General features: G+C 41.2%; 1 long non-coding RNA gene across 3 annotated transcripts; it reads right to left on the bottom strand.

Annotated features, from left to right (window-relative positions):
- Window positions 1–1,047: 1,047 nt before the first annotated feature.
- On the bottom strand, window positions 1,048–120,776 carry LOC103279855 (uncharacterized). Of its 3 annotated transcripts, none has more exons than XR_010002151.1 (5): window positions 120,655–120,776; window positions 119,454–119,516; window positions 104,701–104,845; window positions 44,756–44,828; window positions 1,048–1,386 (listed from the first exon to the last, which is right to left on the bottom strand). It is a non-coding gene; the product is annotated as an uncharacterized LOC103279855 (long non-coding RNA). The 3 variants fall into 3 exon arrangements; XR_010002152.1 differs by lacking the exon at window positions 1,048–1,386 and adding an exon at window positions 37,682–41,984; XR_507025.3 differs by lacking the exons at window positions 1,048–1,386; window positions 44,756–44,828 and adding an exon at window positions 51,906–52,376.
- Window positions 120,777–144,179: the final 23,403 nt, after the last annotated feature.

A 144,179-nucleotide genomic window follows, 5' to 3' on the forward strand; every position in this document is an offset into this window, starting at 1 on the left:
ATGGAGGTCAGCAAAGAGATTCCCCCACCACCCCTGCTTTGGGGAAAAGATGGAATATAAATAAAGTAGTAGAATAAGATATGATAGGGTGAATATCAAGGCTTTTTGACTAACAAACAAGTTGACTTTCCTACCATGAAACAATAACAGATTATGGATGATAGGAGGGCGGCAGCAGCACAAGCCAAGTTGTTTCCTTCTGTTGGAGAATAAAGTAGAATATTTATGGAAGTCTTACTTGAAAGGCTACTCTGAATCTCTCAGCTGAGCTAGAGCTCTTGAACAATCAGTTCAATTAGGCCCCAAAACTTGAAAATGAAATGGGCCAGCTCTATTGACTGGAGAGATCTATAACCCAATGAGAACTTCTGCCTTCATAAACCTCAACGTCTTCTCCTCACTTATGAAAGCACACTAATCATTTCTACATAGCACTCATTTTGTTGTAGATTTCTCCCAATATATCAGCTTTTGAACATATACAGCAGAGGTAAGCACACAGAAACGATCAGGAAAGAATCAGGAGATATTTCCAGCTTGTCCCAATTCTGTATTGGGACTGAAGTTACAATGACTTGTGATCAATTCTAATGGTGATCTTTGCCTTTTTCAGGATTGAAGTGCCTTGAAACAACTATTAGGAGTGAAACTGGGGTTGTCAGGTCAGGACTACTTCTCAGAGCTGCAAAGAGTATGCAATTCAAGTTAAAAACTGCCAAGTCAAACAAGAAATATGTATACATGCAACCCATCCCCCATATATTTTTTTCAAGCCCTGAAATTCTTCCCTTCACTTTGAGAATGGGAGGAGCTGGTCCTGAGGTCTGGGAACCCTAGCTAAGGCCATATATACTCATGTATAAGTTGACTTCAGGTATATGTCAATGGCAGATTAAAAATAGAGGGAACATGAGTGGTTAAATAATTTTTGACCAAAAATGGGCAACAGCAACTGCATTGTCTGTAGTGTTAAACAATTCTTCCTCTGCATGAGACCGGGCATTGTGGACAAGTATACATATGCAGAGTTGTTTGTTCTGCTCCACAGTCACACAAGGTGGAGGATTCTTCTAGGTAGTGCCATTTCGCCAGGTTTATTACAATTTATTTATTACAATATTTATATCCCGCCCTTCTCACCCAACAGGGGACTCAGGGTGGCTTACAATAAAACACATATATAAAAATTGTACAATGTACTATAAAACAGTTAAAAATTATTAACTTACATTTACTTGACTTTTGATCTGCCCACTCCACTTCTGAGTCTGTTCAGCGATTTCCAAGTTGCCCATTCTTGGTTTGCCCCTGGAGGCAGACCCTCATGGGGAGCCATCCAGATGGGATTTCCTGGTTTAGCTGCCCAGAGGGATAGTCTTGCTGTTGCTGGGGGAACATTAAGAGGAGTGGTGATTCTCATGAAGCTTTTCCTTGATTTGAGTCTACTGTTAGGAGGCTGATAGTTATGCAGAGAATGGCTTTCACAGTGTTCAACCTTATTGCTCTCAGAGTTAGCAGCAACTTCCCATCGCACTGGGAGCAATGCCAGCTAACTTGCAGAGTTTATCAACAGATGTAGGTTTAAGACATCCTGTGATTATTCTGCATGATTCATTCAGTGCTATGTTCATCTGCTTTGTGTGGACAGACTTGTGCCAAAAAGGCATACATACTCAGTAGTTGAGTAAGACAAGGCCAGGGCTGATGTTTTTATTGATTTTGTGTCTGCACCACATGTACTGCCAGTACGTTTCTGCGGGATGTTATTGCGTGCAGCTACTTTGTGTTTGGTATTCATACAGTGTTTCCTAAACGTTAGTATTTGATCTAAGGTGACACTGAGATATTTAGGATGGAAACAGTGTTTGAGCTCTTGGCCTTCCCAGATAACTTTAAGTTTCCTGTTGGCTTCACAGTTACATAGGTGGAATGCACAAACTTGTATCTTGGTAGGGTTAGGCTTCAAGTGGTTATCTTTGTAGTAGCTGGAGAGATCTTTCAAGGCATTACTAAGTTGGTTTTTGACTGTTTCAAAGACTTTTGTTTGTGTTGTTAGACCAAAGTATTCAGCATATATAAAGCTTTTTGTGAGTGGTAGCTGTGGCTGATCGTTAGTAAAGATGTTTAACAACGTCGGTGCAAGAACACAGCCTTGTGGTAAACTGTTATTTTGCCTTCTCCATCTACTTTTCCTGCCTTGAAACTCCATATAGAAGCTATGGTTTTCTAGGGGATACTAGACAGTTTTTGTTAAATCATAGTCCTGGGTATTATGGTAGACTTTATGCAGCATTTTTCTATGTTGCACTATGTCATAGACTGCCGTAAGGTCCACAAAAACTGTTACTGTAATGCAATCTTTCTCATAGCCTTCCTTGATATGCTCAGTCAGATTAAGAATTTGGGCTGTACAGTTTTTCCCTGGCCTGAAACCTGCTTCTTGTGCAATAAGCTTGGGTTCAATAACAGGTCCTAATCAATTTAATAGCATCTTCTCATATATTTATACAGATGACATAAGAGAGAGATTGGTCGGTAGTTCCTTGTGATGGAGGCACATTTACCAGGTTTCAAAATGGCAATGATCTTAGTTTTCCTCCATAGCCTGGGAATCTGTTTGTGTACCAAGCATTGATTGTACAATTTCAAAACTGTTTGATTTGCTCCATCATTAAGCCATCTAGGCTAGGTGCTTCACAAGTTTTGCATCACTTAATATCTTCTCTGAGTTCTTTCAGGTTTAGAGGAGATTTAATGGCAGATTTGAGGGCCAAAATTATGGATTTTAATATAACCTGTGGATAAGTCGAGGGTCATTCCATGGTAGGAGAAAGCACCAGTGCCACCTCAGGGGACTATTTTCCCCACCCAGGCATTCAATAAAGCCAGAAGCAGAAAGAATAAAGGGAGTCTATGCTTCTTTTAACTTCTCCCAGGACAGACTCAACCCTCAGCTTTTGAGAGACTATTCAGAGAAAAAGATGGTTCCTTTTTGTCATAACACATAAGGTATGCACTCAGATTGACCCATGGATAAGTCAACTCAGGTTTTTTTTCAGTTGTTTTTTACTAAAATTTCTAGACTTAAACATCAGTATATTATTAGAGAGTGAGACATCTTTATCTGAAAACAGCATTTTCAACTAAAATCTACCAGTCAGGACCCTCCAAAAGATTTTGTTCAACCTATAACTCCTAACATGATCTGCAGACTAGAATAAGAAACTAGAGAAGATAGCTTAAAGTATCAATATCTGTTTTCCAAACTGGCTTTTAGGATCAAATAATTGAAAAACCTGACCCTTCTAGCATGGAGTTAACAGCACCTCAAGTTCCTGTTGCTTAAGCCGAGCTCCTTTAAGTACCCCAGGGAATCACTGTCTCCAGCCTCATTTGTTTCATATCACCAGCTGCCAGATGTCATTCAAAGATCTTGCAGTCAGCTCCAGCTATAAAATGATGTTTTGTGGAGATGCTCTTTCAAACGAGCCATAAAGTATTACATTCTCCAACTGCAAAGAAACTCTGCTATGTTCTGTGACAATACAAGCAGAACTCATAGAGGGAAATGGCAAAGGAGTCATTAATGGATTTGGGACTATGTTTAAAATTTTGGAAACTTCTGTCAATTTGTTTGTTTTTTTTGGTGTCATCTAAGATATGAAAGCTGAATGTGATGGCCACTGAGGAATATGACATTGTTATAAGCCTTGGAAAGACTAGATTTTGACAATGAGAAAAAACAAATTATTATCCATTCATTCAAGCCCTAAAGGCCAGAACAGAGAAAACAAGGGGAACTACCATTGTAATTCCAAGTACACACAAAAATACTGTAAGATAATTTGCATTTCAGTTACAATGTTTAAAAAGTAACTCTTTAGTTCCAGGCTTTCAAGGACAATAATAATAATATCTTTCAATTACTTTACTTAAAAACTGAAGCATGGGAGATAAACAAGACGAACTCCAACTTTTAGAACAACACCATACTTACAATGAATGCATCACTGAAACCTGGTGAGATTACTCTTGTCACTCAAATGTAGCCATCAAGGGCTATAACCTCTTTCACAGAAACAGAACAAAGGGGAGAGGAGATGGAGTAGCCTTATATGTCAAAAACAATTATGCCGCAGAAGGGATGCAAGACTGCAACCCAGGAAACCAGCTTGAAAACATCTGGATAAAAATCAAGGGAACCAGGACACAAAAAAGATCTCGTTGTGGGTGTCTACTCTGAGCCAGGATGAAGAATTCAACAAAGTCTTCTGTCAACAGTTGACCAAACAGGTACAAAGAAGAGCTATAATAGTCATGGGCAACTTCTACTATCCTGATATCCTGATAAAACAAACTTGGCCATTCCCTAGTCCTCTGTGTTGTGGTTGTTACTCCGCACCAGTCAGAACTCTGCCAAGATCATAATGCCTTTGCAACTAGCTAGGAATAATCCATGGCCCCCTCCTTCTTGCACTGATGATCCATTCCTACCTCAATGGATGCAACCACAATGGCTAGGCTTTCACGAGGAACTCTATGGCCAGCACGGAGCTGTGGTGACAACACTGATGGAACAAATTCCCTTCCCTGTGCTGATCAGTGCAGAGAAAGGTAGAGTCTGTGGGAACAGTGGATTGGGCCAAAACAGACTGATCCAGCTGTCCACACAGCTGAAAAGTCTAGAAAACTTTGAAGTTCCCTGCAAACTACAGAGTATCCCTTGACTTTGTTTAGCAAAGTAGGGTTAAGGGCCAAAAGGTCAGGATACTTACCAGAACCCCCATCCCTATCATGATGACTACCAGTACTGAATTCAAAGCAATGACAAGAGGTTTTTTATTTGTGCAGAAAAGATTCTTATCCCTCATTCAGTTATGGTCACAATGAAATGCAATTACTCCTTAGTGTTTAGGAAAGTAATGAATAAAAATTAATTGCACCTTAGTAACCTTAGTTACTTTTTGTTATTGTTTAATCAGTCGCTTCTGATTCTTCGTGACCTCATGGACCACCCCATGCCTAGTAAATGCAAGCTTGGCCCATGTGACAATACAAGAGGCTACAAAAATCTTTGTATTTTAAGACAGTGGCTTTTCATGACTGATCTTTATTCTTGGCACTTAATATCACAGAAAACTACAATTGCCAGGGATCTAGCTGTCAGTCCCCCTGCCAAGAAATGCAAATTGAACGTTTGAACTGAGGCTCCTTCCAATATTATAATTCAGAGTCTGTACATGGCAGAAAAATAAATTCTGACAGCGAGTTATCACGAGGAGTACAGAAAGAAGCAGATAAAACACTTAATAGAACTTTCAAGACATCCATTTTCTACAAGTGCTCAAACATAATTTACTTCATAGACTTGTTTCCATTTCTTTGATAGCGACATTTTATTCCTGGCCATGTTATTCCCTCCCGATTTCCTCCATTTTCACTTTGCCCCTATGTTCTGAGGGCTCTCTTCAGAGACTTCTTTTTTAAGGTTATTTGCATTTTTGTCAAATCACTTTAAATGGGAGTGGGCCATTTTTCCAGGGTTAAAAGCACATTGCTAACATTGTTTCTTTATTTTAGTTTTATTGCTTTATTGGCAATATGTCACAGTGACATAATCTAATTATTTTTTAACAGAACAAACAAAAACCTCACCAGACATTGCATATTATTTCACTCCCCAAAAAGGATTTCCAAAGTTTATATCAAATCTTTGGTTCATGGGCTTAATGAAAGCATCTCTCCATAGGTTCAAATGTCATCCAGGAAGAAATGGAAGTTTGCCACTAATGTTGATGAAATTTTAAAAAGGAAGCCTTGCTTTAAAAAATAGCTTAGCTCTGACTGGTCATTTTTAACATCTTGCACTGTAGATGTCGGCTTTTCTCTAAGTGCTACCCCCCACCCCCCCAAAAAAAAAATTATACCAGACTTCAGTGGAGAGATGTTCCGTTTTCTCAGTTCTGTGTTAAAATCAGTCTTTATGGCTTAATGCATCTCAGTTGTCACTAAATATGGAAAGAAGACCTATTTTGGAATCCACATGAACTGCTTAGTTTGTACAAGAACAGGTTGTTCTCCTAAAATAGGGTGTGGTTTTAGATATCATACGGTATTCTGGCTTAGAAGAGGAATCTTACCCCCAAACGTGGTGGTTCTTCTGGGAATTTTTTAAAAACTATTTTCAAAACCCTTTCCATGTGATAGATAATCTCACACACTCCTAAAGTGTGATTCTCTCATTAAAAAACAAACAAAAGCATCATCCAAAAATGTAAGTGATTCTTTTTCTTCTGCAGGCTGCAAAAATGGTGCTTGCAGACACATTGTGATTCCTGCCCTCCCGTAATGAGTATATGATCAGAAGGCTAGCTCGGAAATTTACTGAATGAATGAATAGTGGAATGAAGCACACTTTCATGATCAGTGTTAAATGGTAAAGAGATGTGTGTGGATGATAATAAAGAAACAAAGTCATGAAAAGAGAGAATCAACATGATATTTATTTGCAGATATTCTAAAACTCTCACTCAATCAAGGTCAGCTCTGTTTTCATCAAGCCACACTCCCTTCAGTTTCCAATGTATGGTATGTGATTTCCTGAAAAAATGGGGGGTTAGAGGTTGTATGTTAGAAGCTTTCACACATTCAGATGTCTCAGAAGGCCTGTAAAAGGGTTTTTTTATCCTTTTGTGGCTGTCAGAGCTGAAGAATAATTCATTTATGAGCCATTGTCATTTCCATGCTTCACAAGGTTTTGCACATGTCTAAAACACAGCATGAAATAATATTTCTGAATGAAAGTTTTGACATACAACATGGTTTTAAAAAGGAAGAAAGGGAGGATATTAAATCTAGTATGAGAACAAGAGAAATTCAGACTTTAAACTGGAGTTCATTCAAAAGGCTTCAGTTTATCTTAGTTAACCTTTTCTAAAAACTTTAATGAGAGTTTTTGATCGAAAAGAACCTGTGAAATGTGCTGTATAAAAGGAATTGAGATTTTATTATTCCTCAGCTGTCAGATGCATCCATCAAAATAATGTGTGAAGGCTATGCACAATTTCATATCGAGCAAATCAGACTCCCTACTGCAGGTATGCCTGAGAATATGGAAAGCTTTCCGTTAAACACTTGCATTGCAACAGCTGAACAAGCTTGCCTTCTTTCTGATGGATGCCCAGGATTTGATTTTGGATGCAGACGGCTACCATCCTCACAGTTCTAGAAAATGCACAATTACAAATACATTTCAAATACAGTGTTTGGCTGGAAAAGCAAACAACCACATTATTTGAATAAATCTAAATGGAATAATAAAACCAACATAGCTGGCATACCGACTATTGAGTAAAATCTATACACAAAATATCCAGAAATCTACATTTTGTGAATGACCATGCTTTGAGAAGTACAGTAGAGTTTCGGTTATCCGACTTAAACGGGCGGACCGAGTGTGGGATAACCGGATCTGCTGGATAATAGGGAGGCCTGGCTTAAGGACACCCAGGGCGCATTGCTGTTTAGCAATGCGCTCCGTGTTTCCCCAAAGTCCTGGTCTTTACCGAAGGGAAGAATTTCCTCGCTCCAGCAAAGGCCCGGCTTAGGGAAACCCGGGGCATGTTGCTGTTTAGCAACGCGCTCCAGGTTTCTCCAAAGGCCCGGGCCCTTACCTTCCATGGCTGCCTCTGCCGCTGCGTCTGCCTCCCCTCCACCTCCTCCTCCTCCGTCGCATCCTCCTGGGGCAGCCCAAAGAAGAGGGAGAGAAAGGTCCTCCTCCCTCTCTCGAGCTGCCTCCGGCTCAGCAGTGCTCCTTTCCTCGGGCTGCCCCAGGAGGAGGCGAAGGAGGAGGCACGGAGGAGGGGGAGGCAGACACAGTGGCAGAGGCAGCCATGAGCGCGGCGGTAGCAGTGAGAATACGACGTGCCGCCAAACCCTTGTACTGTACTGCTCTACTGTCCTGCAATTTGGGAGGAATGTATCTCAAGAGACATAGTATCAAACTTTTGAAGTTCTTGGCCAGAAGATGGTACTGATCTATGACTTTTCAGAAGAAAGTCTTATAAGTGGCTCCAAGTCTCCATCACATATGCCGCTTCTCCCCCGAAAGGGTTGGGTTTGGTTTCCCCAAAAAGCTTGCTCTTGCCCCAAAGAGAGTGGGGGGGGGGCTTGAGATGGGCAGGTGGGAGGGAGGGATGTCTGGCTGGATGGACAGGCAAGGAAAAATCCCCTCTGGCACATGACTGGCCAAGAGAGAGACATTTCAAAGGCTGGATGAATGTGTGAAATGTTCTGAAACATGGGGAGGAGTAACAGTGGTAAATGTGTTCTACAGAAACAAATGGAGTAATGGAGTACCAGGGAGTGAGATAGAGCTGGAAGATATTCTTAATGTATCAGAGCTTTGTGGAGGATGCATTGAATCCAGACACAATGGCTAATCTAACACTGTGACAAAAACTGTTCTAGAAATTTTGTTATCATAAAGAAACGATTGAGCACCAACCAAGACTTTGGCTGCATGCAGAGCTGCAGATGAAATTAACTACTGTCATTGGTTAAAAGATGGTAGAGAAAGAACCCATCAGACAAATTTCATCAACTGTTAAATCTGTTTTGGTGGATGAATCTTCATCTCCATTGCCATCAACTGATCTACCATAGCCTTTGACCCAGCTCTTGTCTTTACCATCACAGGAAGATATTAATTTTCCTCTATTACAGAAACAGTAATTGATCCAATTGTGTTGCCTCCCCCCACCCACCCACTCCCTGCTTTGGTGACCCCTTTCCTCCTTTTCTGTATCCAGTTCTTCTAACCCAGCTTCTACCTTATATTTTGGGAATTGTTCCTTTTCTAGATACTTTCCTAGGCTGCTTTGGGCATGCTATCCGGCATGCTCAAAGAATTCTTCTCTATAAAAGAAACCTCCTCTAGATACTTCACTTTGTACTAATTATCACTTCTACTCCAATTTTTTCCTAAGATTTTGGAGAGAGCTATCCTTTCCTATTTTAGTCAGAGTTTCATACAGGCCAACTCTATTATGCTATTTTATGGTTCTGTGACCCAATTACTCCCAAGCGTAGCAGAGCACAGACCCCTTGGTTTTCTGAAAAAGTCAGGATGATGAAGTGATTGAGCAATGGTGTAAAAAGGCAAATGAATCCATTTGAGCAAGGGTTAAGGCCTATTTTAGAACCTACTTTGCAGCAGTAACATTGGACTCCCCACATGTTACTGGGTTTTGCTTCTCCAAGTGAATTCTGTAATAAAGCATCTTTTCCTGGAGCCCTGTGGCCTTTTACAGGATTGCTGTGTAGAAATGCAGTCAAAGTTCATTCACAGTCTTGCTTCCTGAGATACACTTGTCCATCCTATTAATATTGGTAATGGGGGTAAAGATGTTGAAACCTCTGCTTCAGAAGGTGACCCGCTTTTCTGAAAGTGAAATCTTTATTCATTTAACTGGTTCATGACAGACTTTTGACCTTTTCTTCCCACTCCTACCAGGGCTTGTTCATTTATCTATAAAGATTTGCTTTCATCTTCTATTTCTACAAATCCTCATATTTCAGAAAAAAATGAAACTGACCGATTAAAATTAACTCCATGTAAATCAGTATAAAACATATGTTAGGCCTTGTATATCAATATAAAATAACATAAAGGGCTTGTTCCTTGACAAAAAAAAATCTCCAAAGACCCACAAAGAATACTATGGTCAAAATCGTTTTATACATAAAGAAATAAATAATTCTACAGAAGCAGCTGGGCATTTTTGCCCAATGCAGAACACCCCTATTCAGTTCAATATTGCTGAACGGAAATTCCATATGTAATGCCATTGAGCATTGATGTGCATTGGACATACCTGCAAGCATATTGTGTGTCCTTGTATATTAATGTTATACTCTCCAACTGTCCTGATTTAGCAGCAACAATTCGGAATAATCCTGTTTTATACCACTTCTCAGACACTTTTAAAATTCTCTGGTTTTTCTCTCCTTTTTCTAAATTTTCTGCTTTGTCCTCATCTTAATTTAGTTGCTACAAGCTGACTTCAAAATCCGAAGATAGTTTTCATTCAACTCAGTAGCAGGGAGAAGATAGAAGGAGCTGAAATCCTGTCTTCTTCATACATTTAGGCAAAAGCAAACAGTTGCAGTCATTCTTAGCTTGCATATTCCTCCTTATTAAAATCTCTTCTCACCTTGAACTGCACTCTAATGTTATCTAAGAATACGTGTCCCAGATTTCATTGGTGAAATGTTGGAGAGCACGGGATGGGCATGCACATTTGGCTTTCTGTGCATACTTGACAGTGCAACACTACAACTGACTAAAAAGCACCACATAACTCCATTAGAATAAAGTTATGCTCTGTTACCTGAGCTCAGGATCCTAGTCACTGTATCCTTGTCAAAAAATCTAGGGGAGGGGGGTGATGTTTTTAATTGCGAGGCAAAGAGATGCATAGGAAATTAAGATAACATTTTCTCACCCATTCAAAAGGAGGTCATGATAAGAGGAGCAGGAAAAAGAGAAGAATCTAATTTTGTTGGTGGTTTTGTTTTTACCCCATCAGAGAGTTATCTGAATTCATACGGCATTTCTTTCCCAGGCACTAATGTGCCAGTTGAGAGAATGTTCATGCTAATGAATGACACCGAAGTGATGACAAAGCAAAATGTGAATATGGCAAAAGAGGAAAAATAAAACGGAGAGTGGAGCTGTTAAGATGAAACACCCACTGTGAGCTTGAAGGCAGGCTGCCGGGGAGCAGGCGGTTTCAGAGCAAATCACTTTGAGAGAGACAGAAGGATGGGGAGAGAAACTCTTTTCAAGGACGGATGCTTACTTTTTAATGGTCCCTTTTCTTCATTGCACACAAGGCGCTAACTCAACATAGTGTTAGCACTTTCTTCTGAATTCCCATCGCCCATGCAAATGTTTCAAAAAAAGGAAGATTGCATCCACATTCTATGAGATTCAAATCAATACTTGAAAATTATTTTCTTCCACATTCACTTGAAAATTAGGACAAACGATTTCTCACTGCCGTGCTTAGAAGATATATAGCTCTACTATTAACTCTCAAGCTAAGGGTCCCTTTCTAGTAATGTAACTGGCTGGCTTCCACATCAACAGAGCAGTGAATCTTCTCTGAGTTTTAATCTGAGTTTTTCGAAGCTATGCAATATGCTAAGCTGTGAGAGCTGTTCAGCAGTGGAACTCTCTCCGCCTGAGTGTGGTGGGGGCTCCTTCTTTGGGGGCTTTTAAACAGAGGCTGGATGGCCACCTGCCAGGGGTGCTTTGAATGCGATTTTCCTGCTTCTTGGCAGGTGATTGAACTGGACTGAGGTCTCTTCCAGTTCTATTATTCTATGATTCTATGAAATGAAACAATAAAGTTTGTATAAAATTCAAGGATGTGACCAGAATGTGACCAATGGAGTAAACCAATGCAGATAAAGCTGTGAAAGTCTAAAAAGACAATATCAGAGCAAGGAAAAATAGAGGACCTTGTAGGATAGAGTATTTCTTATTTTTCAATTGGAGGAAAGGATGGAAAATTTAGAATACATTAGGTTAAAGTGTCTCTCAAAATGATAAACACATTTTACAATAATATTTAGACTCAATTAAATGGCTGCAAAACTGTGAGACTCAAGATTCAAGCATAGCACAGTGTCACTGGCAGCTCCATATCAGTAGATAGTGAATTCTTTCCTGGTCTCAGTCTGAACTTTTAAAGAAGATATTTAATGTGTTGAACTTGTTTTACACATAAGTTTCAGCACATTGGACAGCTGCTTTTAAATAGATCACAGAGAAGTTTCATCACCCAAATCCCAGTGTAGTAAAACCACCAGCCCCTGCTGCTATTGTAGGTAGGTGCTGAAATCTCAGGCCTACTGTACACTCTTCCCAGGTGAGCACACAGCCTGCAGATGGATTAGTGGAAAACAGCATTAAATCAAACCATCTTTAATCAATTCCCCCCACTTCAAGAACAGAACAGCAGAATCATTGTGTCAAGAGTCAAGAGAAACAGTTTATTGATTGAGGACAGAAAATTTATAAGCTCGCATTTCTATGATCTAATGGGTTTTACAGCGCTTGTGCAAAATCTCATTTGCCCATGATTTACTGATCCCTGAAAAGTTACAAATAAAAGTTTTCTTGTTAACAATCAACAATAATGTGATCATGTGAGTTACAGCTGTGGCACAGCAGAGAGTTCATTATGCCCCCAAACAGTTATACAAAATCAGATAAGAGTACTTCAGTTAACCTTGCCCCATCGTCAGCAAATAAGGCAATGGGTATTCTATTGCTAAATTATGGCTGAGCTTCTTTAAATATACGTAAACTTTGGTTCAATTTAAAAGAGTACTAAAGGGCTTTGTTTCCCATGGAGATCCACCTCACTTTACCAGCAGGGTTTTTAATTCCAGAGAAGTAGCTAAGAACTGTCCAAGGTTTTGAATTTTATATCAGCTTATACTACCAGACTGTAGTCAATCGACAATAGACTCTGGGTTTAAGCTTATTGCCCTTGACAGGCTGAGAATGAATCCTCACATTCAAGTCTGTATATCTCAATGTATAGTCATTTGTAAAGGCTTTCAAGATAGCCATCTTAAAATATCTGAAGGAATGATATGTAGAAGACAGATACAGCCTGTTTTTTGGTACTTCAGAGATTAAAATGAGAACCAAACAACATTAGTCAGACCTTCCTTTAAAACCATTTGATAGGAGGATAGACTGCCTTGGAAGGTGGTTGATACTCTGTTTTTGGAGACATTGGATGGGTGTCTTTCAGTATTGCTGTAATTGTGTATTTCTGCATACCAATAGTCCATGTGTCCTCTTCCAACAGCTCCTGCATTAAAATACTGTATGTATCAGTCATTCTTCTTATTAAAATAATATGGTAATAAGGGAGACATTTAATTTTTTCTAGTAAACATGAAGCCAGAGCAATAGGATATCACTTTTAGTGATACAAATCTAGTTTTGCTAAAACACAGCACTGGATCCCATCATTTAAAATATAACTCAGAAAATGTGGAGCTCTTGGCTTTTTCCAGGGGGAGGAGCACAATGTATTGTTGTGTCATCAGAAGTATCACAGAGACAACAACTCTACAAACACCTTCCTAATATGTTTTTGATGGAATGAAGAAGAGATGAATCTACAGAATATGAGGAGATGTGCCCTCTTATTGTATCAGGCTTTTCCCACTGACATTCTTTATATTTCTGCAAAGTCCAGTTCGGTAGGCTGAAACTGAGATGTCAATATAAAATCCACAAATAAACTGATATAGGCTCTGGGACACTATCCTAGTAAGAGGGTGTTGGATTTGGACCCCTGTGGATGCAGAATATGGGGTGCATTGGAGCAGTATTCAGGTCTGTTGAACTTTCCTATTGTTTGTTGTAGGTGAACTTCATATTACCCTCTGGTAGAGCTGGTGAAGGCAAAGTATGTTTGGTGGCTAGAGGAGGACATTCACTGGTCAGTCCTAGGAAAGGTCACAGATTCAACCATCCATGGCTTGAAGTTACTTTTTTAAAACTTCCAAAAGACCAATCTTGATTTTGACATTTTATATCAGGGAGACAATTTTATTATGTCATCATACAAACATAGTGTGATTTGAACACACATGAACCTTAGTATCCACCAAGTGTATGTGTGTATGCTGGAATCAAACCCCATTGGACCTCCACTATATATGTTCATTAATGTTGTTTCCAAATTTCAAAACATAAGGAACATCATATCAAACTTGATATTCCAGAGGATGAGCATTCCCTGTGATTTTCTTTCTCACAGTGGTACTTTCTCAGATATATGTCTCTTAGCAACCAGATGTGCAAATTAATCCCATATTCCAATGGTAGGTTTAACTTATTTTTAAAAGTACACCAAATACAAGAATCCCATGATATGGAAAATCAATGCCTGACATTTGGGTGCAGGTGTTTTTACTTTTTACAAGGGGATTTGTGAAGATATTATCTTCACTTTTCCAAAGGAATATGTCTGTGTACACCATTTCCTACACATTTTCCACACTGAATAAAAAGGTTTATGTATATATTTCAATTATGTGCAATTTGTTAGCTGTTTGGCTTCTTATAAAGGTAGTGTAATTTTCTGCACATTTGATTTCCTCAAAACATACAACTATTCTCATCATGTGTACATTTCTGAGCAACAAGCTTTGTTTGGTCTCACCATGAAACAATGTTATGTTTCAATAGGTTTGTTTTGTCTCACAATAAGAAGCAAGGTTTGTTTTGTCCTACAGTGAGTTTCTATGGAGTTACAAAATGTATACTTCCATTTAAAAATGAATGAAGCAAATGGTATTTCTATCCTGAATGCAATACATGCCACTTTACATGCTTCTAAGAGAGGGGTCAGAAGGGGAGAAGCTGGCTCTAGTTTGCACTATAGTTTTACACCACTTTAGCTGTCATGGCCCAACATTATGAAATCGTAAGATTTCTAGTTTGGTGAGACACCAGCACTCTTTGGCAGAGAAGGCTAAGACTAAAGTTAACAGGATTTCTGTAATGTTATGGACCAGACATCCTGGAGCAACTTCTGGTCCAAACTAGTATATTGAGCCCAGTGTAAACAGGCCCAGATAAAAGACACACTGGTTCAGAATTATGAAGCCTGGAATGCTAGGTACACAGTTATCCACCTTTTTGAATACACAAAAACCTAAAAGGAAAATTCATTTCAACACAGCTACTTGGTTTTCTTGTGTCAGATTACCCCAGCAAATTGGCTGTGACCAGCACTTTACTTTATGTACAATGAAGCTTTAAAAACAGCTTGTGATGCCGGGGAAGGCGAGAGGGCAAAGGCTGTTCTTTAGGAAAGTGACAACAAAACATTATTTCTGAGCGCTCCTCTCTCCTCTCTTCCTAGCATCACAGTGACTGAATTAAATTCATGTTCAAAGCAACTGCAATACCATTACACTTGGGATAAATTTATAATCAAAATGATTCTAGGATTCTATGAAAACTGCAATAATAATGGTTCATTGGGTGCTTCTGCCACAATTGCTATTAATACTAGCAGTAATATTAGCATTAGTATTAATATTTTACAAGTCAGAAATATTCAGCATCATTCTTTCTTCTTGTTTATGCGAAAATAGCAAGAAAGGATACATGCCCTCCATGAATAAAAAAAACTGTTGAGTAGTGTTTATTCTCTTTTAAAAATGGATTTCAAGTTGGCTGTGCTGCTTTAACCCCCTACCTGGGGTCATTTTAATTATGTCCAACAAATGAGTTATGGTACACAAATGAATTAGATTTTTTTCATAAGTAATTACAATGCAAATTGCAAGTGTTATGCCCACTATTGTGGAAATGAATTGGACAGTGTGCTCATGTGTGTGCTTTTTTTACTGGAAAGATTAAAACGATTATGTGAAATATAAAAGTCAATTAAAATCTAAATTTAGCATTTAAAAATGTTTACAAGGCAATGGTGTGTTTGCCACTCAGAAGTGAAATTGGTATTATATTTGTTCCTTGTGGAGCCAGACGGAATAAAATATGGGAAATATCTTCTATTGTCACACGTAGGTATCCAATTTAATTTTAATGTGCATCTTTAAGTTAAGCTAGGTTATCTTTAATATCTCTTGTAACAATCTTCTACACATCTATTTAAAAACAAATCCCATTACCTAGATAAGTGAGTTTCACCTTAAAACATTTCTGATGCGTGAGCTGACTTTTTCAATTTCACAATATATTCCATATTGATTGTGTATCCATTCCATTTAAATGAGATTTTATGCCCTAGTAAGGATGTATAATTCCTCCAAAATAAATCAGAAAATCGCAGAATCTTGAGGTCAAAAGGGATCACAAGAGCCATCTAGTCAAATCCCCTGCCATGCAGCAATATACAACAAAAGCAGTCCTGAATGTTGCCCATTCAACCTCTGCTCCAAGACCAACAAAGATGGAGAGTGCACCATCCTCCAAAGCAGTCCATTCCACTGTCACATGGATTGTACAGTAAAGATGTTCTTCCTAATGTTTAAGTGCAATCTCTTTTGTTGCAATTTGAATCCACTGTTCCATGTTCTAGTCTCTGGAGCAGCAGAAATCAAACTGGCTCCATTTTCTACATGTGTTTAGCTTTGAGAAGAGAGGGGTGAGAGGGGGAAAGATAACCATGTTTAAATATTTGAAAGGTTGCCACATTGAGGAGAGGGAAAGCTTGTTTTCTACTGCTCTAGAGACTAGGACGTGGAGCAATGGATTCAAATTGCAGGAAAAGAGACTTTAACTATTAGGACAAACTTTCTGATTGTAAGAGCTGTCCAGCAGTGGACTATGCTGCCTGTAATGTGGTGAAATCTCTTTGCCGCGCCACCCCCGCAAATGAAGAGACCACATACATGATTGGATTAACTAAGGGCAACTTTTATTATTGTTACCTAATTAATTCACTGGATCTATTTGATCCCAATCCCTGAGTAGAGTATGAGCATATCAAATACATCAGGCCATGAACTTGGCATTGAACTTAACAGTGAACTTGGCAAGGAACATGGTGAGTATAATCTTCCCAAATCATAATTTCTGTTCCCCAATTCTGGGGCCCCTGTTAATGCCCAGCTCCCCCCTTTATTTACATCATGTGGCCAATTTATATTTTCTGGCCTGTCCTAACGGGCAGCTAGTTTGTGCTCCGAATTCTTTCATGTTCATGCCCATCTATCCTGTTTACGGGAATGCCTATTTATTGCTCCCTCTCCTCCCAATCTGCCCAGTACAGGGTAAGCAAAAAAAAACCCTATAATGGAGGGGAAAAATTCCTACCCGGCCCCCTAGGGCGACCACCTCAGCTGTATTGTTCATGGGCGGGAGGGTCGGGATGCCGCTTGAAACAGCTCTGAGGAGGGCAGAGCACCTCAACTGGCTCTGCCCTCCTCCTGAAAGAAGTCCCTAGGGACTACTTTCAAGGATGCCTCTTCCGCGGTGGAGGCAGCAAATTCCTCCCTCACCCCAGCTGTGCTGAGACGAGAAGGGCCCTTCTCTGGAGACGTTAAAGCAGAAGTTGGTTGGCTATCTGTTAAACTACATTATGAAACTGCATTATATGGCAGTATAGATGGGGCCCAAGAGTGACTAGCTTCAGTTACCCAATGAAACTCATGGCTCAGTGAGATCTTGAACCTGAATTTATTAAAGCTCAGCACACACTTCTTAGACCATACTAGTTCTTGAACTTTGAGTGACGTTCCACCTCATCACATTGAGAGGGGAAAGCATGGGTGACCATCCCTTAAAGAGCAGAGAACCATCCCTCTTATATTGTCAGCAGTCTCATTTCACCTTCTGCCTCCCCAACACACTCACATGTAAATATAAGAGCTGGCAAATCATTTATCTTACATTCATCACAAGATCAATATTACTTTTTGTTTTTAATTGGGAGAAACAGCAATATCCAAAACCTAAGAGATCCCTTACTCTGCCCAAAGCCCCTTACATTAAAGGAGACTGACACCAGTTTAAAATAACTTCTTTCCATGGGATCCTATGGTTCTTCATCAAAGCCCATAGGCCCCAAAAGACAGTGATCCAGGTTAAAACCATTTCTTTCCATGGGATCCTATGGTTCTGCCTCAAACCCCATAGGATAAAAGAGGCAGTGATCCAGGTTAAAACCATTTCTTTCCATGGGATCCTATTATTCTGCATTAAACCCCATGGATACAAGAGACTGCTGATGGTTGAGCAATGAAACAAGGGGGGAAACTTTTGATGGTTCCCATCACACCTGTTTTTCAATTATAAAGAATCATAGAATCATAGAATCATAGAATAGTAGAGTTGGAAGAGACCTCATGGGCCATCCAGTCCAACCCCCTGCCAAGAAGCAGGAAATTGCATTCAAAGCACCCCCGACAGATGGCCATCCAGCCTCTGCTTAAAAGCCTCCAAGGAAGGAGCCTCCACCACAGCCCGGGGGAGAGAGTTCCACTGTCTAACAGCCCTCACAGTGAGGAAGATGTGAATGAAGTGTTGTAAGAGGCAGAAGCTGTGAACAAAATCGCTGACCCATGTTCAGAGTTCCTTCCTTTCAGAACATTTTTGCCTCTTTTCAACCCTGGAACATGTGATGAGCTCAGTGTCTCTCCATGCTTGAAAAGAGGCTGAAATGTCTTACAAGGGAGAAATTTCTCAATGTGATAAGGTGGTTTGTCCTGTCACACTCATAGGATAAGCTCTTACCCAATGCAGGGATGGTGGACTCAAACTGCATTAAGTGCACCTTAAGTCCATTTAAAGTTCCCATGAGGACTAACTCTATGCATGCCTAATCAAAAGTAATTTCCCTGTGTTCAATTCGAATTGCTCTTAGAGAAAATCTAATACTTTGGTGAGATAGAGGCAGGATATAAAAATAAAGTTGTTGTTGTTGTTATTATTATTATTATTATTATTATTATTATTATTATTATCATCATCATCATCATAATCATCTATAAGACTACAGTAGGCCTTCCACTTTTATGTGGGTTAGGGGTACAGGACCTCCATGTAAATGGAAAAATAATGAATTAAAAAAACTCTTTTTAAAAATCTGAGAGAATACTTCTCTAGGAGCCTCTAGGTCAGCCATGGGCAAACTTTCTAACTTGGGGGCCACATGGTAGGCCAGAGCAGGGTGGGTGGGCTTGGAGGGAGGGGGTTCTCCCCAAGTCCTCTCCCTACCCTTTCCTCCCCTTACTCTTATCTTTCCGAGGCAGAAAGTGAAGGAAAGACAGGAAACATCTGGATCCCAAAAGGGTTGGTCTTGATCAAGATGAGATGGTGGACGGTAAAGAAAAGGTCTATCCATTAGATCCCATATTGCCTACCCTTGATATAGAATCCTAGAATCCTAGAGTTTGAAGAGACCCTCAAGGGGCATGCAGTCCAACTCCCTGAAATGCAGAGAAGGCACAATCAAAGCACTCCCGATAGACAGCCTCTGTGGAAAAACCTCCTGAGAAGGAAACTCCACTACGCTCCACGGCAGCCGATGCAATTCTCCAGGAAGTTCTTCCAAATCTTTTCAGTCAAATCTCTTTCCCTGCCATTTAAAACCATTGCTTCCTTGTGCCCTGGTCTTGAGAGCAGCAGAAAGCCAGTTTCCCCCCTCCCTCCTCCTCAATCGGATGTCCTTTTAAATCTTGAAACATGTTTCTCATGTTCCCTCTCTACTTTCTCTTCTCCTAGCTAAACATCACCCAGGAGGAAAGGAGGAAGGAAGAAAAGGAGGAAGAGAAGGATGGAAAGAAGGGAGGGTGAAAGGCAAGGGAGGAAGGAGGTAGGAAAGAAAAAAAAGAAGGAAGGAAGGAAGGAAGGAAGGAAGGAAGGAAGGAAGGAAGGAAGGAAGGAGAGAGGGAGGAAAGAGGGAAGGATGAAAGGGTGGAAGGGAAGGAAGGAGGGAAGGAGAAAGAGGGAGGTAAGGAAGGAAGAGGAGGGATTGTGGAAGGGGAGAAGGAAGGAAGGATAGGATGGTGAGAGAGAGGAGGGGCAGAGAAAAGAGCCCAAGGGACCGCATTCGGCCCACAGACCTGGGTTTGCCCATACCTGCTCTAGGTCCTCCAGTGCAACTCTGTAGTCAACTTCCACCCAAAGGACCATAGAGTTTCCTATAAAGAACATATGAATCAAAACCATGAATAGTTTAATCTGCAAAAGTCAAACCTGCAAATGTGGAGAGACTTGGGGCTTCTGAATATCCATGTAGTTTTAATTAAGAACGAATAACTAAACAGAATAGGATCTTTCCTATAGAGCAAGGATGAGGACCTTACAGCCTACATGAATCCAGTTTCCATTAGCCACAACCAGCATGGCTACTGGTTATGATTATGGAATTTCTAGTCCTACAGCATTAAACAACCAAAGACTCAACATTCTTGCTATGCATTCCTATCCATGAGGCATGAATTTTAATACTACAGTGAAAGGATGTAGCAATCTTTTAGGGATTTTTTCACAGCTGTTTTGTTTTGTTTTGTTTTTCTGTAAGATGCATTCTAAGTAATTTATATCAAGTGGTTTGGTATTCTTTCCTAATTTTGTAAATGTATTTCCTTTCACATCTGCAGGTCCTCAGGCAAAATAATCTTTGATAAGGGAAGCAGGCATCCTATGAATTATGTTTAATATTATTAATATCTAAAATGAGCCACATCAGAATATGCCCAAAGCTGGGTTGTTCTTTTTAAAAATAATGAATTGTTCCACTTTTTATTTTAAAGTCACCCTTAGTCAATTGTTTCCACCATGCAATATTTGTTGGGGGGAACATGAGACCCTGAGGGAAAGGCAGCAGTCTCAAAATCCCACTGTGAAGTGAGGAAAAAAGCAATTGACATTTGTCCCCATCTGGCAATAAAATCTAAAGCAAGGAAACAGGTTACAATCTTCTTTGCAAACGAGCTCTTGTGAAAAAGAGTTATCAGTTCTGGAAAACCGAAGTCTCATATGACCAAGTGTCAATCAAACAGAGAAAACAGCAGATCCGCTGAGTGTGAAACACTGAAAGATCAATGACAAGTACAGTCTCCATTGATCACTCCTGGGAGCCAATGTCATTCATGTGGAAGAGACTAGTAAAACTTCCACTCTTGCAGGCTGGGAACAGATTTCTTGGCATTTTAGTATCCACCTGGGAAAGTGGTTATTTTGATAGAGGTTTAGTTTTGTTGATGGAATTTTCTGTTTTCTTTCTGTTCAGAGTCAAACGGCCTTTGATGGGAGACCCTTAAAGCATAAGCTTCCTTTAAATTTCTGCAGGGCTGCCACTCCTGACAAGATGGAAAAGTTATCTCCCTTTCTGCCTTTGAGAGAGAAAGATAACATATTTAAAGGTAACTTATGGATCAGGGTTAGAGCTGCTGTTTTGGAGGGAATGAAGTTGTTACCCCCCCCCCCCCCAAATAATAATTCTGCCTCACTATGAATTGTTTCTTCAATCCCCAAATTTTTAGCATGGCAGAGAATGAAATGTTGAAAATGGTTCACATCTAGAACTCTGAATTGTTTGCATTTCTTTGGTACCTTTGAAGTTCTTATAGTGGTAGAAATTTGAGGAATGAAGGAAAATGTTCATGGAGGTAGAGAATTAATATTTGGGGGAAATGCTATCATTCCTGTCACCTCCATAACTATACCTTGAAACATGCCAACCACAAACAATATTTACAATGATCACTTCCTGTATACAGTATTGTTAGGTTTGCTATCCTTTTAACAGATCTCATGATTTCTTCATTATGTTATCACAGAACCAGAAAAAGTTTCATCCACTTTCAAATTTCTTTACTTATTAATACTGATTGACTGATTTTAAGCATTTTTCTCATTCCAGAGCAGCTTAGACAAGGTCAATAAAAACAAGATGACTTGTGTCAATATGGTGCACCTTCATTGTAGAAGTAATGCAGTTTGATACTAGTTTATTAGTCATGACTGACATAGAACCATGGGAGTTGTAATTTTACACAGTCTTTAGTCTTTTCTGCCAAATGTTCGTGCCTCTCCAAACTGCAAATCCAATTATTACATAGCATTGTGGCATGACAGTCAAAGTGGAATCAAAGTGGAGTTATGTTAAATGAGATTTTCAAAAACTACAGCTTTCATAGCTTCCCACAGGTTATTTGCACATTGTCGGTGACTATGGCAAAAGATGACAAAAGATGACATGCATTTAAAAAACCAACCTGTAGGCATTCTACAACAGAGCAAGAGTGGTTAAGCCACCTAGCCAGCTTGTCTATTGATTGTGAATTTTCAAGAGAAATTGATTTTGGGTGGAAGAGGAAAGCTTTAATTCATGATTTTGTAATGAATAGGCCAGACAAACAAAGGACTAAAGTTAATTGGTCTAATATTTGCAGCCATGTTGGTTCATTAGAGGTTTTTTTTTTAAAAAAAAAATCAAGACATTGGCAGGATAGTCCTTTTATTAATGGCCAAAAAATAGCAAAATAATTAGCAAACTTGTAGTGCTCTCAGGCTGCAGTTTATCATTAAACAAAGTAGATGTTTTTAGGCAAAATAGAAGATAACATTTCAGAAGTACATATGACTTGTGTACGTGCAGGACAAATATCCTCACTTTCACTTATTGGAATCTGACAAAATATCTCCTATCTAGGAATTTCCTAGAACCTCCAGCAGATTTTATGGTTGCTTCCCCAGAAGGAAATGTGTTTCTTTTAACACATTCCCAGAAGGAATGTGTTTCTTCTACCAGAATCACCCTAGAGCTGCTACCAGATTCCTTGAGAGGAATCTGGTAGCAGCTCTAGGGTGATTCTGGTAGAAGCCATTCATTTCAATAGAGTAAAGTTTTATCCATGGTTTACAGTTTCCACAATAAGTTCAAGAACGTATCCTGCTGTACATTTTTCCATGGTTTATGAGATTGCGTATATCAAAAGAGGCACTTTATGTTGTTGTAGGAAGGCAGTCATTGTAATACATTTACCAAGTCGCTTATAATAATGCTGGGACCTTGTGCTAATGATAATGGTAAACAGAGGCTGGATGGCCATCTGTCAGGGGTATTTTGATTTTGATTTTCCTGCATAGCAAGGGGTTGGACTAGATGGCCCATGTGGTCTCTTCCAGCTCTATGATTCTATAATTTCCCTCCCACCTTCTAATTCATTTTCACTTTTGCATTATACATTTCACGATGCATCTACACTGTAGAATTAATGCAGCTGTTAACTAACTTCTGTGATGACTCATGGGCCTTGTAGTCCTGTTCCTAGTACTATTGTGGCAGACGAAGAGGAAAACATGGGATTTTCGCCGGTTCAGCCAGAGCTGGAGCCTCTCCACCTGGAGGATGTTTGCCCTCAAGAATTCAGCCAAACAGGCCTTGGGCAGAACTCCCCCCCCCCCCGTTTTCCCGGAGGGACAATTATACTAGAGATAGAGGAGTCAGAGAGGCTAATCGCCGGAGCCTGAGAATCGCTGCCAAACAACTAGCTGATTAGGTCTGCTTCCCTTGGGAAATTCTAAGGAGTCATGCATCTGGACAGAGTTGGGTTTCGCTTCTCGTTCTCTAGGGAAAGTATTCTGTTGGCGGGAAAACGAGACCCAATATAGGTGTTTGTCGCAAGGGGAACTTCGCAGAGTCAATTGATCAGCTTGAGGAGAGAGATCGTGTGTGGACTTCGTAATCCCAGTTCCTTGCTTCCCGGATCAAGTTTCAAGCCTTGCCTTGTTTCACGTTTTGCCACGGACTTTGTTTCATGCTTCATGTTTGCCTCGTTTCAAGTCTTGGATCAAGTCAAGAATCAAGTTTAATTCCAGCCTTGTTGTCAAGCTTCATTGGACTATAAAGACTCTGTTATTTCCCCACACTATTGCTTGGCAAAGTGTGTGTTTCGGTCAAGTGGATTAAAACTTTGAACTCTAATATCTTATATTGGACAATACATTTTTGGACTATATTTGACCTCATCTGAAAGGTCTGCTTCTGAACTATATTCTTCACTTGTTTTTATTGTTTTTATATATTTCTTTAATAAAGATATTAGATAGAGTCTGGTCTCTGCGCATGGTTATTGGTGTTCTGCAGCCTGGGTCCTGACAGTTTGACTCCGCCACCTTAAGCACCAATTAACCTAAGGCCAGAATGTCTACAGGAACCGGGGCGGAAGCCCAACCACCCAGTTACACCATTTCCCAGGAAGAATTCAACAGGATCCGAGACACACTCCGTACGCAGGAGGGAGAAAAACGGGGCTTGAAGGAACGCGGTGTCCGTCTCCCTGCCCTAGCGCTACCAACCATGTTTTCTGGAGAAGCCTCCAAGGTTCATGTTTTCCGTCGCCAGTGCCAGGCGTACTTAGAAGCCCGCCAAGCCGAGTTCCCCCAAGAAGATGTCAAAGTGGCATGGATCTACAGTCTCCTAGATGGACCAGCGGCCACTTGGGCGACGGCGCTATTTGATGCGGGTTCCACGCACCTAAGCTCCGCGCACAATTTCTTGAACCACCTTAGAAAGACCTGGGGGATCGAGGACAACGAGGAGGCGGCCGGCCATAAACTCCGGCGTCTCTTCCAAGGGGACAGGCCGTTGTCCCGGTACATAGCCGAGTTCCGGGTGCTGGCTCAGAACACCGGTTGGAACGATATAGCCCTCAGAGGACAGTTTCGCGAGGGCCTTAACTTCGAGATGCAGGAAGAAATCTCTAAGGTGGATCCCCCAGAGACTCTTGAGAGACTCATCAACCATTGTTTACGAGCCGAAGCCCTGCTTGCCAACAAAAAACAGTGGCTCCGAGGCCAGAGTGGAAGAGCCGGAGTGAAACCCCCCGCTTCTGCCAGTATTCAGCCAGTATGGAGATCCCCACCGCCAGCCCCAAACCCCATGGGGTGCGAGGAGGAGCCGATGCAGTTGGGCAATGTGCGCCCCAGACTAGATGTTGCCGAAAAGGCCCGCCGCCAACGTTTGAATCTGTGTTGGTACTGCGGGAATGGGGGGCACGTCGCCAGAGAATGTCCAGCCAAAAGAAAGCCCGTCGCCCGCCTGTCGGCGGCGTCCTCCGCGGAGCCGGAGGCGGCCGTGGCGGCTGGAGCCAAGCCGGCGGGGGAAGCCAGCGACCGGGCGTAGAGAGGCTCGACAACCCGGTCAAAAACCCCACTCAAGAGCCACAAACCGGGGTCCTATTTCTTCTGGTGGTCACGCTGTGGTCAGTGAAAAAAGGACCCGTCATGATCCATGCCATGATAGACTCAGGGGCAACAAACAATTTCATCGATAGAGAGTATGCTGACTCTCTGGGATTACAATATCATGATTTCAAGAATGCCCGGGTGGTGCAGGCCATAGATGGCCGTCCCCTAAAGACAGGTCCAGTAAGCCAATGGACTGAACCCACCAGAATGTGGATAAGGGAACACATGGAAGAAATTTCCTTCTTCGTTACCGAGGTTCCCCACTTCCCTGTGATTTTGGGAATTCCATGGCTGACACTCTACGACCCAAACATCTCCTGGTCCAACAGAGAACTGCAGTTTGCCTCAAGATATTGCCAAAACCATTGTCTAGTAGCCAAGGTCTGTCATGCCACAGACGCTGAGCCCATCATCACCTTGCCCAAGAAATATTCGGACTTTTGGGATGTTTTCAATGAAAAGGAAGCCAAGAAACTACCCCCACCTAGACCCTACGACTGTGCCATTGACTTGGTGGAGGGGGCCCCAATTCCGCGAGGACACCTCTACTCCCTGACTGAACCAGAGCAAGAAGCTCTCAGGGAGTTCATAGAGTCAAACCTCCGCAAGGGGTTCATCAGACACTCTCAATCCCCAGCAGCTTCCCCAGTGATGTTTGTGAAAAAGAAGTCAGGGGACCTACGCTTGGTTGTGGACTATAGAGCATTGAACAATATCACGAAGAAGAATCGCTACCCCCTGCCTTTGATCTCGGACCTATTAGACCGGCTCCGAGGGGCCAAGGTTTACACCAAGCTGGATCTCCGGGGGGCTTACAATCTAGTACGTATCAGAGAAGGGGACGAATGGAAAACCTCCTTTCAGACCAAATTCGGATTATTTGAGTCCCTAGTCATGAATTACGGATTATCCGGAGCTCCCGCAACGTTCCAGCATTTTGTCAACGATATCTTCCAGGATTATCTAGATCGGTTCTTGATCATATATTTGGACGATTTTTTGGTGTTTTCTAGATCACAATCGGAACACGAGCAACACGTCAGAATGGTGCTACAACGACTGCGGGATCATGGACTATATGCCAAGTTAGAGAAATGCGCCTTTGATCTGCAAGAGGTAGACTTCCTGGGATACCGCGTCTCACCACTAGGGCTCTCCATGGACCCGGCAAAGGTTTCAGCAGTATTGGAATGGCGGGCACCAACCAACAAGAAGGAAGTACAGCGCTTCTTGGGGTTCGCAAACTACTACCGCAAATTCATCCCAGACTTCGCTCGCTGGTCTGACCCAATCACCAGCTGCATCCGAGGGAAACAGCCTTTCCGCTGGATGGAGCAAGCAGAGAAAGGGTTCCACCAGCTAAAGCAGTTATTCACGACCCAGCCAATTCTACAGCACCCTGATCCTAAAACCCCTTTTGTTGTGCAGGCTGACGCCTCTGATGTGGCAATTGGGGCTGTACTCATGCAACCAGTGGGAGAACATCTTCATCCTTGTGCCTATTACTCCCGTCAACTAACAGCCCCAGAGAGAAATTACACTATTTGGGAGAAAGAACTTTTGGCCATAAAGGCAGCTTTTGAAAATTGGAGACATTGGTTGGATGGGGCCAAATTTCCTATTGAAGTTCATACTGATCATCGAAATTTAGAGCACCTAAGGACCGCACGAAAGTTAAATCAAAGGCAGCAGCGCTGGGCTTTGTTCTTTGAATGTTTTGACTTCCAGATCCATTATGTGACCCCGGCTCAGACCAAGCAAGCAGATGCTCTATCACGGAAACCAGAGTATGCTGCAGGACGCAGAGAGACCTCAGAATCTCGATTGCTGCAACCCGAAAACCTTGCCACGCTCACAGTGGGAAACACCAAATCCACTTCAATTGAACCAACTCCCTCTAACCCAGAATTCCTTTACACTCAAGAAATTAGAGCCAGTCAACAGGCAGATGCCTGGGCTCAAGAACAGATTCGCCAAGGACTACGTTTCCCATTCTCACTTAAGGATGGGCTACTATGCTACAGGAATCATGTTTACATCCCTCCAGGTCCCGGCAGAGAAAAAGCACTTCATCTGTGTCATGACAGCAAGCCAGCAGGACACTTTGGGCTATTTAAAACTATGCACTTGATCCTACGAGATTTCTGGTGGCCCAAGATCCGGAAGGATGTGGAGAAATATGTCAATACCTGTCCTGTATGTCAGCGTTCCAAGACACGAAGGGAGAAGCCGTCAGGGCTACTAAATCCCCTTCCCACTCCTTCTCGCCCATGGGAGATAATTTCCGCGGATTTTATCACTGACTTAACACCCTCCCTTGGATTCACTACGATTCTAGTAGTGGTGGACATTTTTACCAAGTTGGCCCATTTCATCCCCTGCGATGGTCTTCCCACGGCCAAAGAGACTGCAGATTTATTCCTTCAACATATCTTCCAACTACATGGATTGCCCAAGAGTTTAGTCACTGACCGTGGATCTCAATTCACCTCTCGTTTCTGGAAAGCACTACAAAAACTATTGGGCATAGACTCTCGTTTATCTTCGGCTCACCATCCCCAAACGGATGGGCAAACTGAGCGCACCAATGCCACTTTGGAACAATACCTTCGCTGTTATGTAAACTACCAACAGGACAATTGGGCGTCCCTATTACCTCTATTGGAATTTGCTTACAACAATGGTGTCCAGGCTTCAACTAAAGAAACCCCGTTCTTTGCAAACTACGGTTTCCATCCACGTTTCTTTCCTTCTATCATTGAAACCTCAGAAGTCCCTGCAGCGGAGGACTGGCTGCAGGAACTCACAGCGGTGCAACAACTCTTGCACCAGCAACTGGATCAAGCCAAGGAGGACTATAAACGCCACGCTGACGGTCATCGCCAGCCGGGCCCCGAGATCAAGGTAGGAGGTCGGGTTCTATTGTCCACTCGCTTTTTGCCCTCCCACCATCCCTGCCGGAAGTTAGATGCCCGTTTCATTGGTCCCTATCCAGTGGTGGCGCAACTTAACCCCGTGACTTTCAAACTCCAACTTCCGCGCTCCATGCGCATTCATCCGGTGTTTCATCGTTCCCTGCTCCTTCCGGCGGAAGGTGTACGCCCCGATGCGAGCCGGCCGGCCCCCGCCCCTGTTTTGATGGACGGGGAGGAGGAATTCGAGGTTCAGGACATTTTGGATTCTCGCTTTCATCGCCGCCACCTTCAATATCTCATTGACTGGGTGGGTTTTGGCCCCGAAGAACGCTCTTGGGAAGACGCTTCCACAGTCCATGCCCCCGACTTAGTCCGCCGCTTCCATCAGGCCTACCCTGCCAAGCCGCAGCCCCGCGACTCGAGGAGGGGGGCCATGCTTGAGGGGGGCCTTGAGGGCGGGGATAGTGTGATGACTCATGGGCCTTGTAGTCCTGTTCCTAGTACTATTGTGGCAGACGAAGAGGAAAACATGGGATTTTCGCCGGTTCAGCCAGAGCCGGAGCCTCTCCACCTGGAGGATGTTTGCCCTCAAGAATTCAGCCAAACAGGCCTTGGGCAGAACTCCCCCCCCCCCCGTTTTCCCGGAGGGACAATTATACTAGAGATAGAGGAGTCAGAGAGGCTAATCGCCGGAGCCTGAGAATCGCTGCCAAACAACTAGCTGATTAGGTCTGCTTCCCTTGGGAAATTCTAAGGAGTCATGCATCTGGACAGAGTTGGGTTTCGCTTCTCGTTCTCTAGGGAAAGAGTTCTGTTGGCGGGAAAACGAGACCCAATATAGGTGTTTGGCGCGAGGGCTTCTTTGCGGAGTCAATTGATCAGCTTGAGGAGAGAGATCGTGTGTGGACTTCGTAATCCCAGTTCCTTGCTTTCCGGATCTAGCTTCAAGCCTTGCCTTGTCTCACGGTTTTACCACGGACTCTGTTCATGCTTCATGTTCGTCTTGCCTCCAGTCACGGATCTAGTCAAGAATCAAGTTTATTTCCAGCCTTGTTGTCAAGCTTCATTGGACTATAAAGACTCTGTTATTTCCCCACACTATTGCTTGGCAAAGTGTGTGTTTCGGTCAAGTGGATTAAAACTTTGAACTCTAATATCTTATATTGGGCAATACATTTTTGGACTATATTTGACCTCATCTGAAAGGTCTGCTTCTGAACTATATTCTTCACTTGTTTTTATTGTTTTTATAGATTTCTTTAATAAAGATATTAGATAGAGTCTGGCCTCTGCGCATGGTTATTGGTGTTCTGCAGCCTGGGTCCTGACACTTCAGATTGATTTGACTCATGGTGACCCTTTATATCACCAACAGCCCTGTAGACTCAGGGAAAAGTAAATTGCTGCAGCTTCTCTTAGCTTGTATCTTCTTACTTGTTAATAACTTTTGCCTACTTTTGACCACAGTCTGATATTGCTTGGCTGACAGTATTCAAGATCTAATCTGGGAAAAGTTGGAGGTTATGGAAACTGCATCCCAGGCATTCAAAAAACAGTCATAAGTGGTGTGATGGTGAAGGGAATAGAGTGGGTTGGTGCTTCCTTTAGGTTGTCCCAGGACAAACTAAGCTCTTACCTTTACTACGCTACTCAGGCCCATTCCACACAGCTTTATAAAATCCACATAGAACCAGATTATATGGCAGTGTGGACTCAGATAATCCAGTTCAAAGCAGGTATTATGGATTATCTGCCTTGATATTATGGGTTATCTGGCTGTGTGGATGGGCCTCAGAGAAGGGGATAGTTTCTTTCTTAAATTAGAGTTAAGGTGCAGTATTTACACTGACCCAGGGATAAGTAGACCCAGTTTTTAAAAGTTGATTTTTTGCCTAAATTTTCTAAGTGTATACATGTGTATATGAGGTAGTTACACTGGCCAGCTACAGTATGTAAATATTCGTCTTGCACTCTTCTCATTCTTGCACTGAAATGTGCATGTATTCCTATTTCACACTGATATGAGAATTATCGGCAGGGTTAGAGAATCTCAAAAGTTGTCTCAATATGCTGAGACAGCCTGTCTCATTAAACATAAGCAATTTTTGCTTCTTTGCAAACGAGCTCTTTTTTTAGCAAGATTTCTTCCTGTCGATACTTATTCTTGCATAGATATTCATAGAACAGAACTTAGCATTGCATATGTGAGAGCTCTTTCACTGTGGTTTGTGTATGTTCATTCACTCAGTCGTCTCCGACTCTTAGTGACCTCATGGACCAGTCCACACCAGAGCTCCCTGTCAGCCGGCTGCTTTCCCCCTTTTGACCTCTACTACTTCAGTGCTGTAAACTGAATTCAGAGTGCAAAATAGTTTGCATTAGTCATGGGCCCGAAATTTGTCTCATTTGTTTAATTAGTATTTTTGTTTCATCCCGTTCATTCGGAATCCACCAAATGGTACACCCCATTCCAGAATGGAAATACCAGTGAAACCAAAAAAAGTGAAAACAGTAGCCATTTGGTCAGTTGATTTTTAGTGCACCAAGTAGGTCCTGGCTAGCAGGACCTAATACAGGCCAAGGCCTACAGTTGAGCACCAGGCACTCGATGTTCGTAGGCCCAGCTGGCAAGGCCTGGCTTGCAGGGCCTTCAGCTGGGCACCGGGCACGCGGCTGGCTCGGATGTAGACCCTGGTGACAGGTCCTGGCAGGCCTTAGTGCTTTGCTGCCAATGGGCCAAAAATCTTCATTTTTTCAGACCTTGGATGGAAAAGCTCATTTGTATAGGGTCCCATTTTTGGAAGCGGTGGACAGGAACGGGGCCATACAAATGGGACAAACAGAAACGGATAGTGATTCCATACAAATGCATGAGACTAGTTTGCACTCATTTAACATGGGGGCTGGGGAGGGAAGGGAAGGAAAATAGTATAACTTTGCTGTTTCACTAGGTTCAAATAAAAGCAAACTTCTGCAGCTGCTCCTAGATTGTGAATCTTTCCTTATTAATATCAGTTGGATCTTGACCACACTCATGTTACTTGGCCACACGTATTGCCATTTTCATTTGTGAAATGTTGAAGCATGTCAACATGCAACAACAAAAACACATCTTTTATATGCTTGGCACATAAAAGTTGAAACTGGTTGCTTGCCATTTATATGGCAACTTTGGAAGGAGTGTGACATAACTGAAAATTAGTAACACATGTGTGTGTGTGTGTGCACTCACATGCTGGTTAACACTTCCAAGACCTGCCACATAAATTTCATTATGTAAAGAATTGTGAAATATGCTATACTGGCTGGCTACCAGTATTTGGGGAGTTAACATATGGCAGCCGAATGGATGATCCTTGGAATAGTCACTTCCTCCTAGATTAACCACCAGCATTGTTGGAAAGAAAAAATTAGAAGGACACATGCTTGAATGTCCTTGAAGAATAAACATCATATAGATGTAATAAATAAATAGCTAATATTTAGAAAAGCTTTGAGGCACATACCTTGTTTCAGAAGCACCAGGTCAGGATTTATTATACCTGTTAAACTCTACTGCCAAATATGCCAGAAGAGGCTGTAAATAAACATTCTAAGCGGGAGAGGATTTTGACATTCTTTTTAGTGCACAGAGACTCTCTATAACAGATAAATATAAGTTGAATTCCTTTTAATGGGATTACCCTGCTGGTGCCGCTACTGAGAGTCTGAGTCATCCGTTCCAGAAGCAGAGGTCTGATGGAGTTCCACTTTTCTATTAGAAAAAGGGTTTATGCAGATATTTTCACACATTATTTCAGCAATCCTTATCTCTCCATGGCTGCTTCACGCAAGACAACTTACAGAAACACAACTCAGCTTTCATTTTCCACTTCATCCCTTAATCCTGCTGAATTCTATTGTGCTTATCACTTCATCAGAAAACCTAAGAGGCTGATTGGGCTGGCAAAATTGTATTTACGATCTCCTCAAGGAAGCATCTCTCCATATATGAATAATAAATCGGCAGGCAACTCTTGTCAGTTTTTGCGAAAATGAGAAATTTGTGAGCCATTTAATGTGATCTTAATAGACCAGGCTTTGCTTTTTGTGAAGTGCACTCACTGTGACTCTCCCCAAATGGCTAGACTTGCATCTCCCCCCCCCTCTTTTTCTCCCCTTTAAAAAAAACAACCTCATAGAAATATATTGTGGTTTCAAAGGAGAGAAATACTGGAACACCCTAGTTCTCACTGCACCTTAATTTATGATTGCAGTTTTTGTCCCCTCACACAACCTAAACAGCTATTTTGTTTAAGTACAGAAAAACATAATGACTGGTGTTCTGCAATGCTCATATGTAAATGTAATTTTCCTTTTTGTGTATGTATTTTCTTTGGGGAGGAGGGAGGCACTTCAAGGAGTTGGTATTTCTTCCCTCCTTCCATAGTGCTCAAAGCCCTATCTTGATTTACTGTATATACTCATGTATAAGTCAGCCATAAGTCAAGGGTAGGCTTTGAACCCAAAATTATGGATTTTGATATGATCCCTGGATAAATTAGGCATCATTCCTCAGAGAGAGAGAAAAGTGCCAGCAGTACCTCTGGAGCTAGCTTTCCCTTGCTGCTGCCACAGCCATTTTTCCATCCAAGTTTCAAAAGACCAGAAATGGTGCCCAGGTGGAGAGAGTAGGATGGGTCAGTGCTTTTCAGGTTCTTCCAGGATGGACTAAGCTTTCAACATTTTCCACTCCGAGATTGTAGTTTTTTTATAAGAAATTAGTACTTGTATTGACCCATGGTTAAGTTAACCCAGGTTTTTAAAGTCAATTTTAACTACAATTTCTAGACTTATACATGAGTGTATATACAGTATTATCAACCTCTAAAGCTGCCTATACAGTCATTTCTTGCTTTGGAACAAGCAGGCAGGATCACAGAAACATCTCTCCATTGCTAGAGATGAAATGATGATATCAGCGCTGAATTCTACTAGGGTCTTCCAAATCATTTTGCATTTGTCTACTGGAACATAGCCAGATGCTTCTGAAATCCTGGGATTTGCAGACTATTCAGTAAGTTAGGGAGGTGGTATACAGCTCAGTCTAGCCTAAGTCCATAAACAGACCTGAGCCACATAGGATTGCAGCCCATGACAATCACCATTCAAGAACCTAAGGAATGTCCAAAAATGCAAGCGGTCACATCAAAAAAAATCTAATCCCATCATCAACACATCACTTTTAATGCATATGCAGCTGAAGATCCCCAAGGTGCCTCCAAACACAAGAAGATGAAGACACATTAATACAACATCACAATAATTCATTTTTGAAAAAAATCTAAACAATTTGTTACATTAATAACCAGCATTACGATCACAACACAAACAATAACAATCATTACTCAACTGAGATTATTTGTCAATAAGACATTAACTAGTGTCAAATACATGCAAACCTTTCCAATTGAATCACGTATTAGCAAACAAAACCAGCAACCAATTTCCCAAAAGTGTCATGTGCAAGAAATATTAGCCAGAGTTCTCACTCTACAGCAGATGATCTCTCTCATATGCCACACTCTAATTTTGGGTTGGTACTTAAGGTTCCAAGAGAGGCAAAGGAAGCGATGTTCTGGATCTTATTGCAAGCAGTTTTCATTTCAACAAGAAGCGTTCTTGTATACAAGTAAGACAAAGCTGTCCTTAAAACTTCACATTACAAGAGAGATAGCTTACAATAATATACTGTTGCTAATTATGGCTGGTGACTCCCATCTAAGTGGAGGAATGAATCCAATCCAGGTTTTAGATAGCTTTAAAGAAGCTATTTAAGAACAGGGCTTAGCACATTGTAGAATTTTTCTAAAGCCTGGGTTCTCTGCCCAAATGACATCAGCCTCCATTAATTGTTGCTGGGAGAATCTAGGCAGTGTTAATGGAAATATAGTGTCTACATTGCAGGAAATAATAAAACACCACTCTACTCTGCTATGATCAGACCTCAACTGGAATAATGTCTCTATTTCTAGACACCACAATTCGAGAACTATATTAACAAACTGGAACATGTCTAGAAAATGATGCCCAAAATGATAAAAGATCTGAAAATTATAAGAAGCCACTTAGGGTGCTGGGTATGTTCAGCCTGGAGAAGAGATTAAGAGGTGGCATAATAGCCATGTATAAATATTTGAAAATATGTCATGTTCCATATAAAGACAGAACAAGCTTGTTTCTACAGTTCCAAAGACTAGAACACAGAACCATGGGCTCAAACTACAGCAAAGGTGATTCTACCCAAATAGTAGGAAAATGTTCCTGTTGGTAAGAAGTGTTCAATCATGGGAGTGTGGTGGAGTCTCCTTCTTTGGAGACCTTTAAACAGAAGCTGGATAGTATCTCTCAGGAGTGCATGTCTGGGGGCTAAAATGATTGACCCTTGTGGTTTCTTCCAACTCTGTTTCTATGATTTACCTATTAAGCAGTAGACCCTCTGGATTGTTTTTAGGATTCATTCAGCACTTTAAGTATTACACCTGCTGTATAATTATCCCTCCCTGATAACTTGATATTGCTTTGCACCTTGGCCTGGATCTTTTGACCCAAATCGGGATTTTAATATTATTGTGTATATTGACTTTTATTACTGTTTTTAATCATGTTGAAGTTTTACTGCTCGGTTTAATGTTTTATCTGATTTGTGCTGTCGTGTCTGGGCATGGCCCCATGTAAGCCACCCCGAGTCCCTCCGGGGAGATGGGGCGGGATATAAGAATAAAATTATTATTATTATTATTATTATAGTGTGATGGTTGTCATGACTTCCCCTCCCAATACCTGCTACCTAAGGTGCCTGCCTTACTTTGCCTAATGGTAGGTCCAGCCGTGAATATCATAAGTTGTTTTTGTCCTCCACTTTCTTTCTTCTTGTTAATAAAAACACAAGCAGGCAATTACTCAGTCCTCATCAAAGCATGACTATCAGACTTCCTAAAAATTACGGTATCTCTCAGGAACATAGCTGTCTCCACTGAAGTAGCTATTGAGATCACTGTTAAACAAAATAAAGAATTTGCAGAAAATATCTTCCTCCCACCATTAGAGTTATGAGCAAAACCTGAGATGTTTGAGGATCTGGGATAAGGAAGCTAAACTTGTAAACATAAGGCTGGGAGCCTTCCAGTCTCTGATTTTACATCTTAATCCATTAAAAAAATAACACAGAGAAATGCCTCTTTCCTGAGGCATGAGAATCAATACATACTGATTTTCTCCTCCATTAACTCTTTGCAACTGAAACCGTTGTGTGACCAGGGATTCTTTTGGATTACAACACAAAACACAATGTCAACCTGATTCTCAAACCAGTAAATCTGGTGATGAGCAGAAACAACTGAACCAGTAAATGGGAGTGGTCCTCATCGAAGTTTTTCTCTACCTCTCCTGCCCCTTTATATTCTTCTTTCTTCAAGCATAAAACAGAATGGTCAACTCTTTGTGCTGTGAACAATGTCATGCTCAGAAGAAAAAAGTGGACAGGGAATGGTTTTTCTTCCTTTCTCAATTGGGAGTGACCCAATGAAGCTTCATGGGAAGGAGTACTAACAGTGGGATATTTGGGGCAAGAGTATTAAGTATTTCTGCATATAATGTAGAATGAAACTATGGAGTTTGCTGCCTGACTGCCAAAAATGTTTTTTGATAGCAGATTCAGAGAGGAGATGTAAAGGTAAAGTTTTCCCCTGTCATTAAGTCTAGTTGTGTCCGACTCTGGGGGTTGTTGCTCAACTCCATTTTTAAGCCAATGAGCCAGCGTTGTCCATGGACACCTCCAAGGTCATGTGGCCAGCATGACTGGATGAAGCGCTGTTACCATCCCACCTGAGTGGTACCAATTGATCTACTCACATCTGCAGGTTTTTGAACTGCTAGGTTGGCAGAAGCTGGGACTAACATTGGGAGCTCAACCTATTCCCCAGATTTGAACTGCTGACCTTTCAATCAGCAAGTTCAGCAACTCAGCAGTTTAACCTGCTGCACCATCAGGGGCTCCTCCAAAGAGGATATCAGTGGTTTAATCAATGGCAATATATTCAGCATGGTCAATATCAAAGGTAGTAAGCTGTGAGAGTTTTTATGCAGATAAAATGGGCCATCATACTTAGCTGGAAGGGTAGCACTGGTTAATTGGAAACCTTCCTTATACTGTTTTTATAGCTGCTGAGTGCTGACAAAGACTTTTATTTCATTTCATAGTGTCATTATATCTTGCAACTCCTTCTAAAAGAAGAGTGTTATACAAACATTTCAAAAGACAACCAAATAAAGTAGACCATCAGTAATTTGATTTCCTGTGTAAGACTGGAAAATTGGGAGCTGCCAAGCTGAAAGACTGAAATATGTGGCCAATGGATGAAGAATTCCTGACAGTGTAAGTTATCTGACAGTAGAACCATCTACCTTTAGCAGAATTGTTAAACTAGAAGCTGGATGACCACTCTCACAAAGTGCAATAGTAGCACAATTCCCACTCTGGCAATGTCTGCATTAGATTGCCCTTCAGGTCAAAAATGGTTCAACTCCATGCTTCAGTGTGTTGGGCCACAGGTTGTGATGAGTAACCTTGAAGCAATCAAGCAAACCAAAATAGTTCAAGAAGGTGTGTTGATGAGAACATAACCCTAATTCTCTCTGCTATAATGGAATAATGCTTAGTTGAGACAGGAGGCTGGGGAGATACCATTGGGAGGCAGGCCAGCAGAGTGCCACATGCCTTCATTGGAGCAAAGAATATGAGGGATATGCCTCATTACTCTCAATTAGGGTGGCCAATCTGTTAATCACTTCCAGGTCGATAGTTAGTGAAAAAGTTAGTTCCTTGTGTAGGTGCTACTGAATTTAGACTGCTTACATCAGCTACTTTGTTGTTTTGCAAAAGATAGTGTTCTGTCACTAAATCATTAGTTTGGCACTTTTTTAATAAGCAAAGTGCTCTACAGTACAGGTTGGCAATGTAAGGACCCTATCAAACTTGCTGATTCCTCTAGAATACATCTTAATCCAATTGTTTGTATGAGGAATGGAGAAAGTAAGAGAGAGGAAAAATTACTTTCATCCCACTAGCTCTACTACTTTCCTAGTACAGTAGAGTCTCACTTATCCAACGTTGCCTGGAGCAACATCAATACCAGACAACTTCACCTTATGTCTGGAGGCTCTGTCAAACTGGCTACGTGCTAGTAGACTGAAGGTGAACCCGGCGAAGACTCAGATTCTTTGGCATGGCCGCTCGACTGGTCTGACCCAATTTGCTACCCACCTTCGATGGTGCTGCCCTATCTCCTTCGCCTACCGTTAAGAGCCTGGGTGTCGTTTTAGATTCACAGCTGACAATGGAAGCTCAGGTCGCTGCTGCCAGCAAACAGGCCTTTTTCCATCTACAACAAGCAAGGCAACTGGCACCCTATCTATCTGATGAGGCTCTGGCAACAGTCATCCATGCCTCGGTCACGTCTAGGCTGGACTATTGCAACGCCCTGTATGTTGGCCTTCCGATGTCCACGACCTGAAAGCTCCGTATTGTTCAGAATGCGGCAGCCAGGCTACTCACAAGAACACCCATGAAATGCCACATAACACCAGTGCTACAGCATCTGCATTGGCTTCCAACTGATTACCGTGGTCTATATAAGATGCTAGTTCTGACCTTTAAAACTCTTTATGGCTAGGGCCCATCGTACCTTAGGGACTGTCTCTCCTTCTCCCATCATCAGAGGCCGCAACGACCATCCCAACGAGACTTACTTTATGTACCGGGTCCTAGAGAAGTGCACTTGGAAAGGACCAGACGCAGAGCTTTTTCTATTTCTGCCCCTGCCTTATGGAATGCCTTGCCGCCCTATATGAGAGCCATGCATGAGTTAGGGTCTTTTACCCTAGCACTCAAGACCTGGCTCTTTACTAGAGCTTTTAATCTATGTTAATTTTATTAATATTTTTTATGTATGTATTTTTATCCTTTACAATTTTATCTTGTAAATCGCCTAGAGCATCGTGGATGGAGGGCGATTAATAAGTAATTAAATAATGATGATGATGATATATGGGCCGGCAGAATGTTGGATAAGCGAATGTGTTGGATAATAAGGAGAGATTAAGGAGAAGCCTATTAAACATCAAATTAGGTTATGATTTTACAAATTAAGCACCAAAACATCATGTTATACAACAAATTTGAGAGAAAAAGTAGTTCAATATGCAGGAATGCTATGTAGTAATTACTGTATTTACGAATTTAGCACCAAAATATCACAATGTATTGAAAACATTGACTACAAAAATGTGTTGGATAACACAGAACATTGGATAAGTGAGACTCTACTGTAACTCATTTTCATTTTGATGTGAGCTAGCCGTTCCCCAATATAGTTTGCTCCCTAAAAACCAAGACAGTTGGCTGGTCTCCCAGCCTTGTTATCTACTGTTTTTTATTTTCCACAACATTTTAATTCAAGCTTTTGTCTCACATTATTGGTTTTTCATGCTGCTTGGTTATCTCCTGTTTTTGGAATTTCCTATGTTTTTAGTCCATACATTTTTATATAAACATATTATATTGCATTTTTATCTGCATTGTTTAATCTGCTATAGGCAAAAAGAAAAAAAAGATGAAAGAATCTTGAAAGGAAACACAATAATATAAAATAATTAAGTCTCTTTTATAGGAGAACTGAGGTGTTTTGAAAAGGAGGAGGACCAGAGTTCAATAAACGTTCCTACTTGATAACCAGAGTTTTCTTGATAGAACATCTGCAGCAAATGCAAACAGCTCACTTCATTGGAAGAGAGGATCCAGTAACTTGAGGCCCGGATTGCAAGACTTAAGGACATTAAGAAACTCATTTTTTTTTCTTGGACACAGCCCAACAGACCATTCTAGATACACAACTCACATCAGATGAACATGCACAGGAAGGCTATGGGAAGCTCACTTCACATCTGGAAAATGCTGATGCTTATTTATTTATTTATTTGCTGCCTTTTCCCCCACTCTATCTCAACACTGAAGGGGAGTTGGAGCAGCTTCCAGACTGGCAATATTCAATGCCACATTAAACATAAAACATACCAATGCAAATTACAATATACATTAAAATCATAAAAAGTCATAAAAACAATGGCATATAAATACATTACATATACTGTTAAACATTGCACATAGACCCAAAATCTTAGTCCAGAAGCCATTGCAAATTACACTCCATTCACTTCACAGCTGCCTATTGACCCTGTGCTACTCCCCCAAACAAATAACTAACATAGGTAGAGAAAAGGTTTGTAAGGCTGAAGTGTAAAATGAGCTCAGGCTAGAAATTTAAAATAATATTTTTATGGTTTTGTCAGTAGAAAAAGGAAGAACAAGGAAACAGTAGGATTAGTTGCATGGATTAGTTGGTAGAATGCTGACAGGATAGAACTATTCAACACTTTCTTTGCCTAAGTCTTCTCCTAAAAAGAAATAAGTTTTTAACCTGGGCAAGATTGAGTGGATGAAGTAATAGGGGAAATGCAACCCAAAATAGGTAAATAAGTAGCTCAGGAACACCTGGCTACTCTAAATGAATTCAGTTCTTTAGGGCCAGATGAACTACAGTATTGAAGGGACTAGCAGAAGTAATTTCAGAACCACTGGCAATAATCTTTGAGAATTCTTGGAGAACAGAAGTCCCAGCAAACTGGAGGGGGGGTAAATGTAGTTCCTATCTTCAAGAAGGGAAAAAAGGAGGACCCAAACGATTACTGTCCAATCAGCCTGACATCAATTTATTTATTTCCATCATTTCTATCCCGCCTGTCTCACCCGAGGCGACTCAGGGCGGCTTACAGATCTGGCAGAATTTGATGCCAATACACCACAGTACCAGGGAAGATTCAATACCAGGGATGATTCTGCAACAGATAATTATGGAGGCAGTCTGCAATCGTTTAGAAGGGAATGCTGTGATAACTAAAAATCAACATGCATTTCTCAAAAAAAGTCATGCCAGACTAATCTGATCTCTTTCTTTCATAGAGTTACAAGATTGATAGATACAGGGAATGCTGTGGATGTAGCATCTCTTGATTTCAGTAATGCCTTTGACAAGGTCCCACATGACCTTCTTGCAAACAAACTAAAATGTGGGCTAGGCAATGCTACTATTAGGTGGATCCCTAATTGCTTAAACAACCAAACCCAAAGCGTGCTCACCTTCCTCTTCATCCTGGAAAGGAGTGACTAGTGGAGTGCTGCAGAGTTCGGTCCTAGGCCCAGTACCATTCAACATCTTTATTAATGACTTAGATGAAAGTTTAGAGAGCATGCTTATCAAGTTTGCAGGTGACACCTAATTAGGAGAAACAGCTAATACACCAGAGGAAAGCATCAGAATTCTTTATTAATGACTTGGATGAAGGTTTAGGAGGCGTGTTTATCAAGTTTACAGATGACATCAAATTAGGAGGGATAGCTAATACTCCAGGGGACAGGATCAGAATTCAAAATGATCTTATCAAATTAGAGAGCCAGGCCAAAACTAACAAAATGATTTGCATAGAATCATAGAATCATATAGTTGGAAGGGACCTCATGGGCCATCCAGTCCAACCCCCTGCCAAGAAGCAGGAAAATCACATTCAAAGCACCCCCGACAGATGGCCGTCCAGCCTCTGCTTAAAAGCCTCCAAAGAAGGAGCCTCCACTACCTTTTCAACAAGGACAAATGTAAGATACTACACTTAGGGGGGCGGGGAAAGAAATGCAAAGATATAGAATTGATAACACCTGGCTTGACAACAGTACATATGAAAAAAATATTGGCGTCTTCTGGACAATGCATCAAAAGGAATATAGTGTCTAGATTGAAGGAAGTCATGGTACCCCTCTATTCTGCTTTAGTTAGACTTCATCAGTATACTGTGTCCAATTCTGGGCACTACAATTTAAAAGAGATACTGACAAGCTGAAATGTGTCCAAAGGAGGGCAACTGAAATAGTGAGGAGTGTCTCAAAGAACTGGGTATGTTTAGCCTGCAGAAGAGAAGATTGAGAGGAGACATGATAGCCATGGATAAATATGTGAAAGGATGTCATAAGAAGGAAGGAGAAAGCTTGTTTTCTGCTGACTTGGAGACTAGGACTGAGAGCAATGAGTTCAGCTTACAGGAAATGAGATTCCACTTGAAAGTTAGGAAGAACCTACTAACTGTAAGAGCTGTTCAACAGTGGAACTCTTTGCCTCGGAGTGTTGTGGGGGCTCCTTCCTTAGATGCTTTTAAACAGAGGCTGGATGGCCATCTATCAAGGGTACATTGATTGTGCTTTTCCTGCAGAAACTTCTCAGGGACAAATTGTCACTTGGGAGCCAAATTTTCAAATGTTTCTGAGTTGAGAATCCTAGAAGTTCCAGGAGGCTACATGCAGTCTGCAAACTGTCCTTTTCCCAACCAGGTTGTTTTGGAAAGGAAACATCAAAATAGAAAAAGAAAGAGGAAACAACTACATATATTTGTCAGTTTGCTTTATATAATATTCTATTTTAAAAAAAATTTGGATAGGTTGTTTTACAATTGTATAGTACAGTTTTATTATTCCTTCCCTCTGTATGTGTGCACACATATATTTTAGTATGCTTTTGGCAGGACACACTGTTTGTGGTTGTTTTACTTGTAAAGCACATCTATATTGTAGTATAATATCAATAAACAATAAAAAATAGGAACAAGAACAACAAGGACATTCCAGCTATCTACAGTATTTACCCCTAGTCATTTTCCTGCATGGCAGGGGGTTGGACTAGATGGCCCATGTGGTCTCTTCCAACTCTTATGATTTGAAGTTGCCCGTTTCTTCACTTCCAGCAAATGGGGGAATAGTGAAGGAACTTTGTTTCTTTGCAGAAATTGCACTGAGCCTCAAACAGTATATGAAGCCTGCCTAATCCAAGGAAAGAAATCAAGCCATTTAAACAAATGATATCAACTGGCAAAGTTAACCAAAGCTGTCCAGTTTTCTTGGCAGGTGAAACCCAAAGCCTCGCATCTGTTGTGCGGTCTTTGTTCTCTATGTGTAATGGAAACAATCAGGCAAATGGACAAGAGGCAACAAGTATTAGCCCACTCAGACTTCCGTAAGCCTTACTCAGAACTTTAGACTTTAGTGTCACAACATCACTATAAATGCAAAGCAGACCTGGATTTTCTCCTGGCAGTAGAACTCTAATCTTAGTTCTGAAAATTCATCATTTTACTGAAATGTCACATATTCCAGAAACCTGTAAAAAAACAAAAGAAAAGAAAATTGCAACTGAGCAGAATTATTCTCCTCCAGTTGCCACATTCCCATTTTGTTTAAACAAATCATTGTGAGCCAATTAGAACATTAATTGGATTAATATTCTATGGTGCTTCACAGAGCAGAGTCCCCCAGAGAGGGACTTAAATTCCTGCTGCAACTATTCTGCAAATCTTCAGTTTTTTATGATGGCATTTTTACACATCAGTAATTTTTTACCCATGAATAAAAGTCATGATCCCCCTGTGCCACTGGGATTACAGTGTTGCCCATAGTAACCATCTAAAACAATAGCTAAACACCCATTTCATTTCATCTGTGTTAATTATAATCCATTTGCTTTTGGTGAGGCAGTTCACTTTTAAAAGAATTGTTTGTATTGAGTATATACACACAAATGCACAGAGGCAATACAGGTGTGTCTATATTTTTCTCTATATGCCATGGAATAGGGATGCTTAGGGACTTCAGGAGATATTTACCCTGAAGTGGGGACCTACCACAGGCCACCCCACATCCCAAAACCAATACCAGAGGTGACTGGAAAGGCAAATTCAGTTCTATATTCAAATGAAAAAAAAGTATTGGAAATAAACCAAGGTATGCTAAGCGGGACCTGGTTTTAAAGGAAAATCGTAGTTTCAGAAGGTTTCCAGGGTAGCAGTTATCATTTGGGGCTTGATTTTTGTTTGATTAATATCCCATTCCATCTAGAAGGACACAGGCTAAAAAAATGTCCTGAGATATGCAAGCGGTTGTGCAGTCCTTGTGATTCGTCCTTTAGGAATACCAGCACAGTCTTTCTTCATGTGCTTGAAAGAATCAAGCTAATAAAAATATAGAGACTTGAACAAAAAAAAAACCCTGAACCTAGTTTGAATTCAGAGCTGGCTGTCTTCACAATGCATAGTGACTTCTGGTGAGTATCCCAGGCTTTCTGCCTTTAACCTGACTTTGCTCTGCTTTGAGCAAAGTTGAGGGATATTCTGGAGTATGCAGGAAACTCTAGAGCAGAGCTTTCCAAACATTTCATGTTGATGGCACATTTTTCAGAGCTGCATCATTCCACGACACAGTAATTCAGTTTTATTAGCAAATTGAAGGTTAAACTAACCCCTTCTAAGAGATACAGACACATTCATAAATTGGAATAATCAAATGTATGGGGACATAACATATCTTATGAAAGCATTTCATTGATATTTTAAAATATATATTTATACTTATTTCACACAGACTCAAAAAGTTCTTGTTACGTTTATGTGATATACCTACACACTGCTGCCAACACAATAACGTGTTGCAACAAACAGCTTTGAGATCTTTGCTCTAGAGTATCCTGAGGCTTCACAGCTATTTAGACAGCTGGATTGGGTATGTTTCAACCCAATCCACTGTCCAGATGGACACTGTCACTATTACCCTTCCCTTGCCTTGCATCAGCCTGGCCTGTCCCTACATTACCCTCACTGCTCCCCACTGGCCATAGAGATTACTGCATGTGCTGGCTGTCAGGGTCATGTTTGCTGATGTCGGAATGGGCTGCCTGTATCACCAGCAAAGAAGAGAGGTTGCTCTACTCCTTCCTTGTTAGCTGCACGGACACCCCATCCTGACATCAGCAGGTGTGACAGACATTCACAGCAGCTTTACGGATGGTAAGGAGTACCATAGACATCACAAAAATAAAGTGACTGGATACTGGCCCTGGATTCAGGAGATACTACTTGCATCCAGGGCAGCAATATCCCAGAGAAATCAGACCTGTGTAAATGCTGCTTTGGAAGCTTATTTGGGATGACACAAAATTCGATAACTGGCCATCTTAACTTCATGCCTGACATTCATTAGTTTTCACCATGGAGGGTATTTATCCAGATGCCAATGTGCAATCCTATTGAATTTTTGCACCCAAATAGCAGTTTTACATAAAAAAGTAATTCAGTAAACTAAGACTATGCACAAGCAGGTCAGAGCCTCTGAGAGTTCATATATCAATTGCTGCTAGTTCAAATAGAATTGAATCCCAAAGAATATTTTCAGTAGATGACTACAAGCTAACCCTTCACTATTTAGGCAATCATGTATAGTATTCTAAGGCTCAATAAAGCAAATGGCAGTAGGAAAACAGGATGATAATATTATACGTAGATAGATTCAATCAAGGGAGCCATAATTCAGGGTTCTCAAGACCTTAACAGGACCTTTAGTAAGAGGAAGTCTTGGAGGTCTCCCATTCATACAGTAGCCAGAAGTCAAGAGTAACGTGACAGCATTTGACAACAATGTTAACTACACATATTCTGTTCTCACATGTAAGAATAAATATGAAAAAAATCAAAACTTTTCTGCCTGCTGAATGAGATTGTCAGAATTTGCAAATGTTTTAATTTATTTTCCAAATTTTGTAAATTATTTGCAAGAAAATCTTTTTTTCCCTAAGTAATAAAATGCACCAAATAAGTGCAGCTCATTTAAATCTCACCCCAATTGACAATAATTCCAATGAGCTGTTTGGACATGTCAGTCAATCCTTTATCATCAAGGTTCTTGATAGTCCTGCACATTATATACACTTCCCAATTCAGGCATGGTCCTGTGATCATTTTATAATAATAGACCTGTGATCATTTTATAGAACAGAACTACTCAAAATCACTTGGTAACCCACAGCAAGCTTTCCAAAAATGAAGCTAATATAATTAATAATAATAATAATAATAATACACAAATATGTTATGAGTCACTGACCCACTGCTGGAAAAAATGCTGTTCTGCTGTATCCAATGGCACGAGAAGTATTGTTTCATGGGGAAGCTGTTTCCTAAAATGGAAGAGATAAAATGTTAAAGCGTCAAAGTTACTGGAAAATTTGCTTTTTCAAAACTTCAGCAAATAAGCCTGCTTTTATTTATTCCTACACTGTTACCACCTTATAATGCAACCCTGCATAGAAATTACAGGACGTAAGCCACAAAGCTACTTTAGATAAGCTTGAAAGTTTGTGGGGATAACTTTTCCTTTTCACTGCAAAGCACATACCTCATGCCCTGATTCAAATTCTCAGCTGTTTCACAGTGGATCACCATGATAGGCTACTTCATGTAAGTAGCAAAGCCCAAAACGTTCTTAATCCCTTACAATTCTTTGGACCCTAGCTGTAATATCTGTGAATCAAAACTTCTCAGTGATGCATTAAACATAAATATAGCTATATTAAGGTCTCAAGCTGTTGAAGCAATGTCATAGTGACCCTTGTTTATACAGAATTCATATTTGATTTGATCTCTTTTTTACACTTTGAAATTCCCTGTACAGGTGATCTGATTATTTTAAACCCATAATGAAACCACTGTCCTCTCTTTACCCATGCAGCTGACATTATTTGATGATATAACTGGGTGACCATGCTGCAAAAAAAAATGTTGACATTTAATTGGAATTGGTCAGTTTCAAGAGGTTTTTACATGTGTTGAAAGTTTAAAAAGTTGTTTGTTAAGTACTTCAATTATAATTCATTTAAAAATCCTATTATGTTTGGTTACACAAGACTGCATTTAATATACTTAAAGATGCAGTACTCTTTAGCTGTGACATTTTTACGGGCCTAATGTTAAAAGGTTTATAAAACAAGGCAGTATATCCGCTGTGACAAGGGACTCTCGATGAACATAATGATTCAGTCTTGTCTGTTTGTAATTAGGTTTGAAATAATTTATCATGATGAAGATAAGCGAGGAAGAACATTTGCAGACCAGCTCCACATTGCATTTTTATTATCAAAAGGGAAGGGGTTTTACATATAATCTCTGCATCTCTTACCTCTAGATTTTATCCATGCTGCCCGTGGAATTCATAAAAAAAGCAAACCATATGGCTCCAATTTGAATTGAAAGTGTCAAAAAGTACAAATGTGATATCAGCAGCAACCCAGTGATCCTTCACATTTGTTGAATATAAAATGAGGCTTGACACTGATTGATTTGAGACTGGGAATTGATGCCATGGATGCCACTTGAAAACCTTTAGAAAAGTGATGATGAGTTAAACTCAAAAGGACCAGATAAGAATTCAAAGGCTGGATGGATGCTAATCTATAGTGCATCCATTCTTATCGGTTAGCTTGCCAATTGAACCTGAAGCCTTGCAGGATCAAATCTCCTCCTGAGATTTCCAGAGACGATTTATACAGTACAGACGAAGAGTCCAAGGGTGGGAGGGATGGGAAGGAAGAGGAGAGTACATCAGGCCTCTGGTGCCGCTTCAAATAAACATACTAAGAAGTTTTTGATTGATAGGCAAACAGTAACGCCCTCAGACTGGTATTAAAGCTGAGGTTGACTTATGGATAGGAACTTTGCTTTATTGCATGGTTGCAATCATAGCCCAGATTGATGGTTTTGGCCTCCAGCACAACATCCAATACATTCATCAGGCTACTGACAGTCAAACTTTTCACTTTTTTAAAAAGCACAAATTTTATTGAAGTTCCCACATCAAAGCTTTGGTATATGCAGCAAGGTGTTGTTATAGCGGTACATCAAAATTGGAACCACTAATGTGAAGAGTTGAGAGGGGTAGCAGGATGTCACAGATCTGGCTGTACCATCACACATGGGGAGAAATGCTGAGGGCAGGGGCAGGGCAGCAAAGATAGATCCATGAAATGCAATGGAAGAGCAACAATGCCTCCCCTCAACCCAGGCCATTCCAAGTTGCATGCTAGTCTGTTTTATGTAACTTATTCCCCATAAGCTAAACTACCTCATTCTCATTGAATGCATTTATGTTGAATATGTGAGACTGATGTAGAAATGGATCAGTCCAACAGTGGCTACACACCCCAGAGTCCAGGATTCTACCTCTACCCCCAACTTAGGAGTAGAAAGGACTGTTGGGCCAGTTCACAACCAGAACCAGCTGCAACTGCCCTGACTACCATCAACATTTCCAAAGCTCAGGAGACCTGAAGACACAGCATGGCAGTCCTCTGTCCCCCTATCCCTATGTATTGGCATTCTTCTGATGCAACATGGCACCTACCTTTTTTCCATCTCTTACTCAAACATCAACAATGAGATTCCAAGGATGTGGAAGAGAGAGAGAGGAAGAAATCCTTCCTTCTCCACCCTTCCCTCACTTCCTAGACCTCCAGAGCAAACAGGGAAAAGATATGTGCTGTGTTGCAGCTGGAGACCTCCACCATTTGCGTGCAGAAGGGACAGGGCATGACAATGGAGACTAGGAAGGGAGGGACTGCTTATTGCCACAGCTGATATCAGAACAAGAAGTGGGGAAAAGCTAGGTGCCATATCTCGCCCAAAGATCATCACCACACAGAAGCAGGGGGACATTTAGGGTGGCTGCCTAATGGCACCAAACTGTGTATGGTGCTTCTGAACAATGGGGACTCTCCCACCTCCAATGAATAGTTCCTGTGTGGACTCCTGTTGGGCCCAATCCAGTGTCTGGCACACCAGATCAGGTTCATAGAATGGGTGTGTGTAGATGAGGCCTAGGAATCTTAGTAGACCAGAAGTTGAACATGAATCTGCAGTGTGATGTGCAAAGCCAAATTTGCATCAAAATGAGCAAAGTTTATGGATCAAGGGAAATAATAGTACCACTCTATTCTACTTTGTTCAGGACTTACCTGGAATACTGTGTCCCATTCCAGACACCACAGAGTAAAACCTAGACATACAAAGAAATGGATTGTTGTGTGTTTTCTAGGCTGTATGGTCAAAGAGATGGATTTCTAAAACAAGATTTGGATTGAAACATGATATGAAAGAACCTGAACTGGCATGGTTTTGGAATGAGTTAATTTTAATAGGTGAGTGTAGAGATGGGAAGAAAGTTCACTTAAATTACTTATTTTTGGTGAGATGGACTAACTCCACATGTCATACAGCCTCTCAAAAATTAATTAACCCATGCACAATTACTTGTCTCCACTGTCAAAATAAGATGAGAGGAGAGCCTTTTTATCCCCATTGAATTCTACAATTTGTGCAAAATACCCGCACAGATGGATGGGGGATACCTATTTGAAGCAAAGCACAGGAAAGAAAGCAAGGTCAAGCTCCTACTAGTTGGTTGTGTGCATCCTAGAAAGTGCAATTTCTTACACAATGTTATTATACCACTATAAGACACCAAGAGAATTCCAGCCAGAGAGTCCCCATAGAAAACCAATTTATCAAAAAGATGCTAACAACCCATCTGCATCTTCCTTTTTTAAAGATCATGCAAAAAGGCAACATCTATCACAACTGAGTGATGCTCTTTGCCCATGTTATACAATTTTAGCAAATATCACTTACAAATGTGAAAACTCTCTCAAGAAAAGAAAAATTCATTGCTGCACTACTGAGGAGGGGAACTATCATTTCTTGTTTAAGCATACAAAAGCAAAATGAGCACAAATTTACATATGTACTTGAAAATTATGCTATTTTAGTCATTGGTCTCCTAACAGAATCCTAGGAGAACTGCTGCAACATAGCAGAGAAAACTGCACACACTAAATGATCAAGCCAAGAAATACTCTGGGCTGACTCTCTTCTACACACTGAGGCCCCTACCACACAGCTGAATAAAATCCCACATTATATGCTTTGAATCATAATATATGGCAGTGTGGACTCAAATAACCCAGTTCAAAGCAGATATTGTAGGATTTTCTTGATATTCTAAATTATATGACTGTGTGGAAGGGCCCTGAGGCCCCTTCCACACAGATGAATAAAATCCCAAAAGATCTGCTTTGAACTGGGATATATGACAGTGTGGACTCAGATATTCCAGTTCAAAGCAGACATTGTGGGTTATTCTCCTTGATATTCTGGGTTATATGGCTGTGTGGAAGTAAACATCTCCACTGTCAATGACATTTAAATTTGTACATTTTCCCTAAAGCGGTATCCCAGTAAGTGTAAGTTTTCTCTGTTGCATTTTTTCTTAAATGGCAGTTTTCAAATCTATGTATGTAAGAATATTTTTATGAGGAAATCCCATATTATATACATCCCATAATATATCCTATAAAATAGCTCCCTTCTTATAATTCTCTTGACATTTCAGCATGTTCAGTGTTACAGGTCACGGGTCACCCTCAGCCTGCTAGACAAAGATCACTTATCGTCTAGCTGACGCCATTGTTCATAGAGACCATTAAACAAATCGATTCTATTGATTGTTTGCAAAGACTTAAGTTACTTTTTGACATGTACAAAATTGGAAAAGGCTTGTAAGGCAAATAATATAATCAAGAGAAGATTTTAGCCCTCCTTGTGCCAGACGACCTAAGAAAATTCTGTTCTTTTGAGAACAGAAACTGGGAGCTACAATTTCATGTAGCAATACACTCCTGTGAATGTTTTTAAAGCAAAAAAAAAAGCCTATAGGAAGAATATTCAGACAAAAAAGATAGAGGTTATACAAGTAACTGCAAGTGGTGCATATATAGAAAATCAATTTTGCATTAGCTTTTTAAAATACCAAAAAAAATGGAAAATAAAACACTAAATTTTTAGTTATATAAAATGATGCTACAAAATGATGCAGACTTATTTTTGTATGCTGATACAAAGTCCCAAGATTGTCACCAAGGGAAAGTAGCGAGACTATTTTAGTCACAAAAACAAATATGAACAGCAATTTAACAGTACATAGTTTTTGTGGGAATCCTGATGCCACACTAGATGCCCTGAAAGATCACTCTGTATAGCATAATTCCAAAGGGTGCCAGTGGGCAAAGGGATTAAATCCAGCAGAAATTGACTGTTCTCTCCTTCAAAGGCCACAACAATGGCAGCTGGAATGGAGAGGAAGGCTCTTTCCATACAGCTGTATAAAATCCCACATTATCTATTGTGGATTATCTGCAATGTGGTAAGTAAATGAAAACTGCTTTACTTCAGCAAAACATAAAGACCAACACACTCAGTGGTATAATGCAAAAGAAGGCAAGGAAGTCTTAGGGCAAGCACAGTTCTTAAGTCTCTGATAAATTCCCACATCAAGTAGTGTGATGACTCATGGGCCTTGTAGTCCTGTTCCTAGTACTATTGTGGCAGACGAAGAGGAAAACATGGGGTTTTCGCCGGTTCAGCAAGAGCCGGAGTATCTTCACCTGCAGGATGTTGATGTTTGCCCTCAAGAATTCAGCCAAACAGGCCTTGGGCAGAACTCCCTCCCGTTTTCCAGGAGGGAAAATTATTCTAAAGATAGGGGAGTCAGGGAGGCTAATCGGAGAAGCCTGAGAATCGCTGCCAAACAAATGGCTGATTAGGTCTGCTTCCCTTGGGAAATTCTAAGGAGTCATGCATCTGGACAGAGTTGGGTTTCGCTTCTCGTTCTCTAGGGAAAGAGTTCTGTTGGCGGGAAAACGAGACCCAATATAGGTGTTTGGCGCGAGGGATTCTTTGCGGAATCAATTGATCAGCTTGAGGAGAGAGATCGTGTGTGGACTTCGTAATCCCAGTTCCTTGCTTTCCGGATCTAGCTTCAAGCTTTGCCTTGTCTCACGGTTTTACCACGGACTCTGTTCATGCTTCATGTTCGTCTTGCCTCCAGTCACGGATCTAGTCAAGAATCAAGTTTATTTCCAGCCTTGTTGTCAAGCTTCTTTGGATTTTAAAGACTCTGTTATTTCCCCACACTATTGCTTGGCAAAGTGTGTGTTTCGGTCAAGTGGATTAAAACTTTGAACTCTAATATCTTATATTGGACAATACATTTCTGGACTATATTTGACCTCATCTGAAAGGTCTGCTTCTGAACTATATCCTTCACTTGTTTTTATTGATTTTATATATTTCTTTAATAAAGATATTAGATAGAGACTGGCCTCTGTGTAAGGTTATTGGTGCTCTGCAGCCAGGGTCCTGACAAGTAGCAGTCTTACTTTAGACAAAGAAACAGCAATAAATCCTTAGGAGCAGTTTCCCAGATGCAGACTCGAAGCAGGCATAATGGGAGCGAAGGCTTAGGTATTAGAATCAGTTTGTTACCAGCAAAAGCTGACTGCACCTACTTCTGATTTATAGCCCTGAATTTCCCCACAGCTGCTAGGGCGGTTCCCAATTACTCAGCTGCATTTCTGGCAGATATTCTAGCTGAACGACGTCTCTGCTCTCTTTCCTTTTGCCTTTCCTGAAATGTGGGTACTTGCAAAATCTTCTCCTCAGATTCCAACCGCTCCTCTGACTCATGAACACTTTCCTGCTCCCCTTCCTCTTCTGAAGAGGAATCCCTAACAATATTATTCAGTTGTGTTTGGCTGCTCTTCTCCCTCTCAGCAATGGCAGTTGGAATTGAGAGAGGCGCTCTTGCCAGCCAATGGGGCCAATAATGTTTTAGTTGTGCCTGGTTCCTTTTTTATCCCTCACAGGCCACAGCAATGCCAGCCAAGATTCAGAAGGGCCTCTTGGTAGCTACTGGGGACAAGGCATGATTCAGGAGTGCCTGGTTGCTCTTCTCTCTATCAGCAATGGCAGTTGGAATGGAAGGAGGAGGTCTTGTCAGGACTGAAGCCTAGGCATGGTTCAATTGTGACTGGCTGCTCTTATCTCTTTCAGAGACCACAGCAGGAAGGGGGGAACTAGTTGTTCTTCTTTCCCTCAATAATAAAAGTTGGAATCGGAGGAAGAGCTCTTGCCAGCCACTAAAGACAAGGCATGATTCAGTTGTACCTGGCTGCTCTTCTCTCTTTCAGAAAGCAACATAATTGCAAGTTGGATCAATCTCCCATAGCTGATGAGTCCAAGGCAGTGGTTCTCAACCTGTGGATCCCCAGGTGTTTTGGCCTACAACTCCCAGAAATCCCAGCCAGTTTACCAGCTTTTAGGATTTCTGGGAATTAAAGGCCAAAACATCTGGGGACCCACAGGTTGAGAACCACTGGTACAAGGGATGATGGAACTGTTCCTGGCTGCTGTTCTCTGAAATATACTTCTTTGCAGTGAAATTCAATAACTGATTATGACTTTAACAAGACAGGAAAAAAAACAATTTTGTGGAAAAATAGCAGCAAGGCATTCATATACCCTTCAGTGCAGTCATTGTCGTTTTCTCCCTTTGTCTGAAACATGAAGGAGCTCCCTTGTATTAGTGTAAACAAACAAAATGACCCCACATTGTGCAGCTAGCCATATTTTATTTACACATCTTGATGTGTTTTATCCAGTGTGAAAACTTTCTGAAGCCAACACTTCATGTCCTCCAGTTAGGCATTGGCTTAATTATAGGACTCTGCAGATGAATCTCAGCAAGTGACTAATGGAACAGGAAGAAAGCAGCTTGTGGGTCATCAATTTGTTTGCCATTCATCTTGAGCTTGTCCTTTCCCCCTCCTGCCCTCACTGTCCTGGAAGAAAGATAAGACAGCTCACTTGGATTGAATAGTCAATAAATTTTACTGGACAAGTTAGCTATCTAGACAAGACCAGCACCTGCTGTCTTGATTATCAGCTCACAAATTCACAAAAGCACATAACATAAATGGCCACTTTGCCCCCCCCCCAAAAAAAACAGGAACAAAATATCAAATAAATGTATTTTTAAAAATAATCTTTTATTTACTCATTCATTCAATTGATTTTTTATTAAAAGAAAAAGAAATAGCCAATCTATGATAAAGATACAAAAGCAGCAAAATATAGTAAACAATGATCAATACATCCTATTTTTCCAAAAAGCCACTTCAGCAATTGCATATACTAAAATACAGTAATTTCTATGAAACCAACTTTCTTAACTGTTATTTGGATCAATCTGTTGATGCTGAAATGGGATTTTTACATAATCTGTTCTGTTTTTGTCAGAAACTGTCACAACTATTTCCTGATATTATGTTTATTTGCCATTTTGTGTGGCATATGGCCATAGCTACTAAAATTTGACTGAGTGACATCCCTATTTCACTTGTCTACTATTTTTGCATTTTCAGCAGAGGGAGGGAAAGACAGAACAACACTTCTGGCAGTCATTTAGAATTAAACGTTTTTCGTCAAAATGAAAGGAGCTAGACTGACCCACCCTGTCCAAAACAGCAGCTCTTGAGTCCTATTTTAAAAGGCAGTCCCTTGTTGAAAGGGATAAAATATGACTGAACATTCATACACAAAAGGGCAACTAAAAACAAACAAAATCCTTTATGTTGTGCCTGTTGTGAGGAATTTTGATGCAGAATTTCAGTATATTGCAGAATATTTTAGGATGTGTTCACAAGACCCCACATTTCACTGTTTAAGGTAGCTGCCTTCCTCTATCAAATGGTAAGGCTGGCTATGACTTCTATGCGCAATTCCTTTGTCCCATACGAACCCAGATTATCTTCTGTTCCATGAGGATGTCTTCTATATAAAACGTTGGCATGCCACAGTGGGGAACAGAAAGCCTGGGGAGATTTTTTTTTTTTTTTTTTAAAAGAGCCTTTCAAAAGTCTCACCATATTGATACTCGGTGACATAGTAAAGAAATTTCTTTTCAAGATTAAACTTTCCCCGTTGAAATGATAACAATACTGTGGAAACCTTGGCTCGAGGTGTCTGGCAGGAATAAAAGGTTTATCTCAAAGCTGCTTATTTATTTTATGTTATTAGAGATTGTCGCTCTTAAGCACTGCCGCTCAGTGTTTATCCCCTGAGAAGCAGACACTTAAATGAAAACAACCAAGTGCTGTCCAGACTCTATAAACATGGGTGATATCATTAGGAGGGGCATATTAACTTTTATGTAGGTAGTATGGGCTTACTCCAGCCAAGAAGCTATTTATTCCAGATAGATTAGCAGCAATACAAAGAAAATGGCTGCTGTCTGAAATTATCTACAGGCTGCAGAGTATCTGAAAACAAAGACACATCTTTCTGTTTTGAGGTTAATTCACTATTCTTTATAGGGAAATGACATAGGGAAACTGGACGATAGCCTTTACCACACAAACCAACTATTCCACTATAGTCACATTATTGTTGATAATGGGACACATATTATGCTGAGCACTTCTGGTGTCACACCTCCCTCCAGTAGTACCATTACAGCCAGCTTGGGAATGGCGAGAGGAGGAGGAGGAGAGGGGAAGAGGAGGAAAATCCCACCCCTGAGGTCATTGTACTATCAACATACCTGCACAGAAGTGGAAGGTACCAATTGAATCAGAGTAGTTGTTGGGAACCTTGCAGGACTGGGGGCTATTGACAGGTTTTACCCATCAATAGCTAGGAATGAGAGAATCACGGGGTAGAGGACAACTGATACCAGGATGTACATGGCGTTGTGTGATAGTTGCTCATGTATCCATCTGCAATGCCAGTTTGCTTGCCTCATGTGATCAAATCCAAAATTCACAAATTCACAAAGAGTGATACCTGGTTTGACCTCAGTGCATGTGAAAAGAATCCTGCCAGTCAGAGCTTGATACAATTTGCATTTTGTTTACAAATCCCATAATCCTTTGCCAGCATGGCCATTGAAAACTGTGGAAATTGCATACATGTCCTCTCCTTTTCACAATGAGTGCCTTTCCAAGTTTCTTGAGTTTTGATTTGCATTCTATTGCCACTATATATCAATTCTGTAGCTGTGTTTGGTATACGGTTTTTGTGTGTATATATGTTTATCAATTTTAGTAATTTATTGTATTTTTATGTTCATTTGTTTTTGAATTTGTTGTATCCCACCTCGAGCCATCAAAAAAGGCAAGTAATAAATAAACTGTATTATTGTTGTTGTTGTTGTTCAACTAAATGGACCTGTTCTTCTGGGGCCAATCTGGAGCAGAAATGACAGCAGCAACACATACTGTCCCCAACCAATAATGGTGAAAGGTCAAAATTCAGCCAGGCTGAAACTGCATTGATCCTGTTGGTCCAGCATTTTATTGCCCATGTCACTGTTGCTGCTCCCAGACACCCAGAGAGTTCCATGAGAACTCTAGGCCATTGTGGATGCCCTCTGCTTACATGAGAAAAGGCATCTATGCAGCCAGTTTGCACATATGCCTCTGCTCACAACTAGACATGCACAATGGCCAAGAGCTCTCATAAAGCTCTGCAGTCATCTGGTTGTGGTGACAGTGATGACCCAGGCCGAATTTGCTCCTTTTCCTCATGATGATGAGCACAGGGAAAAAGAGATGGTGGCAGTGACCCATTTGGACCAGTTATGAATCTGACCCAATCCTGCTGTCCACACTGTGCCAAAGCTGTGGGATTGCTCCGGGGTTTCAGGCAAAATCCAGAGCATCCTTTGACCTTTCTTAATGTAGGGCTAAACCAAGTTAATCCAATTTACTCCACAATAATTGCCAGAAGTTCCAGAACATTGTGGTGACAACCAGGAGCAATTTCACATTGAGTAGGAGTTATTAAGCCCATATAGATAACCTCTGAAGAAAAATGTTTAGATTTTCTGCCATGTTCCAAAAATATTGTTCTCTCTTTTCCTTTTGCTACCATTGATAAGAGATCCCCAGCATCTAGAACCCTGCTGCTCAGTTCATGCAAATTCAGGGCAATAGCTTATTTGATTGAATCCATCAACTTGTGGTTTATTAAATTTTCCAATTTCCCCAACATTATCATAGTTTTTAGTGAGCCATGTTATCTCATGAATCTTCAACGTTCAACAAGCTCAACTTAGTCATCTTGGCTTCTAGTGAGGGTTCAGGTTTGATTTACATATTACATTTCCCACACATTTGCCCGAAGTGGCAACTTGTTTCTTTCAATATACAGAGAGAATTTTATTTAATATGCATAATGACAGAAGTCCCAAAGAGTGCCTCAAGACACAGTTACCTGGATGTATGTCAAAAAGCTTTTTATGTATTTTGCTTTCTCATCTTTCCCCCAATATGAGGCCTGAGGCAACTCAAAATGTTTAGTTAAAACAAAATACAGTTAAAGCCATTCAACATAATACAAATGTTATTGCATTAAATGTTAAAAGCAATTAAACACACAATCACATGAAAACATTAATTTTAAACAGCTTTTAGGTCATTTAAATATAGTAATAATGATTTTTAAAATACAGTGCAATTCTGCAATAGACAGTTAACACCCAAATGCCTGGATAAATAGAATAATGCATTTGAATTCCCACTCCGAAATAAAGAGACCAGACACAAACATGGAATTAAAGGGCATTTCTTGACCTATTTATTTATTTACTAGAACTTCTACAATAACCTGAAAACTGAGTTAACCTGTTGGGGAAAAGAACTTCTAATTGATAAACATTTTGATACCAGCCATCTGGTGGGATATGTCCTTCAGCCAGGTGTCACATCCATTGACCACTCACAAGGACCATCCTTGTACTAGCACCAAGATCCTGAGGTCTACCCTAAATTCTTTGGCTGTGCCCTCAGACAATCTTAAGTGGAAGGCCATGTTGAGGGCGCTCCCTCCCAAACCTCCGAGTTTTTTTTAAGTGAGACACCCACATTCCAGCCCCAAGGGGAATTCATCATTTGCCATCCAACCCCCGAAATATTGAGACCACACAACAATATGGGATTGACTATGGGCAACTTTTATTAGAGCCCCAGTGGTGCGGCAGGTTAAACCACTGAGCTGTTGAACTTGCTGACCAAAAGGTCAGTGGTTCAAATCCGGGGAGCGGGGTGGGCTCCCACTGTTAGCCCCAGTTTCTACCAACCTAGAAGTTTGAAAACATGCAAGTGTGAGTAGATCAATAGGTGCCGCTCTGGCGGGAAGGTAACGGCACTCCATGCAGTCATGTTGGCCACATGACCTTGGAGGCGTCTATGGACAGCACCAGCTCTTTGGTTTAGAAATGGAGATGAGCACCACTCCCCAGAGTGGGACACGACTAGACTTAATATCAAGGGGAAACATTTACTTTAACTTGTTTAATGTTACCTATTTAATCTTTTGTGACCTGCAAAACATTTCTAAAAGGGGGTATGAACTTGGTGTGAATTAAGCTGAGACAGAGGCCATCTAAGATCTACTCCTCGGCAAACTTGGGTGAAACACCTGGATCCCCGGGTGGAAAAAAAACTATACTATTTCCAGAGCAACTGATCAGGGGAACATAACAGAGAATTCTGACCCAACTTAGTAAGATTTATTGAGACCAGAATTCTTCCCACTCCAAGGCAATTTCCATTCGCCCTCATCCTCGGTTATTTAAACCACAGATGAGGGTTTCTTGTTCTGGCCTACACCACAAAGGGGTGCCTTAGATGTACACCAAAATGTAAACCCATCACTGTTTTCCGCATGATGGCCTATTTAAAATCCACAATTCCAATCTTCCAATTTGAAAATAGTAGAGTTGGCCAAAAAAAAAAAAAACCCTAAAACATAGAGGGGGAAAAATTCCTACCTGCTCCCAGAGGCAACCAAATAATTATACTGTTAAGTGGGCAGGAGGGTGGGTTAGCATGAGCTTGGAAAGAGCTCCAGGGGCGGGCTGTGCACCTAGGCCAGTCACGTCCATTGGAAATAGTTGCAGTTGGAACTATTTCCCGAAGTCTCTCCCAGAGGAGGAGACAAATCACTCCCCCCCCCAGTGCATGGGGGGTGGGAAGCTAATTACAGCCCCCCTGAGCCACAGAACCTAGATAGACTGCTATGGGAGCCCACCCCTCACCCATCAATGTGGGTGACATGGTGCCTACCAGGATATCTGAAACCTTTTATTTGCCAGGATAAACTATTTAAATGGCCCACCCTAAGCCAATTACCACACCCCTCCCCTCTAAAACAGTGTGGGGTAGGCAACACCCCCACCCCCAGAAAACTTGAGGAGGAAAAATTCCTACCCAGCCCTAACAAAACCAGTCTGTACTCACACTGTCCATATGGTGGGAGAGGGGCCACAAGTGGAGGAAGGAAGGGGGGTGAGCCTTAAGTAAGCTTGACTCCACTCCTCCCACACGATCGAGGCCAGTGAGGCCAATCAGCCGCCACTACTACAGGTATCCTTCAAGGGGGAACTAAATATCCCCCTCAGGTCTAATGGGCTTGCCCCTTTGGGTGTGGGTGCGGTTTATTACTATATATAATGTATACATTTACAAATGTTAATCAAAAATTGACACAAATGCCCATGTCAGTTTATCCACAGGCCAGTGTAAACATTGCATCTTAAGTCTGATAAAAAGTAGCATCTCTGTGTAGAGTAGTGAAAGGCAACATCATAGTCCATTCTGGAAAAACCTAAAATAAGCACCCACCCCCTCCTTTCTCCATCACAGTGCTGCTTCTATCCTTTTTGAATGTCTGAGCAAGAAAAAAGTGGTGTGTCAGCCAGGAATTGCTAACCCCTGAAATGGCAGTAATGTTTTCCCCTCTCTGTGGAGTGACTCAATTTAGCCATGGGTCATACCAAAATCCATATTTTGGCCCCCAAACCTGCCCTTAACTTATTCATATGATTAACCTATACACAAGTTTATATGATAGTATTCTTTTTTCTAAAAGGAAAGAAATGTTGGGGTTGCTGATCTTCTATTTACACCCTGCTATTGAATACTTCTTGTAGGATATTGGAATATTGAGTTTCAAGAAAGGCAATGGAGAGATTCACTGTGTTCTGGTGATTCCCATTCATCAACTTCTGCTTTTGTAAATAGCCCTAAGTGAGAAAATCAAACTATTATGCTTTGTAGATGAATGATCAGCAAATGCTCAGAAACTCATCTGTCATGGTCTAGTTTTGCTGCATGACATAAATAATGAAGCCAGCATTTTCAGCATTGATAAAAAAACAGGTGCATAGGCTTGTGGTTTACATATAAATCCACTTTTAATTAGAGTGGAACCAATACAGAAATTGAATGATTCTCAAGCCGAGCAGTAGGTTAAAGGGCTTATCATGTGTCCTTCACAGTCAGAAAAGGTCAGTGCAATGTGCAGTAAGGCTTCCAAACTATTAAATATGAATGCTGGTTGTATTCCCTCTTTAATGCTATGGGGTTCAGGAAGTGCAGTGCGAATGAACAGCTTTATGAGAGATGGGTTATTTCTCTGAGGGCTTTGCACTCTGACTAGTGATATACAACCCAACCTTGCACACATTTATTCAGAAGTAAATCCCACTCTTTTAAATTGAGATTTATTTTTAAAAAATTGTAAACAGCTATTGAATACTTAAATTGCAGTCTTGGACACATTTTATTTGGGAGGAAGCCCTGGTGAATTGAGATTTAATCCAAAGTAAAATATGCCTTATCATTAGAAAAAATGATTTATTACAAAAGAAGATTAATAATAATAATAATAATAATAATAATAATAATAATAATAATAATAATAATTTTAAAAACTTTATTTATACCCCGCCACCATCTCCCCATGGGGACTTGGGGAAGCTTACATGGGGCAAAGGCCCGAACAACATTGACGAAATAAACAACAATATAAATACAATTCACAGTATAAAAGATAAAAACAGTAATACAATGTAAAACAAGAATAAAACAGTTGATAGTATCAGTCAACCACCAGGCACAGTTCTATCATCTACTTAGGTGGAGAAACTGGAGCAGCAATGCAAGAATAGAATGATAAGTTAATTGCATAGACAGTAAGGACCTAAAAAAATACAGGATAGAATAATACCATCTTGGGCTAATTATCCTATGACTGTCTAACCAAAAGCCAACCAAAACATCCAGGTCTTTAACTGTTTCCTGAAGGAAGGTAGCGAGGGTGCTAACCTAATCTCCCTGGGGAGGGAGTTCCAGAGTCGGGGGGCCACAGCCAAGAAGGCCCTCTCTCTCCTCCCCACCAGTCATAACTGTGAGGAAGATGGCAGCAAGAGGAGGGCCTCCCTGGAAGATCTTAGAGATCGAGTAGGTTCATAGGGGATGACGCAGTCGCGAAGATAGGCAGGTCCCGAACCGTTTAATGTTTACTAAATGTTTACTAAAGTGAAGAGCAGTAGGAAAAAAGGAAGACTGCTCTCCAGACAGATAGATTCAATCAAGGGGTACATCTACACTGTAAAATTAATGGAATTTGTCACTGTTTTAACTGCCATGGCTCAATATTATGGTATCATAGCACTGAGCTGCAGTTTTACAAGGTCTTTAGTCTTCTCTGCCAAAGAGTGCTGGTACTTTACCAAACAAAAAATCCCAGGATGCCATACCATTGAGCCATGGAAGTTAAAGTGGAGTCAACAATGCAGATGCACCAAAGGAAGCCATGACCCTGAGTCTGCAAGAACAGAGCTGTTAATGATAGAGTGACTTTGAGGTCACCCATTCATAGGATCTCCTTGAGTCAAATCAATTTATGTCAGTTAACAATAAAAAATATACACACTATTCTAGAGAATTTCTTCAAAACAGGTAGTTTTTACACAGTGAGAATGAGATGCTCCAAAGGCAGTGTTATCGGGATTTGGCTTCGTTTTGGCAAGGAAATGAAAGCTGGATCCTCTTGGCGTCTTATGTACCTTCAAGGCGGAGGTACAAAGAGGAGTGGTGTATGCACTACCACTGTACATGGATGTATATGTGTATTGTGCAAAGATATGGATGACCATTTGGTTGCCAATTTGGTGTCTTGTTTCAGTTGCAGAAGGCTGTCATGCATGGAATGCCACTTCATGAGGAGATTCACACTATTCAACCCCAATAAATGACCTTGGCCATGGTATTTATGTAATATTTGGTTTATTTACAAATATATGAGAAGAATCTAATTGGACCCATACAACATAAGCTCTCTTGGGGCTCATCTACATGGACAATATAACCTATACTCACCAGATTGATTGATTCTGGCTGTCTCAACAAGGTTCCTACATAGCCAATAAGTATCATGAGTAAACCAGGTTAATCTGGTTTAATCTCTTATTAGGAAAATTCAAAGTGTGCTCTGGAATTTGCTTGAAACTCTGCAGCAAACATGTAGCTTCACTGCAGTGTGGACAGAAGGATTAGAACCATTAACTGTCCATAAAGGACACATCGTTAGCACAGGGAAAAGGAGATGGATCATGACCATATTGCCACCATCATTGCTCCCAGGTGGCCATAGAGATTTATGTTAGCTCCTGGTTATAATAGGCACTCTGTGCTGACATCAGAGAAATCACCAACTTGACCATGAAGAAACTGGAGAAATCAGCTCCCTCCTTCTTCCTGGTTGTGTGGCTACATCTGTTGATGTTAGTATGGGGCACCTGCGACAGTCAGGAGCTCACAGAGAGCTCTATGGGCAATGGGAGCAACAACTTGATGGTTCACAGACATAGATAGAGTGTCACGCAGCTGGACTACTTGGATTCAGACTGAGAGATAGCTTTTATCTTGGAACTGTTACTATAGTTAACTCTATGGTTTTTCATTGACATGGCACTGGGGGCTGTGCGGTGGTGGTTGGAATGTGGAGGGATGGGTGTGTTGTTTTGTGATGTGTGCTGGGGAAAGCATTTAATTTCAATGGCAACTTCAAAGTTATTCTGTTCCAATCATCCAGGGGTCATGTGTATGGCCACTTCTGATGCCAGTGCAGACTATTTTTGCTCTAAACTGGCCCTACATTGATTAACCAGTGTAAGCATGACCCTAGAAAGTGGAAATATGAAGCTTTACAACAAATTTCTTCAGAGAATTCCCCGTAATGCAATAGTAGACGTCTAGCCCTCCAGATGTTGTTACTCTCCCAGTTCAAACAAGCTCAATGTCAGAGATGTTGGCAGTTATAGACCAAACCCATCTGCATAGTTGCAGGTTCCCGCTACCTTAGGCCCCAAAAAACTTTTTGTCCGCTTCCCCAATGGCAATCAGTATACAGAATTGCCTTTACACATGTCATGCATTATTTAAATCCCAAAATGGCAGAGGTGAACAAGAAGAATGGGAATACAATAACCTATAATGTAAGATGCAGTCTGAAAGGTTAAACAAAAGGTGCTAAGGAAAAGGTGGATAATTGAATGATTTGAAAGCAGGGAGAGATGGTTGAACCTTTAGAAAGAGTTCCAGGTACACACATCATCCTGGGAGAAAGTGTTCCATGAAACTATCTTTGGGTACTTGAATGAGGCAGAGCTGAAGGAATGGTGTTCACAAGAAGAAATGGGATGGTAGACCTTATTTCTTATTCTCTGATCATCCAGACATTTTGTGCTCTGAGTCCCAGCATCCTTGACATTAGCTATGTTGGCTGAGAGTTCTAGGATTTGAAATCCAGAAATTCTGCAAGATCTAAAGTACTTTAGACCTGGTCTGAAAACAATTGGCTGATGGTACATACTTAACATATTTTCAGAAAAGAAAGAAACAGTAATAGTTGATACCAATTATGGTGCCAGACCCTGGCACATTGAGACAGACAGAACTTGGAGGTTCCCCACATCAGATCGTTTAAGAAGCACTACTTTAAAATGAAAATACTCCATGCCTGCAAACTATCATGAAGCTGCTTTTGCTAGTGGACAACATTAGTATCTACACAACAGTTCTAAATAATGTGTTTGTACATGTGTCCATTTTAAAGTTCTACGTCACAGTGGATTCTGTGGTCAAACTTTGGTGTATGTTATTTCTTCTTCTTGGAATAAGGTCAAAGGTTTCTCACAAAGAAAATGCTGGCTTTTTGGAAGAAGCAGATCTATTATATTTTCCATCATCCTCAAACTGAGTCAAAGTTTTTTGGCCTTGCAAAGTTCTTTGAACTCACATGTTAGCGGCATATCATTAAAGACCTGCAAAACCTTGCAGGTCATAACGTTGCAAAAGGAAGCCCATGATAGAGAGCTCTGCAAAGACATGCTGTTTAGCACACTTTATGGGCTCTGATTTGTATTTCCATTCTGGCATTCAGAATGAACCTTCCCAGCTGACAAGCAGTGCTGTAGATTGAAGGCAAATTGGCTAGCCAAACCAACATATCTTTTGCCATTATGATACAGGAATGAGTCACTCAGAAGTAGAAAAGAGGTGTGTGTGGTGGGGGGAAGCTTCCATTCAAACATTACAAAATCTTTCCAGCTTCCTGACAAGTTGAAACAAATGGTATCATCTTTTAGCAATGCCCTATTAGTTCCTCAACCCTTGAAACCCCCTTTTCCCATGGCCATTTTCATCTTTTTAAGATTTGTATTAAATATACACAGTACAGGAAAGCTCAGATCAATCAAATTAAGTGGCTTCAATGGATACTGTGGTCTTCCTTCTTTGTAGGCTTTGCATAAGAAATCTTGTCAGACAATCTTCCAAACAAAAGATCTGGATGTCATTTTCCTACTGCCAATTTAACAGTGGCAGGAAGCTGAGAGTTTTTTACTGAGCCATATGAGAAGTCATATGAGAAGTTTTCAACAAAGTTTGAACCAAACATTATTTCTAAAACTTTATTTTTGCTCAAAACTGAGGCCCTGCAGTGGCAGAATTTGGGGGCATCTTTTTATTGAACACAAATATGAGCTAATAGAACATGGCTCTAAATGAAGCATGAGCTATAGTTTCCTAATTAGAAAAATTCAGAAAAACTAAATGAAAAAATTAAATTTCCCTCTAACAAATAGCTGCCACAGAGAGTACATGTCTACTATAATTTACTTGTGTAATTATGAAGTAGAGATACAACTTGTTAAAAAGAAGATAGCTTTTTTAGCTTCTGTTGGAGCTTTCATTCACCCTTCTTCCATTAAGCTCATTTTATCCTTCCTATCTGTTGGGTATGGGTGCTCAACCTTTCGTGTGTTTTCTGTTTTTATTTCTACAAACCTCAGCCAACATGGCCAATGGTAAGGGACAGTTAAAACTATAGTTCAAAACATAAAGTGTGCCAAATGTGGGGGTTTTTTCTCCCTGTGCCATAATGGAAATAAGACAACTGTGTCAATTTCAAAGTTCTATAAATATTCAAAAAGGTATTTTCTAAAAGATCTTCAGTTTTGAATTAGGAAGGTCCTAAATTCCATACTGGACATTCAGCCTGAAAGACATAGAAAAGGACTTGTAGTTTATAATCCTATCAGGTAAAGTGAATCTTTTCATGCCAAATAACAATGCTACTCAAAATGTTTCTCCATGGACAGGTGCCGGTTCACAAGCCAATAGTTGCTACTAGAGGTGTGCAACTTGGCAAAAAAGGGCCTTTTCAGGCCCATTTTCAGCTGCCCCCCTTCAATCCCATTTACCAGGAAATTCCCAAAATCATGCTCCAGGTGGGATGAAAGAAATTCCTTCAATGCCTACATGGTGCAAAGGGCTGCTGGAAAAGTGAGTTGTCCACTCTGGAGGAGAGGCCTAGGGAAGCCTTTCCTGCCTTATTTGCCTCAAGCAGGTGCTCCACCAGGGACGGGGAAGCTTTGGAAAGGGATGGAGGAGGCTGCTGAGGAAGAAGGAAGAGGAGCTGCCTCCACTGCTGCCAGGCACACGTTCTTGCCTGATTTTCCATGCCGCCACATGCTGCAGTCTCCGCCCCAGTTAGACTGCCACTAAGCCCCATCGCCCCCATTAGCCAAAAGATTCAGCTGTTGAGATCAGTTTCAGGCTGAGCTTTTGGCCTCTCCCACCAGGTCCGTTTTCAGCAGTCTGGAAATTCTGGATTTCCCTGAATCAAGAATCGTCAAACAGAATTGTGTGCATCCCTAGTGGCTATCCCCTGGTAAATTCCCAAGAAAGAAATAAACAAATGTAATAAATGAGCAAAAATGTGGTAGTCTTCCCTTGGACACTGGAAAAAAATAATATCCAGTCCCCCACATCACTTACTATATATATATAGTAGTGCTTCCCAAGCTATCACTTATTTGAAGAGCTAGCACAAGTATTACACATCTGAAACAACATTTCCACTGTTTATTTTTTTTTGTCCAAATTACATAGTAAGTGTGCTTTAAACAGAATTAACTTTTGATCTCTTTTACATTCCAGAGAGATTTTGAGCAGTCTCATCCCACCCACTTAAACCAGGGTGGACAACTTTCTGGTGGTAGTTGTGTCATGACAGGCCTCCCTCAACCCAAGGAGAGGGGAACGGGAACTCTGCCCCCTATTATTTGAAGTAGCTAGCTGTCACTGAGGTTACTACAAGAGCTCTTTACGATACTAGAGGATGCCAAAGTACTCTTTTTTGCATCATAGAGCCCTAAAGAGTCCTTTCATATAGAAGGAAAATTGGAAAGGGAGTTTCCTTTACAGTGCTACCAACATCAGGTAGTGTACCTCTGGCAGGAAACATAGTAGTGACAATTTCAGTAGTAGCTGGTGAAATGTCCAGAGCTGCACATGTAGAGCAGGACATGTTCTACCAATCCTTGTCTTAATCTTTGTTATCTAAATGCTACCTTTTATGAGTTGGTGAGGTGGGAGGCTTCTGGAGATGTGACATAAATCTCTCCCCACTCATATTTAACTGAGTTTTTATTAATTTATAACAGTGGTTCTCAACCTGTATGTCCCCAGGTGTTTTGGCTATCAACTCCCAGGAATTTTAACAGCTGGCAAACTAGCTGGGATTTCTGGGAGTTGTAGGCCAAAACCCCTGGGAACCCACAGGTGGAGAACCACTGTCTTATAATAGTTGTGGCTATTCATTCCTTGGGCATTTCAGGATCCTGAGATGTACCGAGAACAACCAGGAAACCAATGGAAATACAATTGTTTCTGCTAACTTTATGGATGTACAATGACATTTTAGCTCACAGTGATGAGGTCCATATCAGTGTGGTAACAAATTCACCCTGTATTTCTAGAGAAGCTATCCAAATTGCCACATTCTAATCCAAAATAAAAGCAACACCTTGCATAGCTTCTTTAAGATATAAACTGAACTCTGAAATAGATTCACCATCTCCCTTACATGAAAGCCACCAGGATTCACTGATGGCTTAGAACTGTGGTTCTCAACTTGTGGGTCCCCAGGTGTTTTGGTCTACAACTCCCAGAAATCCCAGCCAGTTTACCAGCTGTTAGGATTTCTGGGATTTGAAGGCCAAAATATCTGGGGACCCACAGGTTGAGAACCACTGGAATAAGGGTAGCATGCAAGACTCTGTTGCAGACTTTCCACATTGCATGACCTGCAAGATCCTACTTGGGCAACAATTCCATGCAGATAATAAAATACATGGACATTTTGGCTCAGTTCAATAATGTTTAAAGGGAAGCTTATAGCTACATGGTATGTACAAACACAGCTGTGTGTGTAAACTATGGGAGTAATATATGGGGAACTCCCAAGAATATCTCTATTAGCATGCATGTTGTTGTCCTTGAAACATTTAGAACTCTCTTTCAATGAGCCTTAACATCGAGGTCATGGTCACTTGTACTCATTAAAGTTCCTATGGAGTTCTCCACAAAGATGGGGTAGCAGCTTCCATAGTGAGCACCAATTACTCTGCTAATTAGCTGACTTTCCTCATACAGAGAATGTCTATTGAATGAATTCTTAATTGGCTCAGAAGGTTGCTAACCAGCACACTTTACATTAAATCTTGCCAGTGTGTGTAGCTAATTTAGCTCCTACTGTTGTGTAGTAAACCCAGTAATTGCGAGGTTTTCTCCCACCCCCACCCCCACCCCCACCCCCCCGAATCATTTTCTTATGAGGGTGGGGTGGGAGATGGAAGAAATATGGCTGGAGAAGAAAATATTAGGTTTCTGGAATTTTACATTTCCCTTGTTTTAGACTTCTATGGAACAAGCTGTAGCAAGAGTTTAAATTCTTTGCCTTTTCAAGAAGAGTGGTGCCAGTTTAAACTTCTGTTAAGAGATGATGTATACATATATGTTATTTTTACTATCAAACTGCTAACCAAAACAGCTAACCAAAAGGGAAAGCAAATAATCAAAGCACCAATAAGAGCAACAGTAGAAAATTAAAGCCAATTTAGCAAGATTTCAGTCAGCAGTCAGCAAACTTCAAATGATTTCTTTAAAGTTAAATTCTTTAAGTACACAAGTTCAATAATGATTTTAGGGATTTAAGTGCATGAACTGGGGCTGTGAATTGACCATGGCAACACAATCAGAGGCTCCAGGAGTTTGTATGTGATCCCCATCAGTACATCTTTGGGCAGAAGATGCTATTCAGACAGTAAATCCCACACTGAAGAAATGAGGAACCAATGGCAGCCATATTGGTCAGTAAGAAAAAAAATCCAGAATCTGAAGTTGGAAAATATCTGTACATGGAGCTAACAAACAAAAGTAGAGTCCAGTTGTGGAGAAACAGAGAAGATACATTTCCTCTATATGAACATTATGAAATAATGAAATCCAGTTAGTTAAAATATGTCAGGACTTAAGAAATCAAGTTTGTGTGGGTTTCCAAGGCGGATGGAATGGGAACAGGTACTGCACCTCCTATCATCTTCTTTGGTTCATCGGTGAACAGAGAGATGATCAATACCTTGATCTAAGACCCATGTATGGCTGCTAACCTTGTTTGCGGTTTTAATCAACAAACAAGTTGTGGCATTTGGTTATCCCAACAACATGTGTGAGACTGTTTCTTTGGAGGATGCAGGGGGATGGTTGCCCTTACTCAGGCAAATACATTTCAGTGTTTTCTATGCATATCACAGCAGGATATGCATAGAAAACACTTTTCTAAAATATCAGTCTGAATATATAATCTTTCTCCCCTATTCCGGCCGCAATAGGCCACAGTGTTTTCTCCAATGGCTCGTTTATCTTTTTAAAGTATTACAAGATGGTATCTTGCTTCTATTCACAAGGAAATCTTGTTGTTTATTCATATGGTAAGGAGCACATGGATGAATTCAAACAAATGGTGACATGCTCCTTAAGAGAAACAATTGTTTTCTTTTCCTATTTTAAATCAATCACAGCAGTGTTCACATGAGCAGAGTGATTGACATAAAATGCTTTTATCTCATCTGCTTATCCCACTTGTGTATCCTCAGCAAACAGTCTGCAGAACTATTTGCTGGAAGTTGCAAAAGCAAAAGAACAAACAATGAAATAATTAGGTCAGAATGTACGGTCATCCCCATGAACAACACATCAGCACTTCTTTAGATTTGGAACTGCACAATGGTAATGTGACTACAATTCACATGTGTAGTAAAGGAAAGTCTTGCTTATCCAACATAAATGGGCCGGCAAAATGTTGGATAAGTGAAAATGTTGGATAATAAGGAGGGATTAAGGAAAAGCCTATTAAATGTCAAATTATGTTTTGATTTTACAAATTAAGCACAAAAACATCGTGTTTTACCATAAATTGACAGAAAAGGGGGTTCAATACACTGTAACATTATGTAGTAATTATTGTATTTACGAATTTAGCACCAAAGCATCACAATGTATTGAAAACATTGACAGCAAAAATATTGAGTACTAAAAGGCAGACGATGTTGAATAATACAGAACATTGGATGAGCGAAAGTTGGAGAAGCGAGACTCTACTGTACATACATACTGCTATCATGCATCTGATCACAGTGCTTATGATCCACATGATCTTAGTCACATTCTATGATATTTAAATACCTACATTTAGATATCTATATGTAGTGAAAGGGGGCCTCCAGTGGCACAGTGTGTTAAAGCACTGAGCTGCTGAACTTGCAGACCAAAAGGTCGCAGGTTCGAATCTGGGGAACAGAATGAGCCCCCCCTGATAGCCCCAGCTTCTGTCAACCTAGCAGTTCGAAAATAATAATAATAATAATAATAATAATAATAATAACTTTATTTTTATACCCCGCCTCCATCTCCCCGAAGGGGACTCAGGGCGGCTTACATGGGGCCAAGCCCGAATAAAAACAGTAGCAGTATAAAACACAGCAATAGACAACAACTTGCACAATAAAAAAAAATAAAAAATAAAAATAAAACATTAGCCAATAAAAAACAAGAACTAATAAAAACATGGATTAAAACTGAGAGATTGTAAAAGTAGACTGGGTAAAGTGCACCATGTAAATATTGTAGACACAAGGTGACTGATAAAGTGCTGCAAATTCTGGAAGCGCAAATTGGGATGGGAATAGACCCTGTGTCTATATCGAGTTGACAAAGGTAAAAGGTGCAAACCGGTACAAGAATGGTCACAGATACAGATTGCTTCTGGATGAGCAATCTTTATCTAAAGGCTTGAGTAAAGAGCCAGGTTTTCAAGCTCTTTCTGAATGCTACCAGGGTGGGGGCTTGCCTGATTTCCCTGGGGAGCGAGTTCCAGAGCCGGGGGGCCACCACGGAGAAGGCCCTCTCTCTCGTCCCCACCAACCGTGCTTGTGACGGAGGTGGGAGCGAGAGGAGGGCCTCCCCCGACGAACGAAGAGATCGTGCAGGTTCGTAGGGGGAGAGGCGATCACTAAGGTAGGAGGGTCCCAAACCATTCAGGGCTTTGTAGGTGATCACGTGCACCTTGAATTGGGTCCGGAAGGTGAACGGCAGCCAGTGGAGCTCCTTAAGCAGGAGGGTTGACCGCTCCCTATAATTTGCTCCAGTTAGAAGCAAGGCTGCCGAACGTTGAACTAGTTGGAGTTTCCGGGCCGTCTTCAAGGGCAGCCCCACGTAGAGTGCATTGCAATAGTCCAGTCTAGAGGTAACTAAGGCATGGACCACCGTGGCCAGATCAGACTTCACGAGGTAAGGTCGCAGTTGGCGCACAAGTTTTAATTGTGCAAAGGCCCTCCCGGCCACGGCCGACACCTGAGCATCAAGCGTCAGTGCTGAGTCCAGGAGGACCCCCAAACTGCGGACCTGCGCCTTCAGGGGGAGTGCGACCCCGTCAAGCACAGGTAGCCACCCAATACCCCGATCGGACATACGACTGACCTGGAGGACCTCTGTCTTGTCGGGATTAAGCTTCAGCTTATTCGCCCTCATCCAGCCCATCACAGCTGCCAAGCACTGGTTCAGTATCTGGGGGGCTTCCTTGGAGTTCGGTGGAAAGGAGTAGTAGAGTTGAGTGTCATCTGCGTAGAGATGGCACCGAACTCCAAAACTCCGGATGACCTCTCCCAGCGGTTTCATGTAGATGTTAAAAAGCATGGGGGACAGAATGGAACCTTGCGGGACCCCACAGGTCAAAGGCCAGGGGTCCGAGCAGGTGTCCCCCAGCTTCACCAACTGGGAACGGCCCTCCAGGAAGGACTGAAGCCACGACAGAGCCATGCCCCCAAGGCCCATCCCGGAGAGCCGTCCCAGAAGGATACCATGGTCGATGGTATCGAAAGCCGCTGAGATGTCCAAGAGAACCAGCAGGGTCACACTCCCCCTGTCCAGCTCCCTGCGGAGGTCATCCACCAAGGCGACCAAAGCCGTCTCAGTACTGTGACCAGGTCTAAAGCCAGACTGCGATGGGTCCAGAAAATCGGTGTCATCCAGGAAACCCTGGAGCTGCGAGGCAACCACCCGCTCCAGGACCTTGCCCAAGAAAGGGAGGTTCGAGATTGGTCTGTAGTTGTTTAGAATGGCCGAATCAAGGGAGGCCTTCTTCAATATAGGCCTCACTATGGCCTGTTTGAGGACAGATGGAAATTTGCCTTGATCCAAAGAGGCATTAATTATCATCACAAACCACTCTACCAACCCTCCTCTGGCCGATTTAATTAGCCACGAGGGGCAAGGGTCTGCAGAGCAAGTGGTCGCTCCCACCGCCCCAAGGATCCTGTCCACGTCATCCGGGCGAACAAGCTGAAACGAATCCCACAAGTTCGAACAGACAGGTGCCTCAGTTACCTCTTTTGGCATTGCAACAAAACTAGCATCCAAGTCGAAGCGAGTCTGAGCGACTTTGTCTGCAAAGTGGTGCGCGAACTCGCTGCACCGAGTTGCCGAGTCTTCGGGTGCCCCTCCCCCCTCAGGAGGGTGAAGGAGCTCCCCGACGACCCGAAACAACTCCGATGGTCTGTTAGTTGCAGACGCTATGCGGGCAGTCGTGAAGGTCTTCCTGGCTGCCCGCAAAGCCGCGGAGTAGGCCCTAATAGCGGCTCTAGCCCGTGCTCGGTCAGAAACGCTACGAGTTTTCCGCCAGTGGCACTCTAGTCCCCTCCTCGAGCGCTTCATCACTGCCAGCTCCTCCGTGAACCAGGGAGCCGAAGTGACTCTTCGCAATGAGAGGGGACGTTCGGGGGCGATCATGTCAATTGCCCTGGACATCTCGCTATTGTAGCGATCTACCAAGGCATCGACAGGATCGTCAGCCTCCATGACAGGAAGATCCCCAAGAGACCTCAAGAATCCATCTGGATCCATCAGTCTCCTGGGGCGGACCATCTTAATGGGTCCACCACCCCTGCGGAGGTTTGAGGTCACAGTGAGTCTTAAACTGATCAGGTGGTGATCGGACCATGACAACGGAAGAATATTTTGCTCTTCCACTCCGACCTCACCATCTGCCGCAACAAAAACCAGGTCAAGTGTGTGTCCAGCTTGATGAGTGGGACCAGATATCACTTGGGACAGTCCCATGGTCGTCATGGCGGCCATGAAGTCTTCAGCTGCACCAGTTAATGTGGCCTCTGCATGAATGTTAAAGTCCCCCAGCACTACCAGCCGCTGAGAGACCAAAGCCGCACCAGAGATCACCTCTGCCAGCTTGGGCAGGGAGACTGCCGTGTCGCGGGGTGGACGGTACACCAGCAGAATCCCCAAACTGTCCCGGGTACCCACCTTAAGATGGACACACTCAAAACCTGCAGATTGCGGGATGGCGCACCTGACCAGGGAGATTGTCTGCCGAAAGACCACCGCAACCCCACCTCCCCGCCCCCCGGCTCTGGCCTGCTGTTGCACCCCGAAACCTGGAGGACACAGCTGGGCGAGATTTACCCCGCCGGGCTCATCCAACCAGGGCTCGGTGATGCAAGCCAGATCCGCCGCTTCATCCAGGATCAAATCCTGGATGATAGCTGATTTACCATTGACGGATCTGGCATTAAATAGCAGGACCTTCAAACGGAGGGGACTGTCATGGAGGCTACCACTCCTATCCTTCTCCAGGGTCGCAAGAACTCTGTTGCGCTTATCCCTGGGATAAAGGTGACCACTCCTCCTCCTCCCCCACACGACCTCAATGGTCTCCCCCATGCATGCAAATGTGAGTAGATAATAGGTACTGCTCCAGCGGGAAGGCAACAGTGCTCCATGCAGTCATGCCAGCCACATGACCTTGGAGATGTCTACGAACAACACCGGCTCTTCGGCTTAGAAATGGAGATGAGCACCAACCCCCAGAGTCGGACACAACTGGACTTAACATCAGGGGAAACCTTTACCTTTACCTATGTAGTGAAAATTCTCTAGATTCTGAATTTAACAAAGGATTCCCCCAGCAGAAAGCAGCCAGGCTTTGAAGCTGCAAGGCCATTTAATGCTAATCAAGGTGGCCAATTGCAACATTCACACTTGACTCAAACACAGATATATAAACCCCACTTGCCTAGTTTCCTCACAGACCTCACAACCAAAGAGGATGCCTGCCATAGATGTGGACAAAACATCAGGAGAGAATGCTTCTGCGACATGGCCATACAGCATGGAAAACTCACAGCAATCCAGTGATCCCAGCCATGAAAGCCTTCAACAATGAATTTGGAGTTATTATGTAGCCATAATTCTGAGTTATGAATCCATAACCGATGCAATGTAATTTGCCCACCAATATTTGACACTTACATCACTGTCATGGAGTGTGTATACTGTATACATTTTCCATTTGATGTAGCAGGGTTCTTATTATGTTCTCATTCTCTCACTCACTCCTCCCTTCATTGCTGGTTCCCTGGTATGTGTTTCATCCTAAAAATGCAACAGAGCAAATTATGCTCTTAAGTACCCCCCCCCCTTACATCTCCACACACACACACACTCCCCCTCCTTATGCCTGGAATGCATCTTAAGGGAAAACCCAGACTTGACAATAACAGCTCTATAGTAGTTTGGGACAGAAAGCAATGAATTGAATACCTTATCCAGCTATAACAACATAGGGGATGACTTGGTGAGCCAAAAATAATTATAGACTGTCACTGGGATTTGGCTGGAATTCTCCACTAACACCTCTACTCTTACAAACCATGCTTTGGGGGTCTTTTATAGCAGACCTCCAAATTTACAGAAAGGTGATGTGAGGTAGCTCACATTACCACTGTCCGTGCTGCATCTGCTCTCTGTCTGGCCTCCCACGCTAGCAATTTAATGCTGTTCAGGAGGACTGTGATACAGTTTAAAGAGATTAAAACATTAAGAAGCTGGAGTGAAAGTCATAAAAAGGAAACCAGTCACCATCTTATATTTCTGCCTCTGCATTTGGCAGGCATGTCAAGTTTTTTTGGTTTTTCTTTTTTCTTTTTTTCTTTTTCTTTTTTGCCATCTTTTGAATGGCGTAGACATTCACAAAGGCCAAGTGTTTAGCAGACATGGGCTTTTAAAAAAGATACAACAGGGTCACTAAAAACTAAAATCCAGGAATTCTGAGATAGAAAAGTAGCATCTATGGAGATAAAAAAAAAATCTTTGTTGCATTTGTGATTCTACAATGTGCCAGCCAGGAGTAAATCAAAACAGAAGCAAAAATTCAGCCTTCTGTAGGTAGGCTAGAGATACCCCAAATCCAAATGTACAGTGCCTTGGGAAAATCTATAGGATCAAATTGGCCCCAAAGAGGAATGATGCTTGGTCTGAGTTCTGTGCAAAATATAGGGAAACAAGCTGAAATAGAGGCTTACAAGCAATTAGGTTATAATGCCAGATGGTGGATGGTATAACCTGGCAAACTAGTTACTTGCTAATGGAATATGAATTTTGGCATAAAGGAGAAGTGGGGATCATTTAGACCTGTAGATGTTGTTAGACTGCAATTTTCAACAGCTTTAGCATGCCTCTATACCAATCATGGGCAAACTATGGCCCTCCAGGTGTTTTGGACTTCAACTCCCACAATTCCTAACAGCCAGTAGGCCGTTAAGAATTGTGGAAGTTGAAGTCCAAAACACCTGGAGGGCCAAATTTTGTCCATGCCTGCTTTCACTGGAGAATTAATGTAGTTTGACAGCACTTTAACTGCCAAGGCTCAGTGCTATGGAATCATGGCTCTGGGTTCTTCTCTATGGGGAGTTTTCAATTGTCTGTGATCAAGCTTATAAACCCAATTTTGTATAGTATAATCCCAAGGGGATTTTCCTGATCTTCCACATCATTGGTCCTCAGCAGAATGTCTTGGAACACAGAGTAAAACCATGTCATGGGATATCTTTTTGCCATATGAGTAGGTAGAACCTTGCCACAAAGAAATCCATGGAAAATCTGCATGCCAGCTGGTGCTAAGTCACATTTTAGTTGTAGTTCACCATTATCCAGTGAGCTCCTGAAAAGCTTTCAGTGGAAGACACTTGTAATTCATCACTGAAAAAATGAGCAAAATATATCAGAACTGCATTGGGGAGGAAATCAAATGAAACCCTGGGGTATATATGTCACTACTGTGTTACTAACGTTACTGACCAAAAAGGGACAGAGATAGAGTGGGAGAAAGAGAGGAAATTTTCTTCCAGCAACAACTACTACATTTTTATCAGAGCTGACACAGATCATTAAAAACTAAAGGAAGTTGTGCTGTGTATTGAAGGAACTCTTAAGATTTGACCTTATGAATGGAAGGCATTTTCAGCTGCAGAATATCACTTCCTTTCCCCAATACCTGAAATTCTAAAAACCAATCACATGTAAGTTTATTTGCTAGAAGTGATTAATTAGCCTTCTAAAACTCTTGATAAGGCTCCCATCAATAGCTTGTGCCCAAATGTGCTCAGAGTGCCAGCTCTTTAATGAACCAGGCACACGCAGATTTTAATTCAAATATCTTAATCAATATAAGCCCTGTAATTGCAGAATATACAGCAATCATTTTTTGAAATGTGAAAACATGAACGTATTTTCAGCTGCCTATTAAATAACCTTTCTCCCTTGAAGAATTTAATGGCCACCTGCAAATATAAAATACAGAGTTAGTTAGAACTAGAATATTTACAATGACACTTGAACGACGTTACAGAACTTTTTATGCCTTTGTATGGTTTCCATGTGGAATGTACTGGACATTCCTTAGTCTATTGTCCCCTGGTTTTCAGTATGAGCCATATTTTTCTTTGCCAAAGGCCAATAACATCCCTGGAGACCCTGAAAATTCTCTTTGTACAGCGTTTCTCTAACTGAGGTTGGCAACATCTTTCCCATTGCTCTTCTGTTGACTGGTTTCTATCCCCAGGTAAGCTGTTCATGTACATATGAAAGAGATCTAGGAGTCCTAGTAGACAACAACCTGAACATTAGTCAGCAATGTAATGCGGCAAGTAAAAAAGCCAATGAGATTCTAGGCTGATCAATAGGAGTATAGTGTCTATATTGTGGGAATTAACTGAACTACTCTATTCTGCTTTGGTCAGACCTCACCTGGAATACTCTGTCTAGTTCTGACCATCACCATTCAAGAAGGATATTGACAAGCTGGAACATCTCCAGAGAAAATTGTCCAAAATGGTCAAAGTTCTGGAAGTCAACCCCTATGATGAGCAGCTTAGGGACCTGTATATATTTAAATCAGAGAAGAGAAAATTGAGAGGGGATATTATAGCCATGTTTAAATGTTTGAAATGATGTTATATTGAGGATGAAGCAAGTTGGTATTCTGCTGCTCTAGAGACTAAGGCATTGAGCAATGCATTCAAATTGCAGGAAAATTATATTTCCTCTAAATGTCAGGAAGAACTTCCTGATGCAAAGAGCTATTTGTCAGTGGAAAACAATTCCCCAGAGTGTAATGGAGTCCCCTTCTCTGAGTGTTATTAAACAGAGGCTTGGTGGCTGTCTGTTGGGAGTGATTTGACTGAGTCTTCTTGCATGGCAAATGGTTGAACTGGATGCCCTTCAGGTCTCTTCCAACTATATGGCTCTATGATTATGACTCTCTGTGAGTCATATAATCATAGAGTCTAAATTACCCAGGTTACCTAAGACTAGTGGTTCCCAATCTGTGGGTCTCCAGGTGTTTTGGCCTACAACTCCCAGAAATCCTAGCCAGTTTACCAGCTGTTAGGATTTCTGGGAGCTGAAGGTCAAAACATCTGGGAGCCCACAGGTTGAAAACCCCTGCCTAAGAGCATCATCTTGCAAAACTTTCATCTTCTGTTGGCATTGGGAAATGTAGGTCATCATCTGTCCCCTTTTTCCTGTTGCCACTAATGGTCTCTACCATGCTAACAAAGCAGGAAAGAACATGTGTCATCCATGCATCCTCTAATTCTCTTCTGCATGGATGATTTCACAATGGGAGGAAGAGGACAACAGTGATGGTGGGGAAAGAAGAAGAGGAAGTAGTGGAAGAAGAAGAGGAAAGCAGAACTGAAAAATATATATATACTGCTATAATTATAACCATATAATAACATAATCATCAACAAGAGCAACTTTTGCATGCATGAACCTAACTTTTAAAATTCAGTCAAATAGTATTGGAAAGAGTGTGTTCATTTGCCTTTCAAATGTGTCCCCTCTTCCTTCTGTTCTGAATCAGCATGGAGCAGACATTATCATAATTAGCAAGAGCAGGGGCTCAGCAGATATTTTAGACCACATATATGAAAACACTCTTTAAAAGTCCATTTGAGAAATTAGTAATTAGGGCTTCAATTACGACAGATGACCAAACTAAGAAGCAGTTTTTTCTCAGTCTTCTAGTGTGAACCCTTTTCCTTCTAAAAACAACAACAGGTTCAACCCCCATTAAGCCATGAGAGTCATTGAGTGTCCTTGGATAAATAAGTGCAAATGACCAAATTTACCTTACATGGGTGTTTTGGGCATAAAGAGGTACTTGCAACTTGTTGGAGAAAAAGCAGCACACAAAGTGAAAAGAATGTGCATCTATTTGGTATTTTATCTTGTTGTCAATGACCAAATTTCCTAGCGTGCCTTACTATAAGTTTGATTATTTCCTGCCTGCAATAAGAATTAGGTCTAGAATTCCTGATTGTTTTCCTTCTGCCTAAGAGGCCGCAGCAATGGCAGTTGAAAGGAAGGGAGGGACTCTCATCATCTGCTGGGGCCCAGGCATTATGGAGATCTGTCTGGTTTCTCTTCTCTGTGGGCAATGGAATGGAGTGGGGCTCCCACAAGCTGATGGTGTCACCTAGTGTGGTTCACATCTCCTGCATCCACTTAGTGATGCTACTTCTCTGAATGTAATAATGAACCCAAGTTCTTTTCATTTGATTTAGCAAAGCTCTTCGTATGTTTGCATATCTGTAACTGGAGCTCATTACAGGTCATGGTAAGAGCTCAAACACTGTCCATTCTCCTGTTGTGCTCAATAGATTTCTGTTTCCTTTCAGTGTTTGTTATAACCCAGCTCTAAAAAAAACCAACCCTTATTCTGAAGCCTTTTTAAGACAAAGGCTCCCAGAAGCATACAAGGGTGAAGGCAGTTTTTACTAGAAATAACATTCTCGCTCATAGGCAACAGAAACATTGGCATATTTTATAGACCAGAGGCTGCAGCGCTACGCAACTGCTGTTTGCTGGTTCATGCAGTACCTGTGAACATCTTGACCTCCACCTGCATGATTACATACTTGCTCGGCTATAAGTTACTCCCTGTGGTAAAATACTAGTAGAAGGCAATATCAGCCAAAAGAAACAATATTTGGCTATGAAACTTTTTGACACCAATGTTCAGTGCCTCCTTTAACCTCACACTATTCATATCACAAAGTGTGCTCAGAAGCATCAGAAATATTTCTAGGAGATGGAACACTGGGAGGGAAAAAATGCAGTCATTGAAATTTCAGTGGAACAAATAAAGCTAAGAGTGGGTTTTATTATTGCTGGGGGGTTTTTTCTCCCTTGTTTCTGGGCCATTCTGAAAATGAACAGAGCTCCTGACAGTTCATGAAAATGATTTCACACCTATAAGTAGCCTAGGATCACATTCTGAGGGAAGAAACAAAAACACTGGTTGTGAATGTTAGGTTAAATCTACAACATCTTTTTACCTTGAGGAATGGTGTCATTTCACTGCTAGAACACAATCCAAATAGGCAGGAAGGAAGGAAAGATCCATTTACCTGTAATGGTGATTGTGGTGGCTGTATGCCTTCCAGTTTCTGACTTTTAGCAATTCTAACACAGACCTATCCTGAACTTTTCTTGGCAATATCTGTTCAGAGAGGGTTTGCCACTTCCTTTTCCCTGATACTCAGAGGGTATGAATAGTCCAAGGTCATCCAGTAGGTTTCATGACTCAGTAGGGATTTAAACCCTGGCTTTTCAGAGTCCTGAGAATCAATGTAGTAGTTTGAGTATTGGACTAGGACTCTGGGAGAACAGGTCAAATCCCTGCTCAGCCATGGAATACCCATGAGGTGACCTTAGGAAAGTCACAGTTCCTCAGCCTCAGAGGAAGGCAACGTTATACCTTCTCTGAACATATGTTGTCAAGAAATCCCCATACTAGGTGGTATGTTTTAGAGAGAGAGAGAGCCAGTGCAGTATAGTGGCTTGAGCATTGGACTACAATTCTGGAGCCTAGGGGTGAATCACTGTTCAGGCATAGAAATCCATGGGTTGACCTTGGGAAACTCACAATCCCTCAGCCTCAGAGGAAGACAGTGGCAACTGCCATCTGACAAATTACAGAACATCAACACCTCCCAGCCCAAAACTCAAAGCACTGTACCATGCTGGCTTTCTAACTGCAGTGATTACATAATGGTAGGTTGAGAGGCATACTGCGAAAAATCATGAAGGTCTGATGCAGGAGGGAGAAAAGATCAGGTTAAATTCTGCTCTTATAGGAGGAGAAGGAGTCAGTCTAATTGCCAATGGGCCAGGAGAGAGGAAGTGCTGCCCAAAAGGTGTTGCTGGATTCCAAATATCTTCTGCTCCATATCTAGTAGACATGAACAGTCACAGCTGGGATATCATGTCAGTTGGTTGGTGAATCTACTCCAGGCTATATTTTAGAGAGACAATCCAAGAAGTTGAGCCCTATCTCCAAAGTTTGAACTAAAATCCAGAATGGATTCATCATCCCACAGACATTGGAGGTATCTGCTGCCTCTGGTTATGGAGGTTGCACTCTATCTATTGGGGTTCCTCTCTCTGATATGGCACATATACACTAGGCTGTTACATATAAGTATGTAGAGAGAAGACTGCCAAGAGGAATTAAGGACGTTTTCCCACCAGCATTATAGAACAAAGGCTATTGTCTGCCAATCGTCCAAGCTGCTCCTGCAGAATTCTGGGAAATGTAGTTCAGGGAGGGGCCTTTAGAATTCTCAGCTAGTGAGGTCCTCGGCTTCTCTAAACTACTTCCCAGAATTCTGAAGGAGAAGATCAGACGATTGGCCTCCTGTTCTATGATGCTGGTGGGGAAACATCCAAAGGCTAACAAATATGGATTCATGGCTTTTGCTGACACCTCACTCCACCTACTACACATTTTCCCATCTCTGTCCAGGTTTTCATCAGCATGGGGAAAAGGGATGGATCGGGCTTATGTTGCCACAATGATCACCACACAGCAGGTTCCTCTGCTGATATCAGCACAAGGAGCGCATCCAAGCTAGAAGCTCTCACAGGAGTCTGTGACCATCTGAAAGTAGCAACAGCAACAAGGGCCATAAGATGATTTTCATCATCATAGGAATGGTCCAGCAGGACTAATGTAGTATTAGCCCAGATAAGCTGGCTGGACTCTGACCTGCCAGCATTGCAAGTTCAGGATGGTGTTGTCACTTCTGGGGCCAGTCCAGAGCAGAAATGAGATTAAGTGGTTAGTATAGGTAAGGCCTAAAAAAAAGGTAAAGGTTTCCCCTGATGTTAAGTCCAGTTGTGTCCGACTCTGGGGGTTGGTGCTCATCTCCATTTCTAAGCCGAAGAGCCAATGTTGTCCGTAGACACCTCCAAGGTCATGTGGCTGGCATGACTGCATGGAATGCCGTTACTTTCCTGCAGGAGTGGTACCTATTGATCTACCCACATTTGCATGTTTTCGAACTGCTAGGTTGGCAGAAGCTGGAGCTAACAGCGGGCGCTCACTCCGCTCCCCGGATTTGAACCTGGGACCTTTTGGTCTGCAAGTTCAGCAGCTCAGCGCTTTAACACACTGAGTCACCGGAGGCTCCAGGTAAGGCCTAAGAGGTAGGAAAAAAGCACTTGAAGTGTGAATCTCTGGAGGATTCTGTTTCTCCTCCCTGTGTTATGCCAAGTGATGCTTATGTCTGCTCCTACAATATTCTCTTATTTCACTTCATGTATAGGAGAAATTCCACAGAAACCCGTATTATAATAAAAACATTGTGATAATGTTTATTAAGAATTTTTAAATACAAGAAAATAAGAATAGAAAAGGAAAAAATACAGACAAATACAAGGGTGGAAGGAGAAATTTTAAATGGGTTACCTGTCTTACCTTTCTATTGCTTGTTGTAAAAACATAAAAGAGTGAATGCTGAGCATGTGATATGAATTAGAACTATTTTTTTCTCTTTCAGAATTTTTGCCTCACTTCCACAGAAGATGAAGGAAGAGCAGTTAAATAACGTGATCTTGTAATAGCAGTAGTAATAATGATGAATCATCTCTTCTACTTTTTGAATTTATTATTTAGGGGGTGAAAGAAATATGTCCTTTCAAAAGATTCTGATCTGCATTCCTTTACATGAAATAAATATTTCCTATTAGAGAAAAATGCCTTTTTTAAGCAAATCTGTACATTTCTTCCATTTTCAAATTAAATTCAATGACATTGTTTCATTTTTTTAAAGGGGGAGGCATGGCTTTCTTCCTAAACTAAGGATAAGAAAACCTGTTGAGCCCTATAAAATTATACCTTACAGGAATGTAGTATGAGTTCCTAAAATACAGAAACAGTCCAAGATACACTGAGCTTGCTGTCGTGTGGCTTCAAATTGTTTTTTGGCTTATGATGACCCTAACATAAAGTTATCTTGGGGCTTTCAGAGGCTGAGAGTGTGTGACTTACCCAAGGTCATCCAATGGGTTTCCATGGCAGAGCAGGTAACTCATCCCGAGTCTCCAGAGTAGTCACCAAACCACTACATTTGGCTTGCCAAGCAAAGGGGTATTTTACCCAGGTGATCAAATTCTGCCAAAGTGATTTCCCTCTTATATTTTTCCCTCCATCACAAACAATTCCTTTTGTGACTTTCTGCTCACAAGCCTGTTTCAGTTTGTTTGCTTATTTGTTTGCTTTTAATTAATTTTATTTAATTTCGACTTAACTAGCAAGAGACTTGTGAAGGTGTTTTTCCCAAGGTGAGGCTCATCTTTTGCAGTTGGATGTGTTGATCTTTGTGATTTCCCCAGATTCAGTCCTAGGGAGGGGCCCCATTTGTGCCTTCTATCTAAGCAATACATTTTAATTGATTTGAGCCAGTTTTCTAGGAAGAAAAGCAAAACAGAATATATAAAATCATATAAAAATATAATATGCCCACTATCATTATCATCTGCCAGATACACAGAGTATTAGACCACTCCATACAGAAAATACCTTTGATACTTTGGCCTAGATGATTGAAATCTCATCCTATCATAATTCTGAGCATTGAACTTCAAGGTTTGAATCTCCATTCTGGCCACTCCTGAAGAAGCTCTTATCTCTGTCCCACTACCTTCTCTGACCTGTTTGGTGGAAACAACAGAGAGGACATACAAGTGGCTGCTCCCAAACTTTTGAACTCCCTCCCTGTGTTTATCTCCTTATGTCGGGAGATAAACACATTTGCTTCATCAGGTCTTTACAAATAGACGAGGGTTGGGTTATCAATGCTATGTGGTAGTGTTCTGGAAACTTTTGAAAGGGTTTTAATGCATTTTAATATTTTTAATGTTTAATGATTTAATGTACAAATCATTTAATTAACTTTTAATCATATATTTACATTTTTATTCTGATTTTTGTGTTGTGTTTAACTTGAATTATTTTTAATATGTTGTTAGAGACCTCAAGTCCCATTGTTGAGAGGAATGTAGGATATAAATTATCATCATCCCAACCCATTATGACTACTACAACCTACTGCTTTATGAAGAGGTACAATTTTGGAGAGAAGTTATCACTTGGTTGTGGAAGACACAAGAACCTACCCTCTAATTACCTGGGTATCCTTTACTCTTAAAAGCATGTAAGCAAGAGCCCTCTATTTATTTTCTCTTCAACATATGGAATCTTTGATATTCATAACACATCCTCACATCAATAAGCTGACTAACTTCTGACCTGAAGCAGGGTGTTGTGCCCTGCCAATCAGTTATTAAAGGCATGTGAGCTCCTTTGGGTCAACAGCTCCAACCCAACCCATCAATCATCTGCCTCCAAAGACTCAGTCTGATTTCTCTGACATTTGCAGTCTTACACCAAAAGACAGGCAACAAGAAAGAGAGGGGAGTTCATTTCTTTTCTTTTCTTTTCTTTTTTGCCTGCAGTGGCTTTAGTCTAATGTTTCTCATTCCACATGAGAGATTATATATGCACTTTAGTTTTTTCTGTAAGAAGGTGTAGTAGAAAAAGGAGGGTTTTGGAGTTAAATGTTGAAGCTGTAAAAGGTTGATCCATTTGACTCAGTATCATCTAAGGTTTGGTCCTATCATTTGGTAGAATAATGTGGATGCTTCAGGACTGTGGACTATGATCAGTCCAAGTCACCCAGTGAGTCTCTATTATTGATTAGAGATCAAACTTTGGTGGCTCTATATGGATCCCAGGGACATTCTGGAGTGCCAAATTCCATCTCAGCCTGGGCTAGTTTTGACTCCACACACCCTGTTCACTGCAGAGGCAGACATAATTGTCCAGTGATGCTGAACCTAGTCTGGCACGGCTTAATGGCCACCTTACCAATATGCCTCCCATTCATGGCAGATGTAACATGGCTAGTTCACCGCCCTGAGTCCCTTTGGGGAGATAGGATGAGATATAAATAAGTAGTAGTAGTAGTAGTAGTAGTAGTAGTAGTAGTGTAGTGCTGGACACTTGTCATTTGGAGTGACATTGACCAGGGTGGTGGAAATAATGCAGGAAGAGAGGATGATGAATTGTCCCCTCCTTTTCTGCCCTCCCTTCCCCAATTGCCTCAATGTTCTGGTTAGCATCACATCAGGTGATGAGTGATCAATAGTAACCATGGTCTTGTAAACAATTGCAGTTGGCTCCATTGCAGAACCAGCCAACTGTTTACTACAAGACTAAAGTTGTCATTTTTTTTAATTCTTGGGGAGAATTCAAAGCAATCTGTGATTTTTGTTAACATGGTCCAAGGCCACATTAAGCAGCTTTAGCCTGCATTAATCCAAATAATCTCCATATGTTTTATAGCTGCCATGAAACTGATTTGCCCTCCCCCACCTTACAGGATAACAGGTCAGTGTAATTGTGCCCCTAGTCCAACCATAAAATTATTGTACCATGCCATAGCCTTCTTATTATATTATTTTTTTAAAATAAGACAGGCTCCTGCTGAGCCTATGTGCAAACTCAGTGTGTCTTCCCATTGTGAAACAAAATAGAGAGGGAGAATGAGTACAAACAAAGGAGGCTTGGCTGAAAAATCAAAAAGATGCAGACAACCCATCTGATGGCTTACAATTTATGAAAATGCATATAATCAGGGATCAGCTATTGTGGTTTAGCTCTGCAATGTGTACAATTCATGCAATTTGCACAAGAACAATGCCTACAAACTCTCCTGAAGTTAATGGAAAATACCTCCTTAAAAAAAGTAATTTTATTAGGAAAACCAATTTTTCTAATAAAATTTATTGTATTAGCAGACTGCGAATCTTTGTCTTTTTCTGGATGAATAATATGTTAACTGTAGGTTTAACTACTAATAGTTTTGCTTTAGAAGAAGTAGATTAATAGTGATCAGCTTGGAGAAGTAATGGTATAATACGTATTAATATATAGCGTAATTGGTAGGATAGTAGGGCTGCGATGGTGCAGTGGGTTAAATCACTAGCTGCAGGAAAAGCTGCTCACTGGAGGGTTAGCAGTTCTTAGCCACGAGTCAGGGTGAGGTCCCATCTGTCAGCCCTAGCTTCTGCCAACCTTTTACATGTTCAAAAGCATGCAATGCAAGTAGATCAATAGGTACAGCCTCGGTGGGAAGGTAAAAGGACGCCCCATGCAGACATGCCAGCAAAAACACGATCAGAGATGTCTATGGACAACAAACTCCTCAGCATGGAAAAATGGAACAAGAGCACATCTCCATGGCTGGAATTGAGCATCACCTCCAGACACCGAACATGAAAAGGGAAAGGCATTCACCTTGTTTGTGTATTGTATTATATGGCTTATTATGTCAAATAAAGGCTTATTATGACATTGTGTAAAAAAGCATTGAATGTTTGCCTTATATGTACTGTAATCTTCTCTGAGTCTCTCCAGGGAGATAAAGCGGAATATAAATAAAATGTATTATTATTATTATTATTATTATTATTATTATTATTATTATTATTATTATTATTGTCAGATCAATACATATTGTTTTTCTCTTTCTTCACTCTCTTGTGCTTTTTTTTCCTTTGTTGTATTCTCTTTGCCCTTGATTTAATGTGTTCTCTATTTTTAATATATCTTTACAGAAAATATCTCTATGACTTGCAAGTTTGCAATAAGTATTACAATTTCTGTGAGGATTTGTATCCCAATGGACAGAGACACCATCATTCTCTTGGCCTCAAGAAGCAAACGGGGTGGTTCTGGTCTCAAAGTGTCTTTTATGACCTTTGGGATAATGTATAAAAGGGCCTCTAAGTAAACCTAGTTAATACTTGTTGGAAGACTGTCAATGAAGTGAAACTTTAATCGCCAATCAATCTAGGATTTTGGAATTGTAGTTCAACAATATGTGGGCTCCTCAAAGGGTAGGAACAGCTGGATTTCATAAAAAAATAGCTTTAGATGCACAAGTAGGTTACCAAGAAAAATGGCAAGATTTTTCTCTGTTCTGTGAAGTTCTCTGTCTGACAGTTGCCCCACTCTGAGCCCTTCATCACAGGTCCTTTAGCTTTCAGGTGAATACTGTTGGAGTTTGGGATTTAAATCATTTTAATGATCTTCTTTGCTGTTAGCTACTGAATGGATTTAGCATGGTGTGCTTTTAATTGTTATTTATTTGCTAAGTTGCCTTGGGCAAATATTTTCAGAAAAGCTTCTGATTGTTTAAAGTGCATGAATAAATGAACAGTGCAAAATTGGTTGAGTTTTTATTTTGGTAGCATTTTTCTGTGTAATGCTGCCCAAGGAGACTTTGCTGTTTGACTCCACAGTGCATCTAATCCTAGTATTTTGTCTCCCCAGTGGCTTCATGCTATTTAAAGTAGGGTCGTCCCTAATTAAACATGAGCTTGTTCTTTCCTTTGTTATAAAATCTATTCACTGTAGCTCTTTTATGCTAGCTGGGTTTAACAATTCTCTGTTCAGCAACCTCTAACATGTACATGATAAATCTTCTGGAGCAGGCCCATAGAAAGAAATGCACAAGGCTTCTTGTAAGATTCTGTGGTGTTAGTCATCAAGTCTGAAGCACTCCAGTGAGATTTGGGTGAGAAAGTGCAGAAGTACTTTGAAAGAGAAATAGGACTTTTTAAGATTGATGGCCTCTCATCCTCCCAAGACCTGCTTTCCTCATATCTTGTGGTCTTGTTTGAAATATATTCTTGTTTTTGTTGCTGTGTACTTTCAAGTTGTTTCTAACTTATGGTGACTCTAAGGCAAACTTATCATGAGATTTCCTTGGCTAGACTTGTTCAGAGGAAGTGTATCATCCTCTGAGGCTGGGAGAATGTCATCTACCCAAGATGAACCAGGACCTCACCACATAGACCAATCAAGCACCCAAGGACGCTTCCAGCCTGTTTCGGAGACAGAGCCCCCACCTGGTAGGCACTGTGGCACCGGTGGACTCCCACAAAAGTCTCCTTAAGTTTTCATAAAATGGGAGTTACCCTTGGGGCTGGATTGAAGGTTCCCACTCTTTAAAACTCTGTAGTTTGGGAGAGAGCATTCTCAGGATGGCCTTCCAGCTATGATTGGCTGAGAGATGCATTTTTGGTTGTCCTTTGAGATCCTTGGTGCATGCATGTCCTTGGTGGTGGTCAGAGGGAGTAATACCTGGCCCAGGGACAAGGCTCACAGAGTTCTGTATTCTGTTTCCTTCGGTACCTCTGGGGACCCATAATGGTAAGGGCTCTGTGGGTATGAAAACCCACCTGCAATGAAAGCAAATAGAAGCTGGTCTCGGCTCCTCCTCCCCTATTCGGCATCACAATTGAATCTTTTTGGTTTCCCTTTATTTTGCTGATTCTTTTTATTTAGTAGGACTGACTGGGATTTGAGGACCTGAGGGACAGTGGGTGGGATGTGCATGCGTTTGGGGGACTTTCATCCTTTTAGCTTCTTTTTCTTCTTCCCTTCCCCTCCTTCAGAAAATACTTCTAAAAGATAATAAATATTATTAATCCTGATCACAGCAAACAGAAAGAGAAGCCTGCCTCTCCTCTAGAGTAGAAAGTAGAAACAGCTTTAAAAAAACAAAACCCCAAGCAGAAAGGAGATTGCAGCCTTGCAGGCAAGAGAGGGGATTTTTAAGGTAGTCCACAGAGGATAGCACCACTGAGCTCCAGGTCATCATCTCTTCCTTCCCTGGCCCTCCTTAAAATGTCTTGGAAAGCTGTTTGGTGTGCTGCTGGTGGTGCTGGGAGAAAAGAAAGTGTGCATGTCTGCCTCTCAAGTAGAGTAGAACAACTTTAAAAAGCATTAAACCTGGTCTCCTCATCTACAAACAGAAGAGGAAGGATCCAGAAACTTAAGAGTAGTCACTCTGATGCATTTTTAATCCAGGTCTTAATGAAGGATATGAAAAGGAAGCCTGTGGGAAGTCCCCCCCCCCAATGGGCTGGATAGGGTGCTTTCTTAATCCTGTTGCTGACACCCAGGGAAGAAAGGAAAGACTTCCAGGGGAAAGGGGAGTCTTGTAAGTTCCCCATTGCCGCCAATGGGCCAAAAAGAGACACTTTTTCAGATGCAGAATGAAAATGCCAATTTGGCAGCGAGCCCATTTGTGGAAGGTGCTGGAAAACGAATATGGGGGGCTTCCAGTATCCAGCACGCAGAAACGGATAGCACTTCACCCGATATGCACAAGTCTACTCACTAGGTGGCCATTAACCCATGAGTTACATTTTGCATTTTACATATTTTCTCTCTTTTATTTATTACAAGTTTTTTCAATAAATAGGTCAGAAAATGGTCCTTTAGATCCATTTTCTTATGACTGGTATCTTTATTTCATGGTGAGAGTTCAAATAGCAAATCATAGGAGCAGGATGGAGACATATACAGGATGCATTTCCCCCACCCACCCACCCACCCAATACGAATATGAATACTATCAACATTCTATAATTCTAGAATTTTTTATGCACCTTTAACAGGCTTAAGATTCTAATGGTAGGAAAGTGCTGCAAAATTACAAGAGAAACATTTGCAACACTGTGTTTCAACAAGGCGAGCCGAGTGCATTGCTGCACAGGGATGACAATTTGACCACCTTACACAAAATTGCAATTTAAGCTGGAATTTGTAACTCTTATGATTTCTTTATTATAACATTGATTCTTCTATATATTATTTACTTAGCCTTCTTAACCAATAGCTACTGTTTGTTGTTGCAGACTGTAAAATTTGGTGTAAGGATATGCCTCGATTTGCCTCTATTTGGTGGAAGGAAATGCCTCTATTAGCCAGAAATGAATAGCCAGAAATTATTTTAAAAATACAAATTACTATGTAAGCATCATATCAAAATAATTTTAGACATCTTTTATTGGTAAAAGATACCAGTTCGTTCATGAAAGAATCAAAACAAATATTCAAAAAGATATTGTAGCCACCACTCTAAGCTGTTCAGAGTGGTGGCTTTGTAATACACGGTTTGCTTTTTTTCTGTCCCAATCCCAGCATACTGCAATAGAAGAATTTCACACACGCACCCAACTTCCTGCTCCACAGACTTGGTGATATAGTTGTGTTCCCATAGGAGGAACACACCCTTTTACACCATACAATTATTTTGCTATGATTGGGCAGATATATTGAGAATTTTCATTTAAAGAGTTCTAGCACCTTATCAACCTACAAGCCCCAAGATTCTGTACAATGCAGCCATGGAAGTTCAAGTGGTATCATAGTGTCATAACTGTATAATGTGAAGAGGTCCCAGAACAGAGCTTGAACTTGTGAACCTACTCCCTATGGGATTCTTTGAACTGCTGTGCAAAAATGATATATTTTCCAAACATCCCACCATATTAAACCAAGACCTTTCCCGAATAACTGAATCATAACCCACAGGACCTGTGTGCATATGCATCAGATCCTATTAATCATGTGATAGAAAACCTCAGGACCCTAGAAACCACCATGACCTCCTGAAGTTGGATGTATTTGGCATAGACACTATATTTCTCAACTCTAAAGAATTCTAAAAGGAAAGTCAGGAAGCTAGGAAACCTTTGGATGTAGAATGTAGTTTTTGAGTATGGTTTTCTAGAGAAAGAGAGTCCCAAATGGTTTCACTCAGTGGTGAAACAGAAATGAGAGGAAAGTTCTCACAGTGTTAACCCAAGACACTTTGCTGCCTGAGATGAATATCAAAATGGCACCCATTCCAATTTTACTTAGACTCCATCTACACTGCCATATAATCCAGTTTCTGATGCCAGATTATCTGCTTTGAACTGGAATACATGACAGTATAGACTCATATAATCCAGTTCAAAGCAGATAATCTGGGATCAGATCCTGGGATATAGGGCAGTATAGGTCCAGCCTGTGATAGGATAGTGCTGTTCACTGCAGCTGAAGACACCTGGCCAGAGGAGAAGATACAACTTTGCATGTCAAGAAGCACCGTGAGAAAATTCAGAAGAAAAATGCTAGTGGGCTGCTGCCGCCTCAATCCTCACTCCATTCCACAGCATCTTCTACCTGAGGGCCCTTCTACACAAGCATTATAACCCAAGTTAAATGGATTTAAGGGGGTGGTTAAAAATGTTTAGCCATAATGTGGGAGGAATCAGGAGGAATCGGATTAAGGGCTGGAAAACACGTGTTAAAGGGATGCCCTATAATCCTGTGTATCTCCCTCCCCCTATAGATTCCCTCTGTGTCCCCCCTTTTGGAGGAAGCCTCTGATGAAAGCCTAGAGCCTTGTCCCCCTCTCCCTTTTCCCTGGAAGAATCAACAAAGGACCTTGGAGGGAAATCCCTCCTCCCATACCCAAAAGCCCTCCTTCGGCTATTTCAAAGGAGGGGGAGAGAAAGGCTTCAAGCCTTGTCGGATACGTAAGTACAGGGGGAAATGGAGGGGAAGGGAAGGGGGGACTGGCAGTGCCCTTGCCCACCCGTACTTATCTAAGATCAGCACGGGAGAGCATCTAGACACCCCCTTGCAATATCCTGGGCCAGCTGTGAGGATTCCATCCCAAGAGGAAGTGGGATTTAAAATCCAAATTCCTCTTGAATTTTTGGCCTGCGTAGAGGGCCCTGAGGCACTTGTCTTACTCTGCCGAACTATAGAGCTGACCCAGATCAGAACTTGGAAATATTTTACTATTTTTAACAAAATCATGCTGGTTGAGGTTCGTTGGGATTGTAATCCAAACAGTGACATTTTAAAGCTCCATTTGGAGGTTAAATGGACACTAAAGTGGGTAGAGATGTTCACAACCTCACTTGCCCTCTATACACAAAGATTAAACTGAGCAGTCATCACTGATTCTACGTCTTCCTCCATTACTTCCAAGATGGCAAGTTCAGGCAGCCTCCAGGTGATGAAAAACTGGCAGTTTTATGGTGGGTCTGCTTCTCCCACATCTGGGTGAATGCCTGACTGATGACACAAGGAGCAGACAACTGCCAGCAATGTAACAGCTTTATAAAGGGACAGGTACTTTAATGGCCCAGCATTACCTTGAGATCCTTCCGATGCTCCCGTGCAAAGCAGTCGTTAATAACTGTTTTATACAGTATGGGAATGTAATGAAACCCATTCAGTCTAGAAGTCTATTAACAGGCCCCAAGGTAGCATTAACCATGTGCAAAGCACTTCTCTTTCTTGGGAGCATAGTCTTATATTTCATTGGAAACTGGGATCAAGAAGTGCGATTGGACCATTTGAAGTTTTTTAATAGGGAAGGGCAATAGCTGTTGATTAAATAGGAATTCAAATCCCTTCTTCTAAGAGTGGGGAAAGTTAGTTCCCATTACAAGTCCCTGAGCCAGTCTTCCAGATGTAATGATTGTTACAACCAGCTGCCCTTTCATGATTGAATTCGGGAATATGTCCATGTTAAAATCCATTTTTCCTAGCCCCCAGTCACTGCATAACACATTGATGGATGGTACCTTGGGCATTCATTGCACTGAAGCTGAGCACGAGGCAAGTGATTTCTATACTGCCAGTAATCTCCCCCCTCCCCCCCCCCACAACACACACACACATACACATACCTTTCTTTCTGTTTAATTCCATTTTCCTCTGGCAAAACCAGCTTGATAGTTTGAGTAACTGTGGTTTGGATTTACACACTGGCTCACAATGGCAAATTAGCAGAATGTTTGAATATTCGTTGGTGGCATTTTAATAGTCCAGATTTACAGCAATGCAATAATTACATTTCTGTGATTATATACTAATAAACCCTACTGTTTATATACAACTACAGGATACAAATAAGAAGCTAATTCTTTAGTGTTAAACTGTAACTATCAGCACTTACAATGAAGACCTTTGTTTTACAAGCTACCTTGGTCATCACAATGTCAAGAGGCTTCCATCAATAAATGTGTGTGATGACCCATGGGCCTTGTAGTCCTGCTCAGGACATTGTAATTCCTGATGAGGAGGAAAACTTGGGTTTTTTACCTTTCCAGTCTGAACTGGATTCCTCTCAGCCAGATCTTTCCCAGGCAGATCTGGGAACCTTGCACCTGCAAGAAAGTTGTCTCCCAGAAGTATGTCAAACAAGCCCAGAGCCTACTTCTCCCGTGTTCTTGCGCCGGGAGTTTTGTAAACAACAGAGAAGTTTGGAATCAGCTTCGCGCAGGAGTGCGAGGATAGCAGCTAAGAATGTGGCCAATTAAGACTGTTTCTCGTGAGAATCTTTAAGGAGTTTAACATCTGGCCTCAGAGGTTAGCTTTCGCTTCTGTTTCCCAGAGAACTGCTTCGGTGAGAAAGTTAGACTCTATATAGGTGTTTTGCCCGCGTAGTAACTTCGCGGAGTCAATTCGTCAGCCTACGGAGCGAGTTGTGTCTGGACAGCGCGCTCCGATTCAAGCCTCGCTCCTGCCCAAGCCTTGCCTTGCTATCCAGCCTTCGCCTTGCTTCCCAGCCTTTGTTTATCTGCGGACCTTGCCTTGTTTCCCAGGATCAATCCTTGCCTTGTTTCACGGATTTTACCAAGTTATTCCACGGACCTTGTTCTTGTTCTTAGTTACCTTGTTCCACGTTCAAGCCTTGTTTCAAGTATCAAGTTATTTCCTAGCCACGCTCAAGTTTTATGGACTAAAGGACCTTGTCATCTCCCCTCACTTTGCTTGGCAAAGTGAGTGTTTCGGTTATTGGATTACAACTTTGGACCTTAATATTTCTTATTTGACATTGCTTTTTTGGACTAATTCTGACCTTTCCTGAAAGGTCTAATTCTGGACTATTTTCTACACTTGTTTTTATTAACTTTATATATTCCTTCAATAAAGATATTAGATAGATTCTGGCCTCTGTGTATGGTTATTGGTGCTCTGCAGCCTGGGTCGTGACAGTTTGACTCCGCCACCCTAAGCACCAATTAACCTCGGCCAGAATGTCCACCGGAGCCGTACCTGGACCGAGCGGCCAGCCGATTACCTACACCATCGACAAGGAAGAGGTGGATCGCATCCGCGACAGACTCAACGCCCAGGATGGAGAAATAAAGGGCTTGCGGGAGCGCGGAGTCCGCCTCCCGGCCATGGCGTTGCCCACCAAGTTTACTGGAGAAGCTTCTAAGGTTCATGTTTTCCGTCGCCAATGTCAAGCTTATCTAGAGGCCCGAGATGCCGAGTTTCCCCAAGAAGACATCAAAGTGGCGTGGGTTTACAGTCTTCTAGACGGGCCAGCGGCCAATTGGGCGACGGCACTGTACGATCAAGCCTCTCCACACCTAAGATCAGCGCAACACTTCTTGGACCACCTCAAGGAGACTTGGGGGATCGAGGACAATTTGGAGGCAGCCGGTCACAAACTCCGTCGCCTTTTCCAAGGAGACAGACCTATGTCTCAGTATATAGCCGAGTTCCGAGTGCTGGCCCACAACACCGGCTGGAACGATGTAGCCCTCAGAGGACAATTCCGGGAGGGTCTCAACATTGAAATGCTGGAAGAAATCTCCAAGGTGGACCCTCCCCAGACCCTCGAGGCACTCATTGATCAATGTTTACGGGCTGAAGTCATGATTGCCAACAGGAAACAGTGGGTTCGAGGCCAGGGCAGTAGAGCCGGGGCAAAACCCCCCGCTCCCGCCAGCGTTCAGCCACGACCAGTGTGGAGACCCCCACCGCCAACCCCATACCCCAGAGGAGGCGAGGAGGTGCCGATGCAGTTGGGCAATGTGCGTCCCAGACTAGATGCCGCCGAGAAGGCCCGTCGTCAACGCTTAAACCTCTGCTGGTACTGCGGGAACGGGGGCCACTTCGCCAGAGAGTGCCCAGCCAAAGGGAAGCCGGCCGCCCGTCTTGCGGCGGCGTCCTCCACGGAGACGAAGGCGTCTGAGCCGACTGGCACACAGCCGGCGGGGGAAGCCAACGACCGGGTGTAGAGAGGCTCGCCAACCCGGTCAAAAAATCCATCCAAGAGCCGCCAACCGGGGTCCTGTTCCTTCTCGTGGTCACTTTATGGTCAGCAAAAAGGGGACCCGTCATGATCCACGCTATGATAGACTCTGGAGCTACCAACAATTTCATCGATAGAGAGTATGCCGACTCTCTAGGATTACAATATCATGATTTCAAGAATGCCCGTGTGGTGCAAGCCATAGACGGCCGCCCCCTCAAGACGGGCCCCGTAAGTCAGTGGTCGGAACCCACCAGGATGTGGATAAGGGAACATATGGAAGAGATTTCCTTCTTTGTTACCGAGGTTCCCCATTTTCCTGTGATTTTGGGAATTCCATGGCTGACTCTCCACGACCCTAACATCTCCTGGTCCAACAGAGAACTGCAGTTTGCTTCACCGTACTGCCAAAACCATTGCCTCGTAGCCAAGGTATGCCATGCCACAGACACCGAGCCCATCATCACCTTGCCAAAGAAGTACTCCGAGTATTGGGATGTATTCAATGAGAAAGAAGCCGAAAAATTACCCCCACATAGACCTTATGACTGTGCCATTGACTTGGTGGAGGGGGCCCCGATTCCGCGAGGGCATCTCTACTCCCTGACTGAACCAGAGCAAGAAGCTCTCAGGGAATTCCTAGAGACAAACCTTCGCAAGGGATTCATCAGACCCTCTCAATCTCCAGCCGCCTCCCCAGTGATGTTTGTGAAGAAGAAGTCAGGGGAACTACGCTTGGTGGTGGACTACAGAGCATTGAACAATATCACCAAGCGGAACAGCTATCCCCTGCCCTTAATCTCGGATCTACTGGATCGGCTTCGAGGAGCCAAGGTTTACACCAAGCTGGATCTTCGGGGGGCTTACAACTTAGTTCGCATCAGGGAAGGGGACGAGTGGAAGACCGCCTTCCAGACCAAATTCGGATTATTCGAGTCCCGAGTTATGAATTTCGGTTTATGCGGAGCTCCCGCAACGTTCCAGCATTTTGTCAATGACATTTTTCAGGACTATCTAGACAGGTTCTTGATAATTTACCTGGACGATTTTTTGGTGTTTTCTAGATCACAATCAGAACATGAGAACCACGTCAAAATGGTGTTACAACGATTGCGGGATCATGGACTTTATGCCAAGCTGGAAAAATGCGCCTTTGATCTACAAGAGGTAGATTTCCTTGGTTACCGCATCTCGCCTCTAGGGCTTTCCATGGATCCAGCCAAGGTTTCAGCAGTATTGGAATGGCGGGCGCCAACTAACAAGAAAGAGGTGCAGCGTTTCTTGGGGTTCGCGAACTATTACCGCAAGTTCATTCCAGATTTTGCCCGCTGGTCCGACCCCATCACTAGCTGCATCCGTGGAAAGCAGCCTTTCCGCTGGACTGATCAAGCAGAGAAAGGGTTCCAGCAACTAAAGAAACTATTCACCTCCCAGCCAATTCTACAGCACCCAAATCCTGGAACCCCTTTTGTTGTGCAAGCGGACGCCTCTGATGTGGCAATTGGGGCTGTACTCTTACAACCAGTGGGAGATCACCTCCATCCCTGTGCCTTTTACTCTCGTCAACTAACCACACCAGAGAGAAATTACACCATTTGGGAAAAAGAACTACTGGCCATAAAGGCAGCCTTTGAAACTTGGAGACATTGGCTAGAGGGGGCCAAATTTCCCATTGAAGTCCACACTGATCATCGTAATCTAGAACATCTAAGAACTGCCCGCAAACTAAATCAGAGGCAGCAACGTTGGGCTTTATTCTTTGAACGTTTCAACTTCCAGATCCATTATGTGACCCCAGCCCAAACCAAGCAAGCAGACGCCCTGTCACGTAAACCGGAATACGTTGCAGGACGCAAGGAGACCTTTGAATCCCAACTGCTACAACCCGAGAACTTTGCCACGCTCACGGTGGGGAACACCAAATCCATTCCCATTGGTTCAACTTCCCCTACTCCAGGACCCATCTGTGCTCAAGAAATCCGGGCTAGTCAGCAAGCAGATGCCTGGGCGCAGGACCAACTTCGCCAAGGTCTGCATTTTCCCTTTTCGCTTAAAGATGGACTGCTATGCTATAGAAATCATGTTTATATCCCACCCGGACCGGGCAGGGAGAAAGCGCTTCGTCTGTGTCATGACTGCAAACCAGCAGGGCATTTCGGACTATTTAAAACCATGCATCTGATCCTAAGGGATTTTTGGTGGCCCAAGATCCGCAAAGATGTGGAAAAATATGTCAACACCTGCCCAGTATGCCAGCGCTCCAAGATAAGAAGGGAGAAGCCCTCAGGGCTTCTGCATCCCCTTCCTACCCCATCTCGGCCATGGGAAATAATTTCTGCGGATTTCATCACTGACCTACCACCTTCCTGTGGATTCACCACGATCCTAGTGGTGGTGGACCTTTTCACCAAGTTAGCCCATTTCATTCCCTGTGAAGGTCTTCCCACGGCCAAAGAGACTGCAGATCTATTCCTTCAACATGTTTTCAGACTACATGGATTGCCCAAGAGTTTAGTCACAGACCGTGGATCTCAATTCACCTCTCGTTTTTGGAAGGCACTACAAAAACTATTGGGCATAGACTCTCGCTTATCTTCAGCTCATCATCCCCAAACAGATGGGCAAACGGAGCGCACCAATGCCACTTTGGAGCAGTATCTTCGCTGTTATGTAAACTATCAACAGGACAATTGGGCTTCTCTGTTACCACTGTCTGAGTTCGCCTACAACAATGGAGTTCAAGCTTCTACAAAAGAAACGCCGTTCTTTGCAAACTACGGCTTCCATCCACGTTTCTTCCCCCCTGTCATTGAAACTTCAGAAGTTCCCGCAGCAGAGGATTGGCTGCAGGAACTCACAGCGGTGCAACAACTTTTGCTCCAGCAACTGGACCAAGCCAAGGAGGACTATAAACGCCACGCTGACAAACATCGCCAGCCGGGCCCCGAAATCAAGGTAGGAGATCGGGTTTTCCTGTCCACTCGCTTTCTGCCCTCCCACCGCCCTTGCCGGAAGTTAGATGCCCGTTTCATTGGCCCCTATCCAGTGGTGGCGCAATTAAACCCCGTGACTTTCAAACTTCAACTTCCGCGTTCAATGCGCATCCACCCAGTGTTTCACCGTTCCCTGCTCCTTCCGGCGGATGGTGTGCGTCCTGATTCAGACCAACCGGCCCCCCCTCCTGTTTTGATGAATGGGGAGGAGGAGTTCGAGGTTGAGGACATTTTGGATTCTCGCTTTCATCGCCGCCGCCTACAATATCTCATTGACTGGGTGGGTTTTGGCCCTGAGGAACGCTCTTGGGAAGACGCCTCCACAGTCCATGCTCCTGATCTAACCCGCCGCTTTCATCAGACCTATCCCGCCAAGCCGCGACCTCGCGCCTCGGGGAGAGGGCCCCAGTTTGGGAGGGGCCTTGAGGAGGGGGATAGTGTGATGACCCATGGGCCTTGTAGTCCTGCTCAGGACATTGTAATTCCTGATGAGGAGGAAAACTTGGGTTTTTTACCTTTCCAGTCTGAACTGGATTCCTCTCAGCCAGATCTTTCCCAGGCAGATCTGGGAACCTTGCACCTGCAAGAAAGTTGTCTCCCAGAAGTATGTCAAACAAGCCCAGAGCCTACTTCTCCCGTGTTCTTGCGCCGGGAGTTTTGTAAACAACAGAGAAGTTTGGAATCAGCTTCGCGCAGGAGTGCGAGGATAGCAGCTAAGAATGTGGCCAATTAAGACTGTTTCTCGTGAGAATCTTTAAGGAGTTTAACATCTGGCCTCAGAGGTTAGCTTTCGCTTCTGTTTCCCAGAGAACTGCTTCGGTGAGAAAGTTAGACTCTATATAGGTGTTTTGCCCGCGTAGTAACTTCGCGGAGTCAATTCGTCAGCCTACGGAGCGAGTTGTGTCTGGACAGCGCGCTCCGATTCAAGCCTCGCTCCTGCCCAAGCCTTGCCTTGCTATCCAGCCTTCGCCTTGCTTCCCAGCCTTTGTTTATCTGCGGACCTTGCCTTGTTTCCCAGGATCAATCCTTGCCTTGTTTCACGGATTTTACCAAGTTATTCCACGGACCTTGTTCTTGTTCTTAGTTACCTTGTTCCACGTTCAAGCCTTGTTTCAAGTATCAAGTTATTTCCTAGCCACGCTCAAGTTTTATGGACTAAAGGACCTTGTCATCTCCCCTCACTTTGCTTGGCAAAGTGAGTGTTTCGGTTATTGGATTACAACTTTGGACCTTAATATTTCTTATTTGACATTGCTTTTTTGGACTAATTCTGACCTTTCCTGAAAGGTCTAATTCTGGACTATTTTCTACACTTGTTTTTATTAACTTTATATATTCCTTCAATAAAGATATTAGATAGATTCTGGCCTCTGTGTATGGTTATTGGTGCTCTGCAGCCTGGGTCGTGACAGTGTGCACTAATTTTTGACCATTCTCTCCAAAACTTTCATATTAAAAAGAAGTCTGTGGCAGAACCATTATCTTCATACCTTATTCATTTATGCTATATATACATCTAGAAATGTTAGTCAAATAATCAACTCCCAAAAACTGAATTAGCTTATCCATTGGTCAATGTGAACACCGTGTCTTAACTTCTATTTTTTTTTTTTAAAAAAAAAAGGACCATATCCTTTTTTGAGTAGAGTAGCAAAAGTTGAGACCTTAGTCAATTCCTGGGAAAATATAAATGAAGCACTGACCTAAATGAAGCACCAGCCCCTTTTGGTCTCTCCACTGTGGCATCACTTCTATTTTTTATTATTGTTTGAGTATTATTATTGTCTGAGTGGAGAGATGCAGCATTTGTGCTTTCCCCTCTCTGTGGAAAAACCCTTGATTTATCCATGGGTCATATCAAAATCCATACATAATAGCCCCAAAATCTGTCCTTGACTTATACATGAGGTCAACTTATAAATGAGTACAGTTGACCCTTCGTTCTTCCAAGATCATCTAGGAGCTGGTGCCTTCGAGGTATTCAGGCCCTATTTCTTTGAAATACACCAATAAATCCCACCCAATCAGAGCTCTAATGTAGTCTGACGGTTTTAAAAGAGGAAGAACAGAAATCTGGATTGACTATTTCACAGATCAAGAAATGCATGTTGCATAAATGCACAATGGGCATGAGCCTATCATCACCTGCTCTGCAGTCACATTCTCCTTTTCCCAGCTGCTCATGTGTTACATACACCTGTGGTGGGTAGTAACAATAATCGTTGCACTTAGCGCCAACAGAGAGCTTTTCATCTTCAAACAAATTTCTAAATGTTAATTAAATGTAGGCTGAATGGTTCGTGTGCCCAGGAGAGAGAAACTACAGAAGCCAGCAGCTAAGCTGTGTTTCCATATGCCAGCATGCCAGTACTGTGGCTATCATGATTATTTTTATTTTATTTTTGTACCAATATGATTTTTTTTCCTCTCTGGAAGGTAGAACATGGCAGAGATAAACAGTTCAGACAAAAAATGTTAGAATAGAAATAAAACATTTTGTCTGCTTTTAACTGCTATCAAACCAGACCGCATGGGGAAGTAGTTTGGCCCCTTTTTCTTCTTCCAAACCCAGCAGCTGGGCAAAAGCTGACAAAACAAACGAAGGCACCTTGGTGAAAACTCAATATTAGTGCAATTCAGTTTTACAAATAAATAAGCCAGGATATAGAAGAGGTCACTTGCGGCAATAAACACCAACTTTACAGGAATATAAAAAGGCAAGTGCTACAAAGAAAGTAACCTCCACAATCTTATTAGTTGTACAAATCCCAAAAATGCAATATTGGATAGTCATCTAGGACTGTGTGATATGTTAACATGGGCTGTGTTATTTCAAAATTTGTTATGCAATGAAGGAGACATGTTCTGAGCAACTATGCAATGTACAGTATTTATTTATTTATTTATTTACAGTATTTATATTCCGCCCTTCTCACCCCGAAGGGGACTCAGGGCGGATCACATTATACACACATAGGGCAAACATTCAATGCCCATAAACACATCAAACAGAGACCGAGATAGACAGATGCAGAGGCAATTTAACCTTCTCCTGAGGGGATGTTCGATTCTGGCCACAGGGAGGAGCAGCTGCTTCATCATCCACTCTGACGGCACTTCCTCATTCCAGGTCGTAAATTAGTTAAACTTGCCGCCTCCCCACTTTTTTGCAGTGATTTATTGCAGCTACTCAACAGCCTGCGCCACAGCCCAGCCCCAGTAAGATCTTGTAGCTGCAAAGCCAGTATCAGCAGTTTCATTTGCCGGCATCTGGGGGGAAAATGGTCTGGGAATTTGCTATGTCTTCCAAAAACTTCAGTGGTAAAGTTCACCCAAACATTACCACAAAGTTGGCCTGGGCAACCTAGCAAATTCTACAAATGGCATATTTATAGGAATGTCTAGGTCTTTCAGGGTGATTCTATGGTATATTGGTACTGGAAGTCAGGCAATTTAATGGTATTTGGTTGTATCCAATTTTCAGGTAAAATGTATCTCCCCTTGGATACTGAGATTTTATTGTACTTAAACTCCCCCGTTCTTAAAAGCATCATATTGAATGTTACTACCATCCCCTATAAAAAAACAACTCCAGACCCAACCCCCAACATCCTTGGGATCCACACCCAGTGACAACATTAGGAAGCATTGGGCCCTGAAATCTTAAGAACTGTTTCTGAAATGGTAAGAGAGCTTTATGCCTATTTCTGGGTTCTAGGAGTTCAGCTTTAATTGAATACTGTAAACATAACCACAAATGAAGGTGCCACTACCGATCTTGATTGCAAGAGTCTTCTCCCTGTGCTACTTAGTTGTATTGCCACCTTTGGATACAAATCTTAAACTGCTAAAAGTCTGGGTGAAGAAGGCCTACTTTATAGCCCTGTCAACTGCAATTTCTCTCCAGCTCCAGCTCTCCCTTTCTTTCTGAACCCAACCAACAAGTGCAGCCACTTTTTGGTGTTTTCCCATTAAATCAAAAACTCATAGGGAACATACCAATAACTCATATGGGTTACATTTTCAAATAGATTGTACTCAGTATTGGCCAGCATAAACTGATAAGGAATACCAATCGGAGAAATTGTAAAAGCAATGGGGCATACCAAACCATTTCATCAAAAATCCATGGTATGTTCTCCTTTTTTGTTGATGATCTCAATATTTCTTAGGATTAATACTGTGTAGAATCATAATATATGTAAAATGAGATCTCAGTTATTCAACACAGGAAGAAGCAGTAATGCCACATCTAAACTCTACAATAAGAGGCAGAACTACAATATCTCCACCAGCCTCAGCCTGGTACTCTTCTCACTTATGCAAATTATACATAATTCATTTTAACATGTAATTTAACATGAGCAATTTGGTTGAAGTCCTCCAGATTTCTTACATCTTGGTATGTACAGGGCAGAAAGCATGCTCCTATCGTCTGACACGAGGTGATGGAATACTTTATTAAAGGTTATTAAATCTTTGAATAAAAGGTGTAAGGAAAATTAGAAATTATAATTAAACCAAGATGTTTGCTACTTTATGGCAGACCTGAATACTCTCCTCCTCAGTGTTATCAGTTATTAGAAATAAATGTCAAGAGCAATTTTCAAAGTGCTAAGAAAAGTCCTAATAGGTTGTTCCCAAGTAATTTATCCCACTCAGCTTCAACTGTCAAGGGTGAATCATCTTCCTTTTTTACCTTAATGAATCATTTCAATGTAGTCATCAGAAGATGTGTAATATATGTTTATGTACAACAAACTTCAGGACCCTGCAGTGCCCGGGTTTATAGAAAAAGGCATTGTTTGTCTTGGGATGTTGGATAATATCACCGAAGTTTGGTACAGGTCTGCCATTGGCTGGATTCAGTGCTGTCTGGATTAGGGTGGACTACAACTCCCAGATTCCTGGGGCAATCACCCCCAAACCCTGCCAGTACTCGCAGTTGGCCATGTTGAGTCTGTGTGCCAAGTTTGGTCCATATCTGTTGCTGGCTGGGTTCAGACTCTCTGGATAAGGGTGATTGCAACTCCCAGATCCAAGGTCATTCACCTCCAAACCAGACCTGTATGCATAGTTGGCCATGTTAGGTCTGTGTGCCAAGTTGGGTCCAGATCTGACATCAGCTGGGTTCAGTGCTTTCTGAATGCAGGTGAACAACAATTCCCAAAAGCAAGGTCCATTCCCCTAAACCCCTGCAGTATGTTCAGTTGATTCTGAGGCTTCTCTGTGCCAAGTTTGATCCCAGTCCATTGTCAGTGGGGGTCACAATTTCTCTAGATGTAGGTGAATTATAACTCCCAAAATCAAGGTCCATTCCCACTAACCCCTGCAGTATGTTCAGTTGATCATGGGGCTTCTCTGTGCCAAGTTTGGTCCCAGTCTATTGTTGGTGGGGATCACAGTATCAGTGAAGGTACTGCAAGTCCCATTATCCATAGCACGTTTGGTCCAGATCCATCATTGTTTGGGTTAACAGTGCTCTCTTAATGTAGGTCAAGTACAAACTCTTGTAAATCACGATGAATTCTCCCCAGACCTCTTGTTCAGTTGCTGATCAGTTCCTCTGTTAAGTGTGTACCATAGGAAAGGGTAGGAAAGGGTTAAGGTAGAGGCAATGTGCGGGGGATCATGCAAATTAAGGAACCCTGGGATGTCCATTCTGGAGGAAAAACAACATCTAGGATGACATTGTCCCATCTGAAAGCTTTTAATTGGGTGGGGGGCAGAATGGTGTTTGTGGAGGACACTGGCAGGATTTGGGCTACATGTTCATGGTGCTCACTATAACCTGCATGTCAGTGGAGGGAGGGCCACTGGTGTCAGTACTCAGTACTCAGGAACTATAGTTGTTTGTGGAGGCGGGAGGCTGTCTGTGTGACACTCCTCCACATACACACATACACATTTTCACTTTTATTATGTGTATAGAGATGTTGTGATGCACAAAATTTTGTAATTCACATTCAAAATATTGATTACTACATTTCTCATATTTGCTCCAGAAATGTTTGTAAGTATTGCTTCATAAGTATTTATATTATAACAAAATGTGAAAACACTTCAGTTCATCATCTTTTGTTTCCCAAAGGAGCAGAATTCTCAACAAAGCATTATAAAAACATATGAAATATATCACAAGGGGCACAGCTTGGCCCTTCTCATCTAACTTATATTTCTACACAGGCAATGGAAATTTTCATTCATATTTGGAATAAATCAAATCAGAGAGACTTTTAGCAGATATCCAGTAGTGGATTGAGACTTTGGCTGGATCAACACTGCCATATAATCCAGTGTAAAAAATACTGTGTTGTTCCGGTATATCTCAGAATTTAAATTTGAGGCTGGAAAAAAATCCAATATTGAACAAATAGCCTAGGGCATCAGTGATTTTCATATTCAAAAATAAAAACAAAACAGCAACAAATATCACAGTCTCCCAATTTTTTGATAAGTCTACTTACTTACTTACGTATAATTGATCTTTGTCTACCTAGGAGAGAAGCCCTTAACATTGTTGAGCTGTATTTTCAAGTCATTTCTGACTTATGGCAACCCTAAAATGAACATATGCACAACCATTTGTGTAACAGGATATATATAGATATAGATATGTGTGTGAGTGTGTGTGTGTGTGTATGTATATGTATATGTATATGTATATACTGTATATAATGTATGTATGTGTGTGTGTAATAAATTTATACCCCGCTTTATCTCTCCCACAGGAAACTCAAAGCAGCTCGCAGGAGACTCACACGTTGGTTATACAAGCATAATCACCACCTTCTGGCTATTGTTGGCAAATCCCACACATTCTTGAGATATTGTGAGTGTGTGTGGGGGGGGGGGGTTGTATTTGCAAGTGTGTAATTGATTTTCTCCTGAAACAAGTCCTGGTGCAGATTTTTCTTAAAGATCCTTACTAAGGCTTTTAGAAGCCTAATATAAATGAGAATGGGAGAACAGGCAAGCAGGTGTTTCCATGTTTTACCTTCCTTACTTACACTCTTCTGCTTGTGATAGTAAATGTAAATTAACATCTGCAACAAAGTGCTCCCTACGCTTTTCTTACATTGTAACTTCAGAGCCAGCTGAGTCTTTTTGTTGTTAATATCCTGTTACCTAAAGGAAGGGTCTCTGTCTTTTTTTTTTTTTACAACTAGTAACCTATTTGTAATTAGTTAACCACTGCAATCAATTATATTTCCTGAAGTAATTGCAAAAGCCATCCATCTTGTTTTATTAATGTCACTCTCAACAACGGTGGCTGAGTAATAAGCCAATCATTGCCGTTAGGGTTGTTTCTCTGTTAGACATAGTATTAATTTTTACTACTCTGCTCTTTCTTTCCCCTGACTATTTTTTTTGGTCAGTAAAATACCTTGATTATGTCCTTATAGGACAGGATATGTGTGCTAAATGGATAAAAGGGATGTCAAAATTGTAAATTTGACAAATAATCGTTTCATCTTATTCCTTTCCCCCAAGCAAATGTCAGAGAATTCCTTTATCTTAAAAAAAAACAGAGAATGAACATTGAGACATCTAAAAGCCACCGATATTCTCAGCTGTTTCAGAATCAGAAAATGGATGAGTCCTGCCACAAGCTTTATGGAAAGACGTACACAAAAAAGAGATGCTCTGCAAATATGTACACTTTTTGTTCTCACTTCCTTTGAAGGGATCTGTATACCAGCTGCTCATTTTATACATTTTTGTCCTTGTTCAAGCAAAAGAAAAGGGGAAAGACAGTGTGCAAAAAATCTCTTTTTGCTGTCTTTTTGGCACATTGAAAAGATTAGATTATGTCCTCTAAAAGTTACAAAATTTACTTAACCTCTCCTGACCTGACCCCTTACCACCCAACCTTATAGAAATATGATTCACCCATGCTTTGATCACCAACAAAATGGATTGTCCCAATGTTACCCAACTATTTAATAGGTGATGCCACACAATGACCAGTATTATACTGAAATAAAATTCAATTGCCAATATAATTGGCTACTATGCATAGAATGAGACAGCACCATACTATCCTGTGTCTCAAACAGAAAAAATATTTTGGACCAGCTGTGCACATTGTGCAGGGACCAAAGGATGTTATGCTCCAGAATATTTTATATAAAGTCCCATTTCCTGTAATTTCAGGAAGGCCATGGAATGAGCTCTTGTGATATTACTCAAGTGGGCATTGTATAATAATCGCAGAATAATATGTGTGGTTGTGTGTGTACAGTTGGCCCTCCACATTTATGAGTTCAACTTTTGCAGATGTGATTATTTGAGGATTTAATTAATATATTTTCTCTAGGAATTTCTATGTTATCTAGGGCAACTCTATGGTCAACTTCCAGAAGAGGACTTGAGTAATTCTGGAGAATATTACAGAATACCAAGGAGACAGAAAGATTTGAATCTCTGTAAAAGAGGCTCCATTCATAGGATACTTTGTCCTGAAAATGCTGAATGTGGAAAAGTAATTTCTTCATGATATTCTGAGAGCCAGTATGGTACTTCTGAAGACCAGGGTTCAAATCTCTACTCAGCTAGCTATGGAAATCCACTGTCACTCCCCCAGCCTATCTGGCAAACCCTATTTGAACAAATCGTGCTAAGAAAACACCTCTGATTAGTTCACCTTAGGGTTGCCATAGGTCAGGAAAGACTTGAAAGCACACAAGAAAAACAAAGAGCATACCAACTTTGTATCAACCTCAAAATGGTATGTGTAGGGATATGGTGATTTATACCTATGTATATCACTAACAGGATGTCAATTAATGAAATCAAATTACTCACCCTGCAATTTGTCTCTACATCTGGAATAACATTTCCTTGAGGCTTCAGCTGGTGCCTGAGTACTAGCAATTCTAATGTTTCATGTCTGGTATTCTGCTGTAGAGACAATTCTAGTGCTTGTCCTTCATGCTTCTCTGCACAAGACCTGAAATGTTTAAAGGAAGAACAGTGTTTACAGACACTTGGGGATATGCAGTAGACAGGACATAACTGAAGTTGTGTTCCACACACTACTACACATTTACAGAGATCGTATAAGTGTTTATTACAAACTCTGCAGTGAGAAGTGGCAAACTCATCTGCCATATGAAGTGCAAAGCAGCTATAAGAGAGACAATACACAAGCAACTCTCAAATCTATTGAAATTTAGTCAGAAATAAAAAGCATGCCATTTGTTCTTATTCCTTGCTGTGAACAGATAATGCAAAGCTATGTTTTGTTGTAAAGCTGCTGAGTCTTATGCTTGAAATGTCCTTCTGCATTATTTCTACTGACATACATTTCTGTTTCCTTACCAGGCTTTCTTCTGCACTCTCAGCCCCCAACTCTATTAATGCTTCCTTTTACTGATACTTGCTATTTGAAAAAGGGGCCTTTTATATTCTAGAAGAGCAATATTGGTTACACCAAGCCATGGTACATTTCCGATTATATGCAATAAAAATAATAAATACTGCCGTTTTGGAGCTGTGAATCATTTGCTACATTTCCGTATCTTTCAAATGCACTTTCATGGATAGATCCAATAAAGTAAGTGACAGAAACTCAGCTGTTCTTTCTTTTCTAAAAGTGTCTAATCTCTCCAAGGAAAGATGAATCAGTAAAGGAAGAACATGCTGAGAAGTTTGTGTTATTCACAGAACCATCAAGCCAAAATTGCTCAATAATAAGGATAAACAAATCTTTCAGTTTAGCTTTTTCAGTGTTTACTTTTTTCTCCTTAAATCTCAATGTATTTTTATTCTATTTATGGAGCAATTTGAAAATTCTAGTAAAGTCTTAAGAAATGTTCCCACATCTTGGGTTTCCCAGTTGGATCTGGCTTGGGACTCCTGTAAATGTAATCTTCAGATCAACAGATCTTGAAGCAGGATGAGGTGGTATTGAGTGAGAAGAAGGTACCCATGCTCTTTCACCTCCCAAAAGCTAAAGTCCAGCCACAACCATGCCCTCCTGACACAGCTATTGTTTTGTTGTTGTGGATCTGGCAACAAAAATTAAGCTAGGTACTCTTCCACATCCCCTCATACTGTTCTTCTATGGTGAAGGAGAAGAATTTTGTGACTCAAAGTTAGGGTTTGAATGGTGAGGTAAGATTAGTACCTTCATCCTACTTTTTGGTACCACATCCTGGTTCAAGATCTGTTAATAACTGAAGTTATGGAAATCATATCCTCTGTGATACCTCAGGCACCTTTGGTTTTCTCCCACGTCAGCAAGATTCAACTCCTTTCCAGATGCCTTCTATTGACATTTCTGAGCCAGTGCCAATTAAGGATGCCATTGAAACAGTGCCGGCTCTCCCAGATTCTCCTGACAGGTTAGTGTTTTATCGCAGGGCTTTTTTGAAAACAGAGAGATAGCAGAGACAAAGCTTGAGGAGAAGCGCCAGATTAGCGGAGCATGGTGACTATGGCTAAGCTTAGTTCTCTTGGGAAGAATTGGGGAGTCAGGCACCTGGCGCGGTGACTATGGCAAGCTCGGTTCTCTTGGGAAGAATTAGGGAGTTGGGCACCTGGTTTGGGGGAGCATATGAACTTCAATAAAAGTATTGCACTGGGAACTTTCCTGTGCGGTGTCAACATTACTTCTTACTGAGAAGCATCATTGTCTCTAGCTCCTGAAATCCAAGCAGCCTGATGATGCGCTTACTCCTGAGTAGATCCGGCGCCAGTCTACCATCTTGCCCAAGTTTGGACTGCGTATCAGCTCCTGCACATCCAGTTCATGTCTTGCCCTGAAATCCTGCTTTTGGACATTTACTCCAGAGAACTCATCTGTGCCACTTTTGCTTCTTTTCCCCCACTCAATACTCAAGCTGAGTTTGAGTGCGTTTCGGTTTCTGGACTTTGGACTTTAATATTGGACATAAGACTTTCACTTATTGGACTAATTTTGATCTTTCTTGAAAGGTCAACTGCTTGTTTAACTTTTCTGCTTATTTTCTTTTCCGTTTGTTAGTAAATCTTTTGTAGAAAGACAAACAGGCTTCAGCCTCTTTATTGGTGCCAGTGATTCTTCGTTGATCTTCCGCTGCATGTGTGTTTATCCAAACCGCGCGCTCTGACATTTTAATGGGTATCTTTTATAGAAATATATTTTAATGTGTATTTGTGTTATTTTTTTACAATATTTATATGTTTTAATTATTCTGTAACCTGCCTCAAGCCACGAGAAGGAGATAAGAATTATTATTATTATTATTATTAATATTAATATTAATATTATAGTTTGGGGAGGCACCAGCACTCTTAGGCAGAGAAGGCTGGAGACCGATAAACTTGCAGTTCCCATGATTCAATAGCATTGAGCCATAGGAGTTAATATGCTGTCAAACTACGTTAATTCTACAGTGTAGATGCACCCACTAGATGAAATGGTCACTAAGCCCCAAATCCCTGAGTCTGAAAGTTCTTCACATGCAGGCTTTATTGGCTGGGTGCTCTAGGAGATTCCTCATGCCATATCTGCACAAGTGTTCCCCAGGCACACCCTACCTTTAATCCCCAATATATCTAGCTATTTCAGTCTGGCCAGGTCTCTGCAGAGAAAGATCAGCCACTTAGTGTGCATGGTATGGAGTAAAACCACCCTCTTCTTTGCTCTCAGAGCAAAATGAAGGATGGCCATAAAGAGGACAGTAGCCTTTCTCACACTTTGGGTGAAAGGAAAGCTTAGCCTGCTGCTGATGAGTGTTGAGATTAATCTACAGTAAATCAATAATGGATGTGGTGCACTAGCAAAGCGTAAGACCATTCAAATCATAGAACTGGGTCATCCAATCCAACCCCCTACCATGCAAGAATAAAGTTTAGACAGATGGCTATTCGCCTCTCTTTAAAACACCCCAAAGAAGGAGGCTCCATCAAACTTTGAGGCAATGTATTCTATTATTGAACAGCTCTTCAAATCCAAATGTCTAGAGGAGCAGAAAACAAACTTGCTTCATTTTCATTAAGCTATCCTTTCAAATATTTAAACATAGCTATCGTGTCACTTTTCAGCCTTCTCTTCTTCAAGCTAAATATACCCAGTCCCTTAAGCTGCTTCTCATATGGCATGATTTCCAGAACTTTGATGACTTTGGTCATCCTACTCTAGACACCTTGCAGATTGTCAATATTCTTTTTCAATTGTGGTGCCAGAACTGGACACAATGTTCCAGGTGAGGCCATTAAAGCACACAATAATGGTGGGAAGGGCTATGGTAGAATGAGGGCTATGCCAAAACCAATTTGCGCATATGACATAGAATTAGATGTTCCCAACATTAGCATCTAGTCAAACTCCCAAGTCCAAAACAACAACATCCATACAGTAATACATCTATTTTATCAAGATTCTGGTATACAGTGTTCCCTCACTTATCGCTGGGGTTAGGTTCCAGGACCACCCACAATAAGTGAAAATCTGTGAAGTAGGGATACTATATTTATTTTAATGTTTATACATTATTTTAGTAGCTATACACTATTTTAAGTCTTTATCAACGAATCCTATATTGATAAATTGCCTTCTTTTCCTCCCATTGCCGCTTGGGCTCCTTTTCTCTCCCTTTGGCTTCTCCTTCCCCCCTTTCTTAGGCTGTAAATTGTAATTTTTTATGATTTATAATAGTCTTTTAGAGTTTATTGAAAAGCCGCAATACAGCAAATCTGCAAAAAGTGAACCACGAAGTAGTGAGGGAACACTGTATCCCAAGCAGAATTGCAGGAAAGTAAAAATAAATGAAACGGGTTTATCTTTAAGACACAGAATCTAGTCAAAATTAAGCTTTTTGGAAATCTCATTTTGACTACAAAATGCTTGGTTCTGTCACAATGGAATCAATGGGGTTTCTAATCGCACAGTGTTTTTTTCAACGCACAGAAGAACAAACCAGTAACCTAAGTAAAGAAATAAACTGAACCACACTTTAATTTAGAATAATTAGCTATTAGAAGCCAAGTGAAAGTAGTATGACTACAACCAACCTTGCAAAATGGACTAGCATAGTACACATATTATGTATAGTCTATACTCATTTTTTCATGCTGGAGAGGCATCTTTTCACCTTCTTGTATTTTTGCTTATTGGTCATTTTTATCAGATAGTAATGATGAACCAAGGTGTATAACCCTAGGACTCTACAACTGAGCCATGAATTTTCCTCCCTTGTTCACTTCATACCTTTGTCAGCTAAATTCTAATTACCTGAGGACAAATAATAACACCCGACACACTCCACAAATATGCAAACGTAGCTTCCACGGGCAGGCTGCCATCCTTGTAATGTTATTAATAATGAAGATATCCCCCCATTGTTACCAGGGGACTGCATGTCTGATAAGGCAAAAGTGAATTACAGTGTGTACCTGATATTCATGCTGAGTAAACAGAATGGGCAGAGATGGTAAAGATTTCAGCTCAAACAATGACACAAGCTCAAACTTATAAAAATTGGAATAACAAAGCTCTATTTGCTTTACAGATAAATCAATCTGAGGGGGAAATATGTGGTGTTCTCAGGAGCTGAGTGGATGAGAGAGAAAATTAGACAGGGTGCTAGGTGTTTTCCTTTTAAAAAAAAATCCTCATCTTCTGTCTACAGAGAGCTGGAAACCTTCCACATTTTATTACAAAGGTTATAGTCACTATGTTTTGGATAATACCAAATTGCTGTGAGGACAAATGTGATGGCCATTTAAAATGGGAGGTCTGATCATGCAGAAAACTTAGTTACTCCCTGATGGGCCGCAGAGTCGAGGCTCATTGACCAGGGATTAATTTGTGCTGGGTCTAATTGCTGGAACTCATTTACAGACTAACTTAATTTCATCATAATCTCTGTAGATGGCCTTGGAAAATCTCATCCTCAGCATCCATTCCTTATCAATACAATGGATCGCAGATCCTCCTCATAGGGTTGCAATAAAGACAGACAAGACAGAAAACAAGGGCAGCATATTATCACTGGTACATGTGATCGAGGTGACCACCCTCCCCCCCAGGACTTTGTAAAAGATAGTTCAAAAACCAAGACTTTATGTTCTATATTCCATATATTTATAGTAGAAGGTGATTGAGACTTTTTACTGGAGTTTACTGTGGATTATCCCTGCACTCTGAGGCAAGAGATAACAACTTCATGAATTGTAAAATCATGCTGCTAAAACTCCACTTTTATGAATTTCCATATTGGGTTCCACAGATGTTATGAACTTCGTTCTTATCAAATATTTTCAATTGTTTATATCATTCATGATTCCCCCTTATGCAATGTAACTCACTTTTATGGATTCTCCCTTATTTCCATGAAATCTATCTGTCTGCCTATATGTATTTGTACTCTTTGGGATCCCCGGAAAATATGTATTTTTCCCAGCAGGGTTTATATTCCAACTTTATTTTATTTTTCATTTTATTTCATATAATTGTCAAATCATGAAATCAAATAGGAAATATTTTGAACTCAACATGAACCCCAGATCCTATGACCCAGGCTTCCCTTCCCAAAAACAAAAGGATAATCTGCCACAGCTTAACCCAATCTAATTCAGATTGCATGGACAATATAAGGCTTGAGTCACCAAATTCGGAGTGTTGTCCTAAAGGTGATTCGCCCCCAAGGCAAACATTGTCATATCTCATCCTAAGGAAATTCCAGGACACCTCAGGAAGGCGCCCTGTGGAGCCTGTCAATTATGGCTCATCACCACCCATCACCACTTCCCCCCCTGACACCCCAAGGCATATCTAAAATCTGTATACGTGACAGGAACCCTTGATTGCTGTCATTAATCCCTTTAGAAATCGGCCGGGCAGGAATTAATCCGATCTTTCCTGCCCTGTCACTTCATTGTTCCAATAACTCCCGCCTTCTCCTTCCTGATTGGCTCGAGTGGGGACAAAAAGCAGCTCCCTATTGGGCCAACCGAGCAAGGCGGGAAACGAAAGCCCGCCTCGTTCAACCCTCTAGCCTATCCGCGATCAGATGGGCGGGGGAGCGGGGCGGGAAATTCAAGGGGCTGTCAGACTGAAACACTGTATAAATATGGCTTTATTTTTGATATATGGTACCCTAGTAGACTGAATGATCACTACTAGAGTCCTTTTCAGCTGAATCGCTCAATAAAGACTCCTTGGCGGATTTTCCTTCAACTTTGGCGGACCTTCTTCATTTCGGCTTCAGGTTGTATTGCGGCTCATATTTTCCTATTGGCTCCGCCAAGGTCCGTTCTCTCAGGACCGGATCGGCTCTCTCCTTAAGGGGCCCGATCCCCTGAAACGCGGTTGACAACATACACAAATGACTGTTAATACTGCAGTTAGTGTACCTAAAATCAGACTATACTACATGAGGAAATCTATTTCTCTTGTTAGAGATGGAGAAAATGTCATCCATGGATCTTGATCAGAAAGTTGTTTTATTTTCTGGGCCCTGGGTCTTTACAGAGTACTCCCGGTGCCACCCATGCCAATTTTTGAAAAACTTGAAAACCAACTTTTCCACTCTGCAAATATCCAAGAACTGGGGTTTTGTTGGAAATCAAGGCAGAGAATCTCACAAACTCCCCTTAAATAAAATAAGAAAAAGAAAAAAGCAAACAAACAGTAGGTTTGTATTACCTTTTTAGGAGACCAAGGCCTCTTCTACATTGCCACACAATCCAGTTCAAAGCAGATAATCTGGATTTTATATGACAGTGTAGAAGGGGCCCAGGACTTGGAACAATGGGCTCAAATTAGAGGAAAAGAGATTCTATTTGAGCATTAGGAAGAATCTCCTGACTGTAAAAGTTGTTCAACAGTGGAACTCACTGCCTCGGGGTGTGGTAGACACTTGGTAGACACTTCTTTGGAGTCTTTTAAACAGAGGCTGGGTGGTCATCTTTTCAGGTTGTAGCTCATTCTCCTAACACTAAGTTACCCACAGTTCTGGTTCCATTTCAGGGCTCTTCCGCTGCCTAGCAATTTGTTGTGCTCATAGAATTGTCTCCAGCTGTTGTTAGATAGTCCCATAGTCAGCGTTTTAAAAACATATCAATGGAAGTTATTTCATATGCACATGAAGTTTTGATGGTTGAATAAATAGAGTATTTTCATTATACTGCCAGTCCTTGACATTTATTTGAACCAATAATGAATTTAGTTATTTCTTCATATATATATATATATATAATTTTTTGATCATTATGACAGAGTCCTAAACTCCTAAAATGATAATAACACAGAGGGAGAAAATAAATAAGACATAGCAATCTGTATTAAAAGCCAGTGGATAATTCATTGCTTGATTATAGCCATTTGTGAAGACATTTGGATGAATTAATTGAGGAGTCGAAGTAAATCAGGCTCATCATGTTGCCATTATTCAAGTGAAGCCTCTGGTATTTACCAAGTGAATGGTCTGAATTAGATACTTGTGATTAAAAACTCAAGTTTCAATTCTATGCTAAGGAGGCTTTTTGTTCATATTGCATTCTTCTGGATGATTGAGTGGTCCAAACAGGGAGAGCTTTGTCTTTGGAACAACCCACTACACCAGTGAGTTTCAAATAAATTACCTTCAGGCTACACTTTCCTAAGATGTACCTTCACAGCAGGTTGAGTTATTTGTCCATGTACCCTGCACTGCCTATACTGGTTGGAAGATCTCCAGTAGCTCAGAAATAGTTCTTCCACATTTAATCCAAGCAATAACTAGGGCTGACTCAACTTAGTTTCCAAAATCAGATGGGGACATACCTGGAGTGTACCTAATGCTATCTTACATAGCAGATGAAAATAAGTGATGGTAAACTACCACTTGAATCTTTGATAAGTTTATGCTAGTGACTGTCTGAGAGACTCCAAAGACATTCCCATTTTCATGTGTGAAATGTCAGGATGTCCCGCTTATTGAATAGGCTGCCTGCCTGCATCATATTTGGGGATAAGATCTTTAAATCCTTAGGCCCATTTTCTGGTTCCATGCATGCATCATCGGAGTGTATGACTGAGAATGAGTGATAATATCTATACACTTTTCGAACTAGTGCCTCATGTCATTATTTGCTCTGCTTTTAGGCAGAAAGAATTCCATAAATATACACACATACACTCGTACTTAGTAATTAATCATAATTGAATGACTTGTCCATCAGCCTTCACAATTTTACAACAACATATACAAGAAAAAGTGGCAGGTTGATGTAGCTCAGGGGCAATAATTGGAATAATGTTTTATGTTGGCAACTTCACAAAGATCAATATCCTGTATGACAGATGGATGATTTCAAAAGTCAGTTGCTCCAGCCCTTAGTTTGTGAGAAATGAGGGATGTGTCAGCTTCTTCAAAATAAAACCAAAAAAGGCCATTAATTTGGGAACTCATCTAACAGGTGTTTCTGAGACACAGAAGAAGGATTTGTGGCCTTCCTCTGGAATAATATTTAACACATGGAGGGAATCTCACCCTTTGCTTGCTTCTCACTTCTCAAGCTTCACTTGCAATTGGGAAGGCATTTTAATTCCCACAGATTAAATTGAAGCCTAAGTCGGGGGAGCATTTTCATTTCTCTTCCACTGACCACATTTCACTTGTGAAAAACTGACTATTGTTGTGAAGGAAAGGGTAGTGAACTTGTTTTTTACAATTTCCAGGTATTGTAAACAATGCAATATAATGCCCCATAACCTGTTCTAAGTTTTCTTACAGATATCAACTTTTTCACATACCATTTTCATTTGACTTTCACAGATATGTGTGGCTATGTGTACATAGATACACACATGCACACACATATGAATATTCTTTTTGTATAGTTAATACTGTTCATATTCAGTGCTAAAGGATAACTAAATGGAACTTATTGTACTTATCATGAAATGCTGTCACTCACTGGAAAGATTGCTTGGTAAAATGGAAGGCAGTAGGAGAAAAGGATAGGTGGAGTGGTTCAGTCAAAGAAGCCACAGCCGTGTGTTTGCAAAACTTGAGTAGTGTAGTCTCTCATTTATAGGCAGGGCCGGTCCAACAATGGAGGCCGTTTAAGCGGCCGCTTCGGGCGCACGTCAAGGGGGGCGCTGTTGAGGCTCCCTCTCGCACTCCTCGGCCCACTCGCGCATCTCTCGCACTCGTCCCACTTGCGGCCCTCTCGCACTCTGCTCAATCGCGCCCCTCTCGCACTCGGCCCACTCACGCCTCTCTCACACTCGGCCCACTCACGCATCTCTCTCACTCGGCCCACTCGCGCCCCTCTCGCACTCGGCCCACTCACGCATCTCTCTCACTCGGCCCACTCACGCCCCTCTCGCACTTGGCCCACTCACGCCTCTCTCGCACTTGGCCCACTCGCACCTCTCTCTCACTTGGCCCACTCGCGCCTCTCTCTCACTCGGCCCACTCACACCCCTCTTGCACTCGGCCCACTCACGCCTCTCTCTCACTCGTCCCACTCATGCCCCTCTCGCACTCGGCCCACTCACGCCTCTCTCGCACTCGGCCCACTCGCGCCTCTCTCTCCCTCGGCCCACTCACTCCCCTCTCGCACTCGGCCCACTCACGCATCTCTCTCACTCGGCCCACTCACGCCCCTCTCGCACTCGGCCCACTCACGCCTCTCTCGCACTCGGCCCACTCACGCCCCTCTCGCACTCGGCCCACTCACGCATCTCTCTCACTCGGCCCACTCACGCCCCTCTCGCACTCGGCCCACTCACGCCTCTCTCGCACTCGGCCCACTCGCGCCTCTCTCTCACTCGGCCCACTCACTCCCCTCTCGCACTCGGCCCACTCACTCCCCTCTCGCACTCGGCCCACTCACGCCCCTCTCGCACTCGGCCCACTCACGCCTCTCTCGCACTCGGCCCACTCACGCCCCTCTCGCACTCGGCCCACTCACGCCTCTCTCGCACTCGGCCCACTCACGCCCCTCTCGCACTCGGCCCACTCACGCCTCTCTCGCACTCGGCCCACTCACGCCCCTCTCGCACTCGGCCCACTCACGCCTCTCTCGCACTCGGCCCACTCACGCCCCTCTCGCACTCGGCCCACTCACGCCTCTCTCGCACTCGGCCCTCTCGCCCTTGCAGCCCTCTTGCCCCTGAACAAGACCTGAGGCCAGGCCTCTGGGCCTGCTGCTCCACCTGCACCCTTCCTGGATTCCTCCCGCAACGCCCGGCAGCCCTCCGAGGCTGGAAGGAGCTCTGGCAGGTCGAGCAGGCCTGTGCCCCTGCCATGCACCTCCTTGGGGACCCTCTCAGCCATGAAGACGGGGCAGGTAGGAACCCGTCCCTGTTCCCAGCATTTCGCCAGGCATGTCTCCAGGGCAGGCCTGGGCCAACTTGGCAACTGAAGGGGGAAATGGAGGGGCCTGAGGCTGGGTTGCTGCAGGTTTTTCAGCTGCCTGGCCATGTTCCAGAAGCTGGAACATGTGGGCCTACTCCTAGGATTTATAGTTTCCTAAGGCCCCTTCTTCACAGCCATAGAAGACAGATTATCAAGGCAGATAATCCACATTTTCTGCTTTGAACCATATTATATGCATCCACACAGCCATATAATCCAGTTCAGAGCAGATAGTCTGGATTTTATATGGCAGGGTATGGGTTCTTCTACATAACCATATAATTGAGATTATGAAGGCAGATAATCCAGGTCATATGCACTGAACCGGATTACATGCATCCATACAGCCATATAATCCAGTTCAGAGCAGATAGTCTGGATTTTATATGGCAGGGTATGGGTTCTTCTACATAACCATATAATTGAGATTATGAAGGCAGATAATCCAGGTCATATGTACTGAACCGGATTATATGCATCTACACAGCCATATAATCCAGTTCAGAGCAGATAGTCTGGATCTTATATGGCAGGGTATGGGTTCTTCTACATAACCATATAATTCAGATTATCAACGCAGATAATCCACATTATCTGCCTTGAACTGGGTTATCTGAGTCTACACTCCCATATAATCCAGTTCAAAGCAGATAACCTGCATTTTATATGGCAGTACAGAAAGGGCCTAAGGGTATATTGTAGTGTATATTGTAGTGGTGTACTTCAGAGGGATGCATATATCTCACCAAAGGGCAGCTGCACTTTGGAATTAATGCAGTTTGACTCCAATTTCATTGCCATGGCTCAATGCTATGAAACCCTGGGAATTGTAGTTTTATAAGGTCTTTAAACCTTCTCTGCCAAATAGTTTAGATGCCTCACCGAACTATAACTCCCAGGATTCCATAGCATTGAGCCGTGGCAGTGAAAGTGGAGTCAAACTATGTTAATTCCACGGTGCCTCACTTCTTCCAATGGAGAAATAAAGATACAAGTGCCAGTTAAGTCCAGTGGATTTCTTTATTCATACCAGGGGTCCCCAAACTTTTTAAACAGGGGGCCAGTTCACGATCCTTCGGACCGTTGGAGGGCCAGACTATAGTTGGCCACCGAGCAATAATAAATAAATATCTAAATAAATAAATAAATAATAACAATAACAATAAAAAAGAGGGTTGGAAGACACCCTTTGGGCCATTGAGTCCAATCCCCTTCTGCTTTGTGCATCGAAAGCACAAACAAAGCACCCCTGACAGATGACCACCCAGCGTCAATGTGAAGAAGAAGAAGAAGAAGAAGAAGAAGAAGAAGAAAGAGGTTTGGAAGAGACCCCTTGGGCCATTTAGTCCAACCCCCTTCTGCCTGTGTGCACCAAAAGCACAAGCAAAGCATCCCTGATAGATGGCCACCCAGCCTCAATAATAATAATAATAATAATAATAATAATAATAATAATAATAATAATAATAATAATAATAGGATTGGAAGAGACCCCTTGGGCCATTTAGTTCAACCCCCTTCTGCCTGTGTGCACCAAAAGGACAAGCAAAGCATCCCTGATAGATGGCCACCCAGCCTTAATAATAATAATAATAATAATAATAATAATAATAATAATAATAATATAGGATTGGAAGAGACCCCTTGGGCCATTTAGTCCAACTACCTTCTGTCTCTGTGCACCAAAAGCACAAGCAAAGCATCCCTGATAGATGGCCACCCAGCCTTAATATTAATAATAATAATAATAATAATAATAATAATAATAATAATAATAATGGTTGTAAGAGAAGAAGAGACCCCTTGGGTTACTTAGCCCAACCCCCTTCTGCCCTTGTGCCGTGGGGCTGGATAAATGGCTTCGATGGGCCGCATCCGGCCCCCGGGCCTTAGTTTGGGGACCCCTGATTCATACCATATGGAGAGGGGCAGATTTCTCGCCCTTTTCATGATATTGTTTAAACTTCCACTCTATGTCTAATTTTTGTTTTGTGTAAGGTAAAGGTAAAGGTTTCCCCTGACGTTAAGTCCAGTCATGTCTGACTCTGGGGGTTGGTGCTCATCTCCATTTCTAAGCCAAAGAGCCAGTGTTGTCCGTAGACACCTCCAAGGTCATGTGGCCAGCATGACTGCATAGAGCACCGTTACCTTCCCGCCGGAAGTGGTACCTATTGATCTACTCACATTGGCATGTTTTCGAACTACTAGGTTGGCAAAAGCTGGAGCTAACAGTGGGCGCTCATTTCGCTCCCGGGATTTGAACCTGGGACCTTTCGGTCTGCAAGTTCAGCAGCTCAGTGCTTTAACACACTTCGCTACCGGGGCTCCTTTTTGTTTTGTGTATTTTATGGAAATATGTTTCCATATGTATATTTTACGGAGTGTTTTTAAATTATTATGTGTTCTAGCAATGTTGTCAACCGTCTTGAGCGGGTAAGAAATAAAATTATCATTATCATTATTGAGTTGCTGTGCATTTTCTGGGCTGTCTGGCCATGCTCCAGAAGCATTCTCTCCTGACATTTCACCCACATCTATGGCAGGCATCCTCAGAGGTTGTGAGGTTGAGGCAAGTGTGAATGTTGCAGTTGGCCACCTTGATTAGCATTGAATGTCCCTCACATATTCATAGCTGGCTGCTTCCTGCCTGAGGGAATCTTTGTTGGGTGGTGTTAGCTGGCCCTGATTGTTTCATGTCTGGAATTCCCCTGTTTTTGAGTGTTCTTTTTTTACTGTCCTGGTTTTATTTATTTATTTATTTATTTCCCATACTTGTGTCCCGCCCTTCTCACCCTGAAGAGGACTCAGGGTAGCCTCACAACTGCCAACAATTTGATATCCGATTGTTTTGGGGGGGGGCGCCAAAATTCTGTTCGCTTACACTTGAAAATTACCTTGGGCCGGCCCTGTTTATAGGGTTGCCATAAGTCAACTTTGAGTTGACATCAAAGAACCACAAATCCAGCTCATTCCTTCCCTCTGAAGGAACAGCTGACTGATAAGTTAGGGAGGAGTCATTATTCAGTGTAGAAGTGTCAGGGCCATCTTAACAGCATTATATGTCCTCCAGCAAACCAGTGCACTGGGCCCTGCCTACACAACCACTCACAAAAATAAAATTCTAAATAATGGATTAAATAAATTTATATTTATTGGTACTTTCAACAAAATCAATAGTTTGACATTAGAAACATTATAAAGAAGAAGACCTATAAATACAAATATTTGGACAATATAACATGAGACCTGAACTTTAAAAAAGCAAAATATCAACATAAAATGGTACTTAGATTATTAATCATACATCTTGTAAATCACCCTGACATATAATTTACAAGTTGTATTTTTCCTTTTTTTACTGAGTAAGTGATGGGTTTGAATGTTGAGGCGGGTGATTGAGAAATTAGTGTTAAATTCTGGTCTGTGCATAGATTAGCATGTGGCCCCTGTGCTGTGGGCCCCCAGGCAACTTCCCAGTGTTCCCAAGAGTTGAAGGCACTGTGGAGTATCAAGCAAGAACTTATTTAGCAAGGAAATCAAAGGAATAGGATTCTGACATGTGCTTAATTAGCTTCAGTGGTGAAGTTTCTACAAACATGTTTGTAAAGCCACCCTGAGCCCCTTTGTAAAGCCTCCCTGAATCCTCTTTGGGGCTAGAAAGGTGGGATACAAGTGTGGTAAATAAAACATATGTATTTCATGCAACATTGTGTGGGATAAGAACAAAAATTATCATGACATTCCACTGCCAGAAACAGAGAGAGGATGTCCATTCAAATCAATGTTTAAAGTCATGTCCTAAGTCAAGGCTGAGAATCATGCAGCTTGACAGGTGTTTTTGAACAACAATTCTCAGCCCTAACCAGCATAATAAATGGTGAAGAATATTTAGCGTTACAGTCACCTTCAGGATGACTTCCCACCCTTGGTCAAAAACTGGTTGTTGGTTCAATTTCAAATGAAATTGATCCACAATCAATGGAAACATGATTTAGAAGTCAACACTTAGCTAAGTTCCATTGATTCAGTGGATCTATTCTAGGTGGGACTAACAAGTAGATTGCTTTGGAACATAATGCAAAGAAGGAAGGAAGGAAGGAAGGAAGGAAGGAAGGAAGGAAGGAAGGAAGGAAGGAAGGAAGGAAGGAAGGAAGGAGAGAAAGCCCACTACCATCTTACTTCACCTCAAATGTAAAAATGCAATAAGAATAAAGCAAATACCTGACAATAAGCTGTATTATTATGATAGAGAATCTGCTGGTTGATGAGGTTGTTTCAGGGCAACTGTAGTAAAAGAAACAGACATAGTTATTTCATAAAGTAGGCCTGCTCATCTCAAACCTTCATGCCTTTTATAAAATGGTATCATCATCTGTACAGCTGCAGTTTTGGCTCGTATCTGATTGGAGGTGAGCCAAAACTACTTTCAAGACATTCCTACCCCTTTTCAGCATTTTGGATATAACTTTGTAGAGAAAGTACAATGATGACTAGACTGCCAACACCATCACTGCTGATATTGCTTCCAGAAACAACAACCAACCAAAACAAAGGTGTGGGGGGGGGGGGAGGGGGTGTTATCACAATTGCCAATGAGAACCCCAACATCCAATGAGTTAGTAAAGAATTCCTCCCCCTTATGAAGAAAAAATCTTTCCATCAATTCTACTCATAAATAGAAATTTCTTTCTTGTAAAGAGTTCTCCATAAAAAGCCATGTGATGATAGTTGGTTTGACCTATTATTATTTAAAATACTCTTTTGGAAGCTTTTAGCCCCCCTGGACTCTGATGAGGAAGGGCAAAATGCAAATCAGCTCAAATAATGAGTGAAAAGATTAAAGTGTATATGCATTTTGGAAGCCATTTGTGAGCCGTTCTAGCCACACTAAGTGCCTAAGGGGACCTGATAAGATGATTCAGAATTTCAAAGACTAGGTGGCACTAATAAAGTCCATAGATCAAGGCTAACAGCCAATCAGGTACAAGCAGCTGATGCATTCCAGTATTAAGTTTACATTTCCTAGCCACCACCAACTGATACACAGAATCAGGAAACTGAATCACCTCTGCTAAAAAGAATGCCAACAGAAGGTATGTGATGAGCAGATGAAGATGCCAAAATGACAGGAACATTTGAAGTCTGCTTCCTTTCCTAAAAAGGCCTTTTGCCCACAATGGAAGGATACTACTGTAATAAAATCAGTAAAAACCATCATAGTGAAAGCAGCTGCCATTCAATAGCAAGATTGTTTAGAGGAAAAATTCAGAAACACAGAAGCAAAACAATCTTGCTTTAGTTGTTCATATTAAAGAAATTCAGGGATGAATGTAGAATTATTGCTTCTCAAGCTAGACAATACTGGTATATGTGGATCAACAAGAGACTATAATTAAATTTGGCTTAATATATTTATACATACCCTCCACTTCTTGATGAGAGGAACAAATCACATGCAATCCAAAGTCTAGTTCTCCCTTGGCAAATCAATCAGAATTTTTTGAAAGTAAAAATGCATGCTTGTCTACACACTGCAGTAAATGTTCTTTTAAAGATGAAGTCATTTCTGTGATGCTCAGCATGAGCTTGTGGTTAAAGTGACAATGCTTTTATTAAAATTCATTGGCTTCAATATTGTCATGTAACTGCAAATCAACAAGTAAGAAGCTGTAATATCCTTTCTTTCCCCAACTGCAGTGCTCTAATTTGGATGAATGTCAGATTATGTTTAAGAAACAGATTATTGACAGTGAAGTATATGAATTTGTGACTCCACAGTGATCAGATAGGGCGGTACCAGAGTCGTTCCAATGACATGCAGAGTACAGCTTTATTTGTCAGGGCCAAGTAGAACATATGGAGATATCTATATCACAATGCCAAGCTTGCTGGCAAAGATAATGACCTTAATTGTATGGGATCTTTTGATTCTCCTATTTATCTTCATGCTGCTATATTTCTGCAGGCTATAAATGCAAAGGAAGACTACCAGAGATTTGGCATGGAAAGAAAAGCTGTTCTGTTAATGAGGAATAGTAATCCAAAGCACACATGTGCCATTTTGGCTGAATTTTCATTAAGATGTGACACAAACCTGGAAGAGCCTTTAGATAATGTCAATTTGCTTCATAGCAAATCATCTGAATAACTTCTGAGGAAGGAGTTATAAATTGATCATCAAAATAATCTTTCTAGAAGACCAAGGGACTAGAAAGCATTGAGATGTGGTGCTTAGAGAGCTGAAGATCCAAGTTCTAGATCTGACTGAGGGATGATCTTGGGCCAGTCCTTCTTTCTCAGCTTTACTTCACTCACAGGGTAGTTCTGTGGATACACATGCATAAACACAATCAAAGAATTGCATTATTTGGGAAGAAAGGCAGGATATGACTGTAACAAATAAATAAATGTGTTGATCCCAGCATATGCTTCCTGGAATTGAAGACAATAAATAAATAATCATCTCAAAGAACTCAAAACACAATTCTGAGGGCGCTTCCAGACAGCAGGAAAATACAGGAGAAAATGGGTTAAAGTAACCTGTTTTCGCCCACATTGGAGTCCCCACAGCCCGCTCCAAACCCTCCCAGGTGGCCAGATGCTTCCCCGATTGTAATTGGGATAGCAGCCAGCCACCCCCAAAACCCAAATTTAGACCCTAAAACTTGCATATAATTGGCTGGCCTGCTTGCAAAGTTCTCCTGCCTTGCCAAAATAGTGTCCAAGGAGATGGGAGGGGGAATGGGGAATTTCCCTCATCCCCTCTCCCTTTTTCCTTAAACGCAATTTAGGTGCCATTTCTCCACTGCAATATTTGGCAGTGTAGATCCATCCTAAATCTGTTTGGGGCCTAAAAATCCTGGGAAACAAAATATTTTAAAATGGCCAGTTCTATCATCTGGAAGCTCTGGGTGAATTATTGGCTGTTTTTAGACCCATAATATTTTTCATTGAGAGGTAGAAGATGACATGATGTGTCTTCTTGCCTTGGAAGCCACACGTGGTTATATGCAGCTTGTGGGTGTGGAATTCCCACATCTACTCTCTGCTTTAGAGTATGGCATTCGCTTTTTGAAGCTTTTGCACAATAAGTGTGTGTGTGTGTGTGTTTCATTCATGCTACAAATGTAAATTGCATCATCATCTAAAAGTCTTCAAATTAGATTCCCAAACAATCTATATTAGAACAAGTGCTCATCAAGAGTCTGGCAATATGTACAACACATACATTTCTGATTTGACAGTCTTCATCTTCTGTCATCTCACATTTTCAGAGTGGGGTTTAAATGTGAGGAAACAAATCAGGAAGAGTGCTATTGCTATCCTGCCCTGTTGTTTTCCAAGAGGCACCTGATCAATCAGTTTGGGGAAAGGATTCTGAACTACATAGCCCTTGAGAGATTTTCTTATGAACCTGTCACTTTTCTATATGATGATTTCAGGCTATTTAAATCAATTTTTTTCACTACTGAGTATGACGATGTTTTCATTATTTTCATTATATTGCTGTTTAATCAGATGTAATTTTTTACCGAACTTTAATCTGTGTAGAATACCATATTTAATGCAGGTCAGTGCTTTCTTGCTCATTTTCCTAACTCTTACATCAACACTCTTCCAAAATGACCATAATAAACCTATTGCTGTCTCCAGCAAAGAATACTGACCATGAAGAGGCTGCCCTGAAATCCCATGACACAAGGAATGGGGTAACACCAAAGCAGAGCTTTGAATCACCTTATCATCCATCCTCTCGGTATACTCTCTCTGCTTAAAATCCAGCTATGATTTACAGTTCAGCCAAGCATTCCATCAAAGGCTGGATTTGAAAGCAGCATTTTGTCATGAGCCTGGATTGGTTAGCAATGGATAAATCAAGATGGCAGCCAGAAATACTGAGGAGATTATAACAGGCATGTAGATATGAAGCACCCCCAATGGGGAGAGGACAAGGTCATGGCAGCCCAAAGGAATAGAGACAGAGCAAAGATTGATGCTGTTGAAAGACAAACTCTCCCTTGGGGTGATGCTGCAGCACATTTAAACATGAAAGCAGAGGTGGGAGGGGAAAGATTTATTTCTCAAACATATGGCATGCATGCAAGATGGTGCTATTTCATGCCACTTTGCCATTAAGGTTTCATCCCGTGAAACATTTTTCAGAGGCTTTTCAATACAGAAGGCAAAAGAGAAACTGGTGAAGTATTCCAACATAATCATCCATTGCTAATGGACCTAGGGCACTGGCACTAGAGAATATTTGTCACGGCAGCTGGGACATTCAAATATTCAACTAGCTAGAAGCAGGCAATTAGTTTTAAAAAGGAGCCATCACAAGTCGATAGCTTTGGGTCATGACATCAACACCTAACAAACTAATCTAGTTGGAAGATTCTAATACATCTAGAGAGAGGATTTCTGGTTTTAATCAGCTGCTACTCCATCTTTTCACAGTTGGGAAATAACTGGTTGCCAATGACAAGTTGTTTGTTTTTCTGATCATGAAGACATAACTAAATTAAATGGTAATTATACATTCAGGATGAACTACTTCATTCCTTTTGCCTTATAACCTGAAATGGGACTTTATCCTCAGGATGAGAAGAAAGACGGACACCAGATTTAGCAACAAGAAAGTTTTATTTTCAATGGCAGTGCATCAAGGACAATAGGAAAATTGCAGATCCCACATGCAAGTCGGATAAAAGCTTTTCTACCATGTAGGATTCTATCTACTGTAATTAATAAATTACTCCTGAGAATTGCACATTGCTTTTAAAATTATAGCTACAAGTGTAACTACTTTCAAGGACCTGGGGTAAAGCAGGGGACAACAGGGGATAGCAAGGGAAATCGTGTGGCAGCAGAGAGAATCATCATGCTGTGTTCCCTATAGTCAGAGTCCATTGTCTCTCTTCCCATGGTGTTTCCCCTTCTATACCTGCTTCCTCTTTGGTTCCTTTAGCTTTGTTCTATGAGAAGTCAGGTGTACACCCAACTCCTCTGGGATCTGCTGCCACAATGCTGCCAGCATGGAGCCCCACGGAGTCCCGCCAGTAGTATCCCTGAATCATGTGATGGGCTCCAGAGGACTCTGTGCTAGCAACGGAGAGAAGTGGAGAGAAGAATCATATGATGAGGCTCCAAAAGTAATTTCGAAATATCATTCTTTTTTTCTGGATACGTGCAGAAAAATATCCGTATCCAGGAAAGTTGAAATGTTCTGCAACTGATTTTGAGATATTGTCATTTTTAATGTCAAATTTGTGTCCATTTATCCTCTTGCCTATTTCTTTAATGTAGAGTATAGAGGGACATTGGTGGCATAGGATGGCATATATCATAATGGAGGCCGAACAAGTAAATGACTTTAACGTTGTGAGTGATATTATTGGTCCCTCTAAAATTGCTCCCAGAGTTGATCTGGAGGCAGCATTGACACGGGTTTGTGAAAGGGTCTTACTTACAACGGGACATATAACATGGATGATAATATTCCTGTATTACCATCCATGTTATATGTCCTGTTATAATGGATGGTAATAGAGGAGTATTACCATCCATATTATATGTCCTATTGTAAGTAGCTGTTTAAAATTGCCTGTAGGCCAATAAAGACGTGCCTTACAGGGCGTGTGAGAGGGTTCTATTATTCTCCAGATTTGTTTGCAGCTCACTGATGATGCATTTGAGTAGTCTCAACTGAGGACTGAAGGTGACCACTAGAGATCATTTTGTATGCAAAAGGATCTTGTATCCCCTTGGAGACTGACAGAAGGATGTTGGTAGCAGAAGGTTTTGTAGTCTACTTCATTAGGTGTACACATTGGGCACTTTGCTGGCTCTGCTACATAATAATATAATAGCACTTGTCTACCGTATATAGATGTTTCACAACTCTAATTCTTGCACATCTAAGTCCACTTACAAAGATGTAAGGCCTCAACTGGATTCTGGTGAACTTGTTTACTTTTTCCTTCTCTCTTACTTTTTTGATAATGAACAAAAGTTTTAAGAAAGGCTCATCTTTAATTGCAGTAGCTCAGCAAGCTTCACAAATCTGCCATTATTTTAAAATAAATAAATAACTTTGCAGAGTATTGAAGGCTTTCTTCCCTTGTAGAGAAAGTACACTTAAAGTAGGCTAGAAATGAATGGCAACAGAAAGATAAGAATGGCATAAATCACCTCTTGTTTGCAAAGGATGAGATGTTTGTGAAATGCATGACTGAAAGAAGCAATAAAGACAGTTTTGACATATTTAATGGAAAAAGAAAGGCATTTGCAATATCGACAATAAAGAACGTGAAGGAGTGTGAAAATCTGTTGAAACAAATGTTCAGTGTAGAAACAAGCATAAAAGTTCAGGCAGTTGCTTACATTGTGCAGTCATCAGATGGGAAAAGGCAACCCCTAAAATTGGCTGCATCTTTTAAAGAAACTTTAAAAGCAAAGCTTTGAAACTGCATTTATATGGAAAGCTTGCTACTTTTTTATTCTGCAACTTCCAGAATGCCCAGCCAACATGACACTTACACACTCTCCAACACCTCATAGATGAAAATAGAGACACATGCATAAATGTGTAAACATTGTGGCCACGTCAGTTCAAGAGCATGGTTATTAAGAATAAAAATCATTCTTGGGATAAAATGCCCCAAACTGTGGTATTTTAGGTACAGAAATTTATGGATGTATCAGTTGTATTTAAGACTGCCTAAGGGATGAGATATATGCTTTAATTTATGTATGCTTTTAAAAAGTAATTTAATTAATCCCACTTTTACAATGATTAATACTTTGATAAACTTTGTAATGACTGCATTAATAAAAGTGACAAGAAAGCCATGCACAGGTTTCTGCTCATGTGGAATCTAAGAGATATCATCCTTGAGTATCAGTTCATCAGCTAACAAATGAGCAAGATCTGGACCTATGAATATGTTGTTGAACAATGCACCCCCCCACCTCCCCCCCCCCCCCCACACACACACCTCAAGGACACCTAAGCCAAATAATATGAAATAATTATTTTCCCTTTTCCATGAGGTCTCCATGAAGAACCCTGTGATGGACAAGCAACAGACCTCCCTTATTTCTCATTATATATATATATATATATATATATATATATATATATATATTATAACATGTACAGACCAGATCTGCTACAATGGGTCTCTTGCAAAGGCAAGAGCTCCCCAACCGTTTAATACCCTTCCTCACTGCCTCTGCCTACATTGTATCAGTTTTTGCTCATATTGTATCTTTATCATTTATTCCCTATTATATCTATATTTCAAAATGGTTTAAAATATGATTTCTGCCAGAGTCAGCCACAGGGTCATCATCTTCCCTTGACTTCACAGAGGAATTTCCCAGACTCTCGGGGTTGGGCTAACCCTTAAATAAAGGTGACCATCAAGGACTTATTATGTGTGTGTGTGCACAGCTCATCAGGATGTTTATGTTCACACATTGAATTCCCTTATTTACCATCCAAAGTTTGATTACAGGAGATCAAAACTAAACCAGCAACAGCTATCAGATTTGTATCTATTCTTCATGGCTTTCCATATAACTTTTATCTGTCTGTATACTATCTAGTTCATAGAATTATGAAATGTTTAAACTTCTTTATCAAAATATAACCAGATACTAGGCCCAGAGAACTTCACCTCCTTGCAGAGAGATTTCCTGAACAGGAAAGGTGGACAAATCCTGTGGGCCTTTTTCCAAGCCAAAGCAATTGGCCAGACCCATTGTCTACATATATATGCAGAGATAGGTGATCTCCGGCCACAACCAATTTGTCTAGCTGTTTGTCTGTCAAACGTCTTTGGTTGACAGTCAAGCCTTTGAGTACCCAAGATCAACATTCCTTTTTTATGCCTTTGTTTGGCATAGAATTTGACACTTGAGCCCATCAAAATCCATCAACATATCTTTGCTTTGTGTCTTCCAGACTGTGCCCTTCTAGGGGGGCAGCTCTGCAACTGACCAAACCTTCACTCTGACCAATTCTGCCCTTCTCCCTGCCAACCAATCCTCACATGGATCCTGGCCAGCCTCCTTTCTGATCAACCAGGGATAGCTATCAAAAATGTATAAGATGTCCTGCATTTCTCTGTATGCTTATACTTGAATTTTTGGTGCTAGCCTTACATGCATCCTTTCTGGCCAGATTGAAAGGAAACCTCTGTGGGCTGTCTTCATCTCTGGTGAGCGTGCTCTTTAATCTGAAACTTTGGATGTTAGTGTAAATGCTCACCAGGCAGGACAATCCTTAACCATGATCCATAATCTAAATTTGACCTCAATAACATCAACCTTACATGCAGCTAGAATCAATAAAAGTTATGGCCTTATTTTCTCCAGTTCTTATCTCCTATTGTGCTTATGTGGTGGCCAAAGGAGCAAGGGTTCTCCTTGGATCGGCAAGTTCTCTTTACCATTAATGGCACTTAGCCCATTACTTTCAAATCACTACACAATGCTCGCTCTCCTAAGAGTACTTACCTCAAATCAAGAAAGTGAAAGAATAGGACCAATAATCATCTTTCTTCAGAGCATCCTAAGGAATATGTTAGCAGTCCCAGAATGAAACTATTAGTGCAGAGGTGTGCCCCCTTTCATTAATATATGGGTTTCGTAGGAGAATGTTAGGCATGTACTTAATTCTCCCAAGATGATGATGATGATGATGATGATGATGATTTAAATATGGCAAACTGTGATGAGTCATGGGCCATGTAGTCCCGTTTCTGGCACTGTTGTGCCAGATGAGGAGGAGAACTTGGGTTTTTCGCCGTTTCAGTCAGAATTGGAACTTTCCCAGCCAGATTTGGAAACCTTGCACCTGCAAGAGATTTGTCTGCCAGAAGTCTGTCAAACAAGCCCTGAGCCTAAATCTCCTACGTTTTCTCGCCATGATTTTTGTAAACAACAGAGAGGAGTCGATCAGGCGTCTCGCAGGAGTGCTAGGATAGCTGCTAAGCATTCAGCTGATTAAGCCTGCTTCCCATGGGAAACTTTAGGGAGTCATGCATCTGGACTCAGAAAATAGCTTTCGTTTCTGGTTCTCCAGAGAACTGCTCTTGGGCGGGAAAACGGGACCCTATTTAGGTGTTTTACCCACAAAGGGATCTTGCGGAGTCAATTCGTCAGCAACCGGAGTAGCGTGTGTGGACAGCTACTCCGCTTCCAAGCCTCCGTTCCTGTCGCCAAGCCTTCGTTCCCAGCTTTGTTTACTCCACGAATCCTGCCTTGCTTTCTAAGACTCAGCCTCGTCTTGTTTCCCGGATTTTGCCAAGAAATTACCACGGATCTTGTTCTTGTTCCTTGTTTCCTTGTTGCCTTGAATCAAGCCTCGTTTTTCCAAGAATCAAGTTACTTCCTAGCCTCGCTCAAGTTTCATGGACTAAAAGACCTTGTCATCTCCCCTCACTTTGCCTGGCAAAGTGAGTGTTTCGGTTATTGGATTACAACTTTGGACCTTAATATTTCATATTGGACATTGTTTCTTTGGACTAATTTTGACCTTTCCTGAAAGGTCTATTTCTGGACTATTTCATACACTTGCTTTTATTAACTTTATATATTCCTTCAATAAAGATATTAGTTAGATTCTGGCCTCTGTGTATGGTTATTGGTGCTCTGCAGCCTGGGTCGTGACACAAACTCACCTTCAAGCGTTTTGCAATGACCTCTGATACAAGGCTCCAAAATTTAATAGGACAAGAAACTAGTATAGCTAGAAAGCTGTAAGAATATTATTTTACTGTGTCATATTGTTTTTTTGTAATGTATTATTTTCTTGCAATAATGGTAAGTTCCAGGTCATTGGACACTGATGTGGAGGGGAAGGTAACCAGAAGATGTATCAAAATATGTAATACTGGAAAGGGGAGGTATGTAATACTTATCATTCTGCAGCTGTTATAAATGAGCATTTTATAAGTGTGAATTTACAGGATGCCTGTGGCACAGAACTCAATACTGACACCAAGACAGATTGGATGCGTAATGAGCTTTTTATAGCATATTGTGCAGATTTGTAGGTATCGCTTCTTCAGAAATCACTAAGAGGCGGTAGTGTTCTTTTTAATTGCTTCCTTAAAAATATGTATTTTAATTGGATCTTGGATAAATTTACATAAGCATTTCCAGTTGTCAGTGTCTGTTCTTTTGACATGATCACTCTGTAATCTCTGCAAGATACATACATTTTTATGAAGGAAAAATGTTTAAACTGCCATAAATCTACATTGATAGATAGAAAAAGTTAGTGAACTGATTCTCTGAAAATCTCCTTAAGGCTGCAGTTCTATAACTACTTCCTGTGGTATAAGCTTAACTGAAGTCTATAGGACTTAATTTTGAGTAGACAGGACTAAGATTACATTGGAAGAAGATGGCAAGGCTGCATTTTTAGGAGATAGTTCCACTTTCTAGGTCAAATAAACTTAGCATTTTACCTGTGAATCAGCCCACAAACCAGCATCCAGGATAAGCGCTTGTCAAGAAAGCTTTCCGCACAATGTTGATTAAATGCAATGAATTTCAGACAGGTGCTTCAGATTTGCACAAAATCCGAAACGATGGAGCAGCTATCTTGAGGAATGTGATTCATACAATCTTTACTGAGATTATTGTTCCTTTCAGATTCCTCCCCCCGCCCCAATAGCAATGTGGTCTTACTGATACAGATATACCCACTATCAGTACTTTGAATTTTATTAGTAAGAGGAATGAACACAGTGACATGTTGAAGCCATCCACAACTGAACAGTGGTAGTAGCTCTGATCAAATTACAATTTTGTAGATCACTGGTTTTCTAATATTTTTATCCAGTAATTTCCCAATATCATTTTAGTATTTAAAATGATGGGATCTTCACTGTGCATGGTGACCTGCTAGATATCATTATTGTTTGCCGTTGTGTGCCTTCAAGCTATTTCCAATTTAGGTGAACCCATTATGGGGTTTTCTTCATCCAGATGGGGTATGGCACTGCCTTCCTCTGAGACTGAGAGCGTGATTTGCCCAAGGTTACCCAGCCCTCTCAAAGAGTAGATCAATTGGGTCCAGATGAGTAAAGGATACAAGGGCCTCTGCAAGCGAAGTGGACACTGCTTGTGGGCATGTCTGTGCACTTGTTCCCAGCAGTGGTCCAAGGCAGTCAGACAAAAGGGAACTTTGTTGTACTACTGTAAACATCAATAAATAAAAATCTGGATGAAAAACAGATTTTGATTGGATACCCTGACTAAGTAAACATATATAATTTATCAAAAGCATAAAGAAAAGCAATGCCAGCTTGTCATATTTCCCAAAACAGACTGATATATTGAACCAAAGAATACTTTAAATTTTCCACTTGGCATCAAGGTAGGCTTAATACTTCTCTAATCTACAACATATGGTTCTTATGACATTGCAGATTATTTGCATCACCAATAAAACAGCTCATTAATCAAACATGCTGCTTTAGCCTCAGACTCCAAAACTGCCTTTAAATATACACATACATATTTTCTTTTGAATAGTGCAATGATTTACTCAAGATATTTAGTTCTATAGAACAATGTCTGCTTGTTGGCTTAACAGCAGCCTGTTTCACTAATAATATTGTCACAAGTGGAAGGGAAATCAGAACTTGAAAAAGAAATAGGAACGTAGGAGTGCATTTGGCTGAGTTCTTTCTACTGTTTCTTGATTTCTTTCTTTTTTAATAGAATAACTGTGGAAGATTATATCAGTAGTCAACATTTATACTCTGCAGTTCCATTCAATATAGGTCAATTTGTAGCATGGTCCATTAGGAATGTAGATGGGCATGAGCATCCTTTCATCATATCATGAAGCACAGGAGATGTGTATGGACATTCTGACAATTAGAATACCAACGAGCTCAGTTTTCCAGAAATCAGAAAATCAAAAGGAGAAAATGACCAAAAGAAAGGAAGAAGGACTTTACTACCTGCTTTACTCTCTGCAGTTACTGTAGACAGTTTCCTTGTAGTTTAAGACATGCTCTCCTTTTACTAAGGCAAGCTAGCCAGATCACAGATAGGAGGAGTAATGAGAATGATATGTTCTTATAGATTCAGATAAGAAGGACATGAACAGAATAGAGTCTAGAGGATCTTGTCTGTGGAGTAAGCTATTACAGCCTGGAGCCCGTTCACATTACAGAACCATGACAGCACTATTATTCCACTTTAACTACTATGATTGCATTAAATGGAATCCTGGGATTGGCAGTTTCAGGAAGGATATTTAGAATTGTTAGCCACAGCACTCTAGTGCCTAGCTATAATACCAGTCCCAGAAGTCTATAGGGTAGAACCATGGCAGTTAAAATGGAATAATAGTGCTATAATTCTGGAGTGTGAATTGCCCCATGGTCTGGGGGCGAGGGTAGGGGCAGAGGGAAAAATAGTGATGCTCAACAAGAGATAAGATAACAAGATCGACAAGAGGCAGGACCTATGGGCCAAGTGGATCCTCACACCACTTGTCCCCTAGATCATTTTCTTGCTATTTTACAGATGCGTTTTAATTTATGGTTGACACTTTTTATAGTAGCAGCAGGACCAACATTTGTTTCCAAATTGTTGTTATTGTTACTATTATTATCTCAGTTTCACAGTGTACTGAAATCCCAAACCATGAAGGACTGAGACTTTAGCCAAGAATCTAGGAATCAGTGAAGCATTATCAGATAATGTGGCATGTTCCAAATACTGTCACTTTTTAAAATTTTGCTTTTATGGTTCCAATACTGATTCCAAGCAGACTGACAAAACTGGCCAGAATGTTTTATGTCAGCCTCAGGTCTAGTTCTTTTATGCAGAAGAGCCAAGTACTAATGTTGTTTTCCTGGGCTCCCACCTCTTTAAGACTCTTTGTGGTGAATGGCACATTCTAATACTGCCCTACAAATAAAAGAAATACAGTAGAGTGGAGGTGTTTTCAATATTGCAGGAAGTGCCCCTTGACTGGAATGAAATATCAGAACACAGCCAACTAGAGAAGACCTATGGAATCTATGTAATATACATTAATATCAATTTACCACGTCCCATTTATCTCAATAGATCTAGTTTACAGGGGACTCTAGTTTATGTGGTAATTGAATTTAGCTCTTAATGTCCTTTAATGTTTAATCCAGACGGGGGGGAAACTGCATTGTTTAATGGGTGAAAGAATTTCATACATGTTGTCAAAGCTGATTGATGGGAAAAGAGAGAAGAAGAGAGCTGTAGGATCAGTGAAAAAAATGTAAATGACAATTTGTTCGATACTTTGGGACAAGAGTTTCCCAACCTGGCAGTTTCCAGATATTTTGGGTGACAAATCTCACCATTTACAGCCAGCATTTGTGGGCTTTGTGGTCCAAGGCTTCTGGAAAATGTCAGGTTAAAGTACAAAAAGTGTAAAGCAAAAAACAATGTCACCATTAAGAAACAAGGGTACCGACTGTAGTAGCATATGCCATCTTCTCCTAATGCTTCTTACAAAACCAACTGTTTAACTACAGATTGAGCATCCTTTACCCAATATTCCAAAATCCAAAATACCCCAAATCCAGAATTGCTGTGTATGAAACATACATTTTGTGTTTAAACTTGGCTCCCATCTTCCAAGAGATGCACTGTGTCCATAAATGTAAATACAGGTATTCCAAAATCCAAGAAAAAATCCAAAACACTTCTGGTCTATATGAGTTAGACTTGGGAATTCTGTACCTGAAATCTTAACAGACTTTTTTGTATTAATGTTGTGAGCTTTGTAAAAACATTTCCATTCCCTTTTATTCACATGTAAACTGACTGAGCTATAGCTCTGTCTACTGCAGCAACAGCACTTTCTCCAGCACTGTCATCAGGAATTGGTCCTCCTCATTCAAAACAACATATTTAATCAAAATAAGCTAAATCCAAAGAGACCAAACAAGAATGAGTTTTACATTGGATGTCTGCATAATGTACGTTTCAATCAAGTGCTGCTATCTACAATTATGGAAAACTAATAAAATACACTCCGCATTGTTTATCTCTGCAGCCTGTTGACATGCATAAGCTAGATGACTGATTGTTATTGTCAGCATTTGCTTTTCTAGAGGCTCACTTATAGAGTTTGAGTATGTCATTTGTCTATCATAAATATCATCAAGGTTCAAAAAGATATAAGGGCATATGTGCTCTAACCTCTGTGGCCCCATGCACATCTGGAGTACTTCAGATCTTTCTTCTTTCTTGCAAGACTCTGATTATGTCTATGGCATATATATTCCAGAAGCAGCCTCCTAAATTGGGCCTGCACCATCACACTTACTATAGTCCCTTACTCATATATCATGGTCTACAAGGTTGGTAGGAAAAAAAAAACAGGAGGTTTATCGCATCTTACTAGGTCCCGTAACTGGATAGCAGGTAAGGCTGATCAATGTCAATAGAGGTCTGCTTTGAATGTAGCTTCTGAGCAACTTCAGTTCATTTTGACAGGACTTGTTCCAATTTCCTTACAAAAAATGAATATAGTCCAACACCAGCTTGTTGGATAGCTTTCTAACATATTCCTCTGTATGCTGTTTCTTTCTCAACTCTTTCACCATCAGCAGCTGTCAGTCAAGTTCCCATTCAGGCGAAAGTTCACAGCTTCCCCTCCTACCCTACATAGCAAGAGAGCAAGACTGCCAACAATAGATTCATTCGTATGAGGTGGCTTCCAGCTGTCTTCTTGACAAATGCTTCTTGCAGCCAAACAGGGGGAAAGGTCACCGTATTGAAGGGAGACATTGTGTGATACTTTGGAATTAAAGAAAGAAAGTGGCTTAGACTGAAAACATCTAGGGGTTTGGCACTTTTTTTCATTATTTCCATGAACTTGGCCAAGGAGATACAGGGGAAACAGAAGGAATACTGACAGAAGTAGTTGAGCTTTATAGACAGTCCTAAGAAGTTGTCATTCACATATTGCAATACCTCTTCTTTCTATGTTAGATGGAGAAGCAAATGCCAGTAAGTTTAATTTTAGGGTGCTTTTCATCTAGACCAATAATAGGTAACTTTTGCCTCTGGCTCACAAAGGTTTACCAACTGGATTGCAAGTTAGTCTGTGATTATCTCTAATCAGTGATGAGGTTGAGAAGTTGTTTAAAGCCTAGAAGCACAGAATCAAGTGTTAGTTTTGCAACCCTAGAAGCTGTTGCAGGAGCTTCCAAGGGATATAAATGCATATTTAAAATGTTAGAATGTGAGTGAAATGTGTGAGTTAACCACTTCCTACCTGTTGAGCATCTTGATGGAAGAAGCAAATTACCTTCACTGGTTGAGTTAGCCAAGGCCAAGGAATACTTCAAGGACTGTGTGACCCCATTATCTGTGGGAGATACTTTCCCAGACTTAGCATGGATATGTGAAACCACAGATTAGTGAACCCTACTGAAATCGAGGATTTCTAGTCCAAGAATGCCATAGTGTTGTGGTATAGTGTTGAACCTAAATGCCTAAAGAAGACATTGTTTGTTTTATGTGGGAAAATGAAACTATAGATATTAGTTCTGCAGATATAGTACAGTACTATACTTGTTTCCTGTTCACTTTCCCCAGTGTTTCTAGAGACAAGAACCCGCTCTGCTTTTGGAAATGCATCCTCAGAAGGCACCATTATTTGCTTGAAGAAAGAATAGATCACTCTGTGAGAGATTTGGGCTTCTTTTCCTTGTTATTTCTTTTTAGGCTGAACTGATCTAGAAATTGGGAGGAAAAGGAGCAAGGAGGATCACCTGTAGCAGAGAGATAGTGCAGAAGGAAACAGTAAGTTCAACAATTTATTCTGTTTAGAAGAGGCAGTTAAATAGCACAGGGGCATTGGTAGCTTACAGAGAGGCAATTTATCCTTTACAGGGAGACAGCCATAGAGGAGGGTAAAGGGACAAGGGCTGCAAAAACAAAGACTTGAAGGCACATATGGCTTCAGGTCCACACTTCACCCCATTCTACAAAGTTAGGAAAAGGTGAGGGATAAGTTGCATTCCAGTTACAGTAACTTGTAAACAAAACAACCAATGTAGAAAAAGTGGCAACCACTTCCATTCTTTAGAAGGAAAGAATACCCAAGCATCGTATTAAGACACATGTTATTGCGATCTTCCCAAATCAGGCCTATGCAGACCTTTCCAGAGAGATGTGTTCCTTGTAGTAATGGACAAGATAGCCCCCTTGTTCCATTCTACACCTGGCTGCATGGACAGTTGAACCTTACTGCAACATTGACAATGAGATTATCAAGGGTCTTCTACCATAATTGAAAGTAGCAGGCCTGCATATAAGGGTGCAAAACAAGTGTAGTGCATACTTTTATATCTCCAAGATACAGGAAGGGCCAGAAAGCTTAGGAAAAATTACTAAGGGGCTGCCACTAGCACATATGCCGAAGCATCTGCAGCTTGAAATAGTTGTAGCCCTCTTCTTAATAGTGGGCTCAGTCCTGGCCTGCTCAGAGTCTTCATAGGAAGTAGTGACTACAGCCCTTTCTACACTGCTATCTAATTCAATAATTATCAAAGCAGATAGTCCACTTTATCTGCTTTGAACTGGATTATATGAGCCTACACTGCCATATAATCCAGTCAAAGCAGATAATCTGAATTTTATATGGCAGTGTAGAAGGGACCTACCATGAGTTAATATGAACACCATATTTACTTCCATGACTAAATAAAGCAAATGAATTAATATGCTTGTAAGTGGGGGGGGGCATCTCCCATCCCGTGACTCCCATTCAGGTATCCAAAATCAGTTTAAAAATAGCCAACAGCAATCCTTCTGTTTGTTGTTATTCCTGCCTTTAATATTTACAGCAAATTTGGGAATTATCTAACACTATCCATTTTTCAATGACAAATTTACTGGTGTGTGTGTTATATTTAATTTATGCATTTCTGGTGGACAAAGCTGAAAAGTTACAGGGCAAGTGAGGTTTGCAGTTGTATTTATCATATCCATATTACAGATCCTACTAGAGTAAGCAACCACTGCTGTGTCAGCATGTACTGGAAAAATAATAACAAAGACTATAAATAAAAATCATAAATTTAATTTAAGATTAATTCTTAAGCATAATCATATTCTGAAACAGTGAATAAAGAATTGTTTTGTTATGGTTTATCTTTGTCATGCAACTTGTTTGTTCTCAGTATATTTATTTATTTTATTAATCCTTGAAGGCAATTATAAACACTGCAATCATTCAAAAGATAAATAACCATGAGATAAAAAAAATACCAAATACAAAGCAGTTTATCAGCAAAGAAGATCTATCCTTATTGCAACATTTCCACTATAAGACCACAGATGCTGTAAACTCAAAGAAAAGGGAGAAAATATTGTCCCCTGAAAATAGGGGAGGTGTGGGAATAGCATAATAAACTGGATGATTTGGAGGTTTGAAGAAATGAAAGGAAATGTACAGATAAAAAATAGAAAAGAGTGGAAATGTTCTGTAATATCTCTAATGTTTTAATGGAACGGAATCTCCTTTTTAACATCCCAGTTTGTCTCAAAGGCCTAATTTATTGGTATTTTTCAGTTCCAAAAGCTTGGCTGTAAATATGAGACTAATGTGCTGTATTTCTTCAGCAGAGCTTAGAAAGTTACTTTTAAAAGTAATTTATCACAGTGATAGTTCCAAGTCCCCACATGAAGTTATGTGTTTTTACAGTTTTAAAAAAAATCAGTGGTTTCTCATTTTTCAGATGTGACTTGGGCCCCTTCCACACAGCTGTATAATATCCCCATTGAATTGGATTATGTGGCAGTGTGGACTCAGATAAACCGGCTCAAAGTAGATATTATGGATTAGCCGATTTTATATTCTGAGTTATATGGCTGTGTGGAAGAGCCCTTAGGTGCCTTCTACACTGCCATATAATCCAGACTATCATAGCAGATAATCCATATTATCTGCTTTGAACTAGATTATATGAGTGTACACTGTTATATAATACAATTCAAAGCAGATAATCTGGATTTTATATGGCAGTGTAGAAGGGATTTGATCCCAGATTATCTTCTTATCCTAGACTATCTGGTAGTATAGACTGAGGGCCCTTACAGACAGAGCCTATATCCCAGAATCTGATCCCAGGTTTTCTGTTTTTCCTAGATTATCTGGCAGTGCAGATTTATTTAATCCAGTTTAAAGCAGAAAATCTGGGATCCGATCCTGGAATATATAGTCTGTCTGGAAGAGCCCTGTTATAATCCAGTTCAAAGCATATAATTTGGGATCAGACCCTGAGATATAGGGCAGTGCAGATCCAGCCTAAAATGGTTAAATATTGAGAAACAAAGCCCCACGAGCAACTGCATTGGGAGTTGCGTATTGTTTACCATAGAGAAGAGAAGATTGAGAAGTGACATTGAGATTGAATTCAGAATAAGAACCGCAGTTACGGAGGGTTCTGTCCGGCGAGAGCTACACTATATCTGATTTCCCCAATTGAAAAGCACACTCACTAAGGTTGAAGCGGCAACAGAGGTTTATTTGCAATCTGGCCAGAAGGGATACATACAAAGTTAGCACCAAAAATAAACACAAAACTATGAATACAGAAACATCAGCTGTTGAGGGTAGGCTCTCCTGGGAAAAGGTGAGCCTCGGAAAGTCCATGTCTATATTGGGAGAAGTACATGAATCCTTGATTGGTGTAAAAGTAAAGGTTTCCCCTTACGTTAAGTCCAGTCATGTCTGACTCTAGGGGTTGGTGCTCATCTCCATTTCTAAGCCGAAGAGCCAGCATTGTCCGTAGACACCTCCAAGGTCATGTGGCGGGCATGGAGCACTGTTACCTTCCCGCTGGAGCGGTACCTATTGATCTACTCACATTGTCATGTTTTCAAACTTCTGCTAGGTTGGCAGAAGCTGGAGCAACAGCGGGCGCTCACTCCGCTCCCGGTATTTGAACCTGGGACCTTTTGATCTGCAAGTTCAGCAGCTCAGTGTTTTAACACACTTCGCCACTGAGGCTTCTTCTAATATTGGGCGATGAAGAAGTTTCCTCGGAAAGACAAGGGTGAGCAGCCTTGGGACAAAACGTGATGATCTTCTTCAATCAAGCTTTGGATGTCAAATAAAGGGATCCAATACTGTGTGCACTCTGAGTGCCCTTCCAAGCAGCCCTCAGAATATCAAGGTAGAAAATCCCACAATATCAGCTTTGAGCTATCTGAGCCCACACTGCCAGATATTCCAGTTCAAAGCAGAAAATGTGGGATTTTATTCTGCAGTGTGGAAGGGACCTTAGTTCTTATTTCCACAGTCAGTTCAATTGAAGCAGTCAGCTGGGTGCATACCAGCCGGCAGTTATCAGATCTTGCAGAGGAAACCGCCTGTTCTGTACACTGACACAATGGGCCCTGATTTTCACCTTTGTCTAAGGTCCTGTCCAACCCTGATGTTCCAGGAAATTTCTTAGTGGATCAGCAAGGGACGATGACCTCTGTGGCTGGCTTTATATAGAAATTATATTTAATTATTTCATTTTTACCAACAGGGATATGGGAAGGGATAGGATAAGTGGGAGAAGACCATCAAGAAGGCTTATAGGCAGGGATACATTGTATCAATGAGAAGGATACACTTTATAATGGATTGAAAGTTTGTTGCCTTATGTGGGAAGTCTGCTGCTGCAGAGCTTTGTACATAATGCTGATACCAATCAGCGCATATGCAGACCTTTAATAAAAATATATAAACATGGAAAATAGACCCTTTGGAGGGGATCGGCTGCTGCTGGTCTGTCGCCAAGTTGCAGAGGTCCCGCGGGAAAAGGAAAATGTTTCATTTCTTTTGACTTTAGTGTTCTTGGCAAACTATAAATCCTTGGGTTGGAGGTGCTGTGTTTGACAACAACATGATAGCCTTCTGAAGGTATGTTATGTAAGAGATGGAATAAGCTTGTTTTGTGCTGCTCTAATGATAGAACTTGAACAAATGGATTCATACTTTAAGAAATGAGATTCCATTTAAATAAGAAGAATATCTTGATGGTGAAAATTTATCAACAGTGGAAAAAACTACCTTTAAAGTATTGGGTTAACTTTAATTGGATGTTTTAAACAGAGACTGGATGGTCATCTTTCAAACATGATTTGGGGTTGTGGATTTCTGCATAGCAGGTGGTTGGATTAGGTGGTACAGATCATCTCTTACAACTCGGATTCTATGACTGGTGAAATATATCAGCTCAACGTACTAACGTAACATTTCATTTTTTTGGACCATGTGTATTGCTTTCAGAAGTTGTCTAATCACCCCTTACATCTACATAACCAGGATAATGATGCTAGGACAAAGGTAAGCTACACTTCCTGATTTAAAAAAAAATCAAAGCATTGACACACATTTATGAAACTGAACCTGGCTATCAATGGTGGTCATATTGATTGCAATGAAAAGGCTCACAACAAATACATCTCTTCATAATAATAAATTGTATTTATTACCAGCCTTTCCTGATGGCTTGAGGTGGGGTACAACAAATTCAAAAGCATATGAACATAAAATACATACAATAAATTATGTAGATAAAAACACAAAATTATAGAAACTTGCACCAAGCACAAATACAGATTTGACAAATAGTAGCAATAGAAGGTAAATCAAAAGTCATGATTGAATGTTGACTACATAGGTCTGCTAGAAGAAACAGGTCTTCGGTTGCGTTTTAAATTTGGACACCTCGTTTAGATGTTGGATCTTTTCCAACAAGTTATTCTACAGCAGTGGTTCTCAACCTGTGCATCCCCAGATGTTTTGGCCTTCAACTCCCAGAAATCCAAACAGCTGGTAAATGGGCTGGGATTTCTGTGAGTTGTAGGCCAAAACACCTGGGGACCACAGGTTGAGAACTACTGTTCTACAGTCATGGGGCATATCTGTATAATTATCTTTATATCTTTAGTATCAGTAGAACTAATGCAGAAACTAGGTCTTGTTGATTTTTTGTTGAATTTCACTGTCTAGATATAAAATATCAACAGGGATAATCATTATGTTTATTTCTGAAAAACAAAAACAAATATCGCACTAATATTATACCTGTGCCTGAATTAGTTCTACATCTGCCAGGTTTTAGACTTTGATATTATCATAAGGCAAGCACATTTTATTTTTTTCCTTACTGCAAAAGCCTTGCGTTTTATTTTTAATGACAACCATGTTATAGTAAACATGACCTTTTCAAAACCATTACAGTTGTGGTCAGTTTCACTGGGATTTGGTTCAGGTGGCTCTCCAGCAGAGTGAGTTACAGGAAGGTGGGTCACGGTTCTGAAGGAAAGACTGCAAAAAATGTCAGAATTGGCAGCTAGTATATTGAGTGGAAGGCAAATGAAGTGCCCATGGGGTCAGGTCAGGAAAACACAATGCAGTTTACTATGCTGTGCTTTTCCCCTCCCTTCTTTTTTTTTCTAAGCTGGGAAAAGAGCAGTAAGTGATGGATGGTTGGCAATTCAGAAAATCTGGACCTAATATTATAGCAATAAGAAGGAAATTAGAAAGAAATCCTCATACAGTTTGGATGGAAATATATTTCTCTGACCGCAGAATTGGCAAACATAAATACACTTTGTAATGCATCACCCATTCATTATAGAGGAAAGACTATACACAAAAGCTCTTCGTTCTCACAGCTGTCTCTTTAACGTTTAAACTATTGTTTCATCCTCACCAACCATTGATGGAGCATCCAAGGCTCTAAAGCACTGAGTCATCTCATCTTCTTCCTAAAAAGCCTGCAGCGGATTATCCAAGAGAAACCCAATCAATCTGTATGTTAAAGAGAAAGGGGAGGGAGAGGGGACAAGAACTAAACAAACAAAAAGCACTTCCATCCTGCTGTGGTGATTATGTTGTGATTATGGTATTTCCTTTGGAAAAATTTATCATGATCACATGCACAATGCAACCATTTGCTGTTAGAGGGAGATTAGAAAAATTTGACACCCATCCACCCACATCAGGGAACATCAATCATTTTGGAGACAATGGGGTATCAAATTGGCCGATGGAGACCCAGCAAATAGAAAGGGCAAGATTAAATCCTCCATCAGCATGATTTAGTAGTTTAACATTGGATGACGACTCTGGAAATCAGGTTTCAGATCCCCTCTCAGCCAAGGAAACCCACTCTCTCAGCCTCAAAGCAAGGCAAAGATAAACCCCCTAAACATGGGAAGGAAGCCCCTTCATAGGGTCACCATAAATAAGAAATGATTTGTAGGAACAACAATAATTCCATAGTTGTGTGGTTGGAATTCTCACTCTCCAAAAAAAAAGTTTCTTAAAACAAATAGAGAAACCATAATGGGCAATATACTACATGTATGCACATAAAATTACCATTATCAGCCCAGTTCTGAAACCCACTGGGATTAAGAATAGGTTCCCAACATGGTTATATCACATAAACAAATGGCATATATACTGAGTCATAACTCAGATAATAATAAAAAAAGAGACTTCATAGTACTACCCCTTTGTGATAGTGACATCATGTCAGAAAGTCTTTTGTTGGGGAATCAGATAGATATGCAAACAGCTGGTGGGTAGAAGCAGTAGTGGGATGTGATACTGTCGGAAAATCAGAGGCAATAGAAGTGGCCCCACAGCTAATTTTTGTTAGTACTTCACAAAGGGAAAAATGATCAAGTCTCTCTCAATGCCTTTTACCATGAAAACTCCAAAAGGAGGCAATCCAAAAGGAAGAGATAGTGCCAGAAGATGCAGCTCCCAGGTTGGATGGTACTCAAGAAGCTACTCAGATACACCAAAGGATAATAATAATAATAATAATAATAATAATAATAATAATAATAATTTATTTATTTATTTATATACCACCCTATCTCCCAGAAGGGACTCAGGGTGGTTTAAAACAGTAATACACAGCATACAATATATGATACATACAGTACATAACAATATAAAAACATATTATTACACAAAACAATCAATGATAATTACAACAGGTTCCAATCAGGGGGCGAGGGTCCATAATCCCATAGGTTAAACATGGCCATTATCAGGAGAGATGAGACTATGCAGTATATATCGGGTCAAAGTCAGTGGGCTAACCAGAATGGATTCATTCAAACACCTGCTGAACTAGGAGTAGCCCTGTGACTAATAGCCTAGAAGATGATGGGCTCAGGAAAGGATCGTATTGCAACAATATGTTGGATAATGGAATGTACCAAAGAATTTCAGAAAATAAGAAATATAGAATATAGCAAAGCCTTTTATTGTGCATATCATGAAAAACTTTGAATTATTCCTAAAGAAACCAAATCTACACTTTTTGCCAAACATGTTCACTGCTCCCCATCAAGATTTTTGGGGCTCAAATCACAATCTTCCTTCCTATAGTAAGGCAAGTGCAGAGCAGGCAAAATGCAGATAAATCTATCTATCATCTATCTACCTATCTATCTACCTACCTATCTAAACTGATTTCACTCTTACATCTACTGAATATCAAGGTCAACTTATTTGTGTTGTCTTCAGACAAATTAAAAACCAGCAGGTTTTCTTTGGCTAAGATTTTCATGGCTGGAAAAGATGAATGCCAATACAATGCAGATTCTTTAAGGTTCCAGAAGACTCTATTGATTTCATTGCATCAGAAAACATGGATATTTCTATTTAACATATTGCAAAAATTGTCGAGCTTAGACATAAAATTAGAGTGGGCCTTTAAAAAGTTTAAAAGGTTATGTAGTTTGGTTAACAAATCTTTCCAATAGTCCATTATGAGCTGTTCTTCAATATTTTGCTCACAGCAAACACAAAACATTCACAGATATCAGTCAGAAGGGCTTATCCACAAATGCTTTCAAAAGTATCACTTTTGTTTTCTTTGTGGTTCCTGATCAAAGCTGTTGAGAGAGAAAATGCAAAATTATCATTTTGATTTATTCCAGTCTTCTCCCAGTGAACAATGTTCTTTTGACAGAGACCACAGAAAGATCCCTGTGTTCCTAAACCCAGCAGGCATTTCCAATATGGAAAATGAAAATATTATTATTTATTCTCAAAGGGGAGAAATGTCAAAGGGGGGAATCATTTGGCATGAGATTGATGTCATATTTCAACTGCACTGGCAGTGCTGCATTTGAAACTAAATGTCAAATAAGGCATATTCCCTATGATTACTTTTGAAATATGGAAAATTTGTGGGTAAAACAAAAACCAGTTGGAGAGAGCCAATTACATAGGTGTACATTTGTAAAGACAGACATATGCAAATATAAGCTGTCTATCAATCACATATCAGTAAAACTGCTCATAAATCTTACTTAACCTGTATATGTATATGGCTTTGGATATTAATCCAAGTTTCCCTGTTTCTGGTTTGATGTAGGTACATGAAACCACAATTGCATTCTTTTACACTATACGGCTAGAACTCAATTTCAAAATTGTGCATATTCCATGCCATACAAATTACATCTGGCATAAAACTGGTGATATTGCTCAATCAGCACAATATTGTGTATAGTTTAAGAGAGAACAAGACAGAGGTGGGCAAAGTATAACCTATGGACTAGATATGGCATCCTAGGATGCATCTAGACTAGAATGAATTCAGTTTGACCCCATTTTAACTGCCATACCCAAAAGCTATGGAATTGTGGGAGTTGTGCTTTTACAAGGTCCAAACTGCAGTGTTGAGGGTTTATAGAGTTTTGATCTAACAACATATGCAGGGTTGCAGACTATTTATCTATGTTTAGTTCCATTGAGATCAACGAGAAGATATCTCGGAAGGCATGGATGGGACCATGCCTTTAATTTTTTAATTAGCATAATACGTATGACATGTTGTTGACTGTGTGAAATTGCCATTAGGCATTCTGAATTTGAGGAAGCGG

This window comes from Anolis carolinensis, chromosome 1, assembly GCF_035594765.1.
Source record: "Anolis carolinensis isolate JA03-04 chromosome 1, rAnoCar3.1.pri, whole genome shotgun sequence".
NCBI lineage: Eukaryota > Metazoa > Chordata > Lepidosauria > Squamata > Dactyloidae > Anolis > Anolis carolinensis.